At 39.8% G+C, this 111,790-nt stretch overlaps 2 protein-coding genes and 1 long non-coding RNA gene across 3 annotated transcripts; all 3 read left to right on the top strand.

The window, feature by feature from the left end:
* Positions 1 to 7,695: 7,695 nt before the first annotated feature.
* Positions 7,696 to 42,092, top strand: LOC124268370 (SCO-spondin-like). Its single transcript, XM_046703340.1, has 48 exons — positions 7,696 to 7,863; positions 10,867 to 11,058; positions 11,927 to 11,988; positions 12,637 to 12,741; positions 13,420 to 13,545; positions 14,159 to 14,358; positions 15,272 to 15,386; positions 16,101 to 16,268; positions 16,403 to 16,473; positions 17,245 to 17,349; positions 17,548 to 17,707; positions 17,968 to 18,229; positions 18,546 to 18,699; positions 19,062 to 19,337; positions 19,821 to 19,979; positions 21,709 to 21,892; positions 22,353 to 22,629; positions 23,429 to 23,645; positions 24,125 to 24,219; positions 25,040 to 25,089; positions 25,383 to 25,739; positions 25,948 to 26,150; positions 26,661 to 26,794; positions 27,140 to 27,252; positions 27,546 to 27,701; positions 28,005 to 28,107; positions 28,983 to 29,149; positions 29,886 to 29,999; positions 30,239 to 30,361; positions 30,820 to 30,930; positions 31,058 to 31,075; positions 31,600 to 31,856; positions 32,204 to 32,342; positions 32,723 to 32,836; positions 33,123 to 33,263; positions 33,873 to 33,917; positions 35,092 to 35,115; positions 35,638 to 35,792; positions 36,672 to 36,747; positions 36,955 to 37,088; positions 38,082 to 38,190; positions 38,329 to 38,388; positions 38,552 to 38,752; positions 39,072 to 39,265; positions 39,489 to 39,569; positions 40,465 to 40,641; positions 40,956 to 41,043; positions 41,878 to 42,092. The coding sequence occupies exons 1-48, from the start codon at positions 7,793 to 7,795 to the stop codon at positions 42,090 to 42,092; spliced, it is 6,858 nt and encodes a 2,285-aa protein (XP_046559296.1). The 5' UTR covers positions 7,696 to 7,792.
* On the top strand, positions 40,139 to 40,518 carry LOC124268364. Its single transcript, XR_006896258.1, has 2 exons — positions 40,139 to 40,222; positions 40,465 to 40,518. It is a non-coding gene; the product is annotated as an uncharacterized LOC124268364 (long non-coding RNA).
* Positions 42,093 to 42,475: 383 nt separating the features above from the next.
* LOC124268369 (mucin-5AC-like) lies at positions 42,476 to 104,852 on the top strand. The gene is made up of 48 exons (XM_046703339.1): positions 42,476 to 42,598; positions 42,817 to 42,904; positions 43,275 to 43,391; positions 43,734 to 43,936; positions 44,180 to 44,449; positions 46,517 to 46,604; positions 46,978 to 47,094; positions 47,436 to 47,638; positions 47,881 to 48,150; positions 48,367 to 48,454; positions 48,825 to 48,941; positions 49,285 to 49,487; positions 49,728 to 49,997; positions 50,216 to 50,304; positions 60,611 to 60,687; positions 63,822 to 64,006; positions 65,478 to 65,738; positions 65,891 to 65,978; positions 66,113 to 66,409; positions 66,757 to 66,929; positions 67,366 to 67,444; positions 68,263 to 68,402; positions 69,761 to 69,857; positions 81,864 to 81,998; positions 84,834 to 84,872; positions 85,370 to 85,527; positions 86,283 to 86,388; positions 86,909 to 87,063; positions 87,489 to 87,624; positions 87,928 to 88,090; positions 91,031 to 91,147; positions 91,601 to 91,636; positions 92,780 to 92,800; positions 93,344 to 93,367; positions 95,316 to 95,405; positions 95,771 to 95,933; positions 96,177 to 96,440; positions 96,682 to 96,769; positions 97,609 to 97,811; positions 98,056 to 98,319; positions 98,559 to 98,646; positions 99,486 to 99,688; positions 99,932 to 100,195; positions 100,485 to 100,572; positions 101,408 to 101,617; positions 102,037 to 102,239; positions 102,483 to 102,746; positions 104,553 to 104,852. Exons 4-48 carry the CDS (start codon positions 43,763 to 43,765, stop codon positions 104,850 to 104,852), a joined length of 7,068 nt encoding a protein of 2,355 aa, XP_046559295.1. The 5' UTR covers positions 42,476 to 42,598; positions 42,817 to 42,904; positions 43,275 to 43,391; positions 43,734 to 43,762.
* Positions 104,853 to 111,790: the final 6,938 nt, after the last annotated feature.

The raw sequence follows: 111,790 nt of genomic DNA, 5'->3' as shown, positions 1-111,790 counted from the left end.
AATAGACCAGCACAACGCTAAAACATATGTAAGTTTGAATAGACCAGCACAACGCTGAAACATATGTAAGTTTGAATAGACCAGCACAACGCTGAAACATATGTAGGTTTGAATAGACCAGCACAACACTGAAACATATGTAAGTTTGAATAGACCAGCACAACGCTGAAACATATGTAAGTTTGAATAGACCAGCACAACGCTGAAACATATGTAAGTTTGAATAGACCAGCACAACGCTAACACATATGTAAGTTTGAATAGACCAGCACAACGCTAAAACATATGTAAGTTTGAATAGACCAGCACAACGCTAGACCAGCACAACACTAAAACATATGTAAGTTTGAATAGACCAGCACAACGCTAGACCAGCACAACGCTAAATCATATGTAAGTTTGAATAGACAAGCACAACGCTGAAACATATGTAAGTTTGAATAGACCAGCACAACGCTAAAACATATGTAAGTTTGAATAGACCAGCACAACGCTGAAACATATGTAAGTTTGAATAGACCAGCACAACGCTAAAACATATGTAAGTTTGAATAGACCAGCACAACGATAGACCAGCACAACGCTAAAACATATGTAAGTTTGAATAGACCAGCACAACGCTGAAACATATGTAAGTTTGAATAGACCAGCACAACGCTGAAACATATGTAAGTTTGAATAGACCAGCACAACGCTAGACCAGCACAACGCTAAAACATATGTAAGTTTGAATAGACAAGCACAACGCTGAAACATATGTAAGTTTGAATAGACCAGCACAACGCTGAAACATATGTAAGTTTGAATAGACCAGCACAACGCTGAAACATATGTAGGTTTGAATAGACCAGCACAACGCTAAAACATATGGGTTTGAACCCGTCAGCACAACGGTAAAGAAATGTACGGAATTGAACCCGTCAGAACAACGGTAAAGAGATTGCTGGTTTGAACACACCAGCACAACGGTAAAGAAATTGTGGGTTTGAACACACCAGCACAACGGTAAAGAGATTGTGGGTTTGAACCCATCAGCACAACCATAAAGAAATGTGCGGGTCTGAACCCATCAGCACAACCATAAAGAAATGTGCAGGTTTGAAAACATCAGCACAACGGTTAAGAGACTGCGGGTTTGAACACACTAGCACAACGGTAAAGGTGAGAAGGAATGAGGTTAAACGTGGTACTTGAGAATATTTTGCTCATGACGACGTGCATGCGTGTGTATGTATGTGTGGCTGCTTGTACTAGCCCAGACTTAAGCTGGTTTTATAGTGCTTGCTAACTGAGATACCATGACGAAGTGAAGCATGAATACCCCACTCAGACACATTATATTGACTCTGAGCCGGCCAGTCCCTGTTGTGCCTATTAATGACGAGCGCCAGGCAGGGACCAACAAGTACCATATTTTAACGTCTTTCGGGTTCATGCGGCCGGGGATCGAACCCGCGACCTTCCGCTCTCCGGGCGGACACTCTAACCACTACACAACAGAGACGGTCCACAGCGTCCACAGTGTAGGTTTGCACACACCACCACAACCATTAACATGTGCAGGATTGCACATATACCTCAACCATAAACATGTGTAGGTTGGCACACACCACCACCACAATCATAAACATGAGTAGGTTGGCACACGCCACCACAACCATAAACATGAGTAGGTTTGCATACACCACCACATCCACAAACATGAGTAGGCATGCACCATAAACATGGGTAGGTTTGCAAATATACCACAAACATGAACATGTATACGTTTGTACACACCACCACAACCATAAACGTGTATAGGTTTGCACAAACCACCACAACCATAAACATGTGTAGGTTTGCACACATCGGCACAACCATCAACATGTGTAAGCTTGCACACACCACCACAACCATAAACATGTGTAGGTTTGCACACACTACCACAACCATAAACGTGTGTAGGTTTGCACCCACCACCACAACCATTAACATGTGTAAGGTTTGCACACACCACCACAACCATAAACATGTGTATGTTTGCACACACTACCACAACCATCAACATGTGTAGGTTGCACACACCACAACCATAAACATGTGCACACACCACCACAACTATGAACATGTATAGGTTTGCACACACCACCACAACCATAAACATGGCTGGTTTGCACACGCCACCACAACCATAAACATGAGTAGGTTTACACACACTACCACAACCATAAACATGAGTAGGTTTACACACACTACCACAACCATAAACATGTATAGGTTTGCACACACCACCACAACCATAAACATGTGTAGGTTTGCACACACCACCACAATCATAAACATGTGTGGGTTTGCACACACCACCACAACCATAAACATGTATAGGTTTGCAAACAACACCACAACCATAACCATGAGTAGGTTTGCATACACCACCACATCCACAATCATGAGTGGGCATGCACATATACCACAACCACAAACATGAGTGGGCATGCACACACCACCACAACCATAAACATGAGTAGGCTTGCACACACCACCGCAACCATAAACATGACTAGGTTTGCACACACCACCACAACCATCAACATGAGAAGGTTTGCATACACCACCACATCCACAAACATGAGTAGGCATGCACATATGCCACAACCATCAACATGGGTAGGTTTGCAAATATACCACAAACATGAACATGTCTAGGTTTGCACAAACCACCACACCCATAAACGTGTGTAGGTTTCCACAAACCACCACAACCATAAACTTGTGTAGGTTTTCACACATCTGCACAACCATAAACATGTGTAAGCTTGCACACACCACCACAACCATAAACATGTGTAGGTTTACACACATCACCACAATCATAAACATGTGTGGGTTTGCACACACCACCACAACCATAAACATGTATAGGTTTGCACACAACACCACAACCATAACCATGAGTAGGTTTGCATACACCACCACATCCACAAACATGAGTGGGCATGCACATATACCACAACCACAAACATGAGTGGGCATGCACACACCACCACAACCATAAACATGAGTAGGCATGCACACACCACCGCAACCATAAACATGAGTAGGTTTGCACACACTACCACAACCATCAACATGAGAAGGTTTGCATACACCACCACATCCACAAACATGAGTAGGCATGCACATATACCACAACCATCAACATGGGTAGGTTTGCAAATATACCACAAACATGAACATGTCTAGGTTTCCACAAACCACTACAACCATAAACTTGTGTAGGTTTTCACACATCAGCACAACCATCAACATGTGTAAGCTTGCACACACCACCACAACCATACACATATGTAGGTTTGCACACACTACCACAACCATAAACGTGTGTAGGTTTGCACCCACCACCACAACCATTAACATGTGTAAGGTTTGCACACACCACCACAACCATAAACATGTGTATGTTTGCACACACCACCACAACCATCAACATGTGTAGGTTGCACACACCACAACCATAAACATGTGCACACACCACCACAACTATGAACATGTATAGGTTTGCACACACCACCACAACCATAAACATGTATAGGTTTGCACACACTACCACAACCATAAACATGGCTGGTTTGCACACGCCACCACAACCATAAACATGAGTAGGTTTACACACACTACCACAACCATAAACATCTATAGGTTTGCACACACCACCACAACCATAAACATGAGTAGGTTTGCACACACCACCACAATCATAAACATGTGTGGGTTTGCACACACCACCACAACCATAAACATGTATAGGTTTGCACACAACACCACAACCATAACCATGAGTAGGTTTGCATACACCACCACATCCACAAAGATGAGTAGGCATGCACATATACCACAACCATCAACATGGGTAGGTTTGCAAATATACCACAAACATGAACATGTCTAGGTTTGCACAAACCACCACACCCATAAACGTGTGTAGGTTTCCACAAACCACTACAACCATAAACTTGTGTAGGTTTTCACACATCAGCACAACCATACACTTGTGTAGGTTTGCACACACTACCACAACCATAAACGTGTGTAGGTTTGCACCCACCACAACAACCATAAACATGTGTCGGGTTTGCACACACCACCACAACCATAAACATGTATAGGTTTGCACACAACACCACAACCATAACCATGAGTAGGTTTGCATACACCACCACATCCACAAACATGGCATTTACACCACACTGGTGGGCATGCACATATACCACAACAACAAACATGAGTGGGCATGCACACACCACCACAACCATAAACATGTGTAGGTTTGCACACACCACCACAACCATAAACATGAGTAGGTTTGCACACAACACCACAACCATCACCATGAGTAGGTTTGCATACACCACCACATCCACAAACATGAGTAGGCATGCACATATACCACAACCATCAACATGGGTAGGTTTGCAAATATACCACAAACATGAACATGTCTAGGTTTGCACAAACCACTACAACCATAAACTTGTGTAGGTTTTCACACATCAGCACAACCATACACTTGTGTAGGTTTGCACACACTACCACAACCATAAACGTGTGTAGGTTTGCACCCACCACCACAACCATTAACATGTGTAAGGTTTGCACACACCACCACAGCCATAAACATGTGTAGGTTTGCACACATCACCACAACCATAAACATGTGTATGTTTGCACACACCACCACAACCATCAACATGTGTAGGTTGCACACACCACAACCATAAACATGTGCACACACCACCACAACTATGAACATGTATAGGTTTGCACACACCACCACAACCATTAACATGTATAGATTTGCACACACCACCACAACCATAAACATGGCTGGTTTGTATAGGCACACACACCACCACCACAACCATAAACATGAGTAGGTTTGCACACACCACCACAACCATAAACATGAGTAGGTTTGCACACACCACCACAACCATAAACATGTATAGGTTTGCACACACCACCACAACCATAAAGATGAGTAGGTTTGCACACGCCACCACAACCATAAACATGAGTAGGTTTGCACACACCACCACAACCATAAACATGTATAGGTTTGCACACACCACCACAACCATAAACATGTATAGGTTTGCACACACCACCACAACCATAAACATGAGTACACCACCACACAACCATAAACATGAGTAGGTTTGCACACACCACCACAATCATAAACATGTATGGGTTTGCACACACCACCACAACCATAAACATGTATAGGTTTGCACACAACAGCACAACCATAACCATGAGTAGGTTTGCATACACCACCACATCCACAAACATGAGTAGGTTTGCATACACCACCACATCCACAAACATCAGTAGGCATGCACATATACCACAACCATCAACATGAGTAGGTTTGCACACACCACCCCAACCATAAACATGAGTAGGTTTGCACACACTACCACAACCATCAACATGAGAAGGTTTGCATACACCACCACATCCACAAACATGAGTAGGCATGCACATATACCACAACCATCAACATGGGTAGGTTTGCAAATATACCACAAACATGAACATGTCTAGGTTTGCACAAACCACCACACCCATAAACGTGTGTAGGTTTCCACAAACCACCACAACCATAAACTTGTGTAGGTTTTCACACATCTGCACAACCATAAACATGTGTAAGCTTGCACACACCACCACAACCATAAACATGTGTAGGTTTGCACACACTACCACAACCATAAACGTGTGTAGGTTTGCACACGCCACCACAACCATTAACATGTGTAGGTTTCCACAAACCACCACAACCATAAACATGAGTAGGTTTGCACACACCACCACAACCATAAACATGAGTATGTTTGCACACACCACCACAACCATAAACATGTATGGGTTTGCACACACCACCACAACCATAAACATGAGTATGTTTGCATACACCACCACAACCATAAACATGTATCGGTTTGCACACACCACCACAACCATAAACAGGAGTAGGTTTGCACACACCACCACAACCATAAACATGTATGGGTTTGCACACACCACCACAACCATAAACATCTATAGGTTTGCACACAACACCACAACCATAACCATGTTTAGGTTTGCATACACCACCACATCCACAAACATGAGAAGGTTCGCATACACCACCACAACCATAAACATGAGTAGGCATGCACATATACCACAACCATAAACATGGGTAGGTTTGCACACACCACCACAACCATAACCATGTTTAGGTTTGCATACACCACCACATCCACAAACATGAGAAGGTTCGCATACACCACCACAACCATAAACATGAGTAGGCATGCACATATACCACAACCATAAACATGTCTAGGTTTGCACACACCACCACAACCATAAACATTTGTAGGTTTGCATACACCACCACATCCACAAACATGAGTAGGCATCCACATATACCACAACCATCAACATGGGTAGGTTTGCAAATATACCACAAACAAGAACATGTCTAGGTTTGAACAAACCACCACACCCATAAACGTGTGTAGGTTTCCACAAACCACCACAACCATAAACATGTGTAGGTTTTCACACATCAGCACAACAATCAACATGTGTAGGTTTGCACAAACCACCACAACCATAAACGTGTGTAGGTTTGCACACACCACCACAACCATTAACATGTGCAGGTTTCCACACACCACCTCAACCATAAACATGTGTGGGTTGCACACACAACAACAATAGACATGTGTAGGTTGCCCCACACCACCACAACCATCAACATGTGTAGGTTTGCAAACCACCACAACCATAAACATGTCTACGTTTCCACACACCACCACAACCATTAAAAATGTTGGTTTGCACACAACGCCACAACCATAAACATGAGTAGGTTTGCACAAACCACCACAACCATAAACATGAGTAACATTACACATATTCCACAACCATAAACATGTATGGGTTTGCACACACCACCACACCATAACGTGTGTATGTATGGGTTTAAACATGAGTAGGTTTGCACACACCACCACAACCATAAACGTGTGTAGGTTTGCACACACCAGCACAACCATAAACATGAGTAGGTTTGCACAAACCACCACAACCATAAACGTGTGTAGGTGTGCACACACCACCACAACCATTAACATGAGTAGGTTTGCACACACCACCACAACCATGAACATGTATAGGTTTGCACACACCACCACAACCATAAACATGAATAAGTTTGCACACCACCACAACCATAAACATGTGTACGTTTCCACAAACCAACACAAACATAAACATGTTTAGGTTTGCACACGGTCCTAGCACGCAGAAAGAGCGTGAAAAGTGCATTAATGTCAAAAGTAAGGAGTGGACAAAATTCTGCTGAGGTCTGTATATTTCTAAATAAATTCGTCAACATAGCTGCCATATGTTACCCAAGGAACAACAGCACACGGGCTATTATGAATTTAGTTAAAGCAAATCAATGTCTGTGGTAGCTGTCACCACCACCAGCCAATGGAAGGGTGAGCACATGACAAAATATCAATATGGTATAGGGGCACTCAATAGGTAACTGGTAGCCTAAAGTTAAGTCACGTGGTTATTTTACGAAGGTATATAATAAAGAGAGCAGGGGTAAGCGAACGAGACTTCTTCTCCAAGAGAGCACTGCCCGATACATTTCTGTGTGTTTATCCGTGCGTGCGAAAACTTGGACTATTGGAGTGCTGACAGGACAAACGAGTCGTAGATCGACTAAACTAAGGGAGCCATGGCTCGTTCCCTCAACCCGCTTCTCTCTGTTATACTATGGATAATGGTAACCGGACCGGCGATTTCCTCGTAAGTATCTTTCACTTTCAATAAATATGTCATATAGTCATTTTCATTGTCTTAAGATGCATCTTGTCTCTAAAATAAGAATCACATAGGTATGAACACTTGAAAACTTTCAGTTTAAATTGTCGTAGGATTTTTATTTCAGATTTTTATTCTGAATTAAGAGATTCAATTCTCCCGCTTGATAGTTGTGATTAACTGTGAATAGAAACATGGTTATAAAACGGATTCGGCAGTAGCTTTAAAGCTATGTTGGTTTGAGTTGGCTATGCAGAACCTAACCAGCATCATATCATGTCTTGTACTCGACGTGGCGTACAGTAAGGGATCTGTTGGTGTTTGGCACGTGCAGTAAGGTTGGTGTTTGGCAAGTCTGTTGGTGTTTGGCACGTAGTACAGTAGTAAGGGATCTGTTGGTGTTTGGCAAGTACAGTAAGGGATCTGTTGGTGTTTGGCACGTGCAGTAAGGGATCTGTTGGTGTTTGGCACGTGCAGTAAGGGATCTGTTGGTGTTTGGCAAGTACAGTAAGGGTTGGTGTTTGGCATCTGTCTGTTGGTGTTTGGCACGTACAGTAAGGGATCTGTTCAGGAGCCTTGGCATGAACAGAAGCAAACGTAGTAGGTCTTCACTAGTCAGACATTGTCAATATGTTGCATGCAAACTAATACTAAATTAACTGTTTGCCTTGCAGTCGTTGGTTTCTTAAAAATACATGGACAAAGTAGTGAAACAAAATAGTGAGGACATGGGCATCTAATTTGCATCAACATTGTAATAGTTGAAATTTAAGAGGAATCGGTTTGACAGTTTGTCGATGACAGTTGGATCGTGACAGTTAGCTCAAGCAGCAAGTCCGAACCGCAGACAATGATTTCAAAATGGCGACAGCTGCTCCTCGGGGTTGTGATCGTGACGTGGTGTTCATTTCGACTTGAAGTTTACCGCACTTTCACATTCTGTATTTGAATTATATAAACGTGTACTTGTACAACTTTGCAACTTAAATCAGATAAATTAAACCGTAAGATTAATTGGCCATCCACACTTACCTTCATTCGGGACTTGAAGAACGTTCTTTTTATATTTAGAATCTATATTTGATAGATTGTGGTCGGTATTCTAAGTATGTTCCCATTTGATCATTTTCATCAATACCCCAAATCATTGTCACCTTCGATGCAATGTAATTGTTTAGAATTAACAATATGCAGTCATTAGTTGTTACTGACGGAGAGTGCATATCTTGTAAATATAGGAGAAACATCAAATATAATGATTTAAATATTCAAGCTTCCAAAGAACAATGTGGTTTATTACGTTATTTTTTTAACAGCAAATGTCGAACTGCAAGGGTGTCATCATTTTCTTAATTAATATTAGTATGATGCCATAGTATTTACATACTTGCCGTAACAGTTTCATAATTTCTTACTTAACCTTTTTGCGAACACAGATATTCCATGATCCATGTATGTTGTTTTCATCACTATTTTACCGTTTTCGCGCAAATTGGAGCAATTTCATCATCTAGTCTAGGCTGATGTTGTTGTCGCGTTGGGACTCTATATTCGCTATGATATACATATATCATCATGATAGCTTAAGCAGACTCATAAACAAGTTCTGTACGATGTGACTGCATTGTCGTAGTAATGTAACTTGTTTCATAATTACTTTCACTATGATAGAACTGCATCAGGATAGTAGCCTTACATTTGCAATGTTCACTATGATAGAACTGCATTAGGATAGTAGCCTTACCTTTGCAATGTTCACTATGATAGAACTGCATCAGGATAGTAGCCTTACCTTTGCAATGTTCACTATGATAGAACTGCATCAGGATAGTAGCCTTACATTTGCAATGTTCACTATGATAGTACTGCATCAGGATAGTAGCCTTACCTTTGCAATGTTCACTATGATAGAACTGCATTAGGATAGTAGCCTTACCTTTGCAATGTTCACTATGATAGAACTGCATTAGGATAGTAGCCTTACCTTTGCAATGTTCACTATGATAGAACTGCATTAGGATAGTAGCCTTACCTTTGCAATGTTCATTATGATAGAACTGCATTAGGATAGTAGCCTTCCATTTGCAATGTTCACTATGATAGAACTGCATTAGGATAGTAGCCTTACCTTTGCAATGTTCACTATGATAGAACTGCATTAGGATAGTAGCCTTACCTTTGCAATCATCACTATGATAGAACTGCATTAGGATAGTAGCCTTACCTTTGCAATGTTCACTATGATAGAACTGCATTAGGATAGTAGCCTTACCTTTGCAATGTTCACTATGATAGAACTGCATCAGGATAGTAGCCTTACCTTTGCAATGTTCACTATGATAGAACTGCATTAGGATAGTAGCCTTCCCTTTGCAATGTTCACTATGATAGAACTGCATTAGGATAGTAGCCTTACCTTTGCAATGTTCACTATGATAGAACTGCATTAGGATAGTAGCCTTACATTTGCAATGTTCACTATGATAGAACTGCATTAGGATAGTAGCCTTCCCTTTGCACCTTGATAGCATTAGGATGTTCACTATGATAGAACTGCATCAGGATAGTAGCCTTCCCTTTGCAATGTTCACTATGATAGAACTGCATTAGGATAGTAGCCTTACCTTTGCAATGTTCACTATGATAGAACTGCATTAGGATAGTAGCCTTCCCTTTGCAATGTTCACTATGATAGAACTGCATTAGGATAGTAGCCTTACCTTTGCAATGTTCACAATGATAGAACTTCATTAGGATAGTAGCCTGACATTTGCAATGTTTACATTGTGATATTGTGTTATCTTCATAGATTGAATTTCATTATCCCTTTCCCTATGAAGTCATTGTATTATCTTAATAGTATTACAAGTTCCATAATGACTTTCCCTGTGTTATCACTGTAATGCCTTAATAGTATCACCCATCCTGTGTGTTCTTTCTGCAACACGTTGAAGTATGTCTCACTTCGATATCCTGCTATCATTACAGAGCGGCCTTCTGTAACACGACACGACTTGAAACAAAGACCGAAAATGCATCATGCCTACAAATGCTGCAGATGATGGAACGAGATTTCATCCCGGCCATGGATCAGATTAACAGTTTGAACCCGGGACAGGATCTCGAAAATAAAAACATGCTGGAGCTTTCCACAATTGACATCCCTTGTGTTTTCACTAGGTAACAAATTAATGCATATATTGTTGGTCACTTTCAGATAGAAAACGAGCTACTCAAATGTTTCCCAACGTAATATGTGCTTTCTTGTGTGCAAAGGGTATTATACATTTCGCAAAGTATACGGTGTATTACACTTAATGTATTTATAACAAATTCTGAAGACAAATTGTCCTGATAATTTACATGCACACTGGGTACATGGGCATACACACATGTTTAACCTTAATATGCTGTCGTTACACACACATTATCCCCTCAAAGTCATGTATACTAACGTCATCTCAAACATAAACTCGTAATCGTAGAATAAAACAAATAGTAACTATTATTGATACATGTTATACTTATGCAATATTTCAAATGTGCCATATGTAATCACTTTTATCGTAGTACTTTAGAATATTTGTTTGCGGTTTTATGTTCACGTACAACAAATGAAGGTAAAAATTATATTTTTCTGTCTGCCTCCCGTTACTGATGTTTTCATTTTTGTACAATAACAGCATTGAGAATTTAGATAGGAAAGTTTTCAGAATATGCTTTGCATATTTCACGATTGTACCTCTGTAAATTGAAGATCTGTACAACCTGCCGTATCGTACATAGTCATGTCGTACTTCTGTTTCGGTCTTTCAAATGATGTAAAGGATGATGAAGGTGCGACTCTGGAATCAGCGAGGCCGACCTAACTGTAAAAATGACCGCAATGGCAGCACTATTAAAAAAATAACCTAGAAAAGTTAGAAATCTGCAGTAACTGTTTTCCAAAAATCCCCAAAGTACCATTTCGCTTCGTGTAATGTGTGTAAATGACCCTACCCATTTGTTGCTATTGCCACTGACTTATATCAATGACTATCTTTTATAGAAAAAAAGAGGTGGAAAAATGGGGCTGTTGCGACGGTTACAGTGGTAACGACTGCAACGATCGTAAGTTCATCTTCTATATCATGTTGTACAGAGAGTGAATGTTTAATCAAATTTCGAACTGATATTATATTTTCTTGAACAACGACGCCGATATGCTAAAACACAGCGAGTAATTGGTTTGTTTGTGAACGTTATTACCAAACAAAACATTTGTCTTTCTCAATGTAATGTTACATGTGATGAAAATACTGCTGGCAGTAATGAGAATAATGATGAATATATTACATACCACTCCGTGAAGGTTTCTATGTACAGTCGGCCTGCGGATAACGGTATTTCGTTTACATTAATACGCCTGTAAATATTCCCCTACAGTGGCGCATCAATGGTTGATCAATCGTAAGCATGTGTGAATTTACACTATATTTGAAATGTTACGGGAGTGAGTGATTTAAGATTTTAAGTCAAATCGGCAGTATTTCAATCATATCGTGACTAAAACAAGTTATAGAGAGTGAGTGAGTTAAAATTTTAATGTCACATCGGTAGTATTTCAGGCATATCGTGACAAAGAAAGTTTGAAATTTGTAAATGAATAAAAACAAAGTTAGCTAATATACTTCAAATGTTTCGGGAACTTGTTCTACCATGGAATCAACTGGATGTTGTATACCTAGACGGTTGTATGTTCTCTCTGTCCCTACACAGCTGTTTGTACTGGTGGCTGTGGAGCCAACGGGGTCTGTGTGAACCCTAACCTCTGCGAGTGTAAAAACAACTACACTGGGATAAACTGTGAAGAGGCTCCAGGAGGTAGGTTGGATTTAATTTAAAATTAAATCAGATAGGACATCTCACCCTGCCGGAAAGGAACTGGTATAAATCGTTCCCTTAAACATTTGTCTCATTGCTTTTGATATCCTCGACACTGCATCCTTTAAGATTGAACACAATAAGCCAGATGGAACCAACACGATACATTTACAACTAAAGCGGCGGCGGGGTAGCCTAGTAGCTAAAACGTATGTTTGTAACGCCTAAGACCATGGTTCGTTTTTGTGAATCCTACGTCTGGTGTCCCCAGCCGATAATGCTGGCAATTTTCTAAAAGTCGCGTAATACCATACCTCTCTGTGATTTGAAACTAGGTCTTTCATAAATATACTTTTTACTTGAAGATGCGTTCACTTATTATGCAGTTTCATGAAATGTTTTCTTCATATGTTGGTAAATATCCTCAATGTAATGCAAGTATTGCAGTATGAATTAATTTGCTTTGCTATGTGTAAGTATTTGCTACCAACAATTCATAGACTACTCTCAACGCTAAATCGTTGTATAAGAAATGTAGATATAGTAGAGCGGTTGTTTAAGCACGATACCTTCACATGCACGTGTAGTATCACCTGTCGTAGGTTTTAACAACAAACAATATTTACTGAAAAAACACCGTAATTAGTTTTTAACGAAATTATATTGTGGGACTTTCAGAGTCCTACTGCTACGTGGGCAAATTCTGCAGCGGCTCCAAGAAAAGTGAGTTCACGGCAGAGGGCACTTGCTGTACAGAAGGTGGATCCTGGGGTAACAAGAACACTTGCAACATCTGCAAGAAAGGTGCGTTAGGAGAATGCAGTTAGTTATAGATAATTTATCTATTCATTGTACTGATTTCACGATGAGAGGGTAGTATTTTTTATATACACAAATTCCTAAAAATAGATATAATAGAACTCACACAAGCTTAAGGACAGCATAGGCAATCTACCTTGTTCTGCTGTTTTCATGTATGAACACAAAGGCAATAACATGGGAGAATAATAAGTTAATAAAAGATTTATTTCGTTAACAACCTCATCGAAATATAATCTCAACTCCCTTGTTTGTACGTATCCTTGGCACACATTCAAGGCCGTTCAATGTGATATCTGAAACAGGAGCCTTTTATACTTGGTAAAATATCTATTCACAGTTGACCTTATGCACACCTTGACAAATCGATTGTAATTTCAGTTGCAGTTCATTAACCTATATTTGGATTTGTAAACTGTATTATGGCAATAACCTGATGAATAATGACAATATGATGACATATATACACTGCTTATATGCTTCTTTAAATGCTTCATTATCTATCAGGAATAAATGCGATGTAAGAGAATAAGAACTACAACAAAATACGATGTGATGAAACAATATGTTTGCAACATATCTAACATTGTGTTTACAGTGAACGCAACAGTTATTGGCGGAGAGGGTGATTTCCGTACAAAGACCTGCCGAACTTTCGGAGAGTGCAGCTACCGTACCTTTGACGGCGTCGATTACAACTACTGTTCCACTTGTACTATGACTCTCATCCAGAACACCAACATAAAGGTCACAGCATACACATCATGCGATCCCGGTTCTACGTGCAAATGCAAGAAGGTAATTTTGACGTTTCTTGAACGTATATTATAAGGGAGACAGGTTCCCGGCGAATATCAAGCTAAAGAATTGAGTTTTCTTCAATGTGCCTCAATATATTATATATATCGTTAAGATTTACCCGTTGAAAGTTCCATAGACAGAGCAAATAGACGAAAAAACCTACATTGTACTTCTACAAAATTTACACTTGTTGACATATACACGTTTCTGAATGAGGAAACATTTTCAGTGTATTCCAAGTGGGAGATACATGAACATAGAAACGTACACATATGTTATGGCTTGTAGAAGACAACAATCATAGGCGAGCTAGTTGATTCGTACATACAGCGAATAGAGACATACCATAATACAATACAACAAACGTATGAAATTATCACAGCATCATATATATATTTGTATGTAACGGGCAGTTACGTCATTTAGTAAGGAAAAGACACGTGGATGAACAACGTCTTTATTACAACCTGTAATCCTTATGAGTTATCCTTACTTAGTACTCCAACTTCAAAATGCCCCTCAAAGAAATTGCGCCATTACACTAAGATAATGAACTATTGTATCACGTCTGATGTCTGTATCAGGTCAACAATATTGCCAATTATCACACCAACAATGGTGTCTGTTTCACGTCAACAATTTTGTCTGTATTACGTGATCAATGTTGTCTGTATTGCGTTATCAGTGTTGTCTGTATTGCGTCATCAGTGTTGTCTGTATTGCGTCATCAGTGTTGTCTGTATTGCGTCATCAGTGTTGTCTGTATTGCGCCATCAGTGTTGTTACGTTAACGTGCCGAATTCTTATTATTGGGTGGTTTTGATAAACAATCTCCTCTTCAACAAGATGGCTGACCATGTTCTTGTCGCACCCACTGTCCTAACGAAGTCTAACAATTCCTTCTTTTCAGTCTATTTCAATCACAATGGACGGGAAAACATACGAATACAGTAGCGCAACTGGAAAAGTAAAAAATCCCGATGGAACGGAAACTGACGTTACATCAGAACCAAAGAGTCTCGGAGGTAGGAGGAAGGGAAGCAGCCATGTTTTACATAGTCAGATATATCTGTATGTACATTGCAATATCAGAAGAAGTATGGACTAACCCAGTCTGGACTAATTCAAAATCAGATTCCATTTATTGTAAAAATTAACGGTAGCTCTGAAAATTTGCATGAATGGATATTTAACAGGTTATAAAACCACGTGTGTATAAAATCAATCTCAAGTGAAACCTCGCCAGTACGACCCCGTCACATGTCGGTATATCGGTGTCTAAAGGGCTAGAAATAAGCACTTTCGTTTATATCGTTGAAACGTTATTCATTTGAGCTTACAAAAATCATTCTAGATCTTGGCCTTTGCAGATAATATATCCGTGCAATGTAATTGAGGTAATGCGATTAAAATGGTATTGTTTAATAGTTTCGAAAATATGTAGAATCAAGAAAATAATCGAATATTAAATTGACATATTTGTAATAAGTACGAAAGCGGTGATAGTTGGAATTAATGGATATTGTTTGGTTTATGAAATTACATAAGACACACGTTATTTGGATTGTAGTACAAAGCGATGTTGAATAAGTAGTGTTGACTGTGGAAATCTGATGAAGGTATTAATGACACACTAAGTATTATGCTCGTCAAAGACTTGGCTGGTGGTAGGTATTGGGACAAATCAACAGAAGATTTCTCTGTGAGAATAGATTGGTAAATACCATATTTCTTTTCAGACATTACTGTTTACGAAAAACTGGAGCGTAAGAACTTCAAACTCTCAAAATTCGAGATCACCGTTGGTGTTGATGATGACGGTATGGCTGTGGTCACAGCCGACAGGGGAACTCTTGAAGATGGAGGTTTCACCGGAATGTGCGGAAACGGCAAGGGCGATCAAGCAGGTACAAATAATATTCATCTTCTTTTCATTTCATACGAACAAAATTAAAACAATTATCAAGTAAAAGGGCTGTAAGAATATTTTTGTCAATCAATTCAATTGGAATATATTATACCCAAATTATTTCCCCTACAGCTGAATATGCCCTCCTCAGCAATCCCATTGAAGTCAAGGGTATTGCAGGCAACTTCAGAAGCGCAGATAAGGTAAAGTTGTCTATTGTGCATGTATAACCTCTATCTTTATATATTTACTATCAATCATATGTAACACTATAAGACATATAATGCTATGAATCCTTGATAAATATACCAGCAATCAGCACTCGATGTGCATTGTTAAGGTGCTACAAGCACTGTATGTAATGGGACATCAACCCTCTTTGACCATGTACATTCAACCATGTGTGTATATAACGAGATGTCAAGCCTCTTTGACCATGTACATTCAACCATGTGTGTATATAACGAGATATCAAGCCTCTTTGACCATGTACAATCAACCATGTGTGTATATAACGAGATGTCAAGCCTCTTTGACCATGTACCTTCAACCATGTGTGTATATAAAGAGATGTCAAGCCTCTTTGACCATGTACCGTCAACCATGTGTGTATATAAAGAGATGTCAAGCCTCTTTGACCATGTAACTTCAACCATGTGTGTATATAACGAGATGTCAACCCTCTTTGAACTCACATTTCCTGTTTGTGATGTGATATCCACTCTCAGACCATACTGTACTTTCAACCCTTGTTGTATACGCATATTACCTTTATTGTCCACCCAGTAGATAACCTGACATGAACCGTATCTCTGTATCTACCCCCTCTAGTATAATCCTCTCTGTCACTGGATATCGACTTGATGCAATATCCACCATCTCTAAAGTATATTATCAACCATTTCTGGAAATAACTGACACTGAGTATATATAATATATCATTTGGTACAACGTGTGTATACAATGTGATGCAGTGTGGCGAGGGACTGAGACGATGTGCCGCTGGGGATGAAGAGGACCAAGCCAACAAGGCCTGTGCTTGGCTTAGAAGCAGTGGCTTCAGAACCTGCAACGATATCGTAAGTATACGGACACTGCATGGGGATCAGTTTAAACTACTGCAAAAAACAGATAGATGGACTCCTAAAGTCTGGTACCGTATGTCCAGTTGTAACATATTTGTTCTCTTCTGTACACATTGAGTGTATGCCGTTATATAATTGTAAATGCTGGTCCACTTCGAGTGTATATTAGTAAGACGTGTGTTATGATGACAGGTGGACCCCACACTGAGTCTCTTTGAGTGCAAGAGAGCCTACTGCAATGCTGCCACCCCCGAGAAGAAACAGGAAGCCGTGTGCAACACACTGTCTCTCTATGCCTCTATGTGTATTTCAAAGAACGTCTACTTTAAATGGCGAACGAAGAACTTCTGTCGTATGTATACTTTTTACTTTCAGACTCGATCAAGATTAGCTTGATGATTTGAATTTTGCAATTACCCGTTATTATCGTTGTATTTTAAGATACTAAATACCCACATTGCTGATCGTTAATGAAACAAAAATGGATGTCATGCTCTTGGATTTTGTGGTTAAGTCATTACGTCTCTTCATTAAAACAATATCGATATTCTAATGTTCGCCCACCTAAATTGAGTCATACCTAGTGAATACGCAGCTGTTTTAATTCTTCAGCCAAGCAATGCCCAGCTGGAAAGATCTTCTCTGTGTATGCATCCCCATGCCCTGCAATGTGCGGAATGTTGGACACAGACAACCTGAAGAGGCTCACTAGTCCATCGTGTTCTCAGCACTTGGCTGGATGTGTCTGTGAGGCAGGAAAGATCCTTGACAATGCAGGCAACTGCGTGGCACCTAATGACTGCAAGTGCGTCTACGACAAGAAGGCATATGCTCTCGACGAAAAAATGTACACGAAGGACAAGTGTATGTCATGGTAAGAACATATATTGCAAATCTTTAGAGAGATAAGAATATATTGTTGTCGTAAGTTATTTGACAGCTTTACAACAAATAAGCAGAATATTTTTTTCTACGAGTTGAACCGATTCATGAATATTCTCTTAATTCGATTCTTGTTTAAGAGTAATCATTTGCCTGAACCTGGCGTATCAAAGAAACAAAGCGTGTCATGTTGGGCTAGATGTTTGAAACACTTACTTTATGAGTTTCCATCAATGTCTACGAATGTATCCCCGTGTGCCCCCTAGTGATGGGAAACCCAGAGTATCGAATCTAATTCTTCATTACAGTACCTGTCAAATCTATGGTATGTGGAAATGTGTCAAGGAGGATTGTCCAGGCATCTGCGAAGTCAAAGGCCTCAAGACCGTCAAACAGTTTGATCAGTTCTCGTTCAAGGTGTCCAACAAGGGCTCAGCTGAGTGTTCCTTCACACTGTTGGAGGTAAAGAGTGTGATCACTTTCATAAGCACACATTTACTGTGAGATGTAAGGGGAGATAACAAATATACTGAAGCCGACACAGCCTGTTAAAACATGATCACAACCATTTGTTAAAATGGTGAAATTACAAATTCCCGCCAGATATGTCAATATTCTGGATAATATGTTTTTTTCAAGGACAATGATCCTAACTATTTACAGCTTTATATAATGACACATCTTATTTCCACTCAACCACTTAACAATTTTAACATCACAGCCAATTTAAACGTTGAGTTTGGGATCGGGCCAAACCAGCTAATTGAACATTGTCGCTGATGTCACGCCATATAACAGTCAATTAATTACAATGACTGTTGTAGCTCAAAGGCAAGATGAAAGTCGAAGCTTCAACAGCGCCAGACATGAGTCTCATGACAGTCACTGTGACCAGAGGAAGCGACAGCTACGCAATCGGTGTGAAAGACCAAACCTTCAAAGTGAATGGTCAAACCAAAGTTCTTCCATTCACCAAGACTGGACTATTCATCAGCACAGCCGCGGATACATACGTAGTTGAATTCATGGACCTCACAGTTTCAATCGACAAGAGCAGCGGCATCGTCATTTCAGCCAGACCCAGTGTATACTCAACCAGGGTATGTATTGTCACATAAAGAGCGGACACAACACCATAATTGACATTATGTAATCTGTTGCCATTGTATGTAGTGATGGAGAGTGTTATCTACCAAAAGCCATGATATAGCTGAAATATAGCTCCACAACACAACCATTTACATGTGTCAGTCCCTGCTTGGGAATAGTGTAATGTGCCTTACATATGCCAATATCTACTTGCGATCATCTTAAACTACTTATTCAATGTACTGACTGCAATTTTCTTTTTTTGCAACGTTAAACGATATTCTGACTGGGGTTTTCATACCCTTATCTTACGGACAAAATCATAACACTGTTGATTGTACTATATATTAGAACCGTTGTAACGATACGGATATGATTATAAAGTTCTAATTTAGATGGGTGAACATCTCCTTCCATAGAGACATGCGACTGTGAAGAAGGTTTCAAAGTAGAGTTGTGTGTCGGTAGTTATCATCAGTTTGTTTGTGTCCTAGGTATCAGGTCTTTGTGGTAACTACGACTACAACCCCGACAACGACCTCATCGATCCAGCTACTCTTGGTCAGTTCAGTGAAGACGACTTCATTGCAGGGAACTCACAGGACAGATGCCTTGCATTTGATGCTTATGACAGCACAACCAAAATACCACAGGTATATCCCTTCATATACTTAATCCATATATAGTGGATACTAAACGATGTCCAGTGTAATACCATATTTATGAAACGAGTGTATGGTTTCAACCGAGCGAAAGTGAGTTAGATACCAATACCATTCACGGGTTTCATAAATATGGTATTACACGGGACATACTCTGGTAATTTATTTATTACTCAACCAACATTAGCAAAATAATATCGAGCAAAGTACTTCTTTCCTAAGAATTCAACGAGTGTGATGACTCTCAGCTTTCCGTGAGTCAAGCAAGGTCTAATACTATTGTGAAAGAGGTATTAGCATTGTGACGTCATAACTGTATACCACTTTGGCGTCATACGTACGGTATTATTACACAATGTGTAATAACATTGCAAAATTATTAAACAGTGATATCTTCAACGGGTGAGTAATAAGTCGACTCATGTTTCACCAAAGCATATTGTAAGAATGTATTCGTGCATTACAAGTATCAACATCTAAAATCATTTTAGTGGCTTGGAAGATAGTCCAGTGCAGCACACTAGTGAATGAGTAAACGTTGTTTTAGGCCGCGTGAGCAATATTGAAGCTATTTGCGGTTAGAAAAATGTTATTTTCCTGTGGAAATGAATATAGAATACAAGTAATGTCGAAGATCACTGAAACGTCAGTCCGTTGTCACAGTGAACAATAACAACTCACATTTAAATAGTTTGACCTGTATCGAAACGTTGACAAATCAGTGCAAAATCCACACATTCCAAAAACATGAGAGGACTATGGCAAGAAATGCAAGAAATGATAATTTACTGGGTCATAATGATCCTTGCCAGGCTTTTTAAGGGAAAGATTATAGCATCTCTTCAGTGTGAGTGAGTGTGTGAGTTAAAATTTAAAGTCACATCGGCAATATTTCAGCCATATCGTGAATAACTGAAGTTACAGTTTAATAATAATTAAAGGTAAATTATAAAAACCTGTCAACGAAGGACAGTAAAACAACTAGAAAATCACAGTTATAAATGTAAAACTAGTAATTAAATCTATAACAGTTTAACTATAGAGGACAATAAAATATAAAAAAACAGGCTATAGATTGCCAACAACTGAAGGTAGATCACTGCATCTCTCCAGGAAGAGGGGAAGTCACCAGATTAATATATTTTATTGTAACTGATAATATACTGAGTTTGCAGTTGGATTTTTTAATGACTTTTAAATCATCCGAAGAAAATGGTCTATTATGTTCCTCTTAGTTACCTGTGTTGATAAGGTGTACCCATCTTTATGGTGGCGAACCTTTACCTTTTATTTATACACATATTTTCTCTTCCATGATTTCTTGAACATTTATTGTACATAGTATGTCTGAAATCAATATTGTCATTGCATTTAAGAGTGTTGAAGAAAGCAAATAATGAGATTGTATTGCCGTGATAAACAGTAAAGTCAGGGGCGGATACAGCTTTTAGAGAAAGGCGGGGTGCACAGTTCCAAAAGGAAAAAAAGTGCACAGTACATTTTCACCCGTTTTCTCGAGAGTTACAATGGTCATTCAATAAACGTTCAGGACAATAGGGGGGTTTCGCACCCCTGCACCCCCTTGTGGATCCGCCTATTGTATTATATTGTGATTTCTGGATGGTGCCTCTACTCTCTGTAGTTCAGTAGAAAAACACATGTTATCTGGCAAATGATATCCACTATAGCACTATACACTGGAAACATTTAACTATTGTAGTGTGAGAACATGAGGAAAGCTATCACCAGCAAATGTCCATCAATGGAAATCAGCAAACTGGATGAGTACGAAGTCGCCTGTGAAGCCATGAAAGGAGAAGGAGTCTGTGGCCTTCTCAAAGGAATGCTTCGAGACTGTGGCATCTGCCTCACGCAGTTCAACGACACAGCCACAGTAGACTGCTGTAAGTCCTCCTGTCTTCACTTCAGTTTCTGTTGTAATTCCACTGGTATATTTATTGGACTATGACAAATCTATGGTCAAAGCGCACACGGGTGTAGCATTTCAACCGAGAATTTCTTTCTAATAATTTTTCAGAGACAAAGGAATACTTCATCACATGATCATTGGTAATTTAGTCAAGAAGCCAATTTGATAGAATTCCAGTGATATAAAGGACTTTGAGTGGCTAATGTAGTCCATAAGGATGTTATAATGATATGTGGGCGGTGGGGTAGCCTAGTGGTTAAAGCGTTCGCTCGTCACACCGAGGACCCGGGTTCGAGTTCCCACATAGGTACAATGTGTGAAGCCCATTTCTGGTGTCCCCGCCGTGATATTGCTGGAATATTGCTGAAAGCGGAGTAAGACTAAACTCACTCATCCACTCACTCACTATAATGATATGCCTTCTTTCTTACTAGCGTCAATGACAACATGCGCAGCCGGGACCGGTAATCAAGATGGCGACAAGGAATACAGCTGTTGTGTAAAGAGCTGTGATACTTCCTGCCGTGACCTCAGCCTCAGTGGTGGGAAATGCACTGGTGACTGTCTCCAGGGCTGTACTTGCAAGCCCGGAAACTATCTTGACCAAGACAACAACTGTGTTCCACAGGACCAATGCAACTGCTACTCACTCGATGATCCTACCACTCCCATTAGACCCGGCGACAAGGTCACCATCGGCTGCCAGGAATGGTAAGCTCTAAACCTGTGAACCAAAGGTGTAAAGGTCCAGCTACTGAACCATTATATACGTGTTATTCGCATTAGGAAACTCGTGATACCTATATGATGAACATTCACAGCAAAGTAAAACACAGACTAAGTACGGTGTTAGAGCTTGATAATCAACGGTCACAGAAATGTCTCTCGTGTCGTTTGCCATACGTGTAATTCAAAGTCGTTTCGTGATATGTATTACTCTTGGAGAGTAAATATTATAGCGACATAAGTACAACTTCAAATATCTAAAATCCTGTTGTCAATAGCTTTGTTATTTTAACGTGTAAATAAATAATTTCTTTTTCAATAGCTCTACAACCCATCACCACTACAATGGGAGTCGCCATATAATTTCTAAGAAATAACTCGATTGAGACCAAGCAGTGAAAATACTAAAAAGATTGCGATGAAATTAATCATATTTCTAAGAAGGGTTTTTTATCAATCCTTTTCGAAAAACTTTGTATTTTTTCACCATTATATTGAAATAGTTAAGAAAGTAAATTTGTTTGCATATATTACTTCCCGCGCTCCCTTTCCTATGGATCTAAGATAACAGGCCTAACTGCCAATGTGAAATACCCGTTCCAAACGTCGAGTGTTGTGGAACCGTCCTTGTGGTCATGGTCAAGCGGAAATAACCTACTATGTTAGTCCCGCTGTAGATTAGACACCGTGTGTACACATTGGTGCTAATCACTACACATACGTAAACATTTGATGAAACCACTGTTTAATGTATATTAATCACTGACTTATGGCATGTTTGCAGCTTGTGTTCAAGTGGCAAACTGTCCTGCACCAATACAACATGCGAGAAGATGACATGTCTTGGTACTCAGACTCTGGCTGAACTCCAAGATGGTACCTGCAAACCAGTCTGCCAAATGCCTGGACGAAAGAGTGCTTGCAAACAACTTCCACAGAGAAATGGCGAGTTCATCTTGCAGGAAGCCTGCTACTGTCCCGATGGAACTGTTGAAGACCCCGTGAGTTGTTTTTTTCATACGGCGCATGTATTTATCTTCAGAATAACTTGTGCGTCATTCCATAATGTGTTCCTGGTTACAACAGCAATCGATGATTTTTAACAGCAATCCATGATTATTCACAGCTATTAACAGCAATCCATGATTATTAACAGCAATCCACGATTATCAACAGCTATCTACGATTATTGCATCAAGCGACTAAATGAATCAGACCAAAATGCCGTCTTATGGTTGGAGTGAACAGACGGAAAGACATACGTTAACTAAGGCAAATGCTCACACATTACAATAGACATGGCAATTAAAAAGATCCGATGTCATTGAGAGAATCTACTCTATCGTTTCTTAAAGGACTCAAATGCTTAAGTTGATTAATCAGTGACATAATGGTTGTAATAAGGTATCCAGAGTACAGGTACGGGTTGGGGGCAGCAAGACGGCAACGTATGATAAACTGTTGTTGTTTTTCTTTCCAGTCTGGTAAATGTATTCAAGCTGGACAATGTCCATGCTACGACACGGGGGATTACTTCGCCCATGGATCCATCATCTCAGCTGGCTGTCACCAAAAGTAAGAAAATACTTGTGCAAAATTCAACTACTACTACTACTACTACTACTACTACTATTACTACTGCTGCTGCTGCTGCTACTGTTACTGCTGCTGCTGCTGCTACTGCTACTCATTCACAAATACTTATGTTGTGCTGGTTCATTTGGTGTTATTGATTTGACGAAACAAGAAATTCAATGTCTTGACATCCTCAAAAACAGGAAACATCAAATGCCAAGACCCATCTTTACCATGCCTGTGACTCCCAGGTCCATCCAGATTATAGAGAATGGGTCATATGATATGTCATTTACTATTTTGGCCAACAACTGATGATCCACTTTACATGTTGTTACTGTGCCTGGCGCTGGCCGAGAGGGCAGAACACCGAATGACCTGCCCTGCCCTGCCCTGCCCTGCCCTGCCCTGCCAGTATAAATAGTCCGAGTGGGGTATCTATTTTAAACCCCTTATTAGGCTAGCACTACACAAAAAAGAACAATACGGACCCATTTACTCTTAGTGGCACAGAGGGTTTGAACATGAACAGACCACAGTACAAACATAAGGATGTTAGTAATTTCGGTTTTACCCCCATGGAGACAATATTGTGCTGTAACTTGCAGTCATTTGTGGCCATGGATATGAATTATATTAGTATATACTTTCAAGAAGATCTGATTGTGTATTCAGAGAAATTTAGAAAAAATATTGCTATCAGCAGAAGGATATAATCAAGCATATCCTACTTAGATATGATGATGGAATGGAAGATTCGATCATGTATGACAAATGTTGTGCATGTAAACATTACTACAACTTCAACATGAATTTACAGGAAATGTAACGACGCTCACTGGGACGTTCTCGACTCAAGCACGTGCAGACGTGAGTAACGATTACTTTGTATAAATCACAATCCTCAAACTGAATCAGTCATTTTATTGAGTATATGAAATGTATTCATCTTCCTACACACACGTACAAACACTTTCCATACACATAGTTTCCATCTAGAATCAATTGTACGATGCGTATGTGTCAGTATTGAATCGAAACAAGTTCAAGACAGTCCTACATAGTTGACCGAATATTGATATTTTGATTACATTCAGTTTATCCTGAAGATGAAAGTATCTAAAAGTTCTCATTCTCATACTTATTATCTTGTTTGTATGCAGAAATCTGTACGCTGTCTGGAACCCAGCAATTTTTCCAAACCTTTGATGGCGACGCATACTACTTCCCCGGTTCCAGTGACGGATCGTGTCAGTACGTCATGCTGGAGTACAATGACATCAAGGTTCTTATACAAGGTTACAAGTGTCGAGGTACCGAAACCATGTGTACCAAATCTGTTGAGGTTCAACTGGGAGCAGGCATAACTTTGACGATGGCAAGATCTAAAGGTGTTGACATCAACGGGCAGAACTACCCAGAAGGGACTATTAACAACATACTGGATGGCATCCAGGTCCGCCTCACTGCACTTACATATCACATCATCGCCGGCAGTTTAGCCATCACATGGGACCAAGGTGAGCAACAGAAAATGTATTTGAAGTTTTTAGATCAACTTTAATGTATTGGAGACCATGCCATTTGACTTTGTGGATGATATAGTCACATCCATATACATCTACAGTCAACAGATACATATAAATTCCAAATTGTTTTGACAGCGGAAAGTGCAGTAAGGGTAGTACTCTATCTGACGCAATAAGTTTAACCTTGTTATGTCAACAGGTCTGTACGTGAAGCTTGAAGTACCTGAGAGCTGGGCAAATCAAACCCGAGGTTTGTGTGGTAATAACAATGGTAACAGCCGAGACGACAAAACCTTGCAAACAGGTGCCCTTGCTGCTGATGCTGCTGAGTTTGGAAACTCCTGGAGAGTCTCTCCCGATACATGTGTCGAGTATGTGCCCACGGGAAAAGAGCCTTGTGAGGTGAGAGCACATAGTACATCGAATGAATATCTACCCAACTAATATTAATTAAAATCATTACATTTCATTTTTTGTTTTAATGTATTTTATCGTTTCTATTGAGACGCTTACATAGTTTACACGTATTACACCCGTTGCCGATTTGACTAACAAATTACTGACTCCCTGTCGGTACGGTTTGTACCAAGCCTTAAGATTTGCATGAAAGGACACACGAGGACTATCCGGCTCGGAGTCAGGGTACTGTGTCCGAGAGTGGTATTCGTTTGAGCAATGACATTGTTACCGATGGGCTGGAACTATTTAACTATATAACCAGCATGTCCTGACTTATGAAAGCAGTCAACCCATCATGCACTGTCAACCTGCCCAACAACCCGTCCCCATCCCACCAGCACACTCTCAAGCACGTTAAGCCATATCCATGTCACCTCATAATTATTTCTGTATAAACATGAAACGGTCTTAGTAAACATATTATCAAATTTGTTTTTGTTTTAAAATAAACAGGTAAATGGCGACAGGAAAGATTGGGCTACAAGTGCTTGCGGTGTGCTCAACAGTCCAGAGTTTCAACAATGTAGAAACAAGATGGCCACAAGAACACACACCCTCTTTAAATTCTGTCAGTCTGAGGCATGCGGGTAAGTGTTCCATTTGCATCTTTCAGTTTGAAATCGCACACGTTTAACAATGTATACCCGATTCTAAGTTGATTTATTGTTATTACCCTCAATTACTTGTCTGTAAGATATGGCTGATATACACTTTCTCCACGCGTGATAACATCCTTTTTATTAAACGTAGAACAAAAACGTTTCTATAAATGATTTTAAGCACATGCTGTGTGAATGTAGTGATGACTTACCGCTTATAGTAAAATCGGAAAAGCGCTAGTTAAAGACAAATATCAAAAGCTAAAGAGAAATATTCGATCAATAACTCAAAATAATTCGATCAGTGAGAACAATATACCCTGATGTTTTCAGCTGTGACAAGGGAGGCGACTGTGAATGTTTGTGTAACGCAATTGCCACCTATGCTGCTGAGTGTATGAACCTTCATGGCATTGCTATCAAATGGAGAACACAGAGATTGTGCCGTAAGTAAATACCACCAAGTCACCCAGTTCACATTAAATTAGAGACTTGCTCATCGAAATAAGGCCTATCTCCCTCCGCCTTTGTAATTGTCTTTTGAAAAACTCGAAAAGGAGTGTTTTTATCATGGTATATGATTTGTAGCACACTCTTATCCCAAACAGTTACCGACTCATTTCATAAAAGCAATGTTAAACGTAACCTTTAAAAATAATATGTCAACATTTGATTGTCAAAAACGACCACACTAGTCATTCATCATACTCTGAGGACCAGTTTAATTGTTTGTTACCAGCAATCCAGTGTGAAGGTGGAAGTCAGTACAGAGCATGTGGCAACCCTTGTCAACCAAGCTGCGCCAAACCAACCATCAGCGACACTGTCGGCGAGATCTGCAACAGCACCCACTGTGTTGAAGGTTGCTTCTGCCCCGAAGGAAGTATCATGGACGGTATGTAGACGCCGCTGTCTTTACCCCCTCCCCCAACCGCTTTACTAGGTTGTTTTGCGTCAAGTGTATAAATAGTTTCCAAATGAACGCGAATGCACATGTAATTCATGTTCAACACTGACTCGCTTATCTTAATAACCTTTACCATACTGATTTCCCTGCATAAGGATTCGATTATCATGGGTTGGATAATTATGATAATTGTTCGTCAGCACAGCATAAAAGCGGCATGTAACCTCTCATTACATGCTCAGTCGTGAAGTTCTATATGTGTCAAGTAAACTGGAAATTTCATTTTCTCAGAGGAAACCAAACAATGCGTACCATTGGAACAATGCCCGTGCAAGGACGATAACGGCTTCATATACCAACCAGGACAGAACTTCACACGAGACTGCCAACTCTGGTATGTCTGTTTTCCTTTATTCACCCCTGTGGAAACTGAGAGAGCATTTAGAAATAAATATGAGCTGAGTTATTTTCGTGTTACATGGTAACTCATTCGGGAACTTATAAAATGCATCTGTGATCTTTCCTTGAGCAAGAGGCAACAAAAGACACGTACCCACCTTTCACGTTGTCACAACGTTATGCTTTCCTTGTTACACCGTCCTTCTGTGGACTCCCATGTACGCTGTTACAACGCTGTGACCTGACGTCGTGATACGTCATTTATATGTCGCCACATGGTTAAGTTATTTAATGCTAACGTGTTTTACGTTACGTAACGTAAGTAGGTGAATAGTTTTCCCAGTAGTGAACAGTACATAAGAAACAAAACAGAAATTCACTTAAATGTTTATTCGTTAATTTGCATGTTGTTTTGGTCATGTGTTTTCTTAGGCTGTAGCTGAATAGTGAAGAAAGAATCTCAAAGTGAAAAGTTTTACAGAAAAATATCGTGTCCCCAAGTTATAGGAAACGTTGTGAGGAGCCCAAAGCATTTCCTCAAATTAAATTTGCAACGTTGTTATTACGTTGTGACATAACGTTAAAAAATGACGTAATTCTAAGGTTGTGCCAAGGTTGTGGCATGACGTTACCAATCTACAACCTTCCCAACGTTATGTGTTAGTTGGGTAGCCAAACTGCATCTATCCAGCAAGCATTGGGGGTAGTATTAGGTATCCTGTAGTGTTTGTGATTGAAATTCCCATGGCCATGTCGCTTGCCGAATGACTTTATGGTGTGTCTTCTGTTTATTAGCGCTGTTACTGAACTATTTACTTGTTCCTGTGCGCGTCATGTGAAGATGTGTTATAACCTTTCGTTATGCTACAGCACATGCAAAGAGGGCCAACTGGAATGCACTGGCAAGACTTGTGGTGAATGTGACTCGACACAACACAGTTGTGGAGAAGTGCAGGGAGTACTCATGTGTATCAGTAAGGACAAGGTCTGTGACGGCATGCGGGACTGCAGCGACGGATCAGATGAAGTCAAGTGCAGTAAGTAACCTGTTCATTTCTTATGTTTTGCTAAAGAAACTGGCGCTAAGTGTGATTATTTGAATGCTCGGTAATATTTGTTATGAATTGATACTTTACGACTGACTGACTGACTGAGTTTGGTTTTACGCCGCGTTTAGCAATATTCCAGCAAAATCACGGCGGGGGACACCAGAAATGGGCTTCACACATTGTACCCATGTGGGGATTCGAACCCGGGTCTTCGGCGTGACGAGCCAACGCTTTAACCACTAGGCTACCCCACCGCCCCGATACTTTACGAAAGAGTGACAGTAATCCTTATAGGATTCCACTTTAAACTCAGGAACATTCATATCACTGTATCCTGAAACGTACAATATACTTGTCATGCACATTCTGATACTAAAGTAACAATGGTCAAGGTTCATACAAATATTACCATAGACTAGAAATTGGCGTTTAATCCACTGATGTGTTTATTTGTCTGACATTTTAACAACAAAACATAGAATAAACAGAATGATAACTTTGGAAGAATAATACCTGGATTCAGTTACATGATTATGTTTCAACATGCGAAAAACGTCTTGAGTAAGAAAAAATCTATTGAGCAGATGAAATCTCTTTAGCAAGACTCACTTACGCATTTTTGTTTTAATTACATCAGTGTTCGCGTTTTCAATGCTCACCTTTGCAACCATGCATAAACAACAAAATGTGGAATTGTACAAATAGTGACTTGTGTTTATTTTAGATGGAACCTGCACTGACCTCCAGTTCAGATGCAACTCTGGGCAATGTATCCCTAAAACCTTCACTTGCAACAGCCTCAAGGAGTGCGACGATGGATCCGACGAAATAAGTTGCAGTAAGTTTAATTTCTTACCATTATTACCATTATGTTATTAAGACTCTACGGCGTTTGATTGTAACTACCATTTACACTGTGAGCGTACGTGTGATCAGACACTTTCTCTGTTTTATTTGATGGTAAACCGCTAATCAAAGGGTAACTAATTTTTCTATTATCAATATCAAAATCATTCATTTATGATACATTGTTGATATATTCCTTTCCAAAGTACATGAACACGTGGATATTTTCAGACATAACATGCAGCAATGAAACTTTCACATGTGCTGACGCACCAACCATGTGCTTGCCAATGTCCTTCGTCTGCGATGGAGAGGCAGACTGCAAAGACAAGTCGGATGAAGCAGGTTGCCATGGTAGGAACTGTCTCATTTATATTTTTTCTACTGTATTTATCTGGAGGATAAATAATTTGTAGCGTGTAATAGATATGATTAGTTGGTTTGTTGTTTAACGCCGCTCACAGCAATATTCCAGCTATATGGCCGCGGTCTGTAACTAATCGAGTCTGGACCAGACAACCCAGTGATCAAAAGCATAAGCATCGATCTACGTAACTGAGATGCGATGACATGTGTCAACTAAGTCAGCGATCCCGTTGGACGCCTCTCATGACAAGCATGGGTTGCTGAAGACCAATTGTAACCCGGTTCTTCACGGGTCTAATAAATATGAAAAACAGATACTTTAATACAAGTAACATAATAACATGATATTGGTGACAGACGTGAGCAAACGAATTTACAAGCGTATAAAGGGATATATGCATTAATGAATACCATAAATGATAATTATTACATTTTTATTATTACAGTCTGTCCAAAGAACGAGACACAGTGTGTTGAGAACGACAGTTGCATCCCCAAGGACCGGAGTTGTGATGGCCATGATGACTGTGGTGATGGATCTGACGAGAAGGGATGCAGTAAGTAGAAACCGCGCGGTATATGTCTCGGTTATTTGATTTGAATGAATTTTCAAAATAGTTTTATCAATATTATTTATAAACAAACTCTTAAAACTTTTAACATTATTCTTTTATTGTGTTACAGCAACGCCGATGTCAACAAGTAAGTACTATCTTGTTATCTTCTCTTGATAGTAGATACAGAGAAAACAAAACAGTTTAGCGGAGAGGTCAAATACGAAACATGGTCCCGTTCATGTCTGATCGTACTTCTATTTAAATTGCCTCAACCTTGGCAGGAGCAATGAATCTACCTGAACGGAAAACTCGGAAATAATGTGCAAAGGACCCTTTCCATCTCTGTCGCCTGTTCAAAATAAATACTCAAAGTGTGAAACATCAGGCTGTGTGTATAACCGACGCATTTGGTTATCGTGCTTTCTTCTATGATACCCAGGATCAGACGTTGAGGTTCAATTGTATAATCCTTGTAGGGATTCAGGGTCAGATCGTAACAACGAGGTTAAATGGGATCGGTTGTCAGTGTTTGTGAATGGGCTGATGGGCAATACGCTAATATATTGCTGTAATAATTTGCCATTAAACAATATCCATCCGCTCACTTATTATAAAGTGTCAATGTTGTTAACACTGATGGTTATATGTGTTATTTATTATTTGTCTCAGCCCCAGAGTGTGATGTGGAGAAGGTGTCAAATGGGTACCTCATCGTACAGACAAAGGATAATAACGTCATGGCACAGCTGGCCGCTAACGGGGGAAGTTTCAACACAACTGTAGATGGGGACGTCGAACTGGAACTTACTATCATTGCTAAAGCTGGGACAGAACCGAAAGTGTTTAGTGTTAGCTTCGGAGCTGACAACATGACCGACGCCAAAGTTATGACAGAAACACTAGACGGAGGCAAGAAAGTCTATGAGGTAATCACGCTAAGCACATTAACAGCAAATCTGTTTCAACGTAAAGCATTGGTTATTCTTTTTCGTTTCTTTTACTTTCCCACTGGCAATCTGCGCATGTATCCAAATGGATAATACTTTTGCCGATGTCTCTTCGGCATCAACAGCGACAGTGACCATCACAACACCACCACAACCAATATAGATTTGAACGGAACCTGGAATGTCGAAAATATTGAATTGAGTGTGTTTGAACAAAGGGTCCATAGCGTTAACGTGTAAAATGTGGAACGTTATACATTGTCTTGTTTTACCATCAGATTGGGTTACGTTATTAAATGAGCCGTATCTTTCTTTTTTTAAAATAGAATCCAACGATTGAAAGTGATATTGCAAAGTTTGTCATAACTGGAGATAAAGTGGCTAAAATTCTGGTGGAGATAAAGGTTCTTCTGACAGTAACAGTCATCCATGACATCGAGGTTGAAGCTTGCTACGAGCCAGGAGGTAGGTATCTGCGTATATAACTGATCCCGTAAGAAATTATGTAAACAAGATCCCTTGGATCCCAAGTAGCAAATGTTTTTCTTAACAGCCATCTGAAACAGAATGGGGTGAGTCGGCCCTGCTGGTCGATGGTGTGGTGAATCCTGATTTTAGTCACTGGTTTGGTGGACTTGATTATTTCCTGCTAACTGTTACGTGGTTGCAGTATCGCCGCCTGTATACCTGAAAAACGTACACAAAATACTGTACTATAGCATAGTGTTATAGTGTTATAGTAAAGGTAGACGAGATTAATAGATATGTTTCAACATTACCCGTGTGTAAACATTAGAAAGGTATACCGATTTCTATATTTCATGCAAATACTTCCTGTGTGTCAGAAACAACCATCCCCACAACAAGCGAGACGACAACTAGCGGTACAACAACCAGTGGTACAACAACAAGTGGTACAACAACCAGTGGTACAACAACAAGTGGCACCACACCTTCAGGTGAGATATGAATAACTGTAACAACACGTTCTTCTCGACCCGGCTTCAGCCTGGTTGAGTAAAAGAATTACAAAGGCTAGAGGGTGGCCCACTGATTAAAGCTGCGTCATACCTGAGTTCGATTCTCACGATGATACTATGCGAAAGAATACTGTGTCCATATAACATTACTTACTTGTGCCTTTATTAATCTATGTAACGACTATAACCGTGGACACGTCTAACTATTGCTTTCAGGAGACTTAAATACCTTGAGTGCAGTGTCAATGCTTTTTCTTCAATACAGTGCCATGTACAAGTGAAGAGGAATGGTGCATGGAGGTGAACATCTGTATACCTAAGAATGCTGTCTGCGACGGTAAATGTGACTGCAATACAACACGACAAGGGGTACCCTATTGTGAAGATGAAGATGATGTCCGATGCGGTAAAACATATACTATGTATTTATTCATTCCCCAAAGAAATAAGGAAATTACGTCTAACTCGATTGTTAGGTTTTTGTTCGTTATGATCAAATTACACAAACAAGGATGCCAGGTTGTCTCAATAGTGGGGCCTGTCGATGGCTACGTTGACCCACCTGTTATATACTCTTAATCTGTCACGTCACTCTTGTTACCATTCTGTTGCATAAACGGTAAAGCGGCCATTGCAATCTCGTTACCTCACCTCACAAATATTAAGAGAACAAATAGAGGTGTTAGCTGATTTCTGCACTTCTTTAGACTGCATTCAGTAGAAATTATATGCATCGGGTTCTCTGGCTTCTTAAAGTGAGCATTCCTGGCTATGTGTCACGAATATGTCAGGCTTCTTGCAACATTCATTCATTTCACACAACCACGTATTGGTTCAAATATAAATATCATTCACATGATTACCAATAAAAATCTCCATGGTATTTTGCCATTCTAGAACTTTTGCCTCTGAGTAAAAGCTAGAGAACCATAGAGCATATAATTCGTGTCACGAATGCGTCACATTTGAAAAGTCATCCACATGCCTACCATACATGTGGTTTGTCGTTTTTCAGCAACAACATCAGCCACTACTGTTACAGAAATTACGCAGACAACAGGTAAAGCATACAGCCTTTATTACTTCAAATTCAGAGAAAAGTTGAACTTATTTCCAAATCACAATGTTTGAAACGACTATGAAATTACCTTTTAAGAACATACTAACTTTTGCTCTTCCTCATTGAGATGAGTAGGTTCTAAATGCCAAAGCAGTGATAGATAGAAATGCATTAACCACGGATACTAATTTGCATGCCGAAATAATATTTCGGAAGATATTAGGAAGTAACCCTTTGAAATGACCAATCGTAATGTTTGAATGAACCCATTGAAGATTGAACGATTGAAAATAATGATTGTGGTAAGTCAGAAAAGAGAAGGCAACAAACATATTGCATATACGCATTGGTCACGGTGTCCTACACATGTAGCAACATTTTGCTTTTGGAAGTTGAATACACACGTTTCACTAAGCAGTGACTTGGTATGTGTATTTATATCACATATACTGAAGCTGAATGCAATATTTTGTCAGCGTTCAAGGTTGTTTATAAATGATCATTTGAATACAAAATGCGGTTTCATATGATCTTCTCAGTATCACGCAATTTGTTACGCTTATGGGCACAGTTACGTCACATGGGCTGTAGTTTCCTGGCTTATACTAAAAATATCATATCACTTCATTCTCCAATACCATTGACGCTTAAACTCATTACGTGAAAGAAATTTCTATCATCTACATATTCAGGTACAAAATGTTCTTATAACAGAGTGAGTGAGTTTAGTTTTACGTCGCACTAAGCAATATTCCATCTATATGGCGGCGGTCTGTAAATAATCGAGTCTCAACAGCATGAGCATCGATCGGCGCAACTGGGAACCGATGACATGCGTCAACCAAGTCAGCGAGCCTGACCACCCGATCCCGTTAGTCGCCTCTTACGACTAGCATGGGTTACTGAATGCTCATTCTAACCCGGACCTTCACGGGTTCTTATAAGATAACTTTCTATGAAAATTTTGAAAAGTCCTGTAATTACATCAATAACCATAACTGTGAAAGTTTGCATTGGGCAACATTGATATTATTTTTACATTTGGAGCTTCATTTCAATAGAAGGAGTCCCAGCCATTGATGCTTATCTAACATATGTAGTAACGAGTCGTCGTCTATGAACATAGATGATTTAATTCGCATATACATCACACCTGTTACTTTTTGCTTTGCAGAGGGTACACCTTCAACCACTACAGGTACGTTTCCTCGAAACTATCATGACGATTAAAACGATCACCATCCAAAAGAAAACTGATATAGTAAAAATCTGATTTTAATATTTTGAGCATAAACTTTATCAATGGCATATCTGTTTACATGAAGATTGTTGAAAGCAGGACTGACTGACTGAGTTTGGTTTTACGCCGCTTTTAGCAATATTCCAGCAATATCACGGCGGGGAACACCAGAAATGGGCTTAACACATTGTGCCCATGTGGGGAATCGAACCCGGGTCTTCGGCGTGACGAGCCAACGCTTTAACCACTAGGCTACCCCACCGCCCCGTTGAAAGTACTTGGCATTTTCACGCATTTGTCAAATTAACTAAAAAATTAAAACGTTTATAAGATTTACAGTAACAGGTGAGTTGTTTGGTGATGATATTTGATGATCAGTAGATTTGGCCATTTGTTTTGGTTTCTTTGTTCGCGTCATGACGAGAAATACTTATGTATTCTTAGAATTGTGTTCCGACTGACTGATTATTCTGGCTACAGCTGGAACCCCATGTGAAAATATCATGGAAGGACAGGATCTCCCCAGTGCAGTGAAAAAAGTGGGCTCATCTGTTGGTATTTATGAAAGTGGAGACATCGTCTCAACCACAGAACCATCTGATGGCAGCATCTTGAACCCGCTAGAAGCAGATGAGGTAAGTGGAATCTGCTATGAACTGATTAAAAATATCCCTAGGTATTTACAGTGGTAAGACACATCAGAGTGCCTGTACAAAATTCAGAAGTAGTATAGTGATGATGTCAGTATGAAATATATCAGTGATAACAGCAATAAAGTCTCAATAATAATATTTACCCAGCAGCAATTGTAACCAAGCTCCTATAGCAGCAGAAACCGCTGCTTTGCGAGATTATAAAGGCAAATGATAATCCCTTTATGTATTTTTTTTATATGGTCTTTGCAAAAACTACAGAATGATCTACACAATGTCAGATTAATCCATCCAGACCACGTTAGACACCACACGCAGCCAAATATTGTAACTCCCACTCGTTTGTCCTCTACTCAAGCGTAAGGAAAGCAATTCATATAATTACAACACTGTTGTACATGAAGTACACGGCCATGTAAAACTTCACTCCCAAAGTGGGCAAACTTTATTTGTCGCCACGTCTTTAGATACCAATCAGAGCCAACTTTCTTACTCTGTATAGAGATGTGTGTAGACACGCTGTTCATCTTCCAATAAACACATTAAACTAGTGTCAAGAGTCATAGGGGCAAGGAAATTGTCTGAAGACAAACGGAACTTGGAAATGACACACGTTTGTGGCCTATGACATTAGTCTTGTACGGAAACATAAAGAAATAACCAATGTGCCCACTACCTAGTTTTTCAATGTTCGTATTAACTTTTCTTGCTGAGTCCGAATTAAATGTTTTTAGTGTGTTTTGGAGGGTGTGTTGTTTTTAGGGGGTATTAAGTGCATAATCCCAGGAACAAGATTGTCATTTAAAAAATTTAATCAATAATGGTTCAGGAATATATGGGATATTGACGATATACTTTCAGGCTACTGTCAGTCTTCCTGGCCCAAAGGACATTATTGTTATAACAACAGGCGCAAGTCCTGATGCACTAAAGAAAGGTAAGAAACTCTTTCTCTAACTGAAACTGAGAGAAGATATACGGTTGGCGATTTAAATGGCAATGAGCGTCACCACATCATGTCAATACTTTGAACAATTTCTTGCATATGACAAATGATACTTTTGTCTCAACCGGCCTTTCACGTGAATAACTCGATATCCTTTAGTGACACAACTAGTTGTTAACGACTTGCTGTTTTTTGTAGACAACAGTGTTGTAACGCCAAGTGAAACACTTTCTTTCGATGACAAGACTGTGTACGTGTACAGGGACGCTCCAGAAGGTACCTACACACCAGTTTCTGGAAGTGACACCTTCGTTGAAGAAAATGCACCACAGGTAAACCTCATACAAATCATGATTAGTTCAATGAAGATATGCTTTCTATTGTAGCGAGCTACTAACCTTTTGATGATTTCTATTCAGTTTGTGTATGTCAGTTTTTGTGCATGCTTGTGTGCGTGAGTTTGAAAATGTATTTTTAGTTTCAGTTAAAGATCTGTGATAAATCGCTGTTGTGTGTCTTTGTGACCATAAGCGTGTGTTTGTGTAAGGTGTCCAGGCAAGTGATGTAAACACCTTGTGAAATGTTAAACATTACTTTTCAGAGTTTCGATCCAGTGGATATAGTTTTATTTCTCCAAAAGTGTGATGCTAACATTATCAGTAATCTCACATGCTATCTAAATAGTAGATGACATGTTGAATTTTCCTCTTACCAGGTGCAACCGCCGCTTGGACAACAAGTCCAACAACTACAGGTCCTACAGTGACACCTAATATAGCATGTTTAGCTTTCCTTCCTAGATCTCTTTGTTTAATAACTATTCATTATGCTTTGTCACTCTGCTTGAAATTACGCTTGATGCAATTTGAAAAAGGGGCAATAAATCTAAATACTGGAATAGTGTGTGTTCAATCGACTCATTATAGGGATGGTGGGGCTAGCGTCGTGGTTACAGCGTTCGCTCATCACGCTGAAAACCCGGGTTAGATTCTCCAAATGGGTACAATGTTTGAAGCATATCTCTTGGTATCCCCACCGAATTATTGCTGGCATATTGCTAAAAGCTGCGTAAAACCAAACTAACTCACCCACTTACATTATATGCATGGCTTCATTGCATAAGAGGTGCTGTAGCAATATTTTAATGAAGTATTTTGCATGCATGGACATTCAGAAGCATGACACATTTATACCAATGCATGTATCAATACAGTATATAGAAAACCAGGAACTTAGATTAGTTTCGAAATAAATGCATGAATGTATAACAATTGTACCTTGATTGTGTTTAGTCCAAACCATATTTCACATGTCAATGCTTTCAGAATGGGGACGTGCCACTTTCTGGACAAAGATTCATTATTTTGTCTGACAGTCCAACAGCATCTGTCGATGAAAGCAATATCAAGGTCAAGATTTGCCAACAGACAACAGGTATGACTGCAAATGTGTTTAGGAAAATATTACACTGAGTAGTTTTGAAAGAGACCAGAATCCTATGTTTTGTAATATATATTTTCCACTGTCAAAGTGTATTGATTGCATTGACATTCGGAATTGTTTCTTCACCAGGGACAACAACAAGTGGGACAACCACGACCAGTGGAACAACAACAAGTGGGACAACAACGGGTGAATTGAAATAATCAAATTGTTGACTTTATGCAACTGATTAGTAGTGACGATATCATTGTACTTCAAATGACAGTAATCTATCACAAAAAACATTGGTTGATATATGTTATAATTTCTCTTTCAAACGACTAAACTAAAATGATACATGCCATCATTACAGAAACGACTCCTTGTGACAAGATTGATCTGATGAACCCAAGTGAGAACCCTTCACCAACGCCGACATCATCCCCAGTCGGTAATGGAGGAGACAACCCTCTGTCGGAAATACCTTTGGACGAGTCACCCTTTGTTGACAGTAAAGGTCACATCTCCAACGATCTTCACTTCAGTGCCTTCTCAGGAAACCACCAACCCTCAGGTATGTCTGTCGAGAGTATGTGCTGAATGAGAAAATAACGTATACAACATTTTCGGATCTGAATAAACGCTCATGGACTGAATGATAATGTATATACTATGCTGACGAGCAGTTTCAATGTATTGCGTGAAAATATTGGATTGAAGAAACTATGACTACAAAGAAGATTTGTTTATTTACCGTTTGATTGTACTGAAACAATGTTCAAGTGAAGGTAATAAAGTGTTTGTTTGAACTTTGTAGGAGACTGAGTTCCCTGTCAAACCTTCGACTGATAAGATTATCTTGGTGACTAAAGAGATACCTGATGGTTACACAGTCAATGAGACACCAGTTGATACCTCTAGCAGTACCCAAGGCACCGTTGATGGCAAACCCGTTTACCTCACTACTGTGCCAGTTACACCAAGTACAAATCCAGTGACAGTAACCACTCCAGCTGGAAAAGACAAACCTGAAGTCTTCCAAGAAATTGAGGGCAATCCGGATACAGCAAATCCTTCTCTTTATGAAGTAAGTATTTGTTCAAGGTTTAGACGCTACATATTTGAAGAAGTGATTCCCAGTTTTTTCAAGTGGTTTCTCTTGAAATGCCAGATCTTCACTCTTATTGATTAGCCGATATGCTCAATGTCTATTGTCTTGAGTGTTTATACTTCCCTTTGCATGGTATATGTTGATGCACACAGTGATTATGTGAAAGTTGTAAGTTGCTTTTTTCATGTTCAGGTTCCAGTCAATGGTCCAGTATCAACCATTCTTGTGCCAGGAACTAGCTCGGTATCTGAAATTGTCATATGCCAGCACGAGACAACAGGTAAGGCTGCACACATGGACTTTGTGTTTAACGCTAGCCTGAATCTCCAGTGGTACAACAACCACCAGTGGTACAACAACTACCAGTGGTACAACAACAACGGGTAAAAGAATTAATGTCACTAGTTTAGGTTGTGGTTCAGTACTAAAATGTTAATGTATGTCCTTTACACATGCTTTGTCAGACAAAAATTTCGAAGTTTGACACTTTGCCCCAAATTTCTGCTGTTGTTAATGCCGAAAAACCAATACAATTATGTCCCCAGCTTGGATGTGCACAGTTGCGGATATTGTTGATGTGATATGTATAAATTAATTGGTTTGTCATATCCCGATGTGCTGGGTTGTTAGTATTGGTTATTTTAGATAAAAGAATGAAGACGTAATGACTTGCTTTCTCAAATACTTCCAGAAGATGTTATGAACCCATGGTTGTATGACATCGTTACAGAAACGACCCCATGTGACAAAGATTGATCTGATGAACCCAAGTGAGAACCCATCACCAGCACCGACATCATCCCCAGTCGGTAATGGAGAGACAACCCTCTGTCGGAAATACCTTTGGAAGAGTCACCCTTCGTTGACTCAGTGAAGGGCACATCTCCAACGATCTTCACTTCAGTGCCTTCTCAGGAAACAACCAACCCTCAGGTATATTTGTAGAGGTATGTGCTGAATGAGAAAACAACGTACATAACATTTTCGGATGTGAATAAACGCTCATGGAGTGAATGATAATCTATATGGTATGCTGACGAGCAGTTTCAAAGGTTTGTGTGAAAACATTGGATTGACGAAAGTATGACTGCAAAGAAGATTTGTATTTTTACCGTTTGATTATTACTGAAACAATGATCAGTGAAGATAATAAAGTATTTGTTTGAACTTTGTAGGATACTGAGTTCACTGTCAAACCTTCGACTGATAAGATTATCTTGGTAACCAAAGAGAAACCTGACGACTTCACAGTCAATGGGACACCAGTTGATACCTCTAGCAGTACCGAAGGCACCGTTGATGGCACACCCGTTTTCCTCACTACTGTGCCACTTACACCAAGTACAGATCCAGTGAGAGTAATCACTCCAGCTGGAAAAGACAAACCTGAAGTCTTCCAAGAAATTGAGAGGCAAATCCGGATCCAGCAAATCCTTCTCTTTATGAAGTAAGTATTTGTTCAAGGTTTAGACGCTGCACATTTGAAGAAGTGATTCCCAGTTCTTTCGACTGCTTTCTTTTTGAAATGCCAGATATCCGCTTTTATTGATTAGCCTATATGTTTGATGTCTATAGTCTTGAATGTATAAACTTTCCTTTGCATGGTATATGTTGATGTATACAGTGATTATGTGAAAAGTTGTAAGTTGCTGTTTTTCATGTTCAGGTTCCCGTCAATGGTCCAGTATCAAAAATTCTTGTGCCAGAAACTAGCTCGGTATCTGAAATTGTCATATGCCAGCATGAGACAACAGGTAAGGCTGCACATATGTACCTTGTGTTTAAGAATGCTTCGCATTTCTTGGACCGAATGGAACCATCAATCTGATTTAAGCGAATAAGATTTTTAAGATGGCTTCATTAGAAATGCTCAATAGATGTCAGTCACTCAGATGGATTGCATTTGAAACATCTTCAAAAAACAATGAGTAACCTGACTCGGATTGTACACTTGGATATTAAACTGTTTGTTTGTTTGTTACTTGAAGCTCAGAAACAAGTCAAAAGACATAGATCTGTGATATAACTCAAATACCGTGTCTGATGACGACAATGGTTAAATGTCCTGTTTTTGTTGATAAACTGCAAACTCTGGAAGCACATATATAATTCAATTGTTTCCATTAGGGACAACCACAAGTGGAACAACTACAACCAGTGCAACGACAACCACAAGTGGAACTACCACAACCAGTGGTACAACAACCACAAGTGGAACAACCACTACCAGTGGAACAACAACGGGTAAAAGAATTAATGTCACTAGTTTAGGTTGTGGTTCAGTACTAAAATGTTGATGTATGTCCTTTTACAATGCTTTGTCAGACAAAATTTTTCGGAAGTTTGACACTTTTGCCCCCAAATTTCTTTGTTAATGCCGAAAAACCAATACAATTATGTCCCCAGCTTGGATGTGCACAGTTGCGATATTGTTGATGTGATATATGTATAAGTGTGGTTGTCATATCCCCGATGTGCTGGGTTAGTTAGTATTGGTTATTTTAGATAAAAGAATGAAGACGTACGACTTGCTTTCACAAATACTTCCAGAAGATGTTATAACCCATGGTTGTATGACATCGTTACAGAAACGACCCCATGTGACAAGATTGATCTGATGAACCCAAGTGAGAACCCATCACCAGCACCGACATCATCCCCAGTCGGTAATGGAGGAGACAACCCTCTGTCGGAAATACCTTTGGAAGAGTCACCCTTCGTTGACTCAGTGAAGGGCACATCTCCAACGATCTTCACTTCAGTGCCTTCTCAGGAAACAACCAACCCTCAGGTATATTTGTAGAGAGTATGTGCTGAATGAGAAAACAACGTACATAACATTTTCGGATGTGAATAAACGCTCATGGAGTGAATGATAATCTATATGGTATGCTGACGAGCAGTTTCAAAGGTTTGTGTGAAAACATTGGATTGACGAAAGTATGACTGCAAAGAAGATTTGTATTTTACCGTTTGATTGTACTGGAAACAATGATCGAGTGAAGATAATAAAGTATTTGTTTGAACTTTGTAGGATACTGAGTTCACTGTCAAACCTTCGACTGATAAGATTATCTTGGTAACCAAAGAGAAACCTGACGACTTCACAGTCAATGGGACACCAGTTGATACCTCTAGCAGTACCGAAGGCACCGTTGATGGCACACCCTGTTTTCCTCAATCACTACTGTGCCACTTACACCAAGTACAGATCCAGTGAGAGTAATCACTCCAGCTGGAAAAGACAAACCTGAAGTCTTCCAAGAAATTGAGGGCAATCCGGATCCAGCAAATCCTTCTCTTTATGAAGTAAGTATTTGTTCAAGGTTTAGACGCTGCACATTTGAAGAAGTGATTCCCAGTTCTTTCGACTGCTTTTTTTGAAATGCCAGATATCCGCTTTTATTGATTAGCCTATATGTTCGATGTCTATAGTCTTGAATGTATAAACTTTCCTTTTGCATGGTATATGTTGATGTATACAGTGATTATGTGAAAGTTGTAAGTTGCTGTTTTTTCATGTTCAGGTTCCCGTCAATGGTCCAGTATCAAAAATTCTTGTGCCAGAAACTAGCTCGGTATCTGAAATTGTCATATGCCAGCATGAGACAACAGGTAAGGCTGCACATATGTACCTTGTGTTTAAGAATGCTTCGCATTTCTTGGACCGAATGGAACCATCAATCTGATTTAAGCGAATAAGATTTTTAAGATGGCTTCATTAGAAATGCTCAATAGATGTCAGTCACTCAGATGGATTGCATTTGAAACATCTTCAAAACAATGAGTAACCTGACTCGGAGTGTACACTTGGATATTAAACTGTTTGTTTGTTTGTTACTTGAAGCTCAGAAACAAGTCAAAGACATAGATCTGTGATATAACTCAAATACCGTGTCTGATGACGACAATGGTTAAATGTCCTGTTTTTGTTGATAAACTGCAAACTCTGGAAGCACATATATAATTCAATTGTTTCCATTAGGGACAACCACAAGTGGAACAACTACAACCAGTGCAACGACAACCACAAGTGGAACTACCACAACCAGTGGTACAACAACCACAAGTGGAACAACCACTACCAGTGGAACAACAACGGGTAAAAGAATTAATGTCACTAGTTTAGGTTGTGGTTCAGTACTAAAATGTTAATGTATGTCCTTTTACAATGCTTTGTCAGACAAAATTTCGAAGTTTGACACTTTTGCCCCCAAATTTCTTTGTTAATGCCGAAAAACCAATACAATTATGTCCCCAGCTTGGATGTGCACAGTTGCGATATTGTTGATGTGATATATGTATAAGTGTGGTTGTCATATCCCCGATGTGCTGGGTTAGTTAGTATTGGTTATTTTAGATAAAAGAATGAAGACGTACGACTTGCTTTCTACAAATACTTCCAGAAGATGTTATAACCCATGGTTGTATGACATCGTTACAGAAACGACCCCATGTGACAAGATTGATCTGATGAACCCAAGTGAGAACCCATCACCAGCACCGACATCATCCCCAGTCGGTAATGGAGGAGACAACCCTCTGTCGGAAATACCTTTGGAAGAGTCACCCTTCGTTGACTCAGTGAAGGGCACATCTCCAACGATCTTCACTTCAGTGCCTTCTCAGGAAACAACCAACCCTCAGGTATATTTGTAGAGAGTATGTGCTGAATGAGAAAACAACGTACATAACATTTTCGGATGTGAATAAACGCTCATGGAGTGAATGATAATCTATATGGTATGCTGACGAGCAGTTTCAAAGGTTTGTGTGAAAACATTGGATTGACGAAAGTATGACTGCAAAGAAGATTTGTATTTTTACCGTTTGATTGTACTGAAACAATGATCGAGTGAAGATAATAAAGTATTTGTTTGAACTTTGTAGGATACTGAGTTCACTGTCAAACCTTCGACTGATAAGATTATCTTGGTAACCAAAGAGAAACCTGACGACTTCACAGTCAATGGGACACCAGTTGATACCTCTAGCAGTACCGAAGGCACCGTTGATGGCACACCCGTTTTCCTCACTACTGTGCCACTTACACCAAGTACAGATCCAGTGAGAGTAATCACTCCAGCTGGAAAAGACAAACCTGAAGTCTTCCAAGAAATTGAGGGCAATCCGGATCCAGCAAATCCTTCTCTTTATGAAGTAAGTATTTGTTCAAGGTTTAGACGCTGCACATTTGAAGAAGTGATTCCCAGTTCTTTCGACTGCTTTCTTTTGAAATGCCAGATATCCGCTTTTATTGATTAGCCTATATGTTCGATGTCTATAGTCTTGAATGTATAAACTTTCCTTTGCATGGTATATGTTGATGTATACAGTGATTATGTGAAAGTTGTAAGTTGCTGTTTTTTCATGTTCAGGTTCCGTCAATGGTCCAGTATCAAAATTCTTGTGCCAGAAACTAGCTCGGTATCTGAAATTGTCATATGCCAGCATGAGACAACAGGTAAGGCTGCACATATGTACCTTGTGTTTAAGAATGCTTCGCATTTCTTGGACCGAATGGAACCATCAATCTGATTTAAGCGAATAAGATTTTTAAGATGGCTTCATTAGAAATGCTCAATAGATGTCAGTCACTCAGATGGATTGCATTTGAAACATCTTCAAAAACAATGAGTAACCTGACTCGGATTGTACACTTGGATATTAAACTGTTTGTTTGTTTGTTACTTGAAGCTCAGAAACAAGTCAAAGACATAGATCTGTGATATAACTCAAATACCGTGTCTGATGACGACAATGGTTAAATGTCCTGTTTTTGTTGATAAACTGCAAACTCTGGAAGCACATATATAATTCAATTGTTTCCATTAGGGACAACCACAAGTGGAACAACTACAACCAGTGCAACGACAACCACAAGTGGAACTACCACAACCAGTGGTACAACAACCACAAGTGGAACAACCACTACCAGTGGAACAACAACGGGTAAAAGAATTAATGTCACTAGTTTAGGTTGTGGTTCAGTACTAAAATGTTAATGTATGTCCTTTTACAATGCTTTGTCAGACAAAATTTCGAAGTTTGACACTTTTGCCCCCCAAATTTCTTTGTTAATGCCGAAAAACCAATACAATTATGTCCCCAGCTTGGATGTGCACAGTTGCGATATTGTTGATGTGATATATGTATAAGTGTGGTTGTCATATCCCCGATGTGCTGGGTTAGTTAGTATTGGTTATTTTAGATAAAGAATGAAGACGTACGACATGCTTTCACAAATACTTCCAGAAGATGTTATAACCCATGGTTGTATGACATCGTTACAGAAACGACCCCATGTGACAAGATTGATCTGATGAACCCAAGTGAGAACCCATCACCAGCACCGACATCATCCCCAGTCGGTAATGGAGGAGACAACCCTCTGTCGGAAATACCTTTGGAAGAGTCACCCTTCGTTGACTCAGTGAAGGGCACATCTCCAACGATCTTCACTTCAGTGCCTTCTCAGGAAACAACCAACCCTCAGGTATATTTGTAGAGAGTATGTGCTGAATGAGAAAACAACGTACATAACATTTTCGGATGTGAATAAACGCTCATGGAGTGAATGATAATCTATATGGTATGCTGACGAGCAGTTTCAAAGGTTTGTGTGAAAACATTGGATTGACGAAAGTATGACTGCAAAGAAGATTTGTATTTTTACCGTTTGATTGTACTGAAACAATGATCGAGTGAAGATAATAAAGTATTTGTTTGAACTTTGTAGGATACTGAGTTCACTGTCAAACCTTCGACTGATAAGATTATCTTGGTAACCAAAGAGAAACCTGACGACTTCACAGTCAATGGGACACCAGTTGATACCTCTAGCAGTACCGAAGGCACCGTTGATGGCACACCCGTTTTCCTCACTACTGTGCCACTTACACCAAGTACAGATCCAGTGAGAGTAATCACTCCAGCTGGAAAAGACAAACCTGAAGTCTTCCAAGAAATTGAGGGCAATCCGGATCCAGCAAATCCTTCTCTTTATGAAGTAAGTATTTGTTCAAGGTTTAGACGCTGCACATTTGAAGAAGTGATTCCCAGTTCTTTCGACTGCTTTCTTTTGAAATGCCAGATATCCGCTTTTATTGATTAGCCTATATGTTCGATGTCTATAGTCTTGAATGTATAAACTTTCCTTTGCATGGTATATGTTGATGTATACAGTGATTATGTGAAAGTTGTAAGTTGCTGTTTTTTCATGTTCAGGTTCCCGTCAATGGTCCAGTATCAAAAATTCTTGTGCCAGAAACTAGCTCGGTATCTGAAATTGTCATATGCCAGCATGAGACAACAGGTAAGGCTGCACATATGTACCTTGTGTTTAAGAATGCTTCGCATTTCTTGGACCGAATGGAACCATCAATCTGATTTAAGCGAATAAGATTTTTAAGATGGCTTCATTAGAAATGCTCAATAGATGTCAGTCACTCAGATGGATTGCATTTGAAACATCTTCAAAAACAATGAGTAACCTGACTCGGATTGTACACTTGGATATTAAACTGTTTGTTTGTTTGTTACTTGAAGCTCAGAAACAAGTCAAAGACATAGATCTGTGATATAACTCAAATACCGTGTCTGATGACGACAATGGTTAAATGTCCTGTTTTTTTGTTGATAAACTGCAAACTCTGGAAGCACATATATAATTCAATTGTTTCCATTAGGGACAACCACAAGTGGAACAACTACAACCAGTGCAACGACAACCACAAGTGGAACTACCACAACCAGTGGTACAACAACCACAAGTGGAACAACCACTACCAGTGGAACAACAACGGGTAAAAGAATTAATGTCACTAGTTTAGGTTGTGGTTCAGTACTAAAATGTTAATGTATGTCCTTTTACAATGCTTTGTCAGACAAAATTTCGAAGTTTGACACTTTTGCCCCCAAATTTCTTTGTTAATGCCGAAAAACCAATACAATTATGTCCCCAGCTTGGATGTGCACAGTTGCGATATTGTTGATGTGATATATGTATAAGTGTGGTTGTCATATCCCCGATGTGCTGGGTTAGTTAGTATTGGTTATTTTAGATAAAAGAATGAAGACGTACGACTTGCTTTCACAAATACTTCCAGAAGATGTTATAACCCATGGTTGTATGACATCGTTACAGAAACGACCCCATGTGACAAGATTGATCTGATGAACCCAAGTGAGAACCCATCACCAGCACCGACATCATCCCCAGTCGGTAATGGAGGAGACAACCCTCTGTCGGAAATACCTTTGGAAGAGTCACCCTTCGTTGACTCAGTGAAGGGCACATCTCCAACGATCTTCACTTCAGTGCCTTCTCAGGAAACAACCAACCCTCAGGTATATTTGTAGAGAGTATGTGCTGAATGAGAAAACAACGTACATAACATTTTCGGATGTGAATAAACGCTCATGGAGTGAATGATAATCTATATGGTATGCTGACGAGCAGTTTCAAAGGTTTGTGTGAAAACATTGGATTGACGAAAGTATGACTGCAAAGAAGATTTGTATTTTACCGTTTGATTGTACTGAAACAATGATCGAGTGAAGATAATAAAGTATTTGTTTGAACTTTGTAGGATACTGAGTTCACTGTCAAACCTTCGACTGATAAGATTATCTTGGTAACCAAAGAGAAACCTGACGACTTCACAGTCAATGGGACACCAGTTGATACCTCTAGCAGTACCGAAGGCACCGTTGATGGCACACCCGTTTTCCTCACTACTGTGCCACTTACACCAAGTACAGATCCAGTGAGAGTAATCACTCCAGCTGGAAAAGACAAACCTGAAGTCTTCCAAGAAATTGAGGGCAATCCGGATCCAGCAAATCCTTCTCTTTATGAAGTAAGTATTTGTTCAAGGTTTAGACGCTGCACATTTGAAGAAGTGATTCCCAGTTCTTTTGACTGCTTTCTTTTGAAAATGCCAGATCTCCGCTTTTATTGATTAGCCTATATGTTCGATGTCTATAGTCTTGAATGTATAAACTTTCCTTTGCATGGTATATGTTGATGTATACAGTGATTATGTGAAAGTTGTAAGTTGCTTTTTCATGTTCAGGTTCCCGTCAATGGTCCAGTATCAAAAATTCTTGTGCCAGAAACTAGCTCGGTATCTGAAATTGTCATATGCCAGCACGAGACAACAGGTAAGGCTGCACATATGTACCTTGTGTTTAAGAATGCTTCGCATTTCTTGGACCGAATGGAACCATCAATCTGATTTAAGCGAATAAGATTTTAAGATGGCTTCATTAGAAATGCTCAATAGATGTCAGTCACTCAGATGGATTGCATTTGAAACATCTTCAAAAACAATGAGTAACCTGACTCGGATTGTACACTTGGATATTAAACTGTTTGTTTGTTTGTTACTTGAAGCTCAGAAACAAGTCAAAGACATAGATCTGTGATATAACTCAAATACCGTGTCTGATGACGACAATGGTTAAATGTCCTGTTTTTGTTGATAAACTGCAAACTCTGGAAGCACATATATAATTCAATTGTTTCCATTAGGGACAACCACAAGTGGAACAACTACAACCAGTGCAACGACAACCACAAGTGGAACTACCACAACCAGTGGTACAACAACCACAAGTGGAACAACCACTACCAGTGGAACAACAACGGGTAAAAGAATTAATGTCACTAGTTTAGGTTGTGGTTCAGTACTAAAATGTTAATGTATGTCCTTTTACAATGCTTTGTCAGACAAAATTTCGAAGTTTGACACTTTTGCCCCCAAATTTCTTTGTTAATGCCGAAAAACCAATACAATTATGTCCCCAGCTTGGATGTGCACAGTTGCGATATTGTTGATGTGATATATATGTATAAGTGTGGTTGTCATATCCCCGATGTGCTGGGTTAGTTAGTATTGGTTATTTTAGATAAAAGAATGAAGACGTACGACCTGCTTTCACAAATACTTCCAGAAGATGTTATGACCCATGGTTGTATGACATCGTTACAGAAACGACCCCATGTGACAAGATTGATCTGATGAACCCAAGTGAGAACCCATCACCAGCACCGACATCATCCCCAGTCGGTAATGGAGGAGACAACCCTCTGTCGGAAATACCTTTGGAAGAGTCACCCTTCGTTGACTCAGTGAAGGGCACATCTCCAACGATCTTCACTTCAGTGCCTTCTCAGGAAACAACCAACCCTCAGGTATATTTGTAGAGAGTATGTGCTGAATGAGAAAACAACGTACATAACATTTTCGGATGTGAATAAACGCTCATGGAGTGAATGATAATCTATATGGTATGCTGAAGCAGTTTCAAAGGTTTGTGTGAAAACATTGGATTGACGAAAGTATGACTGCAAAGAAGATTTGTATTTTACCGTTTGATTGTACTGAAACAATGATCGAGTGAAGTTAATAAAGTATTTGTTTGAACTTTGTAGGATACTGAGTTCACTGTCAAACCTTCGACTGATAAGATTATCTTGGTAACCAAAGAGAAACCTGACGACTTCACAGTCAATGGGACACCAGTTGATACCTCTAGCAGTACCGAAGGCACCGTTGATGGCACACCCGTTTTCCTCACTACTGTGCCACTTACACCAAGTACAGATCCAGTGAGAGTAATCACTCCAGCTGGAAAAGACAAACCTGAAGTCTTCCAAGAAATTGAGGGCAATCCGGATCCAGCAAATCCTTCTCTTTATGAAGTAAGTATTTGTTCAAGGTTTAGACGCTGCACATTTCAAGAAGTGATTCCCAGTTCTTTTGACTGCTTTCTTTTAAAATGCCTGATCTCCGCTTTTATTGATTAGCCTATATGTTCGATGTCTATAGTCTTGAATGTATAAACTTTCCTTTGCATGGTATATGTTGATGTATACAGTGATTATGTGAAAGTTGTAAGTTGCTTTTTTTTCATGTTCAGGTTCCCGTCAATGGTCCAGTATCAAAAATTCTTGTGCCAGAAACTAGCTCGGTATCTGAAATTGTCATATGCCAGCACGAGACAACAGGTAAGGCTGCACATATGTACCTTATGTTTAAGAATGCTTCGCATTTCTTGGACCGAATGGAACCATCAATCTGATTTAAGCGAATAAGACTTTTAAGATGGCTTCATTAGAAATGCTCAAAAGATGTCAGTCACTCAGATGGATTGCATTTGAAACTTCTTCAGAAACAAGGAGGTACCTGACTCGGAGTGTACACTTGGACACTAAGATGGCGTTGCCAATTTTTTGTTTTTGTTTTTGTTTTAAGGAATGCGTACTAGGTCTCTTTACGGAGTTACTTTCATAATGTACAGTCTTGTACACTGAATAAGTATGCAGAAATGGTGGTGAGCTTAATTTACCTTGCCATATTTGAAAAAGATTATCTTAACATCTCTGTTTAAAACATTGCATAAAACTTGTTATATCTCTACAATCTTGGGAGATCCATACATATGAAAAACCAATCTCCATTAACAAGGTACGAACACGTGACACCCAACTGACACCACCATGGTCGTCATATGACTTAAGCATTAAATAACATGCCTTTGGAAAGCGATTATTTTCCATGTTCAACTCTTTCAACATCAGTCAACCAGAGGGATTTACTGTCATGACACCGAGTTCCGAGAGACTCTGAGGTCATAGATGAAGCCTATGTTTATCAATCAAAATATCAGCTGGTAAATCATTATTACTACTACATATCATACACCATGTGAAAGGTCTAATCCTACTGTTTATAAATATGAAAGTTATTTTTTCTCATATTATTCAAGTAACACGACTACAACTTAAATAAGTTAATGTTTAATGAAAATGCAAGCTTACACATTTATATGTCCAGATAAACCACGAAGGAAGCAAAAAAATGAGGCGATTTTTTTTCCATTTGTAACGTCATAATATCCCCTTACCTTTTTCTTTTATATTTTCATTGTTACGTAATCGGAAAAAGATTTCTGAATTAATACTTATGGTCGTCTATTTCCCGATATCTGTGGCTTTCCGCTCAGTAACATGATACAGCAGCGTGAAATACCTCCGTTTTCGAAGCTTCGTATGAATAACATGTGAGGCGATTCGTTTGATGGCGGGTATCGTTCGAAAGCTCTGAACATCAACAATATCACTGTACCCTAGCCTCGTGAAGAGTATTTTCACAGTTGTAAGAAGCGATTTTATTGGATAAAGATTGGTTCTTATGACGCTCATTTGCCTCAGTCTGTTATAAGGATCGTGATTGGTCAAAATCAGACATGTGACCTAAGGCAGCCAATCAAATAACAGAAGTGGATACTGTCGTCGTAAACGAAAACCCGCAGGTTCAGACGAAAACTTTTGTGTAAATCATGCTATTCTGAACGTGTTACAACCTATTGAACTTAGTGGACGTATCGTGCTACGTTATGACCTGTGACAAGAAAGTTTAATGCATATATTTTAGCATTAAACATCGTGTCCGAGATGTCACTTGAATTAGATTACACGATCGCACAACAAAGATGGAAATAGTAATTTGTAACGTACATTTGACAACTTGTATGAGTACTGTTGTTGATTTTATTTTTCCGTTTATTCAATTTGGTTAAATATTATCTCGAAACATCGTTACATTGCTCTTTTGACAACTCTGATGTGGACCCGTTGCCGAAGCATGTGTCCAAGAATCGTTGTTTTCAATAACATTGCGAAAAATAGTATATAATTCTAATTCTGTCGATTATATATGGCCATTTGAAATGTAATAAGTGTTTTCAGGCATTATTTAAAGTGATAGATTTGATAAATGAATCATATCTTAGTTAGGTTCCTAAAATTATATATCATTTTAATGCGACTACTGCCTGGCCGGTTTTCCGGCCTACGGTGTCGGGGACTGGTGACGTCTTGCCGGTTTTCCGGCCTACGACGTCGAATGGGTTAATAGCCTTGTATAAAGTATAAAGTATAGCTTTACAAGATACATATTTACTGACATCAAGGTATTTCTCCAAGAAAGAGCTGTGTATCTTTTCAATAATTTCTCTTACTGTATAACCCATATTTTAGAACCATATAACAGTATGGGTGCTATTTTGGTATCAAATATTTGAGTAATTATATTCAGTGGGATTAAAGGATATTTCTTAATACGCTGCCAAGTGCGAAAGGAGGCCGTTTTAGCTTGATTGGCTAACGTTTCACATGCCGTTGACCACACAAGTCTTGATAAGAACATTATACCTAAATATTTATAATATGATACAACATTAACCTTTTCCCTAGCATACGTCCATTCTCAGTGTGTATTTAACATAGCCTCCATTTCTAAACACGACGATGCAGGATTTATCCAAGTTTACCTGTAAACCCCATTTATCACAATACGTTGCTAACAAATCAAGTTTCTTCTGCAAACCAATAACAGTGTCATCTGCTAATGTTACATCATCAGCAAACAGAAGTAATAGGATATCATCAGTCCCATCTCTCACAAATATGCCGTTTGTTAGTTACTTCACGAAAAGAATCAAAGATCTGATTGATACAAACCGTGTTGTGAGAATATTTGATTACAATAGCTGAGTAGACATTAGTTTGTACATAATGGAACAATCTTTTTGTTTATGGAATAGTTGTTATTACTTTTGTTGGAAAACTAGGAAGGAACTTTTCAATTAATTTGTCTATTTCTTTTACAAGGATATAATATTTTCGAATTTCGAAATAATGTGAAAGATGAATAACTGATGGGCTCCTAATATTTTGCGTGTTTACTCTTGCTCTGTGTCTTGCTCCTAGCTCATTTGTTTCTTTTAAGTTTTAGAAAGTGTCGTAGTATGGCATTAACTTAAACACTTTTGGAATTCTTGTGATAAAGTGTTTTGAAGGCAATAATATCTATGAAACGTGATGCGTAAATCTAAGATGTTGAAATGTTGAATGGCTTAACTCATGCAATAGGTACCTTTAGAGACTTTATTGTCTTTGGTGATAATATATTATCTGTAAGATATTAATAACACATGAGTAACTATATCTATGTATGCAGGGAACCTGAAAACGCTGTTGTTTATTCATTCTTTCATAGGGATATTTCCAATTATGATAACAACGATAGTAGTTACACGCTTTGTGAACTGTTGCATATGTGTTTCAGAACTTTATGATTTAGCATACAAGGGTTTGACCTTTCTCGATTAACAGAACATATGTTTTATCAAACTTTGAATCTGACCAGTTTCCTTCCATAATAATTGTGTTATATCATACTTCTGAAAAGAGAAATGTTGCAAATAAGGAAGTACAGTCTATAATTAGGCATGAGTACACATAGATAGAGAATGTCAGCGGGTTTTCGTCATCGATTCAGTTAGCAATTTCAGTGTGTAATTTGGAAGACTTTAGAAACGTCATCTGGAAGTGTTACTACTTCTGTTGACTGGCTAACTCCATGCGTTGATACGTGTGGACAGGGATAAGGGGTATATACAGCTTTAGTATTAATCAGCCACAGCACACTAAATGTAAAAGCATTTGTACAAACTCAAAATCACCCACGGGTTTCAAAGGAAATTGTTTCCAATAATTGACACAATATTTTTCTAATTTGTGAAAAACTCACTGGAATTTTGGAAGCTATTGATATTCTGAGAGAATTCAAGACACCGGGGTCAATCAATGTCTCGCCAGGGATAAATAAATGTTGGTATGCTGATCTTTAACCATTTGTTAATGTATATTTAAGCTAGTTCTGAATAGTGAAAACCTTCCGCTGGGAAGGCAACAAACATTTACTTTTAGAAAACCTCTAAATGTATGTAAATAAAGACCGCGAGCATATATGTGTGTACATTTAATAGGAACAACCACAACAAGTGGAACAACAACTAGTGGAACTACGACCAGTGGAACAACAACTAGTGGAACTACGACCAGTGGAACAACAACTAGTGGAACTACGACCAGTGGAACAACAACCACAAGTGGAACAACCACAACAAGTGGAACGACTGGTGAGTATGATGTGTGTTACAAATGATGAAACCTATGTTGACAGAGTATGGTGTGTGTTACAGATGATGAAACCTATGTTGACAGAGTATGATGTGTGTTACAGATGATGAAACCTATTTTGACAGAGTATGATGTGTGTTACAGATGATGAAACCTATGTTTACAGGGTATGCTGTGTGTTACAAATGATGTGTGTTACACATGTTGACAGAGGCTCTAGACTTCCAGAGGCAATGGATATAAAATATTCTGAATGTCCAGTTGTTAGGATTCTTATTGTATGAATGATACGTTGACTGACATTAATCTGGAGCACATGTCTGTGCTTCACAGCTTATATATTTATTTACTTATGTGCTATGTCCATGGTCATGGCTATTGACAAATCCATATCGAAGCCCGGGCCGTATTTATAAACTGCTATCGGAGGCACATTGAACGCAAAAAAAGAGAAAGAAAATCATTTTTATTGTCTATGTCTGTAACAATGAAGTTCACTCAGCACAGGAAAGACTCATTTTCAGTGTCATTTTTATAACATGCAATATAATATATAATATATAATATCCTAACCAGCAACCGAGCTTGAGAACCCATCTACTGTTTCATTTGTCAGCCGAGAATTCTGAATATTTTCATGTGTGCATGTAGGATATGTCCTTCAGTTTTGCAGTCAACATTGCAATTAATTAAATACGTTGAACGAATGTTTTACCTATTTCAAGGGGCTCTCCATAAGTGATTTGTACTTCAATTGTTAGGATTCTCGATGTAAATGTTGACGATAAGGACACCTTCTGAGACATTTAAAAAGTATAATAAGTTCACACACTAAGATGATAGGTATATTTTAGGCTATTAACTCCATAGCTGTGAGGGTCACTTTTGCAATAAGAAAATGTCTGACGTCAAATGTTGGATGCATTTCTGTGTTCAATGGCTCAGTTCGAGAACGGCAACTGCAGTTGTGTTTAAACAAAACGGATAAATGGTGTCTTGAAAACGGATTTAAATTTTTTAAATCCAAAACTAATTGTATACATTTCTGCTGTAAATACAAACCGCATAAAGACCCTGAACAATTTCCAAATGTCACACCAATCAAAGTTGTTAAGGAGGCCAAGTTCTTGGGTCGTATTTTCGACTCACACTTAACTTTCCTGCCACATATTATATCTCTTAAAGCTAAATGCCTGAAGGCACTTGATATGTTGAATTTCGTTTCTATTTAAAGTGGGGAGGGGATAAAACTACCCTCCTTCACTTATATAGATCAATGGTGCGATCAAAACTTGATTGTGGCTCCATCGTATATGGTGGAGCCTGCAAAAGCAATCTAAAACTACTTGATTCTGTCCACCACAAAGGCCTAAGTCTTTGTATTGGGTCTTTTAGAACTTCTCCTGTTGACAGTTTCTATGATGAGGCAGATGAGCCATCCCTTAACCAACGCCGTATAAACCTATCCTTGCAGTATATAACAAAACTATATTCTAACGAGTCTAACTCTGCATTTAACTGTGTCTTTAATCCATTTTATTAGGATTTGTGCAACAAAAAGTTTTCTCTTGTTCCATCTCTTGGCTAAGAGTTAAACCATTCATTTCTGTTCCAGGCATTGAGCTGGAAAATATATCTCCTTCCCGTCTTCTTTCTTCTCCTCCTTGGCAATTAATGAGGCCACAAGTTGACTAATGAATTACTAACTAACTAATGAATTACAATATATACAACCAATATAATCAATTAAAAAGTAAATATAATCCTTATTTACAGATGGGTCCAAGGATGGTGGCGCAGTTGCTTGTGCCACTGTCATTGGATCCCTAACACTATCTTCTAGAATACCGGATAACAGCTCTATCTTTACAGCAGAAGCGAACGCCATATTAACAGCTCTTAAATATATTCAAAGACACCCTAAAGATGAACAATGTATAATCTTTTCTGTCTCCATTTCGTGCCTTCAGGCTATTAAAAACCTATCCAGTACACATCCACTTTTAACTGAAATTATTGAATTATATAATGAACTTGCAACTGGCCAATGCGACATAGTCTTTTGTTGGTTACCCAGCCAATGTTGGCATTTCTGGTAACAGAATGGCTGATTTTGCTGCCAAAGCAGCACTCAACAAATATGTGACACCACTTCTCATTCCATACTCTGATTACAAATCTATCATTAGATCTTAAATCCGTGATCTGATGCAAAAGAAGTAGGACACCCAAGTAGGTATCAGACCAGATTTGAGGGGGTCATTATGCGGCGATGTCGCATTGGCCATGCTAGGTACACTCACGAATATTGACTCAAAGGTGAAGATCCTCTGTTTTGCATCCCTTGTGATGAAGGAATCACGATGAAGCATGTCCTGCTTCACTGTATTGATTTTTCCATCACAAAATTTAAATATTTCAATTAATTATCTTTTTTAAGATGTAAATTATCATGTAATAATTGGAATTTTAATAGAAATAGAATTATTAGAAAAAATTTTAACCAAATATTTTGTAAATAGATAAATGTTATTTTATTATAAAAGGTAGTATACATTAGCAACTGCGATTGTTAGTGGCTGTATCCTCAAAGGGGGTGAAAGTATCGTAAAATTATTGTCCTCCTGAGAGGATAGGTAATTTCCATGCTTTTAAAACGTAGAATATGTGTTAGTTTTGATTATGGCTAAATTTCCCTACCATCGCCATCGGCTGAGGGGATGGTGTAAATCCTGGTCCATGCTTGGTGTTATCCATACAAGTTGTTCTATATTGTACGTCTCAACTTTTAAAAATGACACTCAAACAAGATAGCAAAGGCACTGTAAGTCCCCATGGTCCTTAGTATGGTAATCTACCTTCAGTTGCTGGCGATAAGATTTTATATTGTGTTGTTTTGAAATGATTTAACATTTTACACTGAACTTAATCTAGTTTTTATTAATTTGTGATAATCTGGTCGTTATACTGTCCTTCGCTGCCAGATTTTTAAAAGGTATGAATATATTTTGTTCGTAGTACATAACTTTTTGTCATCACGATATGGCTGAAATATTGCCGATGTAACGTAAAATTTTAAATAACTCACTCAGTTCGAATAGCGAATTTGAATAAAAACAGGTGTTAATGAAGCAGATTCTTGAAAAAACTATCTGAGGCGAAGTATGATGATGAAAATTCCCGACAGATATGGGGACTATCCTGGATTAATGACATTCTTACAATATCGTAAAGTAGCGACTACTTCAAACATTGGCTAAAACAGTCTACGATTTCTCAATGATGACATTATGACAATTCTGGGGATAAAACCGTGCCGGAAATCTAGGTCCCGAACGTTTTTAAAATCATAATGTGCCTCAGTTCATACATACATTGGAGCCTTATTGATTTGAATGAGAGAGATCCTAGGGAAATCGCTCGGGTAATCAAATTTCCAAACAGACGATTTTCAAGAATATGGAACAGTCTTCTTTGAACATATTAAAGTCAATATTGTTTGTGCTTTTTTTTTTAAATAACGATTCAGACTGATAGGGCATGGCGACTAAGGATGATACGATAAGTCGATTCCTCTCCGAGAATATGAACCCTTTTTAAAACTGAAACTTTGACCTATAAGTATGTGAAAGGACATTGGTCAGTTATAATTCATCAACTGTTTGGCGGCTCTGTGGCCATAAACCAAGGAATAGGGGAAGCAGGAACAAATGACGATGTTCATAGGTTAGATTCGTGTCATCTCTCTTTAGTCGCTGTTGGTCATTACAAACATGATAAATCACAACTATACTTACAACCGGACGTTATGTACTTCCAGGTACCCCTTGTAGCAAGGTAGACTTGATGAACCCACAGGATAATGCAGCCACACCAACACCAGACGACCTTGGTCTGTCAGCAAATAACCTGTTGGAATTCCCACTGTCGGATAGCCCACTGGTTGATAGTGTAACTTCAACATCGCCCTCCCTGTATTCCCCTGTGGAGGAAACAAGTCCTGGGGTAAGTGTTGACACGACAACCCCTGAGAGGTTATGGTGAGCATTTTATAAATGTTACATGGCAGACATGCACAAACACAATTGTCGACCATCTTCCTGATGATATACATGTAGTGGAATACATGTATTTGAAAATATGCACGGGGTTTAAACAGCATGTTTACCCTTTAGCACTAGTTTCATCTATCTCTGAAAAATCAGCTTAACCGGTTGATTTAACAGCTGAGTGAGGTTATGTCAAACTGGATCGTTTTAGACTTTCATGGACCATTTTGTATGCAAAGTTTTCATCAAAAAACCCCTTCACCTATCCTTAATTTAATAATAAGCACCATTGAAGAGTATGTTTGTTTATCCCACATTCACTGACGTTGATCATGTTGTTATTTGTGTGCAATCACGCACAAATCTTTATTCATAAGAAAACAGATTTTAATTTTGACAGTGTTGATGTGTTGATGTTAGAATAGCATTTAGTGAAGTGCACTAAGGTTTACCTTTGCTTATATTCAGTTAGTATATATGGACGGGGTGGTGGTATGTTACAAAGGAGTTTATCAAAAGTGAAATAGGGAGCGCAGTTGTTCATGGACCAGTTCGAAATATTGCTGCTTGTGTTTTTGTTGATGGTTTCTATCTGGCAACTCTCGGAATATCAAGATTACAGAAACAACTTCATATTCGTGACTCATGAACAGACTGTATGGAGAGTTCGTACCTTTATTAGAGCATAATAAGTATCTATATATCTGGCATAGCCATACCTCTTAACACGATTATAAGGCTTTAATAAATGGTTAGGAATAGAGTTATTACTGCATGCACCAACGTGGTATGGAAGATGAATATCTTACTTGTCATAAGCTCTAACAATAATGGAAACCTCAGGACATTAACTATGAAAAATGTATTTCAATATCCAACCCTCAATATATTTCAAACACTTACCTGGAAAATGTAAAACACTGCTTGAGGAACTATGCATATTTATGTTGCAATGCTATGTGATATGACACAACAGCCATGATCATGACTTGACTCTTAGTTATGTAAACAAAAAACTTGTAAGAAAATACTATATGATTCGTGTTGCCTATCTCAAGACCTACACGTGAAACAAAATGTGTCAAGATGATGAACTTGATGGAATGATTGCATGCAATAAGTCACCATCGGCCCACATTACAGTTTACCTTTCATGATGAATTGTAAAACACTGTGATGAAAATACATGTATTCTCGTTTTTGTATAATTCATTCTTATGCTTTCTATCTCAATTCAACACATTTATTGAAGTTGACATGTCCTTGACGTGTTTGTTTTCACGAAATTTTTCAGAATGTTCAAACATTCCATTTTGTGGAATTGATACAACTACTGTCGAATTCTTTATATCTATATTACGTGACATGTATTCTAAGATTGGTTCTTGATTTTTTAATTCTTTGTGAATATCCTTTGAATGAGTAGAGTGCATGTTTCATTTTTAGTGGTTCTGAGTTGTTGCTTTGGAAATTACATGCCTCTGTGTACTATCACTAACAAATTGCACACCTTTCAATTTTTAAAACGTTTAGGGACCATTTGCCGTCCAGCCAAGAACCAAGAAGATTCTTCTTATAACAGACACAACACCGACTGATGTCAGTGTTAATGGTCAACCTGTAGATACAACCACATCTGTTAGTGGCAATAGGAATGGCAAGCCTATCTTTGTGACTGTTCTTGACATAACAGAGGGTGCACCCGTAACTATTACAACAACGGGGGGAGCAACGAAGCCGGAAGTATTTGAAGAAGTTGAAGGAGAGAAAATCCCTGGAACAGACAGCTTCAAGGTATTTATCCTTAGAAGATAATGCCAAACTGAAAACACCTTTATATTTATAACCATTTGCAGATTTAGCTGCTCTGATTTTAAGTTCTGTTTAACCAGGTTTATGCATGAGGTTGTGTTTGATTCAATAACGTGAACACATTATTCTTTCAGGTTCCTATCAATAAAGAGCTTTCGAGCATAATTGTGCCAAAGAACACTGATGTTGAAAAGATCGAGATCTGCGAACATTTAACAACAGGTGAGTATAAAACGTTTTACTTTTGGAAATACGTGTTATCTTTTACATTTTCACATATCATTTGCGTATGTTTAAATGGAGAAACATTCAGTGCGAATTATCAATATTCACATGTGAAACTATTTGTTATTTAGGCACAACAACCAGTGGAACGACAACCAGTGGAACAACAACCAGTGGAACAACAACCAGTGGAACAACAACTAGTGGTACAACCACCAGTGGAACTACAACAAGTGGAACAACAACCACAAGTGGAACAACTACAACTAGTGGAACAACAACCACAAGTGGAACAACTACAACTAGTGGAACTACAGGTGATTACATACGCACACTGAATAATCATATATTACACTACGTTACGTTTGAATGGTTACGGTTTAGATAAGCACTATCTCGGAACAGTATTTGGAACAGCAAATGTCGAGCTGGAACATAAAAAATGTAGTATAGGTCTTGTCAGAAGATAGTTGCACGTGTTGTGCATACAATATGTGGCATCAGATGTGGGAATCAATCTTGGTAACCTTATGATCCCTAGAACAATAGCAATGGATGCATCACTGTCATAATGTACATAAAAGAGCAAAAAGTTCTATACCGTTTTATTACTCACCCGTTGAAGATATCAATGTTTAATAATTTTACAATGTTATTACACATTGTGTAATAATATTACGTGCTGCCGTACGTATGACGTAAAACTGGCTTACAGTTATGACGTCACAATGCTAATACCTCTGTCACAATAGTATTAGACCTTGCTTTACTATTTTGCTAATGTTGGCTGAGTAATAAATAAAATACTAAACTATGTCCCGTGTAATACCATATTTATGAGACTCGTGAATGGTATTGGTATCTAACTCGCTTTCGCTGGTTAGATACCAAACCATTCACTCGTTTCATAAATATGGTATTATGAAGCCATCGTTTAGTATTCTCTATCTATATACCTAACAATGTGACAGACAGAACATGGTAGACACGTTATGGCATATTTGCATATTTTATGGTGATATGCCGATAGTGTATTTTAATTTTGTATATTTTGTTATTGATTGGTATCATGAGCAAAATCCTACATACATCCTGCATGCAGAATCTTTATTCTTGTAATAGAATATGCCATAACTACCCTTACACAACAAAATATGTTTGCCATAAAAGCCATCCTTTTAAAGGCAAGTAATGTTCTGATAAATAAGTGTAGTTTGGCCACACTGTAGCTATTAGAACTGAAATAATGTGCTAAATGTTACTTCTAGTTTTATTTCATTCATGAAATCATTACTATAGGGTCCTTTGGTTTTGCTGTCAAATTTGGTTTTGCTGTCAAATTTTTATTGAATTGCTCTATTCACTTAGTTGTCGATTTTTTAACAAAAGCAATTGTTTACTAGGTAATATTTAATTATTATTTACCAAATATTTATCTTTCATTTGTTTAGATAAGTAAGGTGTTTTTGTCAGCAATACATAACAATAACTTCTGTTCGAAATAAATTTACGTCATAGAAACAAACGTTACGACTATTTTATCACGTGTATATCTTTTAAGATTGGTAAAAATATAAGCCGTATATCATCAGCACATCAAGAATTAATCAGACGTCATTTTCGGTCTATAGTGATATCTTTTTTATGATAGCGTACTAGTTTTAGATTAAGAGCTGTGATACTCTAGTAGTTTTACTGTCCTTCAAAGAAAAACTATTCTCGTCATGATATGGCTGCAATATTGCCGATGTGACGTTAAACATGAACTCAATCACTCACTAAATTTCGACGATACAGCAATACGTTCAAGTCATGTGACCCTTTTGGAAACCATACCATGTGTTGTAGATGTACATATAGTGAATATTGCTGTAAATGTTCCTTGGATAGTGTCAATAAATAAGATCAAAGCCACTAAAATAATTTCACAAACATTTGAAGTTGTCAAATAATAGCTTTTTAGGCGGGTACCTTTCAATATCCGCTTATACTCCAAGGCAAATTTCGAAATCCCAAACAGTATGGTATTTGTGAAAACAGAAGACATTAGGCAGAAATCAGACCTAGAGGGGGCCCAAGAGTGTGGCGCGCATACATTAAAGCTGTCCGTAGTGTACACTGAAAATGACCTCTAATTCCAACCGGATTCCAATTGAATCTCCATACATTTTTGAGAACCTTAGGTCGTTACTCCCTTTACTGAATTATTAAAGTAGAGTTTTGACCCAGTTCAAGGTATTCATCCGATATTATGTTCCGGATAGGACAGGATGATAGGCCATCATAACGACTCCAGATGTAGAAACCTATGAGAAAAGCTTATGGTTATGCACTTCGTCAGAATTGTAGATTGATTGAAGCCGAAATTATCAACAAGGTGTATTAACATAAAATTTCATCAGAATACACTTTTAGTGTTCTATCGACTCCATAACAAAGGGGGTCGCCTTTGCCATTAAGAAAATTCTAATGCCAAATCTTTGCATACTTCCTCTGTTCAAAAGGTCAGTTTGAAATTTAGCCAAATCAAATGTCAGTGTTACGTCTTAAATGAAGATGAAATAGACTTACGGCAGGTAACAATAATAATCATGATAATAATAATGTGAACTTCTGTGGCGCTTAATTCCATACACCAAGTGCATGCTCAAAGCGCATACAAATAGACAGTTCACTATTACCCCGAATATCCCGCCGGGTACCCATATTCTGCTGGCTGAGCAAAGGTAATTTCGAACAAACTCACTTGCCTAAAGTGAGACCACAGTTGTCACATGTGCTTCGTTGTGGGACAGGACTGAAGTCCTAGAAACTCTCAGGAGTCAAGCTGCCTAACGTGGTCACCCATCTACAGGACCACACACCAAGAAGTTATCCTAAATTCACGACGTTCTTACAACATCGAAGGCTACAATCACTTCCAAAATAGGCTGAGACACTATGCGGGATGAAATCATGTAAAAATCGAGGCACCAAACATTCATAAAATCTCATGGTGCGTTACCCTATATATATTCTGGAGCTTTATTAATGTTAATTATACAGTTTTTGGTGAAATCGCCAGAGTCTTGATTGAACATATAAAAATAGACGTTGTTTTCAAAAAATGTTCGGAATGATCAGGCCCAATTAACGAGGTTAACTATGTAAGAACAATTGTTACTACGGATGATGCGATGAGTGTTTTTTCCCCCCGAGAATAATGAACCCTTATAAAACTGAAACTTTCACATATTAGTATGTGAAAGGAGCAGCTACCACAACATCGGTACAGTCATAATTCATCAACAGTTTGGCGGCTATGTGGCCATACACCAAGCAATAGGGGAAGCAGGAAAAAAGGACGATGTTGATAGTTTAAGATTTGTGTCATCTCTGTTTAATCGGTATTGGTCTTTACAAACATGATAAATCACAACTATACTTACAACCGGACGATATGTACTTCCAGGTACCCCTTGTAGCAAGGTAGACTTGATGAACCCACAGGATAATGCAGCCACACCAACACCAGACGACCTTGGTCTGTCAACGAATAACCTGTTGGAATTCCCACTGTCGGATAGCCCACTGGTTGATAGTGTAACTTCAACATCGCCCTCCCTGTATTCCCCTGTGGAGGAAGCAAGCCCTGGGGTAAGTTTTGACACAACAACTACTAAGAGGTTATTTCTTTGAGTGGCATTTTGGAAGTTGGGAAGTACAATTTAGAACAAACTTTATGGATAACAACTTCTTTTTATTCGTGAGGGCGACGTTTCGATACAGATTCTTGTACCATTGTCAATCATAATGGAACATGAAGAAGGGGGAAGTATATTATACTGGATGTAACAATGTAACAAAGAAAACAACATAATAAACATAATTGGCTAGGCAGAAAGCTGATGAAGCCAGAGAGTAGACAAAGGACAAGCGTGGAAGCCAATGATGTACAAATAATAATGAGATGTTTATACAGTAGATTGGGCTTGGCGGATGAGTGCATCATAAGCGGATGGAATGAGGTATCCTTGGTCTCGGTTGATGGTGGGCTTTAGGCGTTTGATGTGGATGGCTTCGGTGAGTTTGCGTTTAGTGAAGTCTGTTTGTTTGTTAGAGAGACAACAAACAGACTTCACTAAACGCAAGTAAACATCCAGTATATATATGCTTCCCCCTTCTTCATGTTCCATTATGATTGACAATAGTACAAGAATCTGTATCGAAACGTCGCACTCACGAATAAAAAGAAGTTGTTATCCATAAAATTTGTTCTATATTGTACTAAGAGGTTATGGTGAGCATTTTATGAATGTAACATGGCAGACATGCACAGTTGTCGACCATCTTTCGGATGATATACATGTAGTGGAATATGTATTTGAGAATATGCATGGGGTTTAAACAGCATGTTTTCCCTTTAGCACTAGTTTCATCTTCCTCTGAAAAATTCTACGATCAGCTTAACCGGTTTTCATCAAAAGCACCTTCAGCTATCCTTACGATCTTATGGAATTTAATAACAAGCACCATTGAAGAGTGTGTTTGCATATTCCACATTCACTTACATTGATCATATTGTTATTTTTGTCTGCAATCACTCAGAAATGTTTATTCAGAAGAAAACAGAATTTAATTTTGCTCATGTTGACCTTTGAATACCATTTCATAAAGTGCACTAAGATTTAACTTTGCTTATAGTATACAAGAACAAAGGAGGTAGTATGTTATAAGGGAAATTATCAAAAGGGAAACAGGAAGCGCTGTGATGAAAATACATGTTTTCACTTGTTTGTATAATTCATTCGTATGTTTTCTATCTCAATTCAACATATTTATTGAAGTTGGCATTTCCTTGATGTGTTGCTTCAACGAGATTTTTCAGAATGTTCAAACATTCCATTTTATGGAATTGATACAACTACTGTCAAATTCTTTACATCTATATCACGTGGCATGCATTCTAAGATTGGCTCTTGGTGTTTTAATTTTTTGTGAATATCCTTTGAATGAGTAGAGTGCATGTTTTCTTTTTAGTGGTTCTGAATTGTTGCTTTGGAAAATACACGCCTCTGTGTACTATCACTAACAAATTGCACACCTTTCAATTTTGAAAATGTTTTAGGGACCATTTGCCGTCCAGCCAAGAACCAAGAAGATTCTTCTTATAACAGACACAACACCGACTGATGTCAGTGTTAATGGTCAACCTGTAGATACAACCACATCTGTTAGTGGCAATAGGAATGGCAAGCCTATCTTTGTGACTGTTCTTGACATAACAGAGGGTGCACCCGTAACTATTACAACAACGGGGGGAGCAACGAAGCCGGAAGTATTTGAAGAAGTTGAAGGAGAGAAAATCCCTGGAACAGACAGCTTCAAGGTATTTATCCTTAGAAGATAATGCCAAACTGAAAACACCTTCATATTTATAACCATTTGCAGATTTAGCTGCTCTGATTTTAAGTTCTGTTTAACCAGGTTTATGCATGAGGTTGTGTTTGATTCAATAACGTGAACACATTATTCTTTCAGGTTCCTATCAATAAAGAGCTTTCGAGCATAATTGTGCCAAAGGACACTGATGTTGAAAAGATCGAGATCTGCGAACATTTAACAACAGGTGAGTATACAACATTTTACTTTTGGAAATACGTGTTATCTTTTACATTTTCACATATCATTTGCGTATGTTTAAATGGAGAAACATTCAGTGCGAATTATCAATATTCACATGTGAAACTATTTGTTATTTAGGCACAACAACCAGTGGAACAACAACCACAAGTGGAACGACAACCACAAGTGGAACAACAACAACCAGTGGTACAACCACCAGTGGAACTACAACCAGTGGAACTACAACAAGTGGAACTACAACCAGTGGAACTACAACAAGTGGAACAACCACAAGTGGAACAACAACCACAAGTGGAACAACAACCAGTGGAACTACAACAAGTGGAACTACAACCAGTGGAACTACAACAAGTGGAACAACCACAAGTGGAACAACAACCACAAGTGGAACAACAACCACGAGTGGGACTACAGGTGAGTAAATACAATTTTACTTTATAGCCACCTGTCGTAAACTTGGAGCTTAATGTCCCTGTAATTGGATGTGAAACATGTTAATTTCATGTTTTAGTTTCTTAACTGCATAGCTTCATAGAATTAAGTCACCGTGTTTGATTTCAATGGAACAGAACCTATTGCTCAGGATGCTCAGTTCTTTAAGATGTTACGATTCCAGTAGGCTCTAATCCTGAATCCTGTAGCGAACGTCAGTTACATAGTTTTTAAATAACTTTGTCCCTCTCTTTTGTCCACGTATTGTGATTTAACAAGGATTTTCAACACGCGTTGAACACAACTTGTATCATGTCCCTTAATTTCAGCCAAAGTGTGTGAGGACAGCGATTCTGAAAGCACAGTGACTCTCACTAGTGGTCCTTTGACTGATACAACAAACACAAGAGAACTTGTTCGGGAGGAATTCCAGGGACAGATAATGTCTATCGAAAGTCCAGGAACAGAACCTGTGAAGATTTTCACAATTGATCGTTTGCTTGTAAGTAACTGTACTTACGTTACATTGAGAATAAAATCTTCTTCAGTGTCTGGATAAGTACGCAATCACAGAACAATATTTAGTTAAATGACTGGAATGGTTGTTTGGCATTTGACGATATGTTTTCATAATTACAGTTTTATGTGTTCAATAAATACCAGATGAATTGACTCTGAATATATCCTGGAAACAATTCAAATTAACGTGATGTTTCTTTTAACATATGATTATGGAATGTAAGATACGAGCTCTTCCAAGCTGAACTTTCAATCGGAATATTAGCCCTTTTGGCAATACTTTTTATACTTATACATACATTCGTATTTAGAGTGAACTTGTGGTGTGGTATATTTGGCTGTTGCCCTTTTTGTGTCGAGAGTTGTCTCCAAACATAACATTTACACTACATAAACCCCTCGCCTGTGTTAATTTGCAGGCTGTCAATAATGGAGATCCAGTTACTGGACCTATATTTATTGAAGAGTCAACAGTAGGAACCAAGGTCACAGTCACAGGTAACTGGGGATAACTGGTTTCTTGAATAATACAAATGCCTCTCCATGGTAGACCTTAATTGGGGTAATTATATTCCCTGAACTAAACGTACATTTACTGAAAGCCAAGAAGAATTTTGTTCAGCTCCACTGCCCAGCCAGCCTTCCTCTGGTAATGGAGATGGGACTTCCCATGGGGAAGGCACAGAACCTGACCGAGAATATCTTGATCTAACTATCTTACAAACACACTACTTGAGTGTGCAACATATGCAAACATCATATTGTGATTATGAATGCCTGTGGCTTTGAGTCCGAGGTCCACCTCGGGGTGGTCCCTGAACATGTCCAGGGCGTCATGGAAAATAATGCTTTTAAGTTTCTTTGGAATAGACGCATATGCAGCCTCCTGTTACCAACTTGATCTTATCCTTTTTGATTAAGCCGATGACTCTATTTATATTGTTGAATCGCTTGCATCCCCAATACACTGTCGTCAGTCTCCCCATTGTTCTCGGGTTCGACTTGGCAACCCTCTCTGGGAGAAGTCCTGTTTTCTGTATGGGATGGGTGTGAAAGAGGCGAGGGTACCTGTACTGATAATGAGTCTAAGCAAACTGACTGCGCCAGGACAATAAACTCTCTTTTAATCTGTAAAACATAATGATAATATTACTTATATGGGATCAGATCATCAGTAACTGACATGATACATGTATATCCAACATTTTAATAATCATACTATTACTCTTTCTTGTCTCGTCATCAGTTGAAAGTGTCAGTTCCGTCATCTTACACAGGCACAGACAAACTGAACCACTTTTCACTTTTCTTCACAGCAGGGAACGCTGAAACGTTCAACGACAAGTTCACGGTTGTTGAGCCGGCTGGAATCGATCAAATTACTATATCGAGTTTAAGTCCTGGGGTCAAGATTTACTCACTAACAGAAGTGACAGACGCCGCTCTCCCACTGAAGGTGAGTATAATTTACTACTGACAGATGTTAACTAACTATAGCAGAATATGTGTTCTATCTAGAACTTGTTCAGAATTTTCGCACCTTAATACATTGTTGGAAATTCACTATTGGTGTCCCTTTGTCACATGGCAATTTCCAAAACAGGCTTGCAATCCAACTCGCTTTATCACTTTCGAATTTTCCTGGCTACTGTAACTCAATTATCTCAATTATGTTTAATAATATACTAGGCCAGTTCCTTTAGAAAACACATCACAGTGAGTATACACGATGTCTTGATGTCACGTCATCTATATCAAGTGAAACGAGGGTCTATATAGCCTTCTTTTTCATCTTTTAAGCAATGAATATTTTTGCCCCGTCCCTTCTTCTCTTCCATAGCGAGTAAGGGAGCATGGCAAATGAATGCTAGGACTGATCTCCAGAAAGGAAAAGGCTTTGTAAATTGACTGCCAGAAATAAAATAAGCGCCCAAACACAAATGGAACATTGCACGTGGACAATTATATTCTTCCATGCGCGTAGGTAGGAAAAGTCATCAAATCGCTCTGAGCCATTAGTATGGCTTATTTACATCATGCAGGGTAACATGAAAGCTAACTAAGGAGGGTTATTTGCATACTTCCAACTGGTAGAACTGGTAGAGAGAGAGCTAACCAGTATGTTCAATGTGTCTCAGTTTGTGATTTGAAGACTTAAGATAAGAGGCATAAGATGTCAGTGGTGCACATGGCGCGTTAGTTCAATAACACACATCCAGGCTCGACTTATCACAAGCTCAAAGAACCAATCAACTCGATGTACTCTTGTCCCAGGTTGCCTCTGCTATTAGCCAGACGGTTAGAAATCATATATTTTCTGCAAGTAAATTTGTCGGTGATGGTCTGTGAAGATCTCTCCTCTGCACTAACACCATTGCATATTGTCAATAGTGACAGTCACGTGACAGAACTATCATCAAGAAAACATGCCTGCACCAACTATTGTGCAGTTTGCACACAAGGATAGTCCACGTTTTGTCTCTCAGACGAAAATGTTCATGCTCACAAAACACGTTCCTAACTGACTTTCCCAGCAGAAACGCATTGCCATAATGCACTGACCACCATTAGGCCATAACCATTTCCTAGCAGAGCACTTCTGAGACAGTATCAGGTGACGTGCACGCCTATGTTAAAGACCTCAAAGGCAAGAGAAATGGTCAGCAGTCCGTTATTATGAGACTGTTTCGGACAATCTCATGTTGTAAAAAGAAACGTTTGACCATGCTTGCCCTTCCTTTTCTTTATACACCTATCACTATAACTCAATACCTGTATTTTTGTATAACTAATCCTTTTGGTTGCCGATTCTAGACGAGTCCAACTGGTTCAACGGAGCTCCTTGTCATTGCCAATAAAGGATTCTCATTCAACCAAGTCACCATTAAGGCATGTGTGAAGACCCTGACAAGTAAGTGTGTGGTCATATATCAAGAATTATCTCTATCGATTGCTAAATTTTACAAGTGCTTCAGTAAAACGATGTTCATCAGACCTGTAATTAACAAACCTTTTTAAAAAGCATAACATATATAATTATTATTCATCAGCCCTGAAACTAACAAACCTTTCGAAAGAGCATAAACTATATTTTTCACACCTTGGACCCACATTCCCACCAAAACAAAAAGTATATACAAACAAACTTCATCTTAGTTTTCTTTTTACACATTTGAATAAAATACTAAGTTGGAAAAGAGCATTTACTGCGTGTACAGTTGACAGGCATTCGTTTTAATCAATTTCTTTGCATAACTTCAGACATATCTTAGAGACATATTTAGTAGGTATATTCTACCATTATGAAACTTCCAACTGTCTATCATGTGTCATCACATCAACAAGGTGATCATTATCAGAGAAGACCTGTCTTATCGTCAAGCAAGCAGCGACGTCATAAATCTAACGGGATTATCTCCTATAAACGGCGACTCTGACTTGTCCTTCACGAGCTGAGAGGAGCCCACGAGCTCTGGGGCAGCCAAAGCAGTCCAATTTCTCGGAAACTTGCAATGTTAACTCAAAGTGTGTGTGAGATAAGAACAGGGATTTTTCGACAACAGAATTCATTGTATGACATCATAAAAAGGGGTTGTCATGCTTGTGTATTTGGGATGGTAATTATCCTGCATTAGATATAAATAATGTATTGAGCAAGCCTTCACAACAATGATATTTGCAATCCTTCATCGTCACAAAATCACAGTAAAAAGAGTGAGTAAGTGAGTTAAAATTTACCGTCACCTTGGCAATAATTCAGCAATATAGTGACGAGAAATGTTGTACATACACAATACATACAAGTAGTCAAATAACCAGTCATCGTAAAATAACTAGATTGTCACAAAAAGAGTTAGCCAGCTAGGATGTATTTTTGAAAGTAGAAAACTATGTTAAACAATACATTGTAAAAACGGGCTATTGATTGCCAACAACTGAAAGTAGACCACCATACTGGGGACAATGGGGATTAACAATGCCTTTGCTCCCTGCATGGACCCTAGTTGGATTTACACCATCACTTCAGCTGCTGGCGATTGAAAGCAAATTTAGCCACAATTAAAATGAAACTAATAGTACGAATAAAAGGTGGAAGATTAAATTTTACCTCGAATATTTTGGGACTTACAGTAAGAAGAGGGTGATCATCGATTCATAGTACATTAAAAAAACAACGTATACACAATGTAAGTTTAATCATGCATCTACAAATTTCTGATCAATGGTACGACGTAACTTGTAACATTTACCGAATCTCCGAAAAAAATGAATTTGAAACGATACTTAAACTTTAAAATTAGCTCAATCTGAGACAACTAGAAGCATAACCATTGGATCAACAACAACAACCAGTGGTACTACAACATCTGGAACAACAACCAGTGCTACTACAACACCTGGAACAACAACCAGTGGTACTACAACATCTGGAACAACAACAACAACTGGTACTACAGCATCCGGAACAACAACAACCAGTGGTACTACAACATCTGGAACAACAGTTACAACAACAACTGGTAGTACAACATCTGGAACAACAACTAGTGGTACTACAACATCTGGAACAACAACAAGCAGTGGTACTACCACGTCTGGAACAACAACAACCAGTGGTACTACAAAATCAGGAACAACAACCAGTGGTACTACAACATCTGGAACAACAACCAGTGGTACTACAACATCCGGAACAACAGTCAGTGGTACTACAACATCTGAAACAACAACCAGTGCTACTACAACGTCTGGAACAACAACAACCAGTGGTACTACAACATCTGGAATAACAACAACTAGTGGTACTACAACATCCGGAACAACAGCCAGTGGTACTACAACATCTGGAACAACAACAACCACTGGTACTACGACATCTGGAACAACAACCAGTGGTACTACAACATCAGGAACAACAACAACCAGTGGTACTACCACGTCGGGAGCAACAACAACCAGTGGTACTACAACATCTGGAACTACAACAACCAGTGGTACTACAACATCTGGAACAACAACAACCAGTGGTACTACAACATCTGGAACAACAACCACTGGTATTACTACGCAATCCGAAACAACAACCAGTGGTACTACAACATCTGGAACAACAACAACCAGTGGTACTACAACATCTGGAACAACAACCAGTGGTACTACCACGTCTGGAACTACAACAACCAGTGGTACTACAACATCTGGAACAACAACAACCAGTGGTACTACAACATCTGGAACAACAACCAGTGGTACTACAACATCTGAAACAACAACCAGTGGTACTACAACATCTGGAACTACAACAACCAGTGGTACTACCACGTCCGGAACTACAACAACCAGTGGTACTACAACATCTGGAACAACAACAACCAGTGGTACTACAACATCTGGAACAACAACCAGTGGTACTACAACATCCGGAACAACAACCAGTGGTACTACAACATCTGGAACAACAACAACCAGTGGTACTACAACATCTGGAACAACAACAACCAGTGGTACTACCACATCCGGAACAACAACAACCAGTGGTACTACAACATCCGGAACTACAACAACCAGTGGTACTACAACATCTGGAACAACAACAACCAGTGGTACTACAACATCTGGAACTACAACAACCAGTGGTACTACAACATCTGGAACTACAACAACCAGTGGTACTACCACGTCTGGAACAACAACAACCAGTGGTACTACAACATCTGGAACAACAACAACCAGTGGTACTACAACATCAGGAACAACAACCAGTGGTACTACAACATCTGGCACAACAACCAGTGGTACTACCACGTCCGGAACTACAACAACCAGTGGTACTACAACATCTGGAACAACAACCAGTGGTACTACAACATCTGGAACAACAACCAGTGGTACTACAGCATCCGGAACTACAACAACCAGTGGTACTACCACGTCCGGAACTACAACAACCAGTGGTACTACAACATCCGGAACAACAACCAGTGGTACTACAACGTCTGGAACAACAACAACCAGTGGTACTACAACATCTGGAATAACAACCAGTGGAACTACAATATCTGGAACAACAACAACCAGTGGTACTACAACATCTGGAACAACAACAACCAGTGGTACTACCACGTCCGGAACTACAACAACCAGTGGTACTACAACATCTGGAACAACAACAACCAGTGGTACTACAACATCTGGAACTACAACAACCAGTGGTACTACCACGTCTGGAACTACAACAACCAGTGGTACTACAACGTCTGGAACAACTACAACCAGTGGTACTACAACATCTGGAACAACAACCAGTGGTACTACAACATCTGGAACAACAACAACCAGTGGTACTACAACATCTGGAACTACAACAACCAGTGGTACTACAACATCTGGAACTACAACAACCAGTGGTACTACAACATCTGGAACTACAACAACCAGTGGTACTACAACATCTGGAACAACAACCAGTGGTACTACAACATCTGGAACTACAACAACCAGTGGTACTACAACATCTGGAACTACAACAACCAGTGGTACTACAACATCCGGAACCAACAACCAGTGGTACTACAACATCTGGAACAACAACAACCAGTGGTACTACAACATCTGGAACAACAACCAGTGGTACTACAACATCCGGAACAACAACCAGTGGTACTACCACGTCCGGAACTACAGCAACCAGTGGTACTACAACATCTGGAACAACAACAACCAGTGGTACTACAACATCTGGAACAACAACCACTGGTACTACGCAATCCGAAACAACAACCAGTGGTACTACAACATCTGGAACAACAACAACCAGTGGTACTACAACATCTGGAACAACAACCAGTGGTACTACCACGTCTGGAACTACAACAACCAGTGGTACTACAACATCTGGAACAACAACAACCAGTGGTACTACAACATCTGGAACAACAACCAGTGGTACTACAACATCTGAAACAACAACCAGTGGTACTACAACATCTGGAACTACAACAACCAGTGGTACTACCACGTCCGGAACTACAACAACCAGTGGTACTACAACATCTGGAACAACAACAACCAGTGGTACTACAACATCTGGAACAACAACCAGTGGTACTACAACATCCGGAACAACAACCAGTGGTACTACAACATCTGGAACAACGACAACCAGTGGTACTACAACACCTGGAACAACAACAACCAGTGGTACTACCATGTCCGGAACAACAACAACCAGTGGTTCTACAACATCCGGAACTACAACAACCAGGGGTACTACAACATCTGGAACAACAACAACCAGTGGTACTACAACATTAGGAACTACAACAACCAGTGGTACTACAACATCTGAACTACAACAACCCAGTGGTACTACCACGTCTGGAACAACAACAACCAGTGGTACTACAACATCTGGAACAACAACAACCAGTGGTACTACAACATCAGGAACAACAACCAGTGGTACTACAACATCTGGCACAACAACCAGTGGTACTACCACGTCCGGAACTACAACAACCAGTGGTACTACAACATCTGGAACAACAACCAGTGGTACTACAACATCTGGAACAACAACCAGTGGTACTACAGCAGCCGGAACTACAACAACCAGTGGTACGACCACGTCCGGAACTACAACAACCAGTGGTACTACACCATCCGAAACAACAACCAGTGGTACTACAACGTCTGGAACAACAACAACCAGTGGTACTACAACATCTGGAATAACAACCAGTGGTACTACAACATCTGGAACAACAACAACCAGTGGTACTACAACATCTGGAACAACAACCAGTGGTACTACCACGTCCGGAACTACAACAACCAGTGGTACTACAACATCTGGAACAACAACAACCAGTGGTACTACAACATCTGGAACTACAACAACCAGTGGTACTACCACGTCCGAACTACAACAACCAGTGGTACTACAACGTCTGGAACAACACAACCAGTGGTACTACAACATCTGGAACAACAACCAGTGGGACTACAACATCTGAACAACAACAACCAGTGGTACTACAACATCTGGAACTACAACAACCAGTGGTACTACAACATCTGGAACTACAACAACCAGTGGTACTACAACATCTGGAACTACAACAACCAGTGGTACTACAACATCTGGAACAACAACCAGTGGTACTACAACATCTGGAACTACAACAACCAGTGGTACTACAACATCTGGAACTACAACAACCAGTGGTACTACAACATCTGGAACAACAACCAGTGGGACTACAACATCTGGAACTACAACAACCAGTGGTACTACAACATCTGGAACTACAACAACCAGTGGTACTACAACATCTGGAACAACAACCAGTGGGACTACAACATCTGGAACAACTACAACCAGTGGTACTACAACATCTGGAACAACAACCAGTGGTACTACAACATCTGGAACAACAACCAGTGGTACTACAACATCTAGAACTACGACAACCAGTGGTACTACAACATCTGGAGCTACAACAACCAGTGGGACTACAACATCTGGAACTACAACAGCCAGTGGTACCACAACGTCTGGAACTACGACAACCAGTGGTACTACAACATCTGGAACTACAACAACAACCAGTGGTACTACAAGATCTGGAACTACAACAACCAGTGGTACTACAACATCCGGAACAACAACAACCAGTGGTACTACCACGTCGGGAGAAACAACAACCAGTGGTACAACCACGTCTGGAACTACAACAACCAGTGGTACTACAACATCTGGAACTACAACAACCAGTGGTACTACAACATCTGGAACTACAACCAGTGGTACTACCACGTCTGGAATAACAACAACCAGTGGTACTACAACATCTGGAACTACAACAACCAGTGGTACTACAACATCTGGAACAACAACCAGTGGTACTACAACAGCTGGATCAACAACAACCAGTGGTACTACAAGATCTGGAACAACAACAACCAGTGGTACTACAACATCTGGAACAACAACCAGTGGTACTACCACGTTCGGAACTACAACAACAAGTGGTACTACAACATCTGGAACAACAACAACCAGTGGTACTACAACATCTGGAACAACAACCAGTGGTACTACACCATCCGAAACAACAACCAGTGGTACTAAAATATCTGGAACAACAACAACCAGTGGTACTACAACATCTGGAACAACAACCAGTGGTACTACAACATCTGAAACAACGACAACCAGTAGTACTACAACATCTGGAACAACAGCCACTGGTACTACACCATCCGAAACAACAACCGGTGGTACTACAACATCTGGAACTACAACAACTAGTGGTACTACAACATCTGGAACAACAAGCAGTGGTACTACACCATCCGAAACAACAACCAGTGGTACTACAACATCTGGAACAACTACAAGCAGTGGTACTACCACGTCCGGAACTACAACAACCAGTGGTACTACAACATCTGGAACAACTACAACCAGTGGTACTACAACATCTGGAACAACAACTAGTGGTACTACACCATCCGAAAGAACAACCAGTGGTACTACAACATCTGGAACAACTACAAGCAGTGGTACTACCACGTCCGGAACTACAACAACCAGTGGTACTACAACATCTGGAACAACTACAACCAGTGGTACTACAACATCTGGAACAACAACTAGTGGTACTACAACATCCGGAACAACAACCAGTGGTACTACCACGTTTGGAACTACAACAACCAGTGGTACTACAACATCTGGAACAACAACAACCAGTGGTACTACAACATCTGGAACTACAACAACCAGTGGTACTACAACATCTGGAACTACAAAACCAGTGGTACTACAACATCTGGAACAACAACCAGTGGTACTACAACATCTGGAACAACAACCAGTGGTACTACCACGTCCGGAACTACAACAACCAGTGGTACTACAACATCTGGAACTACAACAACCAGTGGTACCACAACGTCCGGAACTACAACAACCAGTGGTACTACAACATCTGGAACTACAACAACCAGTGGTACTACAACGTCTGGAACTACAACAACCAGTGGTACTACAACATCTGGAACAACAACAACCAGTGGTACTACAACATCTGGAACTACAACAACCAGTGGTACCACAACATCAGGAACAACAACAACCAGTGGTACTACCACGTCGGGAGAAACAACAACCAGTGGTACTGCCACGTCTGGAACTACAACAACCAGTGGTACTACAACATCTGGAACTACAACAACCAGTGGTACTACAACATCTGGAACTACAACCAGTGGTACTACCACGTCTGGAACAACAACAACCAGTGGTACTACAACATCTGGAACTACAACAACCAGTGGTACTACAACATCTGGAACAACAACAACCAGTGGTACTACAACATCTGGAACAACAACCAGTGGTACTACAACATCTGGAACAACAACCAGTGGTACTATAACAGCTGGAACAACAACAACCAGTGGTACTACAACATCTGGAACTACAACAACCAGTGGTACTACAACATCTGGAACTACAACAACCAGTGGTACTACAACATCTGGAACAACAAGCAGTGGTACTACCACGTCTGGAACAACAACAACCAGTGCTACTACAACATCCGGAACAACAACAACCAGTGGTACTACAACATCAGGAACAACAACCAGTGGTACTACAAGATCTGGAACTACAACAACCAGTGGTACTACAACATCTGGAACTACAACAACCAGTGGTACTACAACATCTGGAACAACAACCAGTGGTACTACAACATCTGGAACAACAACAACCAGTGGTACTACAACATCAGGAACAACAACCAGTGGTGCTACAACATCTGGAACAACAACCAGTGGTACTACAACATCTGGAACAACAACAACCAGTGGTACTACAACATCTGGGACAACAACCAGTGGTACTACCACGTCTGGAACAACAACAACCAGTGGTACTACAACATCTGGAACAACTACAACCAGTGGTACTACAACATCTGGAACAACAACCAGTGGTACTACAACATCCGGAACAACAACCAGTGGTACTACCACGTCTGGAACTACAACAACAAGTGGTACTACAACATCTGGAACAACAACAACCAGTGGTGCTACAACATCTGGAACAACAACCAGTGGTACTACCACGTCAGGAACTACAACAACAAGTGGTACTACAACATCTGGAACAACAACAACCAGTGGTACTACAACATCCGGAACAACAACCAGTGGTACTACCACGTCCGGAACTACATCAACCAGTGGTACTACAACGTCTGGAACTACAACAACCAGTGGTACTACAACATCTGGAACAACAACAACCAGTGGTACTACAACATCTGGAACTACAAAACCAGTGGTACTACAACATCTGGAACAACAACCAGTGGTACTACAACATCTGGAACAACAACCAGTGGTACTACAACATCTGGAACAACAACCAGTGGTACTACAACATCTGGAACTACAACAACCAGTGGTACTACAACATCTGGAACTACAACAACCAGTGGTACTACAACATCTGGAACTACAACCAGTGGTACTACCACGTCTGGAACAACAACAACCAGTGGTACTACAACATCTGGAACAACAACAACCAGTGGTACTACAACATCTGGAACAACAACCAGTGGTACTACAACATCTGGAACAATAACCAGTGGTACTACCACGTCTGGAACTACAACAACCAGTGGTACTACAACATCTGGAACAACGACAACCAGTGGTACTACAACATCTGGAACAACAACCACTAGTACTACACCATCCGAAACAACAACCAGTGGTACTACAACATCTGGAACAACAACAACCAGTGGTACTACAACATCTGGAACAACAACCAGTGGTACTACACCATCCGAAACAACAACCAGTGGTACTACAACATCTGGAACTACAACAACCAGTGGTACTACCACGTCCGGAACTACAACAACCAGTGGTACTACAACATCTGGAACAACTACAACCAGTGGTACTACAACATCTGGAACAACATCCAGTGGTACTACAACATCTGGAACAACAACCAGTGGTACTACCACGTCCGGAACTACAACAACCAGTGGTACTACAAGATCTGGAACAACAACAACCAGTGGTACTCCAACATCTGGAACTACAACAACCAGTGGTACTACAACATCTGGAACTACAACAACCAGTGGTACTACAACATCTGGGACAGCAACCAGTGGTACTACAACATCTGGAACAACAACCACTGGTACTACACCATCCGAAACAACAACCAGTGGTACTACAACATCTGGAACAACAACAACCAGTGGTACTACAACATCTGGAACAACAACCAGTGGTACTACACCATCCGAAACAACAACCAGTGGTACTACAACATCTGGAACTACAACAACCAGTGGTACTACCACGTCCGGAACTACAACAACCAGTGGTACTACAACATCTGGAACAACAACAACCAGTGGTACTACAACATCTGGAACAACAACCAGTGGTACTACAACATCTGGAACTACAACAGCCAGTGGTACTACCACGTCTGGAACTACAACAACCAGTGGTACTACAACATCTGGAACAACAACAACCAGTGGTACTCCAACATCTGGAACTACAACAACCAGTGGTACTACAACATCTGGAACTACAACAACCAGTGGTACTACAACATCTGGGACAACAACCAGTGGTACTACAACATCTGGAACTACAACAACCAGTGGTACTACAACATCTGGAACAACAACCAGTGGTACTACAACATCTGGAACAACAACCAGTGGTACTACAACATCTGGAACTACAACAACCAGTGGTACTACAACATCTGGAGCTACAACAACCAGTGGTACTACCACGTCCGGAACTACAACAACCAGTGGTACTACAACATCTGGAACTACAACAACCAGTGGTACCACAAGGTCTGGAACTACAACAACCAGTGGTACTACCAAGTCTGGAACAACAACAACCAGTGGTACTACAACATCTGGAACTACAACAACCAGTGGTACTACAACATCTGGAACTACAACCAGTGGTACTACCAAGTCTGGAACAACAACAACCAGTGGTACTACAAGATCTGGAACTACAACAACCAGTGGTACCACAACGTCTGGAACAACAACCAGTGGTACTACAACATCTGGAACAACAACCAGTGGTACTACAACAGCTGGAACAACAACAACCAGTGGTACTACAACATCTGGAACTACAACAACCAGTGGTACTACAACATCTGGGACAACAACCAGTGGTACTACAACATCTGGAACTACAACAACCAGTGGTACTACAACATCTGGAACAACAACCAGTGGTACTACAACATCTGGAACAACAACCAGTGGTACTACAACATCTGGAACTACAACAACCAGTGGTACTACAACATCTGGAGCTACAACAACCAGTGGTACTACCACGTCCGGAACTACAACAACCAGTGGTACTACAACATCTGGAACTACAACAACCAGTGGTACTACAACGTCTGGAACTACAACAACCAGTGGTACTACCAAGTCTGGAACAACAACAACCAGTGGTACTACAACATCTGGAACTACAACAACCAGTGGTACTACAACATCTGGAACTACAACCAGTGGTACTACCACGTCTGGAACAACAACAACCAGTGGTACTACAACATCTGGAACAACAACCAGTGGTACTACAACAGCTGGAACAACAACAACCAGTGGTACTACAACATCTGGAACTACAACAACCAGTGGTACTACAACATCTGAACTACAACAACCAGTGGTACTACAACATCTGGAACAACAACCAGTGGTACTACCACGTCTGGAACAACAACAACCAGTGGTATTACAACATCTGGAACAACAACCAGTGGTACTACCACGTCTGGAACAACAACAACCAGTGGTACTACAACATCTGGAACTACAACAACCAGTGGTACTACAACATCTGGAACTACAACCAGTGGTACTACCACGGCTGGAACTACAACAACCAGTGGTACTACAACATCTGGAACAACAACAACCAGTGGTACTACAACATCCGGAACTACAACCAGTGGTACTACAACATCTGGAACAACAACCAGTGGTACTACAACATCTGGAACAACAACCAGTGGTACTACAACAGCTGGAACAACAACAACCAGTGGTACTACAACATCTGGAACTACAACAACCAGTGGTACTACCACGTCTGGAACAACACCAACCGGTGGTACTACAACATCTGGAACTACAACAACCAGTGGTACTACAACATCTGGAACAACAACAACCAGTGGTACTACAACATCAGGAACAACAACCAGTGGTACTACAACATCTGGAACAACAACCAGTGGAACAACCACATCGGGATCAACAACAACTAGTGGTACCAGAACATCGTCTGGAACAACAACCAGTGGTACCAAATATCTCATAAGTAGTCAATGTGTAGTTTTTAATGATAGCAACCCTGAAGCATAGTTGAGATATACACGTAAGTTTAAGAAAGAACAATTTCTCCTTAAGGTGTTTTGTTGCCATTATTATTATTATGCTTACATTTGAATTGCGCCGATATCCAGCTCAGCTGCTCAAAGGCGCTTTGTTTTCCCTTGATCACTGGATGTCAATCCCTTCTTTATTACTTCATCCTAGACCATTTCAAACGGAGGGAATGTAAACGTTTTATAGAGCATTCAATCAGGTGTGATGTTGATCAACTGTTTTTGTGCGGGTAGGCATGTGGCTGAATGCAATTAGCTTTCCATGACAAAATACACTGCTCGCCATCGATGTTAAATATGAAATATTATGTTGAAATACAAGGAAATATGAAACATACTATATTACAACTGATGTACATTATAGTACAAACACTATTACAATGATTTCACCGAATATCTCGTTTGACTTTTCAGCCACTGCAACAACCAGTGGTACAACAACCAGTGGTACAACAACCAGTGGTACAACAACAAGTGGTACAACAACAAGTGGTACAACAACAAGTGGAACAACAACAAGTGGAACAACATCAAGTGGTACAACAACAAGTAGGTGTTGATTTTTATATTCATGAGACATTCAGTACAAATTGAATATATTTATATTGCACGTTGTTAGTCACGCGTTCGTAAACGGGCATGGAGCACAAACGTAACAAAACACAACCAAACGCTCCTGGAATGGAAAATAGAAACAGAATGCACTTGCAAGTTGTGACAACCATGTGTGGTGACAATATCAATAAAGGGACCGCTCATAATTTATGGCGGGGTGTGGGGGTGGTGGGGGTGTTTGATGATGATTTTATGGGGGGGTGTCACCCATTTTGTTCTGGGTAGGGGATCATCAATTTTGAACACATGTAGGGGGGGTTTCAGCAATTTAGTACATGAAAATGTTTTAAAATATGCTTAAAAGTATGGGAAGGGAAGGGGAGGGGGCTCATGGGATCATTCATTGTGTACATGACACGCAGGGTCTTACTATGTACACCAATTTTACGGGGGGTCATTCACATTGTTCACACTTCTCACAAAATTCATCATCACCCCAGTTGCCATATATTATGAATGGTCCCTTATTGGAAGTGGAACAATGCCAACACCACACTGAATATTTCCAACCTCAGCATCTCGAAACCAGATAGTCCAAGACTGCAGTTGCACGTCATTTCGATGTCCACTAGAGCGTATCACGGCTATTAGATTGGTATACCCGCCTCTATTCAACCAGATGTCGTCCGAAACGAGGTCAAACAAGAATCACCACCCCAGCACATAATAGCTACGTCCTAGTCATTGACATGCAGCAGCTACCTGAACAAACGTCTGTACTGAAGAGGATATCGGACCAAACAATCAGTAGTTGTCTACGAGAGATTGGAAATAAACCCACGCGAAAAGTAGGTGTCCGTGTGTGAGGCGTTTGCACCGACCACAACATGTGTGATGGAGCAACACCGTACAAGCATGGAATTTGAGAAGTTGACCTCGAGAAGACGCACGATTTGTTCTCCAATGCCGAGAGGGAAAACTGCGTTTCTACCAACGTCGACATGAACGTTTGCAATCGAACAGCGTTCGACAGGTTGTCAGATTCGGTGACGGAAATGTGATGACGTGGGTAGCCATAGCCTACTCACGGATATCTGACTTGATGGAGGTTTTAGTAAATCAGCAAATCGGTATGCTGGTCAAATTTTCAACGTCAGCTTCTTCTGATTATCAACTGACAGTGGGAGTTGTTGCATCATGACAGCATTACACCACACACAGCTCGTGTCAGTGTTGACTTCCTTCCGGTTGAAGTCGATTCTCATTTGCGGGATAAACATCTGCGGAATAGACATGTGCGTCAACGTCAACATACGCCACAGACACTTGCAGCCTGAGACTCCGTAGACATGCAGCCTGTGTTTAGGTGGCATAGACAACACACGATGGTGTCTAAAGGGACTGGACGGAACACCCGTCTCGTGGACGTGCGTTTCTTTTGACACGACAATAAATATTGCTATCATTTCTACAAATATATGACCACATTTTATCATTGTATCAACATATTAAATGAAATATATACAAGAGGTGCAACTCTGCGCAATGAATTAATCTATTTCAATTAAGCTGGGTTAGATCAATAATGTATCATTTGTATTTGCAACAACAACAACAACAACAACTACAACTACTACTACTACGTACTGCTGCTGCTACTACTACTACTACTATTATTTATACTATTACCCCTACAACAACTGCCACTACTACTACTACTGCTGCTGCTACTACTACTAATCGATTGACTATCTGGAAACTTCTAAGGATAGCGGGAGTAACAGCATGGTAATTACTGTTCTTATCGACTTGAGATTCCGAATTAGTTTCTGGCTGGTCATCGTGAATAAACCATCGCATATAAACAGCACTTCCAGTACCATCAACCAGCAGCGCAGCAACATCTGTGCCATCAACCAGCGGCGCAGCAACATTTGTACCATCAACCAGCGGCGCAGCAACATCTGTACCATCAACCAGCAGCGCAGCGCATTTGCCATCAACATCTGTACCATCAACCAGCAGCGCAGCAACATCTGTATCAACCAGCGGCGCAGCAACATTTGTACCATCAACCAGCGGCGCAGCAACATTTGTACCATCAACCAGCAGCGCAGCAACATCTGTACCATCAACCAGCAGCGCAGCAACATCTGTACCATCAACCAGCGGCGCAGCAACATTTGTACCATCAACCAGCGGCGCAGCAACATTTGTACCATCAACCAGCGGCGCAGCAACATCTGTACCATCAACCAGCGGCGCAGCAACATCTGTACCATCAACCAGCAACAGAAAAACCTTTCAACCGTCCGCCAGTAACTCAGAAGCTATGCTTCCACCAATAAGCGGCTCCACGCCTCTTTCTCCATCGTTTAGTAAGACATATATTGTTTTGAGTGTATCAAGTTTTACAACTCGCATTAATTTTTTTTTAGAAATATGCACTGGGATGTTGAAAACTACGCGCTGTTTGGAAACAATCATCATTCTCATCGAAGTAACAATGTAGATAGCCTCCATTATACGACATTTGTTACCAAGATTACGTTGTGCAAGCTCAACCGGGCTACGTTGAACAAATGGCAGAACAGACGTGTCTCAAAACACGAGACTGATTCGGCTTCCTATGTCCTAAGTGTGTGAACAGCACCATAAAAATATGAAACAGATGTATATAGAAATGTCGGTTGACACAGTCAGCACCAACAAAGTCAATCTTGCACTTTTCATGTGTGACCAGGGTACTGTTGATAATTCTTCATGTCCGTATCGATAACAATGGTTGCTGACAAGCTTGTCGTTCATTGCAATATGTATATTTTTCAGGCTCTACCACCGTGTCCACCACTACTTCGGCAACCACAGGTACAATACCATGTTTACTTTACTTCACTTACTGACAACGTGCTAGTTTTACTTTGATATCTGCGATACACTGGTAGTTTTACTGTTCTTCGTCAACAGGCTTTTACTTTCTCATTTTATTGTTCTGTAATACAATAATTAGTTGTCCCGTCACGATATGGCCAAAATATTGCCGATGTGACGATAACTCACTCACTCACTCACTCTTACTCTGAATGCTCATGCCTCTATCCACTGTAAGTTTGGAATGTGTTTCATTGTAGCAATCGCTTAACTACACATATATATTCTGATTCAATCTATCCGAGCTGCCTGTAACTGTGCAACTGACCATCATCTTATTCTATCACATGTGTGTACAGGTATTGGTGGTTCTGATGGTGCACTATTTAATAATACATTTCCCCAAAACAGCTTAATAATACATTTAAAAAAACGCCACGCCATAAAAACAAAATAATTGCTGCTAAATATTGATATGATCGTCGTATTTCCAGGGACCTGCAAACATGAAAGTCTCACCGTAGTAGATGTACAAGGAGATTCTGCTGCAACATTGGTCCTCATTAGCCCCAGGCCCAACGAATTAGTTGGCGATGTGAATCTCGATTTCACTGGAACTGCCAAGGTGTTTTCGACACTTCAAGAGAAAACTGTACGTACAAACCTCAGCAACTGTTAAGTCGCATTGATCAATCATCGATCGCCATTGTTTTAGTGCAACTTGTGTTTAGTTTATACTCGTGGACAAAATGTTTAGGGACCCATGAAAAGGTTAGTCTGTCGCGCCATGCCGAATGTAATACTACTCACACCGTGTTCAACAAAATTATGAATACTATTTTGTAAAATGTCACGGTCGTTGTAATCAACTTTGAATACAAGGTGATAACTGTTTTGCTGATATGTGGACTTGTCGGCAGCGTTTGTCTATCTTATGTTTTTTACCTTATTGTCTGTACTATATCTGCTATGTCGGCCACACAAATGCTGAACAATTACAATATATGATGCATTGTTGAAGGTGTCAAACAACCTCTGATACTGGCATTGTGACTGGTCACATCCTGTCTTAGTAAAATAACTACAATAATCCATCTGCTCCCCGTGGTCCAACTTCTCCATAATGAATGAATCCGAGGCGGAAGCTGGAAAACTGGACTCCAACCTAATCGTTGAAATTAGACAGACCCTCTTTAATCCCATCGATGGTAATCCCAAAGCTATTAAACCATGTAGTAAATATTGACAGCTATTCGCCGCTAACAGGTTGTCAGGAAACAGTGCAAGCCGATCACATCAACAAATCAAGATGACTTAAACCATGGAATACGGTTTAAAAATATGATCGTTACTGCAGATCACACAGGGGTTTCAACGTGTATACTAGTACAACCCTTCTCTTTTCAGAACCCATCCCAAACCTCTACACTGGATGTGACAGAGGAAATGAAGGATGAATTTTCTCTGTTGGTTCGTGGGAATACGCAAGGCACATTTGAAATAACCGAGACAGGTAAAGATCCATGGCCGTAATATGCACATGATGTAGTTCGGTGTGGGAAATAATATGTAATAATGAATTTAGATCAATGCATGGAAATATGATTAATAATAAGGTTCCACCGACATACAAATATATGAAGATGTATCATATATCACATCCCCTTGGTGTTTCATAAAATTGTGGCGATGCCTCGATCCGATGAAGTTGGATAAAAGGTGTATTGATTGAAAATTAATTATTTCTATTTAGCTTCTAGCATCATTATTTGTTATGTAAGTCTGTGTAGCATGGGTTTTTCTAAAGACTTTAAAGGAACTATCTACCGAAGCAATAAAATATGACTGGACATAATTTCATGTATGGTTCATTATGGTTAGGACCAAAATGTATATATTTACATCACAAGAGTGAATGCAAATATACACAATACATTAAGAAACATAAGAATAGCAACGGATGTATTATATTGTAACATTGATATAAATCCTCCAGAGAGGATTAACGATATTGGGATATTCATCTGTTGCAGTTGGTGGTTCAACTGTTGCGTTTACTGTTGAAATCAGCACACCCACGATTACTTTGGTTACTGTGAAGAATGCTGATCCATCCAAACAGCTGACAATTAAGGATCCCGAAGATTCTATCAGTCTGGAGATTGTAAAATCACTTGGTGATTTCGATGTGAGTAAAGGCGAAATACTTGTTCAGGGTTGCCTTAACTATGTGTATTGATCATTGAGTGACATATCTACATAACCCAAGGGAACTATACTGAGAGTTGACTTTATGAGTTTTATGCCACTTTGATCAGACAACAAACCAAATCACAGTATTTTCCGTAATCCGTAATCACACCCTATCTTATCTATCTATAAGTGACCATCTATCTTTCTTGAATGCCTATCACGTATGTGATGCTGTCTCCGTTATTATCAAAGCAAAATATCGCCAGGAACAATATGAATCATATTTACCCATGACCAGAAACGTCAATAATTAGTGAACATGTCAACCCTTTTGCATATATTCCTATTTTGTACAAAGTACTTATATTATTTAAATCAAGATATTCACATGTCTCAGCCCCTTGTCTCTTTGTATTACAGGCTTCAAAACCGATTACAATCAACCAAGCGACCCAAAGTATATTGGCACTTTTTAAGCCTAAAGCAGATGAAAGTGCTTTACAGACTGCCATAACAAGCTCTGGTTCCATCAGTTATTGCGGCGAGGAAACAACAGGTAAACATTCTATTTCCTGTATCCTTCATCAGTATCATGTTGCAAACAGTACAGAGATAAGATCTCCATCACCAATTATTAGTACCCACATTTTTATCCATACGCTCTAAACACAGATTGCAGTTTGTAATAGGGTTACATGTGCCACGAAAAATGGCACTAATCTTTGTCAAAATACCTAAACCAGGCAAGTGAAATGGGTTACGGCATTACATGTTATCAAAGTTGGACTTGTGTCCAACAAGGTTAAGTTGAAAGTTGAAAGTTGAGCGCCAAATAATGCATCATTTAAACAAATATCAGAAATAACAACCAGCGGTGAGACAACAACGTCCGGAACAACAACGACGTCTGGAACAACAACCAGTGGTACAACAACGACGTCTGGAACAACAACCAGTGGTACAACGACGACCAGTGGTACGACAACAACGTCAGGAACAACGACCAGTGGTACAACAACAACGTCTGGAACAACAACCAGTGGTACAACAACGACGTCTGGAACAACAACCAGTGGTACAACAACGGCGTCTGGAACAACAACCAGTGGTACAACAACGGCGTCTGGAACAACAACCAGTGGTACAACGGCGACCAGTGGTACGACAACAACGTCAGGAACAACGACCAGTGGTACAACAACAACGTCTGGAACAACAACCAGTGGCACAACAACATCTGGAACAACCACAACGTCCGGAACAACGACTAGTGGTACAACAACGACGTCTGGAACAACGACAAGTGGTACAACAACAACGTCTGGAACAACAACCAGTGGTACAACGACGACGTCTGGAACAACGACCAGTGGTACAACAACATCTGGAACAACGACCAGTGGTACAACAACGACGTCTGGAACAACAACCATTGGCACAACAACGACGTCTGGATCAACAACCAGTGGTACAACGACGACCAGTGGTACGACAACAACGTCAGGAACAACGACCAGTGGTACAACAACAACGTCTGGAATAACAACCAGTGGTACAACAACATCTGGAACAACCACAACGTCTGGAACAACGACCAGTGGTACAACAACCACGTCTGGAACAACGACCAGTGGTACAACAACATCTGGAACAACGACCAGTGGTACAACAACGACGTCTGGAACAACAACCAGTGGTACAACAACGGCGTCTGGAACAACAACCAGTGGTACAACGGCGACCAGTGGTACGATAACAACGTCAGGAACAACGACCAGTGGTACAACAACAACGTCTGGAACAACAACCAGTGGTACAACAACATCTGGAACAACCACAACGTCTGGAACAACGACCAGTGGTACAACAACGACGTCTGGAACAACGACAAGTGGAACAACAACAACGTCTGGAACAACGACCAGTGGTACAACAACCACGTCTGGAACAACGACTAGTGGTACAACAACAACGTCTGGAACAACGACCAGTGGTACAACAACGACGTCTGGAACAACGACCAGTGGTACGACAACAACGTCTGGAACAACGACTAGTGGTACAACAACATCTGGAACAACGACCAGTGGTACAACAACGACGTCTGGAACAACGACCAGTGGTACGACAACAACGTCTGGAACAACGACTAGTGGTACAACAACATCTGGAACAACGACCAGTGGTACAACCACAACATCTGGAACAACAACCAGTGGTACAACCACAACATCTGGAACAACGACCAGTGGTACAACAACACCATCTGGAACAACGACCAGTGGGACAACAACGTCTGGAACAACGACTGGTGGTACAACAACAACGTCGGGAACAACGACTAGTGGTACAACAACAACGTCTGGAACAACAACCAGTGGGACAACAACATCTGGAACAACAACAACATCTGGAACAACGACCAGTGGTACAACAACGACGTCTGGAACAACGACTAGTGGTACAACAACAACGTCCGGAACAACAACCAGTGGTACAACAACAACGTCTGGAACAACAACCAGTGGTACAACAACAACGTCTGGAACAAGGACGAGTGGCACAACGACGACGTCTGGAACAACAACCAGTGGTACAACAACATCTGGAACAACAACCAGTGGTACAACAACAACGTCCGGAACAACAACCAGTGGTGCAACCACAACATCTGGAACAACGACCAGTGGTACAACAACAACATCTGGAACAACGACCAGTGGGACAACAACATCCGGAACAACCACAACATCTGGAACAACGACTAGTGGTACAACAAAGACGTCTGGAACAACGACTAGTGGTACAACAACAACGTCTGGAACAACAACCAGTGGGACAACAACATCCGGAACAACCACAACATCTGGAACAACGACTAGTGGTACAACAAAGACGTCTGGAACAACGACTAGTGGTACAACAACAACGTCCGGAACAACAACCAGTGGTACAACAACAACGTCCGGAACAACAACCAGTGGGACAACAACATCCGGAACAACCACAACATCTGGAACAACGACTAGTGGTACAACAACCACGTCTGGAACAACGACCAGTGGTATAACAACATCTGGAACAACAACCAGTGGTACAACAACAACGTCCGGAACAACAACCAGTGGTACAACAACAACGTCTGGAACAACGACAAGTGGCACAACGACGACGTCTGGAACAACAACCAGTGGTACAACAACATCTGGAACAACAACCAGTGGTACAACCACAACGTCTGGAACAACAACCAGTGGTACAACAACAACGTCTGGAACAACGACCAGTGGCACAACGACGACGTCTGGAACAACGACCAGTGGTACAACCACAACGTCTGGAACAACAACCAGTGGTACAACAACGACGTCTGGAACAACAACCAGTGGTACAACAACAACGTCTGGAACAACGACCAGTGGCACAACGACGACGTCTGGAACAACGACCAGTGGTACAACCACAACGTCTGGAACAACAACCAGTGGTACAACAACATCTGGAACAACAACCAGTGGTACAACCACAACCTCTGGAACAACAACCAGTGGTACAACAACGATGTCTGGAACAACAACCAGTGGTACAACAACGACATCTGAAACAACAACCAGTGGTACAACAACGACATCTGGAACAACAACCAGTGGTACAACAACGACATCTGGAACAACAACCAGTGGTACAACAACGACATCTGGAACAACAACCAGTGGTACAACAACGACGTCTGGAACAACAACCAGTGGTACGACAACGTCAGGAACAACCACTAGTGGTACAACAACAAAATACGGTAATGACATGTTTTGCCTTACGACTGATATCCCGCATGTTTTGCTTAACCCGACATAATATACAAACGCCTCGTAGAATGAAAACAAACGTAAGATTGATGATGTGTTAGAAATGTAATTAAGTGAGACTGTCAAATTTTCAAATAATGAACAACACCTCCTCAGCAACAACGACCTCAGGAACAACCAGCGCAACAACGTCGGGAACAACGACCAGTGCTACAACGTCAGCAACAACCAGTGGAACAACTTCAGGAACTACAACCAGTGCTACAACCAGCGGTATTACAATTATCTGCATTTGTATCACAAAACTATAGTTTAGAAAATAGTGTATTGATGACTACATAAGTTAATAAGAAAATGATAATGATAAAAATAAAGGAGTATGTGACAGTTATGTGTTAACCTGCTCATAATCATCATATACATGTTTCTTATGATGTTGATGAGGATGACAGTGGTTGTGGACATTTTCCTTTCTTGAATACTAATTCATTGTTTATTTCTATTACAGGCACCACGACAGGTACTGTGCCGCAAGTATTAACAATACATTTAAACACCATACATGGAAACTAAGAGGTGCTACAAAATACATCATATATTGCGGGTGAAATGACCGTTTTATTGAGAGAAATGTCCTGCATAAATAACTGTACGCATTGTTGACATACAAACCAATTAGAACGTTTAAATTTACATTGTATTGCATAATGTCTTATACTATTCCAGGAACAACGTCAACATCAACGTCAACTACTACTACGGGTAAGATACTACATCCAGTGTTGAAAGGATATTTTAAATAACTTCAGGAATGTTTTCCTTGGCCCCGTTTCACAAAGCTCTCGTAAGCCTAAGATCTCGTAACTTGTCTCGTAGCATTCGTTCCTCTCTATGCTGTAACATTGACTTGCGATAGTCGTAGCGCTACGAAAACTTTGTGAAACGGGGCCCTGCTCAGAAAACATATAGTGCTCAATTGTATTTAAAAACGATCTGATGTCGGATAGCCATATAGTTGGGGTTTGACAAGTGCTATCCTCTGTCTACACAGGATCGTCCAAATGCAAGCAACACGAACGTTTAACAAACATAACATATTATGCATCAGTCCAATATCCCCATTATAAAAACGTCTGATTTTTATTTGATTGAATAAACTATACAGCCCAAATCACAAACTAGCAGATTTGTCCCTAGGTCAGCTATGTACACGGACTACAGTCTGGTTGGATATTGTTTGAACGTAGAAGTTCATGTCCAGGGCTCTCTTCTTGTAAGAACCTTGTCTTTAACATTTGTTTCAACAGAGGGTACAGGTCTTTTCGGAACAACGGAAGCCACAACAACGACTACCAAAGCCACAACGAGGCCACATTATACAGGTATTTACAATAATGAAGCCGTAGCCAGTTGATTAACACAAAAACTCGTCCACCTAGGAAATGACTTTACTCCATTGTAGCTTTAATTTGTTACATCATATTCCCTCACTTTTTTTTGGAAAATATCAGTTAATCATTTTCCAGCGAAGAGAAGAGTATATGCCAAACCGGATGAGTAAAAACTAAATGATTCAAATTTGCGTCCCCTTTCCCCTCCTCATTTGAAGTGAGTGGAATATGTTTTCCAAACTTTAAAAAGATTAACATAATGTTCTGATAATTTCCTATGATTTTTTACCAACTCTTAAAAGATATGTTGTCATTTGCTAGTCAGTTATTTGAATACAAACTTATTTTTGACACTCATGCGAGGTATAAAAAAATACAAATAGAATGTCATTAAAAAGGTAGATATACTCAGGGCTATTGATATATATTGATGCGTAATGGTTTGATGTTCAATTCTTTAAGGTTCGAAATGTTCTTGTTGAAATTTATTACTTGTAAGCTTCTTATTTTGCAGTGGAAACGACGACCACTTCAGGTAATTCAGCATTTATCCTAATTCAAAGGCCATATCACAACAAAAATTCTAAGTTTTGGATAACCTGTATTTCTATATCGGGTAGAATATCGTCGGAAATGAAAACAATCATTGGTTCTCAGGGAGGTCTCGCACTGTCAATCACATATGACTGAGCCCAAGAATGACTGACTGAGTTGGGTTTTACGCCGCTTTTAGCAATATTCCAGCAACTGTAAAACATCTATAAAAACAATAAAATTTAAAAAAAAAAAATAAATATTCCAGCAACATCACGGCGGGGAACACCAGAAATGGGCTTCACACATTGTACCCATGTGGGGATTCGAACCCGGGTCTTCGACGTGACGAGCCAACGCTTTAACCACTAGGCTACCCCACCGCCCCACAATCACATGTGATGATTCCGAAGTGAATAGATGAATTGATGATATATGAAGCCCTTGTAAGTTGACAAATGAAATTTGTCCATATCCCATGTGTAGGCGTCATGTATTGTGGCGGTTTAGTGTCATCCTTTAACTGTCTCGAATTACCTTCCAGGAACTACATCATCTACAACAGCGGGTGAGTCAGAGACTTGTGCTGAAGATCTGGATCTTCTTAAATATTAACGCCATAAAAAACGGAACTGTAAATAATAATGTTTATAAAGTTTGCATGGGCATTGAAACATGAAATAAAAGGCACATATGTAAGGGCGTTGATACTTCTCTCTCGCTGTTTGTCTGTGTATCTTGATACTATGACCAAACTTGCTAAAACTCGGATGTTGAAATTTACTCACCCTTGATACTGCCATGTCGACTAGTGACTAATATAATATCTTGCGGTGTGAATATTTGTTGAACAGTAATATGTCTACCTTTTTGTTTTTCTTGTTTATTATTTAGTGTTATTCCAGAAATATGCCAGTTAGCTACAAAGTCTCGCGTTTTTCTTTCAAAGTTTGTGAAAAGAAGAACGTGCCCGTGGATGACATTTCCGTGAGCGCTAACGACTTACCGCAGTCAGGAGTTGCATTCCAAATCAGTCCTCGTGATACTGGCGACGTTCTGCTGACCATCATAATCAACACAAAAACAGGGACAAATGCTGAACTTTTCTCATTGGTAATAACCGGTGATGACATGGAAAAGGCCGCGTTGCAAGTGTCGAATGATGATGGATCAACCGAAATAATCAAGGTTGGTATATTAGTACTCCTGTACTACCACTACTGCTGCTGCTGCTATAACTACTACTTCTCATCATCCTCAAACATCATCTACTCCCTCTTCTATACCTCATTACTACCATTTCCTCTGGTACTACTTCTACTACTACTACTACTACTACTACTACTACTACTACTACTACTACTACTACTACTACTACTACTACTACTACTACTACCACTGCCACTACTACTACTACTACTACTACTACTACTACTACTACTACTACAACCACTATTTCCAGAACTACTACACAGACAAGCAAACACACAGACATACATGAACATGTGTTACCTAAATCTATCCTTTGAGCGTACAGGAAAAGGATATTGCAGATTATGCTTTATTCAGCATGGTAGCAAGCATAAATAGGGATTATGATACTAAGAAAATATACCAGCATATTTGAGATTGTGCTTCAACTTAATCGTAGTACTGAAAGGAGTTTAATTATCCACGTCACATAATTCGGTTTCAGGATGTCCCGTTCCAAGGAGACAAAGCCGTTTTGAGTATACTGGACGGACTTGAACTCGTATCATCAAAAACGCTTCAAGTGAAGATAACGCCGAAAGCAGGAGTTACTACGGTCAATATAAAGAACATTGAACCTGAAGGATGTTATGAGGCACCAGGTAAAAACTTATATTTGCCACTAGTTTTCATATTTAACAATGAAAAGTATCAAGAGGGCTTATTATATCAATAACTCGTAAACCTATCACAGATCAATAGATCTAATGGCAAACAAACCTGCTATGCATTTAGACATATTTTTACGGAACATTTACAAGGAAGCTCGTTAAACAGGTATGTTTGATCTAGCTTTTGGTCTGGCTTTCCACCAGGCATGGCTGCGCTGGGGTTCGTATCTAAGGAGGATTGTCTTGTAGTTAAGGGACCGACCAATTATAATTGTGGTTGGAAGACACTGGATTTTGAATAGAAACTGGATATTTACTAGTTGCAACTGCAAAACCAGAAAAAAGTAAACAATGAGCCTAAATGTTATGTTTGTTTCATTTTGAGTCTGACGTCTACTCCTAAAGCTGACTATTGATTCTTCGACATTCCTGATATCTCGACCGTTCAGCTTCCCCTTCCCCAACCCCTCCTGCCACCACCAACATACACATACAACCAGTCCCCAACCCAACCTCCTCTCTGCTGTGACAGTAATGTTGAAGACAAAAAGTTCTTTCTTTTCTTTTATGAGAAACTGTGAAACTGTTATGTCTCATGTACTGTAAATACATATTACGAATGTCTACATATAACGTGATAAATGTTTATTTCAGAAACAACAGCCACAACCACATCCGGAACAACCACATCCGGTACAACCACATCCGGTACAACCACATCCGGTACAACCACATCCACAACGGGTAAAAGAAATCATGTCACTAGTATATGTTATGGTTCAATAATAAAATGTTTATTGTATGTCAATTTACAATATTTGTATACTATTTAATACTTAGTGAGCACTTTTGCCTCAGTTTCCCTTTGTTAATTGCTAAAAACAAATATGATTATATTCTCAATTCGAATGTGCTCTGTTGACATAAATTCTATGTACATACTTGTCATATCCCGGTGAGCTGTAGTAAGTAGTTTTTGCTGTTTTTCTTTATAAAATGAAGACCTACAACCTGCTTAACCAATACTACTAGAAGAAGTTATGACCCTTGTTATATGACATCATTACAGGAACGACTCCATGTGACAAGCTTGATCTGATGAACACAAGTGAGAACCCATCACCACCACCAACACCATCCGCAATCGGAAATGAAGCCGGCGACCCTCTGTCGGAAATACCTTTGGATGAGACACCCTTTGTTGACTCAGTAAAGGTCACATCGGAAACGATCTTCACTTCTGTGCCCTCTGAGGAAACCACCAACCCTCAGGTATGTCTAAAGAAAATCTGTGCTGAATGAATAATCAACGTGCAAAACATTTTCGATATGAATAAAAACTCATGGAATGAATGATATTGAATATCCTACAGTGATGAGCAGTTTAAATTGTATGTATGCAAATACTCAACTGAAGAAAGTATAACCACAATGAAGATTTGTTCCTTACCAGTTGATTGTACTGAAGAAACGATGTTCAAGTGAAGGTAATAAATATTTGTTTGAACTCTTTAGGTGACTGAGTTCCCTGTCAAATCTTCGACTGATGAGATTATCTTGGTGACTAAAGAGATACCTGATGGCTACACAGTCAATGGGACACCAGTTGATACCTCTAGCAGTACCCCAGGCACCATTAAAAACGTTTATCTCACTACTGTGCCAGTTACACCAAGTACAAATCCAGTGACAGTAACCACTCCAGCTGGAAAAGACAAACCTGAAGTCTTCCAAAAGATTGTGGGCACTGTCGACCCAAGTGATTCTTCTCTTTATGAAGTAAGTATTTGATCAAGTCGCACAGACACAGACACAGGCACACACAGACACACACACATATACACACGTGACTGTATGTGTATATATATCTCTCTCTATGTAAGGAAGTGGATATAAATCCATTTATATTCCTTGGCCGTTGTGTCTATCGTTTTCATTTATTTCACTTTTCTTTGCATTGTCCATGTTTATGCATACACTGTCTAGATGAAAGCTGTAAGTTGCTGTTTTTAATTTTTAGGTTCCCGTCAATGGTCCAGTATCAGCCATTCTTGTGCCAGCAACTGCTAGTGTAACTGAAATTGTCATATGCCAGCACGAAACAACAGGTAAGATGTACATATGTACCTTGTGTTTGAGGATACCTGTAATTCATAAATTTATGTTTCTACGACCGAGTGGAAGCAACAATCTGATTGAAGCAAATCTTTTTTTGTGAGAGGCATTAATTCGAGGTGCTCAAAAGAAGTCACTCAGAAGGATTACATTTCAAATTTCTTCAGAAACATCGAGTGACATGCCTTGAGTGTACACTTGGACACTAACCTGGCGTTATGGTTCTTTTGTTTGTTATTCAAGGCTAAGAAGGCTGTTACGTTGTTTGATGAAACTCAAGAAAGTGTCAGATGACGATGATTGTTAAATTTACTATCCTTTGTTGATAAAATACAGAATCTGTTAAGGTCTATATAATACTATTGTTTCCATTAGGAACGACTACAAGTGGAACAACAACAACCAGTGCAACAACAACCACATCCGGTACAACAACATCCGGCACTACCACATCCGGTACAACCACATCTGGTACAACCACATCCGGTACAACCACATCCACAACGGGTAAAGGAAATCATGTCACTAGTATATGTTATGGTTCAATAATAAAATGTTTATTGTATGTCAATTTACAATATTTGTATACTTTTTAATACTTAGTGAGCACTTTTGCCTCAGTTTCCCTTTGTTAATTGCTAAAAACAAATATGATTATATTCTCAATTCGAATGTGCTCTGTTGACATACATTCTATGTACATACTTGTCATATCCCGGTGAGCTGTAGTAAGTAGTTTTTGCTGTTTTTCTTTATAAAATGAAGACCTACAACCTGCTTAACCAATACTACTAGAAGAAGTTATGACCCTTGTTATATGACATCATTACAGGAACGACTCCATGTGACAAGCTTGATCTGATGAACACAAGTGAGAACCCATCACCACCACCAACACCATCCGCAGTCGGAAATGAAGCCGGCGACCCTCTGTCGGAAATACCTTTGGATGAGACACCCTTTGTTGACTCAGTAAAGGTCACATCGGAAACGATCTTCACTTCTGTGCCCTCTGAGGAAACCACCAACCCTCAGGTATGTCTAAAGAAAATCTGTGCTGAATGAATAATCAACGTGCAAAACATTTTCGATATGAATAAAAACTCATGGAATGAATGATATTGAATATCCTACAGTGATGAGCAGTTTAAATTGTATGTATGCAAATACTCAACTGAAGAAAGTATAACCACAATGAAGATTTGTTCCCTTACCAGTTGATTGTACTGAAGAAACGATGTTCAAGTGAAGGTAATAAATATTTGTTTGAACTCTTTAGGTGACTGAGTTCCCTGTCAAATCTTCGACTGATGAGATTATCTTGGTGACTAAAGAGATACCTGATGGCTATACAGTCAATGGGACACCAGTTGATACCTCTAGCAGTACCCCAGGCACCGTTAAAAACGTGTATCTCACTACTGTGCCAGTTACACCAAGTACAAATCCAGTGACAGTAACCACTCCAGCTGGAAAAGACAAACCTGAAGTCTTCCAAAAGATTGTGGGCACTGTCGACCCAAGTGATTCTTCTCTTTATGAAGTAAGTATTTGATCAAGTCGCACAGACACAGACACAGGCAAACACAGACACACACACATATACACACGTGACTGTATGTGTATATATATCTCTCTCTATGTAAGGAAGTGGATATAAATCCATTTATATTCCTTGGCCGTTGTGTCTATCGTTTTCATTTATTTCACTTTTCTTTGCATTGTCCATGTTTATGCATACACTGTCTAGATGAAAGCTGTAAGCTGCTGTTTTAATTTTAGGTTCCCGTCAATGGTCCAGTATCAGCCATTCTTGTGCCAGCAACTGCTAGTGTAACTGAAATTGTCATATGCCAGCACGAAACAACAGGTAAGATGTACATATGTACCTTGTGTTTGAGGATACCTGTAATTCATAAATTTATGTTTCTACGACCGAGTGGAAGCAACAATCTGATTGAAGCAAATCTTTTTTTGTGAGAGGCATTAATTCGAGGTGCTCAAAAGAAGTCACTCAGAAGGATTACATTTCAAATTTCTTCAGAAACATCGAGTGACATGCCTTGAGTGTACACTTGGACACTAACCTGGCGTTATGGTTCTTTTGTTTGTTATTCAAGGCTAAGAAGGCTGTTACGTTGTTTGATGAAACTCAAGAAAGTGTCAGATGACGATGATTGTTAAATTTACTATCCTTTGTTGATAAAATACAGAATCTGTTAAGGTCTATATAATACTATTGTTTCCATTAGGAACGACTACAAGTGGAACAACAACAACCAGTGCAACAACAACCACATCCGGTACAACAACATCCGGCACTACCACATCCGGTACAACCACATCTGGTACAACCACATCCGGTACAACCACATCCACAACGGGTAAAGGAAATCATGTCACTAGTATATGTTATGGTTCAATAATAAAATATTTATTGTATGTCAATTTACAATATTTGTATACTTTTTAATACTTAGTGAGCACTTTTGCCTCAGTTTCCCTTTGTTAATTGCTAAAAACAAATATGATTATATTCTCAATTCGAATGTGCTCTGTTGACATACATTCTATGTACATACTTGTCATATCCCGGTGAGCTGTAGTAAGTAGTTTTTGCTGTTTTTCTTTATAAAATGAAGACCTACAACCTGCTTAACCAATACTACTAGAAGAAGTTATGACCCTTGTTATATGACATCATTACAGGAACGACTCCATGTGACAAGCTTGATCTGATGAACACAAGTGAGAACCCATCACCACCACCAACACCATCCGCAGTCGGAAATGAAGCCGGCGACCCTCTGTCGGAAATACCTTTGGATGAGACACCCTTTGTTGACTCAGTAAAGGTCACATCGGAAACGATCTTCACTTCTGTGCCCTCTGAGGAAACCACCAACCCTCAGGTATGTCTAAAGAAAATCTGTGCTGAATGAATAATCAACGTGCAAAACATTTTCGATATGAATAAAAACTCATGGAATGAATGATATTGAATATCCTACAGTGATGAGCAGTTTAAATTGTATGTATGCAAATACTCAACTGAAGAAAATATAACCACAATGAAGATTTGTTCCTTACCATTTGATTGTACTGAAGAAACGATGTTCAAGTGAAGGTAATAAATATTTGTTTGAACTCTTTAGGTGACTGAGTTCCCTGTCAAATCTTCGACTGATGAGATTATCTTGGTGACTAAAGAGATACCTGATGGCTACACAGTCAATGGGACACCAGTTGATACCTCTAGCAGTACCCCAGGCACCATTAAAAACGTGTATCTCACTACTGTGCCAGTTACACCAAGTACAAATCCAGTGACAGTAACCACTCCAGCTGGAAAAGACAAACCTGAAGTCTTCCAAAAGATTGTGGGCACTGTCGACCCAAGTGATTCTTCTCTTTATGAAGTAAGTATTTGATCAAGTCGCACAGACACAGACACACACACACATGCACAGAGAGAGAGAGAGAGAGAAAGAGAACCACACCCACACACACACATAGACACACACACGTGCCTGTATGTATATATATATATATATATATATATGTATGTATGGAAGTGGATATATATCCACTTATATTCCTTGGCCGTTGTGTCTATCGTTTTCATTTATTTCACTTTTCTTTACATTGTTCATGTTGATGCATACACTGTCTTGATGAAAGCTGTAAGTTGTTTTTTTTAATTTTTAGGTTCCCGTCAATGGTCCAGTATCAGCCATTCTTGTGCCAGCAACTGCTAGTGTAACTGAAATTGTCATATGCCAGCACGAAACAACAGGTAAGATGTACATATGTACCTAGTGTTTGAGGATACCTGTAATTGATAAATTTATGTTTCTACGACCGAGTGGAAGCATCAATCTGATTGAAGCGAATCCTTTTTGTGAGAGGCATTAATTCGAGGTGCTCAAAAGAAGTCACTCAGATGGATTACATTTCAAATTTCTTCAGAAACATTAAGTGACATGCCATTGAGTGTACACTTGGACACTAACTTGGCGTTATGGTTCGTTTGTTTGTTATTCAGGACTAAAAAGTATGTTACGTTATATGATGAAACTCAAAAAAGTGTCAGTCGACGATTGGTTAAAGTCTTATCTTATTTTGAGAAAATACAGACACAGGAAGGGCACATGTAATTCAGATAGTTGTGAGTATCAGACGCCCTTCACATAAAGTTGTCGATCATAAGTGAAACATTAACAAAGACACGTTTCAAATCATTTAAGGTATTCACGGGAGCAATCTGCTTCTGATGTGGACCCACACCCACACACATCAACAGCAACATCTGACATAATTCAGTACACTAGGCCATGCTAAAATATATTCATTCATTCAGCGATATAATGTACTCTAGACACTACTCCTTTTCAGGTTAGCAGACTCTGTTTGTGTAGGCTAGTAATATGGTTAGATATTTGTATTCCATGTTAACGCTCGAATGTGAAAAACTATACATGAAGTACAATAACATCTGGGACAACAGAAAATATAGTCATTATAAAACTGACCATACTTTCCCGTTCTTTTATGGTGATTTTATATTCCTTTGAAGCTATCGGTTTCTTCAGGGCACGTGTGTGTCATGTTTTATTTTTGTGTGTAAACAGGTACAACAACGAGTGGAACAACTACCTCTGGAACAACAACTAGTGGAACAACAACATCTGGAACGACAACTAGTGGCACCACAACAACTAGTGGAACAACTACTACCAGCGGTACAACAACCAGTAGTGGCACCACAACAACTAGTGGAACAACCACAACAAGTGGTACTACTACTACATCCGGAACAACAACCACAAGTGGAACAACAGGTAAGTTTTCTTATTAGTGATCTGCAACAACCACATCTGGAACAACCACATCTGGTACAACCACATCCGGCACAAACACATCCACAACGGGTTAAAGAAATCACATCGCTGGTATATGTTTTGGCTCAATAATAGAATGTTTATTTTGTGCAATTTACAATATCTTGTACTACAATGCTTATTGATCTCGACATTTTTGCCTCGGTTTCTCTTTGTTAATGGCTAAAAACAAATATACCTCTATTCTCAGCTCAAATATGCACTGTTGCTATATCGCTGTTATGTTGTTATGTATATGTACTTGTCATATCTCGATGTACTTAGATTTGGCTTTTTCTTTATAAAATGAAGACCTACAACCTGCTTTAACCAATACTACTAGAAGAAGTTATGACCCTTGTTATATGACATCATTACAGGAACGACTCCATGTGACAAGCTTGATCTGATGAACACAAGTGAGAACCCATCACCACCACCAACACCATCCGCAGTCGGAAATGAAGCCGGCGACCCTCTGTCGGAAATACCTTTGGATGAGACACCCTTTGTTGACTCAGTAAAGGTCACATCGGAAACGATCTTCACTTCTGTGCCCTCTGAGGAAACCACCAACCCTCAGGTATGTCTAAAGAAAATCTGTGCTGAATGAATAATCAACGTGCAAAACATTTTCGATATGAATAAAAACTCATGGAATGAATGATATTGAATATCCTACAGTGATGAGCAGTTTAAATTGTATGTATGCAAATACTCAACTGAAGAAAATATAACCACAATGAAGATTTGTTCCTTACCATTTGATTGTACTGAAGAAACGATGTTCAAGTGAAGGTAATAAATATTTGTTTGAACTCTTTAGGTGACTGAGTTCCCTGTCAAATCTTCGACTGATGAGATTATCTTGGTGACTAAAGAGATACCTGATGGCTACACAGTCAATGGGACACCAGTTGATACCTCTAGCAGTACCCCAGGCACCATTAAAAACGTGTATCTCACTACTGTGCCAGTTACACCAAGTACAAATCCAGTGACAGTAACCACTCCAGCTGGAAAAGACAAACCTGAAGTCTTCCAAAAGATTGTGGGCACTGTCGACCCAAGTGATTCTTCTCTTTATGAAGTAAGTATTTGATCAAGTCGCACAGACACAGACACACACACACATGCACAGAGAGAGAGAGAGAGAGAAAGAGAACCACACACACACACACACACATAGACACACACACGTGCCTGTATGTATATATATATATATATATATATATATATATGTATGGAAGTGGATATATATCCACTTATATTCCTTGGCCGTTGTGTCTATCGTTTTCATTTATTTCACTTTTCTTTACATTGTTCATGTTGATGCATACACTGTCTTGATGAAAGCTGTAAGTTGTTTTTTAATTTTAGGTTCCCGTCAATGGTCCAGTATCAGCCATTCTTGTGCCAGCAACTGCTAGTGTAACTGAAATTGTCATATGCCAGCACGAAACAACAGGTAAGATGTACATATGTACCTAGTGTTTGAGGATACCTGTAATTGATAAATTTATGTTTCTACGACCGAGTGGAAGCATCAATCTGATTGAAGCGAATCCTTTTTGTGAGAGGCATTAATTCGAGGTGCTCAAAAGAAGTCACTCAGATGGATTACATTTCAAATTTCTTCAGAAACATTAAGTGACATGCCATTGAGTGTACACTTGGACACTAACTTGGCGTTATGGTTCGTTTGTTTGTTATTCAGGACTAAAAAGTATGTTACGTTATATGATGAAACTCAAAAAAGTGTCAGTCGACGATTGGTTAAAGTCTTATCTTATTTTGAGAAAATACAGACACAGGAAGGGCACATGTAATTCAGATAGTTGTGAGTATCAGACGCCCTTCACATAAAGTTGTCGATCATAAGTGAAACATTAACAAAGACACGTTTCAAATCATTTAAGGTATTCACGGGAGCAATCTGCTTCTGATGTGGACCCACACCCACACACACACAACAGCAACATCTGACATAATTCAGTACACTAGGCCATGCTAAAATATATTCATTCATTCAGCGATATAATGTACTCTAGACACTACTCCTTTTTCAGGTTAGCAGACTCTGTTTGTGTAGGCTAGTAATATGGTTTAGATATTTGTATTCCATGTTAACGCTCGAATGTGAAAAACTATACATGAAGTACAATAACATCTGGGACAACAGAAAATATAGTCATTATAAAACTGACCATACTTTCCAGTTCTTTTATGGTGATTTTTATATTCCTTTGAAGCTATCGGTTTCTTCAGGGACGTGTGTGTCATGTTTTATTTTTTTGTGTGTGAACAGGTACAACAACAAGTGGAACAACTACCTCTGGAACAACAACTAGTGGAACAACAACATCTGGAACGACAACTAGTGGCACCCACAACAACTAGTGGAACAACTACTACCAGCGGTACAACAACCAGTAGTGGCACCACAACAACTAGTGGAACAACCACAACAAGTGGTACTACTACTACATCCGGTATTACAACAACCACAAGTGGAACAAAGAGTAAATTTTCTTATTAGTGATCTAAGATGAAGTTGAAAGCTCAAAGGGTGGTTGGGGGTCGGGGATGTGTGTGGGTGGGTGTAAGCATACATCTGGAGCTCGGAACTTCGTTCTCAAAATAAGGTCAACGCCACAAATATATTTGCTGAGCCAGTCCTTTCTTACTCTTTTTGGAGCAGTTGATTGGACATGTCACATATCCAGAGTCTTTACCGCCTGAACCCAACACCTTCGGTTTCTGGTAATCGTTTATGTATTGCAATAAAATGGGGTGGTAGTGGTTTGATAAATGTGGAGGCTCTTGATGATAGAATTTAATTTGTACTTTTGTACATGTCTATTTATCGGATGATCCTCTGGTGATGCTTGTCAAGAATCAGAATGAAGGCAAGGAATTCCACAGCCATTTTAAGTGCGCCAAAGTTGTTAGACAGAATCTCGAGATGCACGGCTGGACGAAATTTAGCCAGGTGAAGTCTGACCAGTGTGGGTCATTTGTGGGGAAGCTTTCTGAGAGACCACTGCATCATGTGTACATGCAGTGTGTGCAACAGAACAGCAATCCAACCAATTTCTTTGCCTGGATGAAGTCGGCTGGTCTTAAAAGTGAAAGAGAGGCATTCATTTTGCTGCCCACGATCAGTCACGTTCCGGTCGCAATCGCCACAATGTGATTCTGAACGAAATTACTTACAAGAAATGGTGATTTTGTAAAGAAGTTGCTGAGACTGTTCAACCCATTGTTAGTGGATGTCCTTCCTTGGCACAAATGACATGGCATGGCTCGTTGCTTCTATTACTGCCTTTGCCATACCTGTGACTTTGACTCTGAGGTCCACCCATGGTACGACCCTCCCTTGGGCGTCGTGGAAAACAATGGTTTAAAACATTTTTAGAATACAGACTTAAGAAAAAATCCTGCTAACAAGCATTTTCTTTTCTTTATTGAAAACTTACATTTATGTCATTGAATGTTCTGTCCTTTTTGGCAGAAACGTGACTGGTAGCTTTCTGGAATAGCATGCGAAATATGCAGACATTGTCGTGCAACTCCCCATTGCTCTCGGTGACCTTGGTTTGGTACCTCCTGATCTCTTTGCGCAGATCAGGAGAGTGCCCGGGTTCTCCACCGGGAACACAGCCCTTCTAAAACTCTGGGTAATGCAGGATGCTGCAGAGTTGGGGAGTTTCTATATTCCACGGAAGGTTTTGGGTGGGTTTGCTAAGGCAGCGCATCTCAGAGAAGTCCCATTCTTGGATACGTGTAGAGGGGAAAAGGATACCTGAGCTGATGATGAGCTTTAATAGCTGTCCAGAAAAGTGGTCAGTCACTTCCCACGTGTTACCGCCAATGTGTGATTTTGCGACAAAATGTAAATATATAATGTAATCATGGAATTTAACGAGACTGTCCAACACCTAGTCAGTGGATGACAAGCGTAGGCACAAACACAGTATCTGAAGCGACATGGTGGTATGGCTCGGTCCTTTTATTAACGTCTACGCTATGCTTGCGTTTTGAACTCAGAAGTCAATCCATGATACGACCAAGAAAGGACCTTGTCTAGATAAGCCAAACCAGCCTGCAGTGCTAGGATCACCACTTTGAGTTTTGGGTGTATTTGAATGACAGACTGCCTTTTTAGTTTCGTAGGTTTTCTTTCATGACATGTACATGCTATTCTAATAAACAAATAAAAACAACACACCATTGAGACAGAATATCACATGCAACTATTTTGCCTATGTCATCACAGTAGAAAGGTGCAAGGAATTTAATATGAATGGCACGAGTGACAACGCTCCGTTCGAGGTGCAGAAGTTTGTCGTCGGAAACAAGACGGTTCTGGAAGCGATATATAGCCCTCCGGCCTTTGTGGATAGGTACTACACAAGAGCACCACCAGGCACAGTACCCAAATTCTTTGAAGTTATTTCAACGACGGTAAGTATCAAACTTAACGGCTAAAAATATACACCTACGTAAAAGTATCAAGCAGCCAAGCTTGTTCATTTTTGTATTAATTGACCCTTTCTTGTATCTCTTTCTTACATCTCCTATCGAATTGACACCGTAGCCCCAATGACGTACAAAACTATATAGACTGTGAATATACCGTCAGACTCAGCCAGATGCTCAACGCAAGCATGCTCTTCCTTGCTTGTCATCATTATACCTGTGCTATTGCACAAAACAGTTGTTTTAAACTGAAAATAACGCAATGGGGCGTTAAAAGCAAACATACACATATATGTTCTCCTTTTGATTGTATTACTCCGTTTTATGTTGTATCACTTACTCCACAAAACACGACTCTGTCACCCTTGCCTTTAAGAGTGATCCTGGTGTCAGTAGAGAGTTGACGTTTGAGGATACCACCAAAGATAAACAGACAGTCCTTGTGACGGTTCTGTCACTCGACGAAGCAAAAGGCCTAACATTCACTCAAGGTAACATTTTACATATATTCCTAACTGAGAATTTAAACATATTTAATGTTTTCTTCACGAGACTGAGACTGTAATACAACATACCAAATACAATTATTTTTTACTATATCTAAACAAGAACAAAAAGTAGTGAAAACGGGGAAACATTAGCCTCCTACCTTCGAAATACTAATGTCCTTTGTGTTTGGGGAAATATTGGAATGGCATATCTTTATAATTTGCTGATGCGATATCAGTACACACGCGGTATAAATACCCGCTGCACTCTATTGTGCATTATGAATTACCTTAAGGTACACAGATAAAATACATTTTATGATCTTCATTTTCAGTGGGCACAAATAAACTAATCACGCCCATTGCAAAAGAATTGGGAGAAAACGCATTTAGCAAGGAAACCGTCGTATGTGCTTTCTTCAATAAAGAAGACGTAGTCCCTGGGATAAAGGTGCAAGGAAACTTCCAGCAGGCAACTTCGTTGAAATATTTTGCCGAGCTTGTTGAAGTAAGTATCGTAGAAGCATACCACATTTCTGCAACTATTGCAGAAAGCAGCAATATCCGTCGTTCGACCTATCCGCTATACTTAAAAGCTGTGCACAGTTGTTAGTGAGATTAGTTAGTCGGAAAGCAATTGATGACATCATGCCGACTTCTGAAAAGTGTCTCTCCTTTATGGATTATCGTTGTATTTATAGCTTTTTCTGGTTTTGTATTCGCCACAGGAATGTGACAGCCAAAGTGTTATGTCTGAGGTAGTTACAGCTACAGCTTCATATTGTTTCATTGTAATAATTGTATGATTGGTTTGTTTGAAATGATCATATATCACAACTTTTCAGAATTCCGTGACCATTAAGAAGCTGATTAAAGGCTACGTTGTTACCTTCAACGGTGTGATCGACAACATAGAGGACACTGTGGGTGTTTGTGAGGAAGAAAGTAAGTTTTCTCTTCTACTAATATAACACAAGGTTTTGTGACGTGCGAAAGATTGTGCACTTAGCTGCCTATCAGAATTCGTTGATGCAATGAAGGTATTAGGCTTTTATTGTTCACATATAGATAAGTCTCCGTCTATTCTAAAATAATACAACAAGAAACAGTGTGCAGTGTAAAACAGTTATAAAATATTGGCATCTGTCACTGTTTTAATTGTATTTTGAATGAAGGTGACTACTGTATCCATCAAACTATTTCCTTTCACCAATAACTGCATAGAGTTTCAATGAAATGAATAACCGATTTATCATTTTACATATTGTGTCCACAGATAAACTCTATCGGTAATATAAGCTTACAATGCATCATTGGTTGAACGGTGTTCAAATGACGTCTTGTTTTTCTCATTCATTGTGCTTATTGCATATTTATTCTTGCTTTCAGCAACCGGAACTACATCAGGTAATGTTGAAATAAAATGAAACTATTAAGAAGAAATCCAATGTTTTGCAATTTCATTAGCTTGCATTTAGTAGGAAGCGAGGTGATGGGGAGAAGGAGGAACGGGAGGTTGGCTTACACTTGCTGCAGTGTCCGGTCAGAATGGACAAATTGAAATAGTATGGTTCCCATAGATACACAATAAAGTGTGCAAAACATGCATTATACGCTTTAGCAGGTAGCTCAAAAAAGACCAACTCCACACTTTCCGTGATTGTCAGAAAGCTCGCCTTACTTGAAAGAACAGCAGCAAGAGAATAATAATAATCATCAACTAATAAGGTTGCGCATTTTAGGAACAACAACTAGTGGAAAAACTACAACTAGTGGTACAACAACCAGTGGAACAACTACAACCAGTGGTACAACAACCAGTGGCACAACTACAACTAGTGGTACAACAACCAGTGGTACAACAACCAGTGGCAATAACAAATACAACTAGTGGTACAACAACCAGCGGAACAACTACAACTAGTGGTACAACAACCAGTGGCAATAACTACAACTAGTGGTACAACAACCAGCGGAACAACTACAACTAGTGGTACAAAACAACTACAGTGGTACAACAACCAGTGGCACAACTACAACTAGTGGTACAAAACGACCAGTGGTAATAACTACAACTAGTGGTACAACAACCACCACAGCCAGTGGTACAACAAACCAGCGGAACAACTACAACTAGTGGTACAACAACCAGTGGCAACAACTACAACTAGTGGTACAACAAACCAGTGGTACAACTACAACCAGTGGTACAACACAACGAGTGGTACAACAACCAGTGGCACAACTACAACTAGTGGTACAAAGACCAGTGGTACAACTACAACTAGTGGTACAACAACTAGTGGTACAACAACCAGCGGAACAACTACAACTAGTGGTACAACAACTAGTGGCACAACTACAACTAGTGGTACAACGACCGTCGGCACAACTACAACCAGTGGTACAACAACCAGCGGCACAACAACCAGTGGTACAACGATCAGTGGCAATCAACTACAACTAGTGGTACAACAACCAGTGGTACAACAACTAGTGGAACAACAACTAGTGGTACAAACAACCAGCGGCGTACAACAACCAGTGGCACAACTACAACCAGTGGTACAACAACCAGTGGCACAACAGCCAGTGGTACAACAACCAGTGGCACGACGACAAGCGTGAACAACATCCCCAGGTACAAGAAGTTTTAGGTTGTATAAGTGATGGGATTCATTTGTTGGTTACATGATGTTTTTCCCAGGTACATTCTCTCTGATCTTTCCCTTTGGGCTATTTGTTTCTATGGTCGGATTGTTTATATAGGGGAAGAAGCGATGTGTTCTTGAAGATAAACAAATTTCTGTTCGGTCTTTTGAGAAGGTGCTATTAATTGCTGTGCTATGGCTGCATACAGCATAAGGATTGAATGTATCTACTATGATGCTGGAACAGTTTGGCAACAAACGAATGCCCTCTTCAAGAATGGCATTCATGATGACAGAGAGGAAGAGTATTCACAAAATATATCCCCAATTGATAACCGTGCAAATTTTAGGCCAATAACAGCCAGTGGCAATAACTACAACTAGTGGCACAACTACAACTAGTGGTACAACAACCAGTGGCACAACTACAAACTCCAGTGAACAACAACAAGTGGCACAATCACAACTAGTAGGTACAACGACCAGTGGCACAACTACAACTAGTGGTACAACGACCAGTGGCAATAACTATACAACCAGTGGTACAACAACCAGTGGTACAACACAACAAGCGTTCAACAACTACAACTAGTGGTACAACTACCAGTGGCACAACTACAACTAGTGGTACAACAACCAGTGGGCACAACCACAACCAGTGGAACAACAACCAAGTGGCACAACTATGTAACTAGTGGTACAACAACAAGTGGCAACAACTACAGCAACTAGTGGTACAACAACTGGAAGTGGTACAACTACTGGTACCAGTGCGGAACAACAACCAGAGTACAGCAACCAGTGGCACAACTGGCCAGTGAATTTTTTAACAACGGGTGGTACAACTACAACTGAGTGGTACAACAACCAGTGGCACAACTACAACTAATTAATTTTTGCAACAACCAGTGCTTCGCTTCAGCTAATTGGTACAATAACCAGTGGCAAAACCACAACTGGTGGTACAGCAATTAGCACAACTACAACTAATTGGGTACAACAGCCGGTGGCGCAGCGCTACAACTCCAATTAGCGGCACAACAACAAGTGGCACAACTTCACAACCACTGGTACAACGACCAGTGGCACGACTACCAACTAGTGGAACAACAACCAGTGGCACAAATTGATCTAGGTTTCAACGACCAGTGGCAACAACTACAACAAGCGGAACAACAACAAAATTGGCACAACTACAACCAGTGGTACAAACGACCAGTGGCACAATCTACAACCACTGGGTACAACAAATCCAGTGGTACAACAGCCTAGTGGCACAACTTCACAGCCAGTGGTACAACAACCAGTGGCACATCTACAACTAGTGGTACAGCAACAAATTAGCTGCTGGCTAGTGGTACAACAAATCGGTGGCAATAACTCACAGCTAATGTGGTGCAACGACAAGTGGCACAACTACCTAACCAGTGGTACAACGACCAGTGGCACAACCACAGCTAGTGGTACGACGACTGTGTGGCACAAGTACAACTAATTAATTTTAGCAATAGTGGCTCTTCACAATAAACGGTACAACAAGTGGTGGCACAACTACAAATTGGAACAACTACAACTAATTGAATTTTTAACGACCGTGGCACAACTAATAACCAGTGGTACAACGACCAGTGGCACAACTACAGCTAGTGGTAACAATAAACTAGGTGGTACAACCATAACTAGTGGTACGTATAACCAGTGGCACAATCCGACAACTGGTGGTGCAACAACCGGTGGCACAACTACAGCTGGTGGTACAGCAGCCAGTGGCACAAACTGCAGCAGGTGGTACAACAACAGGTGGTACAGCAATAGTGGTACAGCAACCAGTGGCACAACTACAAGCAGTGGTGGTGCAACAACCAGTGGCACAACTACAGCTAATTGGTACAACAGCCAGTGGCGCAACTACAGCCAGTGGAACAACAACCAGTGGTACAGCAACCGAGTGCTTACTGGCTGCAGCCAGTGGAACAACAACCAGTGGTTAACAACCACAACTGGTAATTGCAGAACATTCAGTGGCACGAACTACAACTAGTGGTACAACGACCAGTGGCACAATTACAACTAGTGACAACAACAAGTGGGTACAACTACAACTGAGTGAATTTACAGCAATTGGTACAACAGCTAGTGGTAACAATAACCAGTGGCACAACTACAACTAGTGGTACAACAACCAGTGGCGCAACTTCCACAACTAGTGGTACAACCAGTGGCACAACCACAATAGTGGTACAACAACCAGTGGCAATAACTGCAACCAGTGGCAACAACATCCGCGGCAATAACCGCAAACCAGTGGCACAACAAATCCGAAAGTGCATAACAACCAATAACCAGCGGTACTGACCAGTGGCTATCATCCACAACCAGTGGCACAACAGCCATGCGGCACAACAAACTGCGGCACGACGACAAGCGGGACATCCTCAGGCACAAGAAGCTCTTTAGGCGGCATGGGCGATGGATCTCATTTGTTGGTTACATTGATGCTCTTTTCCTCCGAT

The sequence above is a fragment of the Haliotis rubra genome, unplaced genomic scaffold (assembly GCF_003918875.1).
Source record: "Haliotis rubra isolate DU_JTF1 unplaced genomic scaffold, ASM391887v1 Scf1375, whole genome shotgun sequence".
Lineage (NCBI taxonomy): Eukaryota > Metazoa > Mollusca > Gastropoda > Lepetellida > Haliotidae > Haliotis > Haliotis rubra.
The sequence above is the reverse complement of the archived record's forward strand: the minus strand, read 5'-3'. Positions and strand labels throughout refer to the sequence as shown.

Bases quoted from the DNA above. Each gene is read 5' to 3' on its own strand.
- LOC124268369 (XM_046703339.1), top strand. From the start codon at position 43,763: ATGAACCCAAGTGAGAACCCATCACCAGCACCGACATCATCCCCAGTC. The intron at 66,410-66,756 runs GTGAGTAAATAC...CCTTAATTTCAG, and splicing joins AACCACGAGTGGGACTACAG to CCAAAGTGTGTGAGGACAGC. The intron at 99,689-99,931 runs GTATGTCTAAAG...TGAACTCTTTAG, and splicing joins AGGAAACCACCAACCCTCAG to GTGACTGAGTTCCCTGTCAA.
- LOC124268370 (XM_046703340.1), top strand. From the start codon at position 7,793: ATGGCTCGTTCCCTCAACCCGCTTCTCTCTGTTATACTATGGATAATG. The intron at 22,630-23,428 runs GTAAGCTCTAAA...GCATGTTTGCAG, and splicing joins ACCATCGGCTGCCAGGAATG to CTTGTGTTCAAGTGGCAAAC. The intron at 32,837-33,122 runs GTGAGATATGAA...TCTTCAATACAG, and splicing joins AAGTGGCACCACACCTTCAG to TGCCATGTACAAGTGAAGAG.